At 40.3% G+C, this 144,179-nt stretch overlaps 4 protein-coding genes and 1 long non-coding RNA gene across 10 annotated transcripts; 4 read left to right on the forward strand and 1 right to left on the reverse strand.

Annotated features, from left to right (window-relative positions):
• Positions 1-25,590: 25,590 nt before the first annotated feature.
• On the forward strand, positions 25,591-54,531 carry kifap3b (kinesin-associated protein 3b). 4 transcript variants are annotated; one of them, XM_047161372.2, is made up of 21 exons: positions 25,615-25,744; positions 26,516-26,618; positions 26,970-27,101; positions 28,069-28,220; positions 29,888-29,946; positions 30,017-30,158; positions 31,823-31,922; positions 32,815-32,939; positions 33,638-33,736; positions 33,815-33,993; positions 35,863-36,025; positions 38,623-38,723; positions 41,001-41,109; positions 41,924-42,036; positions 42,687-42,852; positions 42,995-43,120; positions 44,536-44,634; positions 44,756-44,841; positions 47,428-47,599; positions 47,927-47,972; positions 51,956-54,531. In XM_047161372.2, the coding sequence occupies exons 2-21, from the start codon at positions 26,578-26,580 to the stop codon at positions 52,032-52,034; spliced, it is 2,289 nt and encodes a 762-aa protein (XP_047017328.1). In that variant the 5' UTR covers positions 25,615-25,744; positions 26,516-26,577; the 3' UTR covers positions 52,035-54,531. The 4 variants fall into 4 exon arrangements, with proteins under 4 accessions (XP_017346964.1, XP_047017328.1, XP_053543195.1 ...); XM_053687219.1 differs by having other exon boundaries at positions 25,618-25,744; positions 47,906-47,972; XM_017491475.3 differs by lacking the exon at positions 26,516-26,618 and having other exon boundaries at positions 25,591-25,744; positions 47,906-47,972.
• On the reverse strand, positions 33,082-37,786 carry LOC128635264 (uncharacterized). The gene is made up of 2 exons (XR_008398199.1): positions 37,648-37,786; positions 33,082-33,972 (listed from the first exon to the last, which is right to left on the reverse strand). It is a non-coding gene; the product is annotated as an uncharacterized LOC128635264 (long non-coding RNA).
• A 1,436-nt stretch (positions 54,532-55,967) lies between the features above and the next one.
• On the forward strand, positions 55,968-58,717 carry lypc (ly6 domain containing, pigment cell). The gene is made up of 3 exons (XM_047161346.2): positions 55,968-56,497; positions 56,942-57,067; positions 58,177-58,717. Exons 1-3 carry the CDS (start codon positions 56,446-56,448, stop codon positions 58,383-58,385), a joined length of 387 nt encoding a protein of 128 aa, XP_047017302.1. The 5' UTR covers positions 55,968-56,445; the 3' UTR covers positions 58,386-58,717.
• An 834-nt stretch (positions 58,718-59,551) lies between these two features.
• On the forward strand, positions 59,552-78,390 carry msh5 (mutS homolog 5). Of its 3 annotated transcripts, XR_008398200.1 has the most exons (26): positions 59,552-59,651; positions 60,313-60,409; positions 60,644-60,767; positions 61,644-61,724; positions 61,806-61,859; positions 62,054-62,175; positions 62,427-62,536; positions 63,784-63,819; positions 63,930-64,012; positions 65,137-65,182; positions 65,368-65,506; positions 66,246-66,308; positions 66,411-66,539; positions 66,663-66,735; positions 67,133-67,242; positions 67,352-67,432; positions 67,577-67,664; positions 68,203-68,389; positions 68,712-68,838; positions 69,778-69,927; positions 69,999-70,073; positions 70,182-70,328; positions 71,061-71,198; positions 71,335-71,408; positions 72,269-72,475; positions 78,269-78,390. XR_008398200.1 is itself a non-coding variant. In XM_047161344.2 (25 exons), the coding sequence occupies exons 2-25, from the start codon at positions 60,320-60,322 to the stop codon at positions 72,378-72,380; spliced, it is 2,439 nt and encodes an 812-aa protein (XP_047017300.1). In that variant the 5' UTR covers positions 59,552-59,651; positions 60,313-60,319; the 3' UTR covers positions 72,381-73,212. The 3 variants fall into 3 exon arrangements, 2 of the variants coding, with proteins under 2 accessions (XP_047017300.1, XP_047017301.1); XM_047161344.2 differs by lacking the exon at positions 78,269-78,390 and having other exon boundaries at positions 72,269-73,212; XM_047161345.2 differs by lacking the exons at positions 59,552-59,651; positions 78,269-78,390 and adding an exon at positions 59,687-59,810 and having other exon boundaries at positions 72,269-73,213.
• Positions 76,421-81,095, forward strand: LOC108278254 (green-sensitive opsin-3). The gene is made up of 5 exons (XM_017491478.3): positions 76,421-77,081; positions 77,184-77,352; positions 78,269-78,434; positions 78,559-78,798; positions 80,718-81,095. Exons 1-5 carry the CDS (start codon positions 76,712-76,714, stop codon positions 80,829-80,831), a joined length of 1,059 nt encoding a protein of 352 aa, XP_017346967.1. The 5' UTR covers positions 76,421-76,711; the 3' UTR covers positions 80,832-81,095.
• Positions 81,096-144,179: the final 63,084 nt, after the last annotated feature.

Here is a 144,179-nt window from a genome sequence, read left to right on the forward strand (position 1 = left end):
ACTGAAAATTCAAAATAATTTAAAAAAGTACTGAAAGTACTGAAAAGCACGACTAAAAGGAAATGACTCTAGATCTGTGGACTTTTGTAATATTTACACATTTGCTGAAATGACTGGTTTTGATTATGATCCAAGTGTCTAGTTGAATATTATTACTATTCCTGTGGTTTATACTTTTCTGTACACATTCTGTTTGCGTATCTGGTCATGTGACCCTCCAGGGTTGGGTTTTTTTTTGTTTGTTTGTTTTTTGTTTTTAAAGTAAGATACTCATTGACATATTACAGATATACAGCAGGTGTCAGTGTTAACGGATGTGACCACACATGGCCAGAGTGCTTTCACTGAGAATCTGAGCTTAGGAGCGTACAGTAAAACAGCTGTATCCTAAATAGACAAGAAAAAGAGCAGAAATGACACTGAGATGCGAACTGAGAGGATGGACGAGTGGAAAAACAGAGAATTGGAGCTCAGGGTCAGGATAATTCCTGAATCTGGGCGGACACATCACACGCACATGACATGTCGGGATAACGTATCGACAGTGAAAAAATACAATGTATACGGTATAGGAAAGCAAAAAGACTGAAAGGAAGATTGGGGTCATTACAATGATCGCAAATTTGCAACAAATTTACAACTATTCCCGTGAGCAAAGGTGTGACATTACAGAATCATGAACGTACCACTAAAAAAAGATTAAAGTCATGCACGTGAACTAATTTGTGGATGCAAATAATTGTTGCACACCTATATTTAACAAAGATTTAAATTTTTATTTTTTTTTTTTTTTGGGGGGGGGGGGGGGGGGGGGGTAAACCTGTGTTGTGTTATGAAGCTTCTTAATTATTGCCCTGATGGTGGAAATGGGCATTTTCAATGCTTGTACTATTTTCTTATAGCCACGTCCCATTTTGTGAAGCTCAACAACCTTTTGCCGCACATCCCAGCTATATTCCTTGGTCTTACCAATTTTTATGAATGACTAAAGGAATTTGGCCTATGTGTTAACTCATATTTATACCCCTGTGAAACAGGAAGTCATGGTTGAACAATTTCTTGTTCCTAGTCACCCAGGTGTACTAAAAAAATGTAAAATATCAATGGGAATATACTTCAAATATATGTTTCTAATATGAATTCATAGGGTGCCAATAATTGTTGCACAGGTATATTTAACAAAGATATATATATCCAGGAGAGTAGAGTATTTTTGTGAATTTTTTTTAAACAAAAGATCAAAATGTTAAACAATAAAGACCATTTTTCACAGCCTTCTTTGCTCATATTTACCAAGGGTGCCAATATTAATGGAGGGCACCGTGTACAGTACATTTTCTCCATTTTCACGTCAAACCGTTTTCTTTTCACCTCGTTTTCGAATTCACACCTAATTCACCTTTTCAGTCAAATCTGCTCCAGATTTTGTCTTCCAGGTGCTTGTACACTGTTAAACACAGACGTGAGATAAAACTCACTTTCAGCTCCATTTCGGCCGTACGAGCGCTGCCTTTTATGGAGTTTTGTGGGCGTCGCCAAATCTAAATCAGCTGGGCCTTCATTGAAATACGCGAACATTTCCACGCGACTTCAATAAAACATCGGGGGGAAAAAAATGTCTCGCAACTCTTCGTTTTAAACATTGTTCATTTCCTGATTCGTTTATCTTCACCAGCGCTCCCATTTCCCACGTCGTTGTGGAGATTCTGGACGTTTCTGTGCTCCAGATGAAACAGTGGCTGAAACACAGCAAAGACATGAAGATTGTTCATTAAAAAAGTTCCAAGACTGCAAATATAACCGGAATTCACGCTGATTAAAGGGGCGTGTAAAGTTGCTAACAGCGAGTGTTAGCAATCGCGGCGTTTCTCATGACTTCGTTCATACGAAACGCGACAGATCTGCCACGTATGTTAGTTGTTTCTCTTCCTTCTGTGAAGGAAATGAGGCGGGGAGAAGAATGAAGAAAAATAACAACGTTAAGCGCGAGGTTCAGATTTGCAGACGTGAAGCACTTTGTGGATTTTCAGCTGCATATTGGTGTCTAAACGTTTGCTGAAATGACTTTCTAGCTGAAATGATCATTATTATTATTATTTTAACGTAATTGCTGTGTCTACATTGTTTGCATATCTGGTCATGTGACCTTCCGAGTTATAATGTAAGGTAGATATTTACATATTTATCAGAGTTACAGATTTTGCGACCCAAATTTAGAACATTGAGAAAATACTTGCCGTTGTTGTTGTTGTTGTTGTTGTTGTTGTTGCTTTAGTGTTTGGGCAGAATTCAGCCACAGTGACATTGCGATGGATTTTCCCAGACACCGTATAAACACTGACGCTGCAGTTATGCAGAGAAATTACATCAAGGAAGTCAAATTCAAAGCAAAGTTGCTTTACACCGCTGACTCGGAATTGTCGTGTAGATATAACGTACACGTTAACGCAATAAGACGACACAAGAGAATTATATATCAGGGTCAAAGCCTGGAATAAAGGATGATTTATGGACAGGAAATTGCCTGTGCAATGCTCGGTGAGATGAGAGGCCGGGGTCGGAGTAGATCAGCCCGAGTCTGACGGCAGGAAAACAGCGAACACAGCGGCACGGGTTCACCGGGTCAGCGTTCCTGGCCTCGGCCTTAAATCCTCTGAAGAAAATAGCCCACTTAGGAGGCGGCTGAACGCTAATAACGAGGCAACGTGGAGAGCTGCAATCAGCACGGTGACTGTTCCTCCTACTGCACAAAAAAAATGTATAGAGTGAAGAAAGGCTCTGCTCTACGTCTTCTACTGTTACTACAGTAATAATAATAACTTCATTTCTATAGCGCCTTGTTTACATTTCATATGCTTTCCAAGCGTCATACACAGGACGGCAATATGCGCACAGTGAATACAATCCTTTATTAAAACTCCTGTTAAATAAAAATCATGTAAAAAGGATGATTAAGAACGGCAAGGATAATTAGTATTATTTGTTTGTTTGTTTGTTTGTTTGTTTGTTTTGTTTGTATTTTCTGCCAATATTTCAAATAAAAAAAAAATAAAAATAAAATATATATATATATATATATATATATATATATATATATATATATATATATATATATATATATATATATTTAAAATTTGAATTCATTTTAATTAATAATGAATGGAATTAAAATAACCGTAGTGTTAAATAGTAAAGTAAATAAAAAAATAAAAAAAATTAAAACCTGTCTAAAACTGGGTCAAATTGGGCGGAGCTAAAGTTAACTCCGACCGACCAATCACAAACTTTATCGTACGACATCATCACAACAGATAATCTCAACACTCTTATGCTAGCTAGCTTGCTAGTGGACGCGACGCTCCTGTTGGTCTTAATCCCACATTTCAATTCGAGCTAGCTAGAGAAATTAGCTAGCTTGAGAGTAGCTAAGTGAGCTGGACAGAATAAATAAAGGACATGGATAAAAGACCTTTTATTAGGAGGATGAAAGTAGTGTGAATTTCATTCCAATACAATAAAATACATAAAGTTAAAATTATGACGAACATCAGGAAAAATAATCGAAACGCATTTCTTTACTTCACTTTTTAATATTTAATTTACTTTTGAGATGTTCGATGCGGCAGCACTTTGGTGTCGGGCTCAAAAAGGCCGGGGCTTCAGTTCAGTCTAATCAACCAATCACAGAATCAATTGTGTGACATCATCACAGTAGATTAGCTACTTAGCTAAATAGCAAACTTAGCTAGCTGCTTAAGACCCGATAGCTACTACAACTGGAGAGCTTCCTGCGATGTTAGATGTTAGATAAGTGAAATGGAAGTTAGTTGGATAGTAAAATAAACACTATTTATAAATAATAAGCCTTAATTACTAGTTGGAAAGTTTCCTTTGAATAAAGTAAAATCATAACGCTAAAATGACGAGTAAAATCAGTAATGAATTGTGTTGAAATAATCACTAAATGTTTTTTTTATTATTATTATTTTTTTTATCTTTTACGACAATGTGTGTGCGTGTGTGTGTGTGTGTGTGTGCGTGTGTGTGTGTGTTACTTCAACTCATCCAGAACTGGAAGGCCAGCAGCCTGTCTTTGATTTGATTGGTGGTGCGCTCCAATCAGTGTGTTTAAAGCGGTCATATGCTATTTACCCTCTTCTGACCCTCCCTTAAAGGATGTGATGCCTCCCTCTCCTCCTCCACCGCTCTCCTCCTCCACCGCTCTCCTCCTCCACCGCTCTCCTCCTTCAACGCTCTCCTCCTTCACTGCTCTCTCACTCCTGTTCGGGAATTTGTTCTTTAATTTTCATCCCTGACCTCGTAAGTACCGACATCTGCAGAGAGTTTGGGATGCTGACACCTCAAGCGGGATGCACACACACACACGACCTTGGCCAGCAGGGACACACACACACACACACACACACACACAAACACACACACACACACACACACACAGGGCCTGAACGTCTTTCTGAACAGCACGGATGGGTTTGATGAGTGCATCCCTGGGGGAATAAGATAAAGTCAGAGAGAACTCGCTATCGGTCATCTTCATAAACTCTGTTCCTGTCTCTTAATTTGTCAAACCGTCTCTCTCCGTCTCTCACCTCAGAGCCAGCAGAGCACGGGGAATCGTTAGACGAAATAACAGCCTATGTTGGATTTGGTCCCGAGACCGAACTTGGCTGCAGCGCTGTAACTCGAACTGCAGCGTTCTGGAGATTTCCAGTTAATAGATTGTCAACATTTGTCTGAACAGAAACCTAAACTTGTGCACTGGAACTTTCCGCGTTGCGGATGGACACAAAATCAAACCTTAACGGAAAGTCTGCATTATTTAGATGACTTTTCATTCTTGGCCTAATAACTAAAAAAAAAAACCATGGCTTTACTCTACTTCTTCTTCCTAAAGCATATTATTCAGTAGCTACACCAACATCAACACCAACACTAACACTAACACCAACACCAACATTAACCAACACTAACCAACACCAACACTAACCAACACTAACACTAACATCAACACTAACCAACACTAACACCAACACCAACACTAACCAACACTAACACAACACTAACATTAACATCAACACTAACCAACACTAACACCAACACTAACATTAACATCAACACTAACCAACACTAACACTAACACTAACACTAGCCAATACTAACACACACCAACACTAACATTAACATCAATACTAACCAACACCAACACCAACACTAACCAACACTAACACCAACACTAACATTAACATCAACACTAACCAACACCAACACTAACACTAACACCAACACTAACACCAACACTAACATTAACATCAACACTAACCAACACCAACACTAACCAACACTAACACTAACCAACACTAACACCAACACCAACACTAACCAACACTAACACTAACACCAACACTAACCAACACCAACATTAACCAACACTAACCAACACTAACACCAACACTAACACTGGCCAATACTAACACTAACCAACACCAACACTAACACTAACACTAACCAACACCAACACTAACACTAACCAACACCAACACTAACACTAACCAACACCAACAGTGACCAACACCAACACCAACACTAAAGCTGTGTTCTTACAGGACTTTAAATATTGCCTTCTTTACAGCATTAACCGTTCATTCAAGATATTTCCACCACAGCACTGTTGATTTCTGGATTCTGATTGGTCGGCAGTTCTGACGGCAGTTCACGAAATGTGATAAATCGTAGGCTTATATTAATGCACATAATAATAATAGCTCTTCCAGGCCTACAGAAGAATAGTTGGGCAGCTATTCCGCATTAACCGAGCCTGGTTTTTTGTTGCCAAGTCACAAAAAAAAGTCCACTGGCTCGCTTAAAAAAATGTAATAAATGCAGAACCTACAGTATAAACACAGTTTAGTCTAAACTGACTAAAACAATAGCCTCAATAAATAAATAAATAAATAATAGTTCGAATTGCGAACATTAGTTTTGGGGGACAAATGATTGAAACAGTCCTTTCTGAGAAACTTCTGCTCTTTCTCAAGGGTTCTACAGATAGTTATGGGTTCTTACCGAGCTAAGAGTAGACGAATCGCACTAGTGGACGTCCTTCGATTGGAGCAAAGAAACTGAGAAGGTGGTTTCGGTAAATATTTGACTTCAAAGACACATGGATGTTGGACACGGACCTGGGTGTTATTATTGAGGATATTTAGAGGACATCCTGAAGGTAGGGAAATGATAGGAACCTTTAATGGTTCCCCCAGTGGGATAGAAGAACGCATAAGGGAGCTTAGATGGAATATGTTTATTTTGTTAAAAGTAGACACAACTCTGGTTTGCTTTTGGGAAACTAGTGGTAAGGCCCTGACTATCCAAAAGTTCTGAGGTCACAGTCCTGTCCACCCATTAGACACGCGAAATACTGTGTGGAACCGAAGAAACATCTGGAATCTCTGTGCATTTCAAACGTTGGTGTGCCGTTTTGCCAAAAATGACGGTACACTGGACTGACGTATGTGTGTGTGTGTGTGTGTGTGTGTGTGTGTGTGTGTGTGTGTGTCTGGAGGGTTGAGTATAGATTACGTTCATGAGAACTCGGCCAGCGTGAGGACAGATCTGACAAGTGATGAAAGCTCGGAGGAGTCCAGGTACGTGAGAAGTTACCTTTTACACTTGCTATACACACATCCATCACACCAGATTTTCAGCAAATAAATCGCAACAGCTTTCCCCGTTTTACTCCAAATGTCGTCGATCAAAGAAGAAATGCCTGGAGTCTGACGTTTCCTTCACTGGGTTCAAACCGAAATTTCAAAAGGTATATCGATATTAACATGTATGAGGTAGTAAATTCAGGTCATAATATAATAATATACAGCATGTATGCTATTTTATCATGCTTTTAATTCACTATGTTGATTTGTGAATCGAATAGAATAATGGCAATAATTTATTTAGTTAATAACGGTTCATTCGTCTGTCTCTCTCTCCTGTAAAGAACGTCCCGACAGGTTTGAAGGATAAGCTGACCGTGCACTCGTCCGCTACAGTACGCATACAGCTCACTTTAAGGTGTTCCGTAACTTTATACGTAAAAATCTTGGTTCTCGACATGATCTCGTCTCTTATTAAGATGTCATGAACTTTAAAGGACTGATGCTATTAATTACTTAACGGTGTCTGTTTCGCACAGAACATTCTTCTCAAATTATTGTAACTGTCAAGCTATAAACATCTACATAAACAAACTAGGTTTACAACCCTTCACTGTGTAGCTGAACACCGGAATGTTATTGTTGTGGCGCATTTTCTTTTCTTTAATGAAGCTGCGTTAGCCTCGAAGTTCTAGCGCGTCGCTAAAAAAAAACAAAAAGGCAAACGTGAAGGCTGTACAACATTGCGTACCTTTTTTTCTGAAGCGTTCAGGCTTTAAACAGCATGACGTGTTCATTTTTACCATTCGTTTATTTCTGCGTTTCTTCGTGTAGAACTAAAATAAGCGATCCGCCGTCTAATCCAAACACGTGCTCACGGACCTTGCCCTCGTAGCGCCATTTGAACGCCAGCCATCACGTAAGGAAGAGAAAAAAGCAAACGCTCAGAAAACGCATTAGTTTAAGTGGAGGACGGGGTTAATCGCCGGTTTATTTAACTAAGCCCAAAACGTCCCCATCGCTTTTCCTCGGCTGCGTAAATAAACCGCTCGGCAGATATGCGCTGATTAGAATTGAATCGCACTCATGCTTTCACGGCGACACGGAGAGCGAGGGAATGTTTACAGATGTAATATGAGGACTGGAGCTCAGTCTGGGAGAAACTCTGGGTGTTTATCGGGGGGGGGGGAAACGAGCCTTGCACGCATACAGGCATATCGCAGCGAATAATTTTGCTCTTCAGCACTTTTCACGAGACTACTCTGGAAGACCTCGGCTAATCACAACACGTAGCCGATCCGCGACGTTACGGCGGCCCCGGAGGAGGAACGTGTAAATTGTTATTATTTTTGTTTCGTTTTTTTTTTACTGTGATTTAAGCTCGCACTAGCACCGGAGTCTGGAGTAAAAACATAAAAACACATCTGGTACCAATTGCAATCCATTGCTGGCGATCGAACAGTAAGGTTCGCTCTTAGGTAATCTCATTCGAATTGGATCCTGGGATTTTTGGAAGGAGAAGATGTGAAGCTTTGGTTATGAATCAGACGTTTGCATCACACTACGCTAATTAACACGGAGCGCATTTCAAAAGCCATCAGATCAAAAAGAAAAGCTGCTTTCTGGAAATCATTGGGATTTCGATGATGCTCCGATACAAACGCTTGCTGTCAGGCTCGGACCAGCGCGATGGCTGCGCTCCATTTCCGTGTCGGGATTCGTTATCAACAAAAGGCCCGTGTGTGTGCCACAGAGTCGAACGAGCTCGTGTGGATACGTTGGGAGCGCATCATAAACCCGCCCGCTTCCCTTGAAGGCCTAAAAAGGAACAAAATGACGGCAATTGCACGTCGTTTCAATTCCAGACTCCTGTCATTCACGTGCTAGTTAGATTGCGCAATGCTAATAGGCCAATTTGGTCCTGCAATTACGCGCCGTTCGACTTCGCGTGTGCGTCCTGCCTGAATCACAGACAGAGACAGAGTGTGTTTTTTATTCGGAGCAGGAGTCTAAATTTAGAGCAGCGTCTTTTAGACCGACTCTGATTGGGAATGCATGTAGGGCATGTCATTCAGGATACAATGTGCACTTGTTTTCGTGTTTGGTTTGCATTAAGGAACAAAGGGAAGTTGTGGACGTTCTTTTGAGCGAAACCATAAGAAGAGACGAAGCTTTACAGCCTAAGCAGGCGAGGAAACAATGTGCGTTCTCATACGGTTTTTCTCGTGCGGTTACAATGCCTTGCTTGTTACAGTCTCGCCTGACAATTCCACCCCACACCACCAGAGGTCTCCGACCTGAATACTTGAACATTAGTTGAACGTTACTTCCTTGTTAAGTTAACTCACTTAACAACATCTCGTTACGAAGTCGTGCCTTCTTAACTATTAACCATTATGAACCATAACCATTGAATCCTGTTTTTGATTAGATTTTTGAAAGTTTTACAATGGTAAAATATGGAAATGTGGCGAATATAAAATACATACACAATTTTAATGAATTACTGTACATATCTAGCTACTCATCGTGACTGCTACATTATCTTGCCCTGATAGCTGTGAATGAATTCGTCCGTAAAGAATTTCTCTCCTTTATTCAGCTTCATTCAGAATCCTTCATAGCTGAGTTCTTCAACTATTCTGGACAAGTACAGTCTCAGCACCCTTGACGAACACGAGGTGAAAAATCATTCCACTGACAGCCATATTAGAAAGTATCACGTATCTATACATCCTCTAGGTCATACACTAAGGAATTTATGAAATGGGTGATATTGACAGTAAAGATCCTATTTTTAAACACGCTTAGGTGGCAGCATTTTTTAGGGGCCCTTGGAACATGATTTCAGCTTTAACTTCCTGATATTTACATCTAGATGTCTTAAATGACTTAGAACATGGCACCGTTGGTGGCAGACCACCCCATTTTTAAGTGAGAAAAAGTATTGGAACAGATCGTATTAAAGTAAATAACATTCAATATTTGGTTGCATATCCCTTGCTTGGAATAACTGCATCAAGCTGGTGACCCACTGATATCACCAAACTGTTGCATTCTTCCTTTGTGATGTCTTTTACTGCAGATTCTTTCAGTTGTTGTTTGTTTCGGGGAGTTTTCTCCATTCGGTCTTCTCTTCAGGAGGTGAAATGCTGCTCAGTTGAGTTAAGACTTGGTGATTGACTTGCCCAGTCTAGAACCTTCCACTTTTCCCTTTGTTGAGTCGGAAGTGTGTTTTGGATCGTTGTCTTGCTGCATGATGAAGTTCCTCCTCATTAATGTGGATGCATTTCTCTCTAAATTGTCAGACATAATATTCCTGTAGACTACTGAATTCATTCTGCTGCTACCATCATGAGTTCCATCATCAATAAAGATTAGTGAGAATGTTCCAGAAGCTGCCGTGCAAGACCAAGCCATGACACTACCTCCACCATGCTTCACAGATCAGCTTGCTTGTTTTGGATCATGAGCAGATCCTTTCTTTCTCCACTCTTTAGACTTTCCATCCCTTTGGTAGAGGTTCATCTTGGTTCCAGAACTTTTGTGGCACTTCTCAGTATTTCTTTGCGAATTCCAATCTGGCTTTCCGATTTTTACTGCTGATGAGTGGTCTGCATCTTGTGATACGGCGTCTATATTTCTGCACTTCTTCACATGGTGGATTGTGATACCTTCACCGCTTTTTATTAACGTTAATATTTAATGCTGTTCACGTTATGCCAGACCACTGTAGACAGTTTCTCTGGGAATTTCTCATGCATACAGTTTAGCGATTTTTATGCTCAGACATTTCAGTTTGATAACGAGTGTCGTGGAAATTAGACAACACTCGCAGACCCGTCCTCTGAAGGTAAAAAGGTTTATTACAGAAAGATGGTTAATGCAGGATAGAATTAAGCAGTATAAAATAATGAGAGCGCTCTTAAGCGCTTGTTCTGAACCGCTACTATACATGTGAAACGCAGAGCATGACGCACTTCTGTGTACGGATACGAAGCGGTTTGAGGCAGTTCAAACAGGCTTTGTTTTAGGATCTTGGACAGAAGAACATGTTTGTGTCTCTGCATGTGGATAAACATTCTGTACTGATCTCAGTGACATGACATGGCCTTCTTAGGCGTTATCCTCAGATGAACATTAAAAGAGCAAGAACAAAACTATTACAAAGTAAAAATGAATAATTTCCCTCACACGAGCTGATAAGTTTAATTAATAAAAAGTAAAAAACAACACTTGTATGTGCAAATCCGTAGACGTCAGGATGGGAAAGCGCCGATCTAGAGCGATTTTGGCAGTGTAGGCGAGTTTAGGATCGTTCCCAGAAGACCGAGTGATTCTTCTTCAGTCATACAGAGGAGGCGAACGAGGACACACTCGAGAGAGTAAGATGGATCATCAGATGAAGTGTGTAGAGTCTTTGTCTACGTCCAAAGAAAAATATCTGATCAGTTGGGATCTCAACATGGAACATACAAATACGGCTTTATATGTGCTATTAGAACTCACTCACACACTCTCTCTCTCTCTCTCTCTCTCTCTCTCTCACACACACACACACACAGGTCTGCTCAGGTCAGAAAAGTGGACACAGCTGAGCTTCCCCCTGGTTTGTTGTCTAACTGACTGATGCGTTTAATTAAATACACGAGGTTAAAGACTTGTGCTGTAAAAATATTTTCTTTGGGGTCTAATATTTTATGCTGCTCTTTTTTTTATTAGCTATTGAATCATTCTCTAAGCAGAATGTACCTCAGACTCATCCATAAATGAAAAAAAAAATCTTTTCACTTTTATGTTACAGTAAATGGCTGACGTGCAATTTCTTTCATTCTTTTCCAGACTCTTAGATGACTTTAAAAAAAAAAAAAAATATATATATATATATATATATATATATATATATATATATATATATATATATATATATATATATATATATATTTAACCTTACAGCAGGTGCTATGAGTTACAATCAAATTTTGCATTAGCCCCCCTATAGAAAAAAAAATCTTTATTTATATAGCACTTTATAGAGTACATATTTGTTGGAAAATGATAAAGAATAAAACAATCTACAACCAATAACAATAAGTAAAAGCATACAATAACTTGAAATATCCATCCATCCATCTTCTATAGAACTTATCCAACTGGATCATGGTGAATCTGGAGCCTATTTCAGGAGGCATGGGGCACAAGGTGGGGTACACCCTGGATGGGGTGCCAATCCATCGCAGGGCACAATCACATACACATTCACACACCCATTCATACACTACGGACACTTTGGACACGCCAATCAGCCTACCATGCATGTCTTTGGACTGGGGGAGGAAACCGGATTACCCGGAGGAAACCCCCGCAGCACGGGGAGAACATGTAAACTCCGCACACACAGTGCAGCAGCGGGAATCAAACCCCCAACACCTGGAGGTATGAGGCGAACGCAATAACCACTAAGCAAATTAAATAATTATATAAATTAAGTAATTATATAATATATATAAATTTTCCACCAACTGAGCTGTGATTGTTTTTAAGAATTAATAGTAAACCCTCCTGAGCTGAACCAAGTGCTCACGATTGTACGGGTTATACCGTTTCAGAACATCAGTAATATATACCAGAGCGAACCCTTTAGTCCAACTATTACTCAACTATTACCACTATCTACTTTACATGAAGGCCTTTTGTTTTCCATGTGGTTCCTAGTGGTTTAACAGGTGATGCTGGATACATTTGATGGTCCTAATGGTATCTGGTGGTCTCTAATGGTGACTCCAATATAGTTCAAAGTTGATACTGAATGGATATAATGGATTTATGTGACTTTTGTGTCTGTAATCCTAAATGTATCTGCCTACCTAGGTATAACTGGCTAATATTTTACATCATTTATGGTACACTGTATGGTCAAAAGTATGTGGACACCTCTCCATCACACCCATATGTTCTTGTTGGACATCCCGCTCCAGATTTATTCCCCCTTTTCCTGTTATAATGCGCTCCAATCTTCTGGGAAGGCTTTCCACTAGATTTTGGGGCGTGGCTGTGGGGATTTGTGTTCAGCATTCAGCTACACGAGCGTTAGTGAAGTAGAGGTCAGGTGCTGATGTTGGGATGGTGAGGAGGCTCCAGTTCCAGTTCATCCCAAAGGTGTTCAGTGGGGTTGAGGACAGGACTCTTGTGTTGTTCCACCTTCTTGCAACCATGTCTTCATGTGTGCTTTCATGCTGGAACAGGAGAAGGTTTTCGCCTCTTAGTTGGTCATCTTCTTTAGTTTGTGGCAACAGTTTGGGGAAGAATCATATATCGTTTGGATGGTCAGGTGTCCACATACTTTTGACAATACTGTGTACAAGAGAAACCATTAAATCCATCATAACATGTAATGGAAACCATTAGGCTAATACCTATATGAGGTAAAAATACTATTTCTACTGTTCTTTTCTCCAACAGTGGTTACTATACTCTGTCCCAGGTTTGTGTTTTTACAGTAGATGTGCTTCTTCAGGATTTCACACGGACATTTCAATTATTTTCACACTTGTACACAAAAACCTTCCAGTACATCATGCCGATTTACTGCATGACCTCTCTATTTTCTTCACCAGTGTTGAGAAAAGAAACCCCCGTGAGTCCTGATTTGATTCAGTTTTGGATGGAATGTAGTGTTAGTGTTAGCAAGCTAGATATTTATTTATATAATTATTAAATAAATAAATTTTTAAGCCTGCGTTTACACTAAACGATTGACTGTGACAAACTAAACATGTACACTGTAATCATACCGACATTATTAGCACTGAGTATTAGCGAGCACTGACTAAATAGCCAGCTTCGCTCGGTACATTAGAATAATTACAAATAATAATAAAATGCCGATTCATTGAAGAACACGTAGCTGTGATATCTGATGATGAGGATGAGGATGAATGTGCAGCCTGAAGTATTGTTAGCTTTGGAGAAAGAAAATCATACACCGTTAGCAACTCTACAGCATTTACACGTAGCTGGATGAGCCACAGTGAGCAACAGTTACTTTACACTGTTTGTTTTTGAAATCTATCATTTTCTATCCAAGTTTCGCAAATTCACAGGGTAAAAAGTTTCTCGCTAGTAAGCTATGCTTAGCAAGATATGCTAATAGATCTAACTACACGCTTATCGTGAAGAATTCAATGTAAAACTGTTACATACGTATAAAAACGTCTCATATACAGTATATCAGAGCTTTTCTGCGGTTTAGTCTTGCTAAAACGTTTGTGCTTTAAGCTAGAACCACATTAAGATTTAAACCCAGTCTGGAGGTACTTTACACTACTGTTAGTGTGAAGCTAATAAACCATCTCAAAACTGTCTCACTGGAAATCCAGTTTTAAAATAAATCTTGCAGTTGTATTGTTGTAAAATTGAATAAGACTGGCTAGGGAGAGAACATTGCTAAGCAGGGAACAATACCGAGGGGTTAGCATCTGTCACGCTCGGCTAATTGTTAAACGACACGCAGGACTGTTTTCCACATAAACAGGTGAGTTGCTAAGGAGCGGAGCTGCCAGATGATGGTGTGTGGCGTTTCTGCTCTCGTGGAGCTCCAAAAAACCGAGATCAGAGCACCGATCTTTTCAGCGTCGCTCCCCCGAAGACTCTTAAAGAGCCATTAGTGAACATCTGGTTAAGATTAGTGAAGTTATTGCCATCAGCAAGAGTGTGTTAGCGTACTCGGTTTGTTTTCTTCCTTTCTTTCTTCCTTTCTTTCATTCTTGGTTTAAAATAGCTCGTTTGTGTTGATCTAGATCAAGGCAAGTAAATTATAATTATTGGCGGTCTACTAAGAAAACGTAACCGGCTTCACAGTATGACAAAGTGCAGTAATATAATATGCTATTAATGAAAAGTGACAATCAGAGCATATACAGTAAGCTACAGTGAGGATTGTGCTAATGTGTTGTGTGTTTAAGTAAAAAGAGGTCACGGTTTCAGACAGATGTGTAAAATACAAGCCAAGTAAGACAATATTGTACCTATAATAGATAAAAATGCATGAACTCTCTCTCTCTCTCTCTCTCACTCTCTCACTCACTCTTCATCTCTTCTATTAAAGGAAGCAATACAGCCTGAATGATTTGCATATTAATCTTCATCTTTATCACGTGTCGTCCAAAATGTATTTTCTAATGAGCAATTTAGTTGACATTTTTGGTTTAAATCCATTTCATTAATCGTTTTCTGCTTTACCCACAATGCTGTTCGACTGCCTGCTGATAGCAATGCCAGTAAAATTAATGCTGCATTCGACTGCAATCACAAGCCTGGAGTCTTACATACCAAACAAACATGGACGCCTCGACGGAAGACTGCGTTTCCATATACGTAATATATTTTCTTTTTTTCAAAACAGTGAGCCGTAGCTTTTTCAACAGGTTTAACCTGAACCAGTGGCGTCTAGGTTGATTAATCTCAAGTAAAAACTACTATAAACTCATTCAATGTAGTAAAGTGATGTTTTATTTCCTGTTGGCGGTGTGAGTGGCCACGTTGACGTACCTTCTCTTCTGGTTAAAATCATTCTCTTCGTGCTGATTTGTACGGTTTGTGAGTGTACCGATTCTGTACCGGCTTTATGACCGATCTGTCTCGCCGTAAGATACGTGCACAAAACGTACGTAAGGACCCTTTTATTATACAATGAGCTAAGCCTCTCTGAACATGTTATCACTTAAATGACCTAAAAGCGTATATATATATATATACTCTATAGCTCTTTTAACAGTGGATGTTGTCCCGAAGCAGCTTTACAGAAACATATCAATTCAGGATATAGATTTAAAACGTACGAATTGATCCCTAATGAGCAAGGCCCCGAGGAAAAACTACCTGTCTTTTACTCTGGTGTAAAAGACAATGTCACGTTGTGTTGTTGACTCGGGGTTGAGTAGGAATTCCAATCTGGGGGGGGGGGGTTCTTTTTTTCCCCTAGTCAGAGGTGGGAAATTCCCACCTCTTTTTTTCCCCTAGTCAGAGGTGGGAAATTCCCACCTCTTTTTCCCCCTAGTCAGAGGTGGGAAAATTTTTTAAAAACCCTCACATCACATGGCAACTTTCACACTAGCGAAACAGCGACAAAACGGAGGCACGCCACACGTATCGCAACGTTTAATTGGGGCTTTTATCACTTCTGTGTGAATTACACATGACACAGTTCAGCGAGAAATCCAAACAAGTGCCTCGATCGATTCCTCAGACCGATCCTACAGCACGGGAGATCCGACGTTTTTTGGTGGGTTTTTTTCAGCTCCTCGCTCGCAACTTTAGTCCCAAACTTCATTTAGTTCCAAAAATAGAATGTTTTACAATGATTTTATTTCATCCTGTCATACACGACCTCAAATTAAACGTGTACGAGGAAAACCAAAGCTGGGAAGGAAGTAGCAGGGATCTCTGGTGCCCCTGGTGGGTGTATGTCCTTAGTACAGTTAGCTTACTTACGTAAAAAAATACAGACTCCGATGGTGTGATTAGTCTTAGTAGAGAAGTCGTTCGTCTGTAAGGTTTTACTTCCTCACTATGGCGTCTTTTTCAGCTTCTATTACTTTCCTGTTTGCAGCCTGATGCTGTCATTGTTTATTTATTTATTTATTTATTTTTATTAGCATCCTGTTTGGGTGCATTTTTAGCCAAGTGACCCGTTTATTTATTTATGTTTTACCAGGATGTGGTTCCAAAATAAAAACCGACTCGAGGGATTCATAAACGAGTCACAGCAAATAAATAGGCTTCCACGCCGACCCAGACAAGGCGTCGGTTGTGTTTAATTATTTGGGAGTCGTTTGTATCCAAAGTGAAGCGTAAAACACCGAGCTGAGACACTGAAGATGATTTTTTTCCTCACTGTTGTTTGGCACGTTGTCAGTGATGCTCTGGCAGTTCACTAGAACAGAAAAAAAACACGTTTTTTATCTACAAACAAGCAGCGATAATAATCGAATGTACTGTATAACCGAACACATTTTCCAGGTCCTCTCTAAGTCAGATTTAGATTGTGTAAATCTGACGTTATTTTTTCTGTCGCGCAGTCTTCCTTCATCACCGCTCGTATTTTTACATCTCACCGTACTATTTAACCGTCTGGAATAACAACGTTTCATGCATCACTGCTTTTTAAAAGGCCTACTTTCACCGGACTTCCCCGTCTTGGTTTGTGGTGTGGGACGACTGTTTATTTTCCTTCCCTGCCCTGGTGGTTCCTGGTGGTTCCTGGTGGTTGGTCCTTTTGCTTTAGGTGTCATGCAAGACTTACGAATGTAAGAGTGTAAGCTAAAATATTTACCGTGTGGTGTAAACCATGGCTTTGACTCGAGCACGCTTTAAAAAAAATCACATTCATGAAAGTTATATCACGTCAGTGGGAAGTTGTTCGCGACAGGTTACCCAGCACAGTCATTGTGGTATAGTTTTATAGGCATTAAACTATTTTATTCCAGATGCTATAGGATTGCAAGGGGCGTGGCTATTACAAACATACAAAAATTGACCACGCCCCCCAAGGTGTTGATTAATTTTCTATAACAGCAGCACTGACAGTAGCGCAGCTTTATATTAATGCGCTCGTTCCAATAACCGTATAATGTTGATATGGTGACGTTTTCCGTAAGGAGAAATTTATGACATTTGTGGAAGGAGTCTCCAGTGTCAGCACTTCATTTCAACTTTTCTGGCATCTTCATCTTCAGGACTGTTTACACTTTTTGTGGTTTCTCAGGAACATGATAAGCTCGTTGTTGTTGTGTGTGTTTTTTTTTTTTTGTCTTATTTATTTCAAGAGAGAGAAAAAACGAAAGGCTGGTGAGGGAACGACTGGAGTTAAGCTAAGTTTTTAAAAGATCTTGTTATTATCATTTGAGAAACAGCCAAAGTAAGACGTTTGGTAAGTCTACATGATGGTAGGAAACTCGGAGAGTGCGTGATTTGATAACCTTTGATGAGTTTTTGTGTCTTTATTAAAGCTTCAGCTAGGGAGTTACAGACACTTCCCACGTAAATTTTTGTGCCTGTTCTTGGGTTTTATAATATTTATATAACCAGCGACAGTTATTGAGTAGCCAAGATGAGCCTGGGGGGGGGGGGGGGGGGGGGGGTTGTTTGTTTTGTTTTGTTTTTTTCTTCTTCTCAATTAAATATTTGGGAAAGGGAAGGGAGGAGAGAACAGAAAAGGTAAATGAATCACATGAAAATGAATCACATATAAATGAATCACATGAAAATGAATCATATGAAAATGAATAAATACATTAAATTAACAGCTTCAGCTAGTTCAGACAGCATCATTACCAGTAAAGAAACAGATCATATCTGCCCAACTGCATCATTTTACCTTTCTCTCAAGTTGGAAATACAGACATTACTACTAGTGCATGAAGGTTTAAAGAGAATTAGTCAGTGGATAAACCATGAACGTCAAGCTGGAGACTGATTCCAGCGAACGATGTCATGAGAGTTTGAGATGTTGAGATTTTTCTGGAAGTTTTAAATAAAATAAATTGCTCTAATGATTCATTTTTTTCAAGTACGTTTCTCTAATAACGAATAATATGATTTTCCTTCATTTTTTTTTTTTTCCCCAGAAAGCTTGGATATACTACATAATAAATATCTCTTGTGATGTTTTTCATAAAAGCATTTGTTAGTATTTTCTCCAAAGCCCTTCTAGCAGTTGCAGAAATTCCCAAGTGGGTTTAAAAAAAAATTTTTTTTTATAAATCTGACATGGCCAAATGTTTAATGTTAGCCCTGAAGGTGTTCAAAACAATGCGTATTCATGTTGAAGTAAAAGGCCCGCTTGTCTCTCGGATGGAAGGAACTCGTTTGTTGTCTGAATTGTGCAATTGTGGATTTCCACACTCCTCAGGAAGCTATGCGAGAGGATTCACATTTTCCATTCTGCATGTCCAGGACATTTACAGTTGGCGTCAGGGTATCAGTTGGTCGGAGAGGAGGCACTTTGAAGTGTTTGTGGTATCGGCACATCTGCAGGCAAGATGTGCGCCTCGTGCGGAGGAAAAAAGAAAAAACGGGGGGCCTCCGAGGCCTTCTCCCACCACATCATGTGACAATGAACAACATTCCTTCTCTCTTTGTCGACCAGAAAAAAAAAAACTTTTTCTGTTGTGAAACTCTTCCCATCTTTGACATAAATCTGTGCGCAACGGCGGCGTCAGTGCCGCAGAATTCTTTCCCCGTCTTCTGAATAATGATGTACTTGGCTGAAATGCGTATATAGCCTCGGGGATCCTTCGATGCTTAGCAGCACCGTTGTTGATTATTTTCAGAAGGATCTGGCCCAGGTTCTGGTGGGAAGCTTTCTGCTAAGTCGCTCGACACTCTCCAGTCTCACCGGTGTTAACACAAGAGCCGCTTGAACATATTCCTGTGAAGTTATTCCTGTCCTATATATATAAACCCTTTGATGAAGTCAAAGCTCCGAATCCCAGGTTCGGGTTCTTTCATAAGCGTTGCTGCCGACCTCGGCCGTGCATCGTAAAAAGCCATATACCTAAAGCATAAACTGGAGGTCAGAGGACAAAAACAGGCAGAGATGTGAAACGACCCGAGTTAACGGCATGCAATAACAGAATAACATTCCTCTGAACACTGAAATAAGTCAGCTTTAACCTGTTTCTAACCCTGTTTTTAACCCCTTTGAGATCCTAGAATTATTGGCCTGACCAGAGACGTTCATGGACGTCCATTACTGCACCAGTTGGTCTGATGGTTAATTCAAGTCATTCCAGAAAGATTGTATTTACGAGTTGAACGCCACCACAAAGTCGTCTCGGGAAACTCGGGATTTTCTTTACGTTTCCGAGTTGGGAGCGTGTCCTTGAAATCGAACGTTTACTCGTCTCAGGAGCTTATTTCAGTTATCATGTGTTTGTTATATGCAGCGTGTTATTGTCAGGCTTTTTTTTTTCATTATTTACAATAAAACAAGCTAAATGCCTCCACAGAATACGATCGCATTGTATAATTATGATATAATTGTGCATGGTGGCTTAGTGGTTAACACGTTTGCCTCACACCTCCAGGGTTGGGAGTTTGATTCCCACCGTGGCCCTGTGTGTGCGGAGTTTGCATGTTCTCCCCGTGCTGCGGGGGTTTCCTCCGAGTACTCCGGTTTCCTCCCCAGGTCCAAAGACATGCATGGTAGGCTGATTGTCATGTCCAAAGTGTCCGTGATGTGTGAATGTGTATGTGATTGTGCCCTGTGATGGATTGGCACCCTGTCCAGGGTGTACCCCGCCTTGTGCCCCATGCTCCCTGGGATAGGCTCCAGGTTCCCCACGACCCTGAAAAGGATAAGCGGTAGAAGATGGATGGATGGATGGATGTTCTTCATTTTCTAGAATTAGAGTTAAAAAAAAAACCTTGCTGTGTTACGGGAAGGTACACCGCCATCTCGAGGTGTACACAGTGACTCGAACACACCTGACATCATGACGACGGGAAGTGGTGGCTCAGTGGTTAAAGGTTCTGGGTTACTAATCAGAAGGTCTGGAGTTCAAGCCCAAGCACTGTCAAGCTGCCACTGTAATTACGACTTCCCAACTTATAAATACGAACATCCCAGGAGGACTTGAATGCAGAGTGACTTAAATGGGACATTCCCATTTAAGCAAAAAATGGAATAAAATCCAAAATTACAGAGCTAAATTTTCATTATAGATGATGTAGGGCTGCAAAAATACTAAATATTTAGACCATCATAAGTACATTAAAAAAACCCAAACAACCCAAGGCTTCATCATACGACCCTTTAGCTTGATTGATGGCAAGATCTCCATAATTAGTCAACAGGACACAATTAACCAATAATAAAATAATAATAATAATAATAATAATAATAATAATAATAATAATAATAATAATCTTCCTACTACAAATCAATATCAGTCAAATCCACATCAATCATACAGAATCAAAATGAGCTTATAGAGCATGTTTAATACCATATCAGAATGCATAGATATACCGCATATGCATGTCAGTAGTTTTTGATTACCTTAGACTTGGCCATTAAAATATATATATATATATATATATATATATATATATATATATATATATATATATATATATATATATATATATATATATATCTTGATTTATGTTTTTATTTTTTGTAGTCAAAGGGTTAAAGGCAAAACTGTTCAGTTGAGCTGAAATGAACTGCACAGTATTTCCCCCTTACAGCAGATTTCACTGATCAGCCAAAACATGCTTGGTTTAGATTTAGTTTAGCACTGAAGCTGCAAGGATAATGTTGCTAACGATTAAGGGAAGCTTATAGCTAGCAGTTTAGCATCGTGTAAACAGCATAAGACTCGACACTAACGCTGTACCGAGTTGTCCAGCCCTTGAGGTTTTAGCACTGGCTGACATTTTCAACACATGGCTAATCTTTCACAGATAGAGAAACTATTTGCTTATTAACTCACTAGCAAAGCGATGAATGATGAATGTGGTAGCTACGCTAGCTAGTTAAGTTATCTCAAGTACCTATATATATATATATTATAACCTGTGCTCAGTCACATTTCTGAAAGACTTCACTGTATAGATTAGATTTATTTATATTGTTGATATTGTTGATACAGTAAGTAGTGTATGAACAAGCGCTAGCTGTGCACAATGCTCCTGTCACTACGGCTACCATGTCAGAGACGCTAGCAGAGTTTTGTGTGGTGTCAGAACACCTAAAATTTCATTCGTGAAGCCGAGTGAGACATGACGTGCTGAGGGATTTGTTGTCAGTGATGTTAAAGCACTTTATTCTGTTATGTTTAATGAAAGTTAATGCTGAAGTGATGCTATCGAGCCAAACAGTGTCATTTTCCGATGAGTCATGCTAATCTGGATGCTATAAGCGCTCCTTACTCGTTAGCTACCTAAGCCTCATACAAGACAGCCAACCTCAGACTTTAAACATGTTTTGACTGATTAAATATATGTAAATACAGTAGCTGTATCCTACATGTGCAGGATGTTTAAAATGCTTTATTGATCATGATCCAAATGTTATTGTTGGTTCGGCAGTTCAATAAGAAATGTCAGAACTTTAAACATTTAATCATTCATACCGATGCATCTGAATATAAAGTGTCCCATTCTATAAAAACGTTGTTCTTTGAATCTTTTATTCATTAGTTTTCTGATGTTCTTGTACTACAGAAATAAACAATAAATTAGCAAAGAATGTTATTTAGTTCATCCACTGGGAGAACTGAAGAGGTGGATTTATTTATGATAGTGTGATTAAACTGCTGAATTACTGTCCTAAATATAAAGTTGCGCACAGCTGGCCACTTTTAAGTTTAAGTTTAAGGTCTCAAAGGGTTTAAACACTAAATCGCTGATGTCCTCATGTAAATTATGTCCAATTATGGCGTCCATTTTGAATCAGTGAAGCAGTAAATTTACCAAAAATAGCACTGCCTATTTTACTCAATCCGTCCATTGTAAATTCGAGCGGTTTCTGTACCAGTAATGTGTATAAGAGTTGGCACTGTGCAGATCCCGCAGTCTGGGGCTTTACGAGAGTCGCACAAAAGCATCCCAAACTCAGTGACAAGCACAACCACGAGACCAGCGACTTTATCAATAGTTTCGTCTGCAGTAACCATAACAGCAACACCAGAGCCACAGTTTTCACATTTCACTAATAACAAACGCTCCTGCCAAGATATTCTGTCCCTTTCCCCTCAAACAGACGTCGGGTGAACCATTTGTAACTGTTATTAAAGTCATATTTTACAGCTCTCTCCATAAATCACCCTGAATTAGCCGGATTACTGCGGTGCTTATTCGTTACGGCCGCTCTGCCTGTTCGAGTGCTCCAGCATGTCAAGGGACGAGGGGACTCAGAAAAAAAAACATGTTCCGCTATGGACAAAGCAGTCCGCTGTGAGGAAAAGAGTGTAAACAGGAACTCGATCTGTTGGCATCGGTGGCTCTGCGGATGATTTCCAAACAATTTCGGAGCGTTGGCGCTGACGGTGATGGATCCAAAAGCGATGGCATGGATTGAGCATGAGCTCAGCGTCACATGTCCCCAGACCTCCTCCACATCCATGATGGCAAGGTTTCAAGGGTGCAGACCCAGCCCGATGACTCACTCAGAGAAATGAAAACATTTAATTATGGGAGTAAACGGGTTTTCGGGGAAGACGATGACTAACATGTGTGAGACATTCTGGATCTGGTAAAGGTCACTGGGTTGAATCCATGCAGAGAGTTCGCTCTGCCAGCTGTGATAGCCTGCCGTTCAGGCTCTATATGCACAGATGTGTAGAATAATACCAGATTTTCAGACTTTGGTGCTTCGGTGTACTGGCTTTCCAAGAGAAAGTGCACTAAATGGCATAGTCGAGAACGAGAACGATGCACCAGCAGAAGGTCCCTCCATCCCCAACCCTCATTTTTTCCTCAATTTGTTGGTGGGAGTGTCATGGTCTGGGGCTGCATGAGTGTTGCCGGCACTGGGGAGCTACAGTTCATTGAGGGAACCATGAATGCCAAGATGTACTGTGACATACTGAAGCAGAGCATGATCCCCTCCTTTCGGAGACTGGGCCGCAGGGCAGTATTCCAGCATGATAACGACACCAAACACACCTCCAAGACGACCACTGCCTTGCTAAAGAAGCTGAGGGTGAAGGTGATGGACTGGCCAAGCATGTCTCCACACCTAAACCCTATTGAGCATCTGTAGGGCATCTTCAAACGGAAGGTGGAGGAGCACAAGCTCTCTAACATCCATCAGCTCCGTGATGTCGTCATGGAGGAGTGGAAGAGGACTCCAGTGGCAACCTGTGAAGCTCTGGTGAACTCCATGCCCAAGAGGGTTAAGGCAGTGCTGGAAAATAATGGTGGCCACACAAAATATTGACACTTTAGGCCCAATTTGGACATTTTCACTTAGGGGTGTACTCACTTTTGTTGCCAGCGGTTTTGACATTAATGGCTGTGTGTTGAGTTATTTTGAGATTATTACATGTCATACCACACCATATATATATATATATATATATATATATATATATATATATATATATATATATATATATATATATATGGTGTAGTATGACATGTAATAATCTTCAAAGAACTCATCTGTGTTCATCTGGTCTGCAATAAACACATCAGAATTAATGCTGATTCCTCACGGGAAACATGGAACCCATCAAGCCGCCTTTAGACAGACCGAGTGTCCTGACTGTAGCTCCAAATGCCCCGCTCTGATTGTGAAACAGCTTCTGAGATTGTTTTCAGTTCCACCTCTTTTTAAAAATCGCCTCACTGCATTTTGTCTGGATAATTTTGTGGAAACAGGCGAACTGTGTTCCGGTATATTAAATCTGACAAACCTGAAGGAGCGCCTATGCCAGAAATAGAGTCTGTGCATACAGCAACAATGGAGGCCCTCTTCTATCTCTGCTCCCATCTGAAAACAATTTCTCCTCAGCAGTGTGGGTTCATGATTGGTTCCTGGAAGAGGAGACGCTTATGAGCCACTTCCTGAGAGATGCGCCTTTATATATATATATTTTTTGAGACAGAGAGATGTTTTTATAGGATTTTGAAAGAAATTGTCGAAAAACTCAAAGTGAGCGAGTCATATGGGGAAAAAAAACAAGGTTTCAAAAAGCATAGGTGTTGATTCATTTAAAAAAAAAAGCAGCTCTGACAGCAATGTATCTACGAATCACAGGTTTATATTAATGCCCTTTGAGTAATACGTTATTGTTTCGTTATACATTATTTATGGAAGGAGTCTCCTGTGTAATAGTCAGAGGTAAACCTGTAATTTTCCAACATCTTCAAGACAGAGCAGCTTACATCATCTTACGGTTGATTATTTTCCTATAGCAGCCCGTCCTGAATGTATATTCCTTTTATACCATGTGAATTGTAATTCGTACAATTAATTAAAAAAAAAAAACTTGTTAGAAATCTAGTAAAACTTCTGAATAGTTTATAGTTACTTGTAATTTTGTGGGGAAAGTCCAAGAAACAAGTTAGCTCCTGTTCTCACTTACATTATAGCAGCTATAAACCGTCATTATTTCACCGGCCTGTCTTTATTCTCTTTCTTAAAGTTAATGAGACAAAAAAAACCCCAAACAAACCACAGCCTGTTGTGTTACCGAGAAACCGCGAAGAAGCGTAAACTCCTCTGTCTAGAAGATGTCGGAAAACTTAAAGCTACAGCTTTACGTCGGACTGTTACAAGATCCGACTCTGGAGACTCCTTCCATAAATGCTAAATACACGCTAAATAACAACAGTTTCCAAATCTACTTATTACACTTAGCTAGATTATATGTAGCGTACATTATGCTGTACTGTATTAGTCCGTCTAAGTTGTTACTATACAAATTCTATCATATTACAACAAGAGCATTAATATAAACCTAATGAAACACACGAGAATGCTTGTTTATTATTAAAGTTTAATACTGCAGAGGGCAAACATGAAAGCTACTTTTCAACATGAATCTCAACTTTGTTGATTTCAGGTTTAAGTTGATTTAATAGTGATTTAATATCATATCCTAATTTCATCTAAAATATACAACAGAGAACAATATATTTAATGTATAACAAAGAGGGGGAAAAATATCGACAAGTGAAATCGTAGCCTGCAGTGTTTATAGAGTATTAGTAGTTTATTTTCCCTTCCCTCCAGCCCTACAGGTGGCGCTGTGACACTCTCCTCTCAGTGCAGCCCCGACTTTTACACCCGCAGAAAGAAACTCCGGTGGTTGAGGACGGATCTCAAAACCAGTCCTTTTTTCCTAGATAGTGCACTTTACTGCTTACAAAACAATGGCGCCGTGTGCCCTACGGAGTGAACTAATACACACACTAGTCATGTGTTTGGAACGCAGACCGGTGCATCAATACTCTGACATCGGCTACAGCTTAATCCTGTTATATGTTCACTAATATAATAAAGAAAACTGATTATAAAGAGGGAATAAAATGCAGTCGGATGACGCGCAGTATCTAAAACGGTAATCTTATCTTTTATTAATATAAATGAAACAGAAGAAGGTGTAGAAACTAGCAGAGGAGAGCTGCTGAACTGCAGTTAGGGTGTGTTTCAGCTCGTTCGCACCTATATATATATATATATATATATATATATATATATATATATATATATATATATATATATATATATATATGTATGTATATATAAACACACACACACAAAACATTTATATCTACAGTATTTGTAACAAAAAAATATTCTGGCTCAATTTAATTCTTTTATTGTATGTATTTCTGTAACATGAATTAAATTTATTGCACATATTATTATTATTATTATTATTATTATTATTATTATTATTATTTTACACATTATTTATATTATTTGGTACTTGATATATGTATTTTTTTTTAAATGTAGTACTGTTTAATGGATTTGTTTTTAACCCTTTCATGCATAACATGCATAGTTTACATATGCCTTCAACCTCTACAATGTTCATAATTATATATATATATATATGAGGTATCATAAAATTTGCATGTTGCTTTTTATTTATTCCTGCCCTGAAGAAGCTATTTCACATAACAGATGTTTACATATCGTCCACAACACACAATAATAACTGAATTTACACATACAAACCAGTGCAAAAGTTTACACACGCTTGATTATTAATCCTGTGTGTCGTTACCTGGATGATCCACGACTTGATGTGTTTATGTTTTGTGAGAGGTGTTCATGAGTCCCTTATTCGTCCTGAGCAGTTAAACTACCCACTGTTCTTCAGAAAAATCCTCCAGGTCCCCTTTCCTACAGCGTCTATATGATGTTCAGATCCATCTTTTCACAATGAGGACGGCTGAGGGACTCGTACACGACTATTACAAAAGGTGCAAATGCTCACTGATGCTCAAGAAGGCGAGGGGGGGGGTAAACTTTTGAGCAGGATGATCGGTGTAAATTGTTATTATTTTGTTTAAAGATCTAATGGTTTTCATTTAGTACTGCCCTTCAGTAGCTACAGAAGATATTTCCCAGAAGACAAAATAATAAAAAATTTTAATTTACACACTCGAGCGGTGAAAAGCAGGATAATGATTCATTGAAGGTCTCAAGTGATTCAGAGGAGATTTAAAGCTTATAGTGTGGAGACTGTGCATGAAAGGGTTACAATAATGCATTGGTTAATTATGTTTTTATATTGATTGATTGATTGATTGATTGATTGATTTTTTTTGTAGGAAGGTGAAGCCAGGGAATATCGATGTTCACCCCACGGAGAAGGCTCTGGTGGTCCACTACGAGGTGGAGGCCTGCGTCCTGGGAGAAAATGGAGACTCGGTACTCGAGGAGCGCAAAGAGTGTCAGAAGATGTAGGTGTTTCAGTTTCACTTCATCAGGTGTCTTCGGGTGAAACGGAGAAAAATCAGTAATACCTCACACTCAACCTTGACTCATGCGCTCGCACTCATAACAGGTTATTACAGGCACATTTAGAATTTTATGAACCTGTTGATGCACATATGATGTGTTGAGGTGATGCGGTGTACACAGCACTAAACTGGTAGCTCGAATCTTCCCTTAGCTACATTAGCTGTTAGTCTCAGCAGAGCTGGTGTACAGGAGACATTCGTTTTTAACCTGAATTTTTTACTACTTGAATTTTCGACCCTTGAATTCTTTCTTTGCTTTCTGAAATTTTAACATGAATTTTTTTATGCTCATTTTGTATTTATTTTCTAATCCTTCCTAACCCTATTTTTTTTTTTTTTAAAAAACAGAATTTGTGAACCGGAATTTTTTTGCCACTTGAACTTTTAACCTTGAATCTTAAGCTTTCTGATTTTTTTTTCTAAATAATCTGGATTCTTTACTACTTTACTACCTGAACCTGATTTTTTTTTTATTACCCGAGTTTTTCAACCAGAATTTTAAACTTTCGGAGATATTAAGCTGAATTTTATGCAGAGATGTTTGAACCTTCATTTTGGTGACTACATGAACGTTTCACTTTTTTATTTGAAACTTTCTGATTAAAATCTGAATTCTTGACAAAATTAATTTGTCACCCTAAAGATTTTAAATTCTTTACCTGAATTATCTACTATCTGAAATTTCAAGCTAAATGCTTGAAAGTGCTTCTTCATTTTTTTAATCTAATATTTTTCTTTAATGAATTTTTAATCTAGGTTTTAAATCTGATTTATATATATATATATATATATATATATATATATATAATTTTTCCAGAATTTTTTACTATCAGAATTTTTGTACCTAAATGGTATACTTTCTAAATGAAATCATTTTTGCCCTTTGTGTTCTCTTGTGTGTTCTCAGCATACGACTGAAGAGTCTCAACACCAGCACAGACATCTCCTCTCTCGCCAGGAAGGTGGTGGACGAATGCAAACTCATCCATCCGTCCAAAGTGGCCGAGGTTGAACATCTGCTCTTCTACCTGCAGAACCGCAAGAAGGCCAGCAGTAAAGGTGTTCCCGCATGAAAGCGGAGAATCCGTAACTCCTAACACACTGTAGTGTTTAATATTCTTCGCGTTTCTCATTTTAAAGTCACGTTCATCAGGCTGCGTGTTAGAGATGCTGAATTTATTCATTTCAAGTTCTCGGTTTCAGCGTGGTTCTTTAGTCAGGTGAGAACACAGCAGTTGCACTCGGGTTTGTGCGAGTTGCTATCCGCTTTCAAGTGAGGAAAAGTTTAGACTCTGAATCGACTCGGTTGCAGGACCTGAATCGTAATTAATAAATCGTACATGCCAGCTTTTTCTCTTTTTTTCCCACACGTGCTGCTAAACTGAGCCGAGATGAATTTCTTACTTTCTAAATTTTTGACCCAGAATCTTATTTATTGATTCATTGACTTTTTTAATCTGAATTTGGTATTTAAAAAAAATTTTTTTTTTACTTTCTGAATTTTTTTTACCATGTACATTTTTTTACCCTGAATGTTTAAAGATTTCTTCATTTTCCAACCTGAATTTGTGACCCTGAATTCTGTTGAATTTAAAACATTTGAATATTTGATCTTGAATTTTAATGAAAAGTTCAAGAAAAATTTAATTGCGGCTCTGTATCATTTTGTATCGCTTTGTCTTGTTAATTAAACTTAAGAAAAAATTCTCACTGACAGTGTAGATTATATATTTATTTATATATATATTTATTTATATATATATATAATCCACACACACTACCTGTCAAAATTTCAGACACACATTCTTTATTTGGAACTATGGGAATTATGTTGTGATAAAAAAAAAAAAAAATCCAAAATAAATCTAAATAATTTTGTATTTTGGCATCTTCAAAGTTGACACGCTTTTTGTCGAGAATTTCCAGAAATGTACTCTTGGTGTTTCCTCACCCGATTTCTTGAGGAATTTCCCTGAGATGCTTTTTAAACAATATTAAAGGAGTTCCCACCTACGCTGGACGCTTACAGGCTGCTTTTCGGAATATTTCGCTCCGAGTCGTCCGTTTTAAAAAGGAATTTTTTTTGTAGAATAAAATGTTAGTTTCTAATAAAAGAAATGAATTTGACGGCACAGTTATATTTTTATCTACGACACAGATTTCAGACTTTTAATCATACACCTTCAGATCAAAAGGCTTTTAAGATCATGAGAAACATTCCAGTCGAGTGTCCACAAACTTTTGACTGGTAGTGTGTGTGTCTATATATATATATATATATATATATATATATATATATATATATATATATATATATATAATTTTTTTATTTATTTATTTTTTTTTAAGTATATATAAGTACAAATAGAAAAAAAAATGTTGTTTTATTGACAGAATTTTTTCCCTTCATATTAGAAATAAATGCTTAATAATCTTCTACTGGTTAGATGTAATCTCATCATGAGATTTTAGATGAATTAGCCTATATTCGAAATATTTTCATTTGCTAAGATATAATTTCTTTGCAATTATAGAAATGTGAAAAGGATTTAAAGTACATAATTGTTCCTGTGTTTATTTTATTTCTTTTCTCATGTTTATTCATGAAGCGCTGAACTTGTAGAGCAGTTAGAAATACATTCACAGGGCACTTTGGTATCGTTCGTTCATAATGTTTCATTTTTCTTTTTGTTCATTTTTTTTGTACCACTGTCTTTGGGGAGCAGAGAAAGAGGAGAAGAAGTTGGTGAAACCCCGAGAGCTCACTTCGTTCGAGGGGATGGAGGTATGGAATAGAACTTTTTTGCTCTTCCATTTTCTTTTTCCATAATCATAATGATCGTGTCGCGTTTCAGCTCGACGAGGAGGCCAACATCAATAAGATAGAGGATTACGTCGAGCTGCTGTATGAAAAAATCCCAGATAAGATCAGAGGCTCCACCCTCATCCTCCACCTCGCCCGAAATCCTGATAACCTGGAGGAGCTTCTGCAGAACGGTACCGTGCCCCGACTCCGTGGGGTTTTGATTTCGTGTTGATTTTTTTGAGGGTGTAGATGTTTAAAAACACAGCGCATTAAGTTGACAAAATGCTCAGACATCTGGACTTAATACCTGAGGCTTATATCCAGTCTGCTTTCATTGTTTTTCATAAATGTTATGCTTCATCATTTTTTAGCTTGAACTTTTTTACTACTTGAATTTTTAAATGTGAATTTTCCGACCTAGAATTTTAAACTTCAACAAATACTTTAAAACCTATAACCTTTTTGAACCTTTTTTTAACCCTTTACTTTAAAATCTTTAACCAGTTTTTTTAGTATATACATTTCTGACCTGAATTTTTTTTTATTTTAGCCAAATGTTTTAAAGAAACTACTTGAATTTTTGAAATTTCTGAAATTTCTGCTGAATTTATTTCCACATGAAACTTTGTTGCTCCAGAAGTTTATGATTCTTTGATCCTGAATTTTTTTACTACTTGAATTTTTACATTTGATGCTTGGTTTACTACCTGAATTGTATGCTTTATAATTCTTTTACTATCTGAGTTTCTGACACTGAATTTGAATGCTTTATAATTTTTTTTTGTTATATGAAAGTCTGACCCTGAATTTTAAAACTAATATATTGTCAAAATAATGTGAATTTTTAAAATCTGAATTTTCCTAAACCAGGAGTTATACATGTACTTTTCTCACCCTGAATTTCTTTACTATCTGAAGTGTTCACATAGGATTTTGCTAAGTGTTCTAAACTTTTTTTTAACCTGATTGTTTTATGACTTGAATTTTTCAATTCGCAATATTATGCTGATTTTTTTTTCAACCTGAATTTTTTTTTACTATCTGAGATTTTGACTCAGAATTTAATGATGTATTTTATCCTGAATTTTTTACTACTTGAATTTTTATGCTGTTTTTTAAAACTCGAATTTATTTTATTATCTGCATTTTGACCTTATTTTTATGCCTTTTTTTTACTTAAAAGTTTTTACCTTTTTTTTTTTTTTTTAAACATGAATTTTCTACTATCTGAAAATTTAACGCTAGATTTACGCATCTTACGTTATTTTTTTTACGTTTCTTTTTTTACTTTTAAATCAGAATTTTGTAATATCTACATTTTTCGAATCATATATTTTCACTACTTATTTCGATATCTACATGTTAAACCTTTTTGGCCCTAAAAGCTTCTTTTGTAACCCTTTTCAGAGAGGTAAATGCTGCATATTTAAATATCTGTTGAAAATGCAAAATTTTTACTGTTCTGCAGTTATAATCTCAGTTTAATTTAATATTTTTACCTTTTAACATTTAAATGATCAAAAAGTATCAAGTACCTTTAGAAGCAAAACCAAAACCTCTTGGAGGTGAGATGGGATAACTACTAAACCAGCTTCTTTATACTAGAGATTGACAGAAATGGTGATATCATGACACATTCTTGCTATAGCTCAGCTTCACAAACCAAAAAAAAAAACACACCTCATCCTTCATTTCATGTAATTTGGCTATGGCTAAATCTCCTGTAATGTATCATTTCTCATCCTTACCAATAATGAGCATTTAGTCATCAATAAGATGCACTGTATTACTAAAGTGTTTCTTTCTTTCCTGTATGTGTTATTTATCTGGTGTGTGTGTGTGTGTGTGTGTTCAGAAACTGCGCTCGGTGCTCTAGCGAGAGTGTTAAGAGAAGATTGGAAGCAGAGCATGGAATTGGCCACCACCATCGTTTACGTCTTCTTCTGTTTCTCCAGGTATCTGAAATTTATTTAATATTTATCTAAACTAGTTTAGATCTTCTGAGTGTTTATAGTAGGGCCTGAAAATAGCAAAAATTTGCTACAAATTTTTTTTTTAAGAGCTAAAAATTTGGATAACTGCTGAAATCTGGTAATATAATTTCAAATGAAAATGATTTTTTTACTACTGGTTTTTTTTAGTATCTGATTTTTTTTAACCTCACCTTTCTACTACTTTGTAACTATTGAAAATTTTCTAATACTGTATTTTTTTTTTGTTTTACTTGATTTTTTTTTTTATCTGAATTTTACGATTTGGGATATTTTTAACTCAAAAATTTGAAACAAAACCTTCATTTTGGTGACCTTAAGTTTTATAGAAGTAAATTATTTAAGCATTTAAACATTGAAACTTTTTAACCTAATTTTTTTTGCCATCTGATTTTTACATTTTTTAATCGGACTCCTTCGGTACATAAATTTTTCCCTTGAAGTTTATGATTTCTGATTTTCCTTTTCACCCTGCATTTTTTACTATCCACCCTTTTCGCCTAAATGTTACACTTCCGTATTTTTAACCTGAAATTATGTCTACTTTAATTTTTTAAAAAATGTCAAATGTCATTTTGTACCTCAAATATTTCACAAAAATGTACACAAGTGTTAAACTTTCAGAAAATTTTCAAACACGACCTAACTTTCTATAACCCCAATTCTCAAGGAGGTCAATTCTATGTATTTAAATTCCTAAGACTTACAATAAATTTTTGTTTTTCAATAACCTCAAATCACACATTTACTCACACTAAACATATACTGTAGATAGATAACCTTCTATAGATCTATCTATCTATTTTTTCAACCTCAATGACCTTTAATGGCTCTGTGCTCTGTGCTCCTCCTCAAGCTTCTCCCAGTTCCACGGTTTGATCACGCACTATAAGATCGGAGCGTTATGCATGAACATTGTCGAGCACGAGCTGAAGAGATACGACCTGTGGCAGGAGGAGCTGGAGAAGAAGAGCAAAGCCTATATCCTTACCGATGCTTTGACTGAAGCGGGTGTGGCCGCCTACGCCATATAAGAAGGGTTTTTCCAGTAGCGTCCAGACCACCAGCTTTAAACACGTCTCTTTAAGCCTGAAAAGTTTTTAGCATGGAGTAAAAAAAAATGTGGACTGAAGACAGACATTTTATTTCTTTGCGATGTAACATAAAAATATGAACATTAACTGACTGAAAAGATTGGCGAGAATTAAAATAAATCTAATAGGAGTACAGTGTATGGCTGAAATAGTGCTCCAGAAATTGTCCTAGTTGTAAATGTAACTTTTATGCATTTAAAAAAGAATAATTTTGTCATTTAACAAATTGGCTTTCACACTCGTTATTCAGCACCTTAATAAAATAGCACTTGATCCAGCACACCATACTGCACCACGCAATGACAGTGAATTATTCACAGAACTTAAGGAAGCCATGAGATACCAAACGGAGGTCATGAAATCGTAATATATACATCGGCTATAAACAATTTGATCACTCTTTTCATTTGAGATCCTGTGCTGTCCGATTAATAAAATAATGCCAGTGTTTTTGTTAACACGATGTTCGCTCCTGTAGATAAAACGTGTCCACGGTTTGAAGGATAAACTGACCGATCACTCATCTGCTACGCTTACATCTCACTTGTTATTCATTTGATCTCTTTATCCTTGACATCCCTGTACGTGAAGCAGATGCCGATAACCAGAACCTGAAGAAAGAACATGAAAAGGCCTATAAGAAATACCAGAGTCTTCTAGTGAAGCAGGAGCAGCTGCTGAGAGGTAACGCTCGGACGTTTCTCTTTTCTGTAGACCTACCGAGCGTTACGAAGCGTTATAACCACCGTCCTGTTGTTCCAGTGGCTCTGTATCTGCTCTTGAACCTGGCTGAGGACACGCGCACCGAGCTGAAGATGAGGAACAAGAACATCGTGCAGCTTCTGGTCAAGACTCTGGATCGGGATAACGAGGAGCTCCTGGTGCTTGTCGTCTCCTTCCTCAAGAAGCTCAGCATCTTCCTGGAGAACAAGAACGACATGGTGAGCTGGGTTTGTTCTCATAATGTAGGAATTTGTGGTGGCTTCGCAGGGGCTTCGCGAGAATCCGACGGGACCGTCAATAAGACATTAAGTTCCATTTTAACAATGTATATTTTTCCAAGTAAAAAAAAAACAAACAACAAAATTAATTACAACCGTAGTTTTTTAGTAACCTCATAAGTAAAAAGCGATACAAGTTGATTGAATTACTCTTGGTTCATGTCATGAGGTAATAATTGTTAGCATGTGAGAGTTAAAGGTAAATGACTGCGTTATCTAGCTAATTCCTCTTTAGAGCACGTTAAAAGCACTTCAAATAGACCGACACGCCGTCAGTAAAGGAAAATCGCAAGCTACAAAAATCTCCAAACGTTCTGTACAAATACAAAGAGAAATATTGAATATTTGGATTAAAAACCTGGCCATAAAACCTGGCCAAGTAAGAACTTTTCCAACAAGTGAAAGATTCACTTAAAGTTAACCTGCTTAACATCTCCAGAGTACTTGAGGCAAATACTTTAGGTTAAAGGGGTTCATCTGATTTAAGAATAACAAAAGGGTGCCTGTGTCCTAATATGCTGCAGAGCTCTTTATATAATCCCCGTGATGGAATTGGAGCTTTTCTTACAGCATTAGTCGCCGATATCAACATTTTTTTTTATTGCTAGTTAATTAATTTTGTTGTTCTGTTTATTTACAGAAAAAATTTTAACATGAACTCAAATTATCGAATGTTTATAACTGATTATTTCTGAACGGTCGTAAGTGCGTAAAATTGTGACTGAAATATTCAAGTGTAAATCGAATCAGTTTTATGCTCTGTGAAATATTTCAGCTTGAATTTCTTACTCTATGAATTTGAATTTTTTAACCTGGTGTTTTTTTTTTTTTTTTTTTTTTTTTTAAAAATCTGGATTATATTATCCTGGAGTATTTTATGCTTTCTGGAATTTTTAACCAGATTATTTAACAGCTGAATTATACGTTCATATTTTTTTTAAACCTGAAATGATTCACTACGTGAACATTTTCGCCGCTGAATTTTATAAATTGTAAAATTCTTTGCCTTCTTTGAATTGGATGCTTTTTTGAAATTTTACTACCTGAATTTCTGACCCTGAATTTTTTTTATTTGAACAGATGTCTTGCTTTTATTTCCCCCTTTTTTTTATATTCTTTATAATTGACAGTTAGAAAGTTAAGTTTTACGTATATATGATTAATATAGAATGCCAAAAACTGTTTTAAACCATAGTTATTTAAAAAATAAATAAATGTACATTTCTTAAATGTCATTTTTGGAGGAAGCTCTTGTCACCGATCTCTGGCAGTTTATTTTCAAAAAATATTTCAATAATAATTGTTGATGTGTTTATATACTGTGTTAAATCAAAATAGGTCATTTATTTCCCATACACAGATATAGGTTATGCACATCTCTGATGCCGGTGGTAGTATGCAAGCCTGTTAACTCTAGCTATCTGGAATACAGGAACGAGGAACATCTCGGTTGATAAAGGACACACATAGTGATAGTGATATAAATAAGGTTGAACAGAAATAGTTATCCACTTACAGGATATTGCTATTTTTTCGGCTAAGACAACCGGCTAACAGTACAAATTCCGCAACGAGGACAATCCATACAGTAGCTTTCCCGTCAAATTAGAGAAATTCTAGAAACATAAATGCCTCACCTGTACAGCAAGAAACAAATGAAAGCTCAGGAACATCTGATTATATCGTATTTTTATTTAGAGACAGTTCTAACAGTTCTCTCTGAGAGAAGGGATGAATATTCAGTGGCACTGTTTTACTTTTGAGGTTATTTTGTAATTTGCAGTGTGTGTATGATACTCCTGTACTCAGGCGGAGATGGACACCATCGAGAAGCTGGGCCGCTTGGTGCCGTGCGATCACGACGACCTGCTGAACGTCACACTGCGCCTCCTGCTCAACCTCTCCTTCGACACGGGACTGCGAAACAAGATGGTGAAGGTCGGCCTCCTGCCCAAACTCACCGCCATGTTGAGTAAGTGCGATTAACCGACATATCCATCACCATGTTTAGGAATAGAGGGCGACCGATAGTGGATTTTACCGCTATACCGGATTTTTTAAGCTTTTCTGAACTTTTTTAAAGAAATAAACAGTACTGACTGTACTAGGAAAAGGTGCTGTACTTTTTAAAAAAAATGAAATAAAGATTTCAGTATTAATTTATATTAACTATTAACATTCCAAGTAACAAATAAAAATAGAGACGTCCAAAATAAATCAAAAAACACTTTGAATAACACGACACAATTAGTCAGCGATTAGTTTTTATTTCACCTCTAGAGGCCACTCTCGTACCGTATAACAACAGTGGACCCTTCTCAGCCACTCCCGCGACAGAACCGGGAAAAACGATCGGTGTTGATTTTAGTTCCAGTGATCGGTTATCGGTGCCGTTTAATTGCCAAAACCCATCAACTGGTCGGCCTCTATTTTGAATTATACGGATTTTTTCCATTCCAAACCGCTCCTCATAAATCTGATACTGTGAAATGCAAATTATTAGCGGATTCTAGCTGTAGAACCTGCAGGCTAAGAACAAAATCACGGTTGCCATGATAACGCTATACTGTATATATGTAAAAGTTTGGCTAAAATCCTACTCTTGTCGACCAATGACACCTACATGAATGTTTACTTAGCTTGCCCTTACCCAGCAGGCTAGCTACGACGGATGGCAGGAGGAGGGGTTTCTTATTAGCATATTCATGCATACTCATAGATACTGGTCTTATTAATTAGGGATTTTCCATTCTGTTTTTTTGAGCAGCAAAGAGAAATGTTGTTAGCATGTAGTTCAGGGGTACTTTCACAAACTGACTGTTGCTAAAGCTAACGAATAAAAAATATATTTTTAATTCCAGATTTAGCTGCATGAGTGCTGCACGTTGTGAAAGTCTTACATGAGAAACTTGCCATGGGAGGTATTTTCCACCTTGGCTCGCTCATTTAGGGAATCTAAATGGACTAGAATTAAATATATGATATGAAATGTATAACTACATAAACAAAATACAAAAAAAAACAACAATCAGCTTTTCCTATCAGTCAGTGAGACTGAAAATACCTCTCCATCCGGATTTCTGTAAAACTGCTCTGTAATAATGTCTGTTGGTAAAAGCTCTAAAATAAAGGTGAATAAATTATCATTCCCAAAGCCCTTGTTACTCGGGTTTACACTTTACTCGGAGTTGCCACGTTTTAAACAATGGCTTTTTATTTCTATGATATAAAATCCGGCTTCAGGTTTTCTCTGTGTGATCACTTGCCAAACAAACAGGTTTTTATTGATTTTTTTTAGCACTCGGGGGAATTTAAGAGACTCCCCAGCGGCCCTCGTAAACTAACAGCCTCCTCAATATCACATTCTCTCTCTGTTAGTGAGAGGTAAGGCATTAATGTGGGTCAGAATGTCACAGGCCACTAATGAGAAGCACATGTTGTCTGATTATTACTCACACTAAAATTCAAGCTCTTGTTTCCTCAATTTAAAAAAATGCAACCCACCTCTCACCCCTCTCTCTCTCTCTCTCTCTCTCTCTCTCTCACTCACCCTCTCTCTCTCTCTCACTCACCCTCTCTCTCTCTCTCACTCACCCTCACCCCTCTCGCTTCCTTCCTTTCTGGCTTTTTCTTCTCCTCTCTCCTTTCCTTCTCACACTTTAGGCCACTTTTATTTCAGAGGTCTCCAGTGGTCCCATCTGGTCCTAATGGCCGATGTGTTAATGTGTTAAGGGGTGGGGTCTGTGTGTGTGTGTGCGCGTGTGTGTGTGCGTGTGCGTGTCTCAGCTCAGCTAATCAAGGCTTATGTAACAGATCCGTGATTGTGTGTGTTTCGTGTCTCCAGGGTTCTGTCATGCTCTGAAAAGGAGAATGTTATTAATGAGACTGTTTATTTGACTTGTTTTGGAATACGTTGTGTGTGTGTGTGTGTATGTGTGTGTGTGTGTGTGTTTTCTGACCTGGAGTTGGAATTACACTAGCCAGACCAAAAATAATACTTGAATAGCAAACTCCTCTATTAGTGCTATACTGTGCACTGAAGTCCCAGTGAAGGAGGCGTGGCCTCTGTACCTGTCAGTCCTAGTGAAGGAGGCGTGGCCTCTGTACCTGTCAGTCTCAGTGAAGGAGGCGTGGCCTATGTACCTGTCAGTGAAGGAGGCGTGGCCTCTGTACCTATCAGTCTCAGTGAAGGAGGCGTGGCCTCTGTACCTGTCAATGCCAGTGAAGGAGGCGTGGCCTCTGTAAATGTCAGTCCCAGTAAAGGAGGTGTAGCCTCTGTACCTGTCAGTCCCAGTGAAGGAGGCGTGGCCTCTGTACCTGTCAGTCCCAGTGAAGGAGGCGTGGCCTCTGTACCTGTCAGTCCCAGTGAAGGAGGCGTGGCCTCTGTACCTGTCAGTCCCAGTGAAGGAGGTGTGGCCTCTGTGTGTCTTGCATACCTTATGAAGTCCTAAGGAATGCATGACCGATAATATCTGCACTGTGCCATATCAGAATCCAATAACTGCTTAAAATCTTTTGCCTATAACATGCTATACAACTTAATTTTTTTTTGTCCTTTTTGTGCTGCAGGCAGTGAGACTCATAAGCAGATAGTGATGTGTATTCTGTACCACATCAGCATGGACGACCACTCCAAATCCATGTTTGCCTACACTGACTGCATCCCTCAGGTGAGACACGAAACACACACACACACACACACACACACACACACACACACACACACCAAACAAGAACAAAATTTGCGAAAAATTAAGACATAGAGGTGATGGAGAAGGAGCCGGTTTTGGACCGGTCCCACCGGACCCTTCAGCCGAAGCCCAAGCCTGGTGAACGACCACGAGCTGCTGTGTGCAGATTCCACTATCACAGTGACTATGTTGACATTTTACGCCGTGCGAGAGAGATCCAGCGGATTAAAGTGAGGGATTTGACCATCTCCGTTTTTCCTGACTACACAGCCAAGATAGCCCGGGCCCAGGCCGCATTTAACAAGGTTCGGTGTCAACTTCGTGGTATTGAGGGTACTCGCTATGGAATACTTCACCCAGCTCGGCTTTGCATTACATATAACGGTGTTCAGAAGGACTTTATTTCAGCGGAGGAAGCAGGAGACTATGTTAAACTCTTGATATCGGGGTGAACTGCATCACCTACACAGCGGAGTCTTTTTCGCTCTTCTATTATTATTATTATTTGCACTCTGCCTTCCAGCTCTAAAGAATTCAGATTTTTATTGAAGATATTGTCGTTGCATTACTCCACCTAGATTCTGTGGACTTACTCCTCTTAAAATTACTTCTGTATTAATGTGCTTCTCGGTTTTGATGCTCTGACCGGATTAGCGTTTCTGTTTATTTAATTTTATTAGTGTTATCTCCTCGGCTTTACTTGCTACACTGTTATATTATTTGTTACAAGTCTTTAAAAGGTAAGGACATTATATTTATTATTGTGTGCAGACTGTTTATCAGTCTTGGTAATTTTGTTGGTCAGTTCAGCTTACCCTCCGAGTTGTTTTCACATTGTGGACAACGTTCGGTTTTTGTAGGATACACTGCTGTCTCATTTGTTTATGGAGACTTTGGGTGTGTGGGTGTTTGGAGGATTGTGAGAGTAAGCAGAACATGCCAATGCTTTGAAGGATGTGAATTGGAACAGAATAATGTGATTTAATTGCGAATCTGTTTTTAGAGGATTTAAACCTAACATGGTGAACAAATTATATTATAGAATTCAGGCAATTTTACTGGGGCTTTCTCATACAGTGTAGCAAGTAATAATCTGGAAAGATCTTCGTAATATCACAGTCTAAAACTGGATTTAAAGAGAAGCAAATTAGTAAATGAATCACATGTAAATGAATCATATGTAAATGAATCACATGAAAATGTATCACATGAATATGAATCCCATGTAAATGAATCTAATGAAAATGAATCACATGTAAATGAATCATACGTAAAGTCACATGTAAATGTATCACTTGAATATGAATCTCATGAATATGAATCTCATGAAAATGAATCACATGTAAATGAATCACATGTAAATGAATCGCATGTAATTGAACCATATAAAAATGAATAAATAAATTAAAGACAAAGACATAGAGGTGATAGAGGTGACATAGAGGTGAAATTTGATCGTGCTTCCTTCTGTAACACGCTCTCGTCCTATAGATGGCGTAGTGCGCATCTGACCACATACAGAGGGTCACTAATGAGAGCCAGGGCAGCTACTACTTTAAAACAGCTTCTGCTTAAGTGTTGTCGTCTTTAAGCTCCCTCGTCTTGTCTAATTAGGTGTAAATTCCCACCAGATGCTTGTAAAAGTAAAAGCAGGGGTAAATTGTTCTGCCTAATCACTCAGCCTGCAGTGTGAAGTGACGTCACGACCTCTCCGAGACCTCCAGGGTGGTTAATAAAGCAGGATCGGCGTGACGGGGGACATTCGTGGACAGGCACAATGAAGGAATAAGGAGTTCTCTTGTGCATTTTTTTACTTTACTCCTATTAAAAATGTTTAAAACTGTTCTTGAAATCTAAATCTTCATGTTCTCTCAATACTTTAAGGAACGAGGATGTTCTTCTTCTCTTTGCTTAGCAAATACAAAATAAGGTGGTGTATGCCAAATTGTATTATTAATCTTAATAATTCCAAGCAGATTTAAGTGTGTGTGTGTGTGTGTGTGTGTGTGAAAGAGAGAGAGGGAGAGGAAATGCCTAGAGGGGTTTTAATCGATGAGGAAGAGGGATGAAGGACAGGGGGTCATGGGTCTCTGCTCACTCAGGTGCCAGTGAGTCTGGACTGTGTGATTCAGAGCCGTGGGCGGTCATGTGATATACATGTGTGTACGTGATGACTCATTATTTACAGCATTACTGGCCTTATAATACCTGTCTCTCTCTCTCTCTCTCTCTCTCTCTCTCTCTCTGTGTGTGTAGCTGATGAAGATGCTGTTTGAAAACAGAGAGGAGAGAATCGACTCAGAGCTCATCTCCTTCTGCATCAACCTGGCAGCTAACAAGAAAAACGCTCAGATCATCTGTGAAGGTAGACACATGTCACAGCAGGGCTTCCATATTGCATGCAGGCCATGCCTCCTTGTCAAAGATTAACAAACATGCAGGCCACTCCTCCTTGCCAAAGATGAACAAGCATGCAGGCCATGCCTCCTTGTCAAAGATTAACAAGCATGTAGGCCACGCCTCCTTGCCTAAGATTAACAAGCATGCAGGCCACGCCTCCTTGTCGAAGATTAACAAGCAGGCAGGCCACGCCTCCTTTACTAAGATAAACAGACACACAGGCCACCCCTACTTTACTAAGATTAACAAGTATACAGGCCACGCCTCTTTCCTTAACATTAACAAGTATGTAGGCCACGCATCTTTCTTTAACATTGACAAGAACACAGGCCACACCTCTGTCACTAAAATTAACACGCACATAAGCCACGCCTCCTTCACAAAGATTAACCAGCACACAGGCCACGCCTTCTTTACTAAGACTGACAAGCACACACGCCATGACCCCGTCTTAACCAGCACACATGCCATGCCTCCTTCATTAAAATTAACAGACACACAGGCCATGCCTCTTTTATTAAATTAAGACACACATGCCACCCCTCCTTGATTGAAATAAAGACACAGAAGTCAGTCCTCTTTCATTAAGATTAACAGACACACACAGGCCACGCCTCCTTCATTAAGATTAACAGACACACACAGGCCACGCCTCCTCGTCTTCCCCTCTCTCTTGTCAGGCAGATTAACTCGAGCCAGGTGTTTGTGTACAGAATATGATGGTGGGTCAAAAATGTAATTGTTTATCACATGAAACTTGTTTTTGAACATATTTTTAGGAAACGGTCTGAAGATGCTGATGAAGAGGGCGCTGAAGTTTAAAGACCCGCTGCTTATGAAGATGATCAGGAACATCTCACAGCACGACGGGCCGCTCAAACAGCTGTTCCTGGTGAGTCGTGTCCCATTAATCCGACTGGCTGCCTCCTGCTGAGCAAAGCACACATCGTATGTTCATGTTATATATCCGATATCAACACCGGTATCTGTGATAGAAACGTCATTAATAAAAAATGATTCATTAGAAAACCTGAACTGAAATCAGAATAGATTTTTAATGCTAAAAAAAAGGAATTTTCCACAATGCAGCGTCATTTCATATTTTGTTAACATCTGTGTATTAAAGGAGGTGTGGCCTCTATGCCCTCTAGTTCCTTTGGAAGGGTGTGGCCTCTGGGCCTGTGATGTTTCATTAAAGGGGGCGTGGTCTCTATGCCCCCTAGTTCCACTTAAGGGGTGTGGCTGTGAGGTTTCATTAAAATGGGCATGGCCTCTATGCATTTTTGCTCCATTGAAGGGGCATGGCCTCTCTACCTAGCAGTCCCAGTGAGAGAGACATGGTCTTTTTGCCTGTCAATCACGATGAAATAGGTGTGGCCTCAGGGCTTGTCAATTCCATTGAAGGAGGCGTGGCCTCTGTGCCTGTCAGTTTTATTGAAGTTTTATGAACCCTTTTTTTTTTTTTTAAACAATTAATGATCTTTTAAAGAATATTTATAAAACAGCGTGGTCGTGAATTTGCGTTCGTTTCCTTTGCTGCAGGATTATGTGGGTGATTTGGCAGCTCAGATCAGCCCTGAAGAAGACGAGGAGTTTGTGATCGAGTGTTTGGGCACGTTGGCGAACCTCACCATCCCTGACCTGGACTGGGAGTTGCTGCTCCGCGAATACAACCTCGTCCCGTACCTCAAAGAGCGCCTCAAACCTGGTAACACTCACCTCTTGTCCCTGTGTATGTGTGTATGTGCGTGTTAGCTGTTGTATGAGTGTTATGGGCATGTTTGAGCAGTTTACTGGTTCACCCAAGTCCCCAGGCCTGACCTTTGACCTTTGTCCTCTGTGTGTTTTAGGCTCAGCAGAGGACGACCTGATCCTGGAGGTGGTTATACTGATCGGTACTGTGTCCATGGACGATTCCTGTGCTGCCATGTTGGCCAAATCTGGCATCATTCCTGCTCTTATAGAGCTTCTTAACGGTAAGAAACACATCTGTCCAGCTTGTATATATCAGGTTCCATCTTTTATTGTCTCATAGTATGTTTATTTACGATAAAGGCTAGTGACAGGCAAAGGTAGACAGTTCAACTGAATTACATCACTGTTAACTCCACCCTTTAATTGACTTTATTAAATCTTTTTTTTAAATTAAAAGAATAATAAGTCAAATTCACTCCAAATCTTTGAGTCTCAGTGAAGAAGGCGTGGCCTCCACACAAAGCGAATCGTTTGTTGAATTAGAATCAAGCTCTGCAGTACTGACTCCGATTCTGTTATGCTGGAGCAGAACCGTGTACTGTATTGAAGCATTGTGAGTTAGTCTGTTCTGGGTGATTTAATCAGCATCGTTGTATTGAATCGTAAAATAAGATCGTATGCAGCATTATACAGTAGCACACACACCACCGGTCAAAAGTTTGTGGACACTCGACTGAAGTGTTTCTCGGGCTCTTAAAAACCTTTTGATCTGAAGGTGTATGATTAAATATGAATCAAAAATATAACCGTGCCGACATGTTCATTTCTTTCATTAGAAATATTTCCGAAAAGCAGTCGATAAGCGTCCAGCGTAGGTGGGAACTCCTTTAATACTGTCTTAAAAAGCATCTCAGGGAAATCGGTTGAGAAAACGGTCGAGAAAACGCCAATAATACATTTCTGGAAATTCTAGGCGAATAGGGCGTCGACTTTGAAGATGCAAAAATACGAAATTATTTAGATTTATTTTGGATTTTTTTTTTTTTTTTTTTATCACAGCATGATTCCCATAGTTTATTCCCATTTGTGTTACTCCAGAGTTTTGATGACTTTTGACCGTTAGTGTAGATATCAGGTGATTCGGACGTTCGGAAGAGCTAGAACGTCCTGGGGGGGGGCGTATTAAAAAAACCCCAAAAAAAACACGCTATATGCAGCTGCTGCTCACAATAACCGAAGGCTGATTAAACCTGGCTTCCTCACGACGCTTTATCAGTGGGAGGTCGTGCTGAAATATGGCCCGGTTGTCTTGGTGTGGTTAATGTCTCGGGGATTAGACTGCTCAGGATCAACATGAAAACGCGGTGCTTTTAATAATCAAGAGGACAGAGAGGAAAGATCTGCACTGTTTCAGAGGAGACAGTGATCTCGTCTCTCAATCGAGGCTTCTCACGAGAGCCCTACTGCACGAGGGCGTCGCTTTTAATAACGTCAGCTTACACGAGGCCGCATGTGTGATTTCTCTCTCTCTCTGTGCGTGTCTGTGTGTGTGATCATAGCTAATTGCTACGTACTGACATCACGCTATTTTATAATGCTGAATGATGAGACACTGTGTTTGTAATGCAGTCTCTACACAATGTTCTTATTCATTATATATATAGGGCGTGTGTGTGTGTGTGTTTCCTTTTTACAGCCCAGCAGGAAGATGATGAGTTTGTGTGCCAGATTGTGTATGTTTTCTATCAGATGGTTTTCCACCAGGCCACCAGAGATGTCATTATTAAAGACACCCGTATCCTTTTTTTCCGAATGTTATACGTATATGAAAAAGGATGTTTAACGCCGACGGTAGATTCGATTTAAGCCCCGCCCCTTTCCGTCGTGTGCTCCGGTTCCTGAACGCGCTCTCTCAGAGGCTCCGGCGTACCTCATCGACCTCATGCACGACAAAAACGCAGAGATCAGGAAAGTGTGCGACAACACGCTGGACATCATCGCGGTACGTCCACGCTGCACGCCGACACGCCACTACAATACACTACACGTCATCCTGCAGAGGAAGTGTGTGTGTGTGTGTGTGTGTGTGTTACAAAGTTCACATGTAAAATATTGACACACAGATATGGAATGAAAAATAATTAGGATGCCTTTTAGTCAGCTGGAATTTGCCTTAAGAAAACTTCCAAAAAAAAAAAAAAAAAAAAGAATTGCTATAGGGAGGTTTTTTCTTTTTGACAATGGATGATTTGCAAAAGGAAAAAAGCCAAAGTGGTGTAGGAGTTTTTTAAAATCAGCTTGATCTGATCTTTTTTTAAGTAAATAAAAAAATATGTTTAAAAAAATTGGTAAAGGGAGGGTGTTTTTTTAAAATTACAATATATCCATCCATCCATTTTCTATACCGCTTATCCTACTATGTCACGGGGAATCTGGAGCCTATCCCAGGGAGCATGGGGCACAAGGCGGGGTACACCCTGGACAGGGTGCCAATCCATCGCAGGGCACAATCACATACACACTCACACACCCATTCATACACCATGGACACTGTGGACATGCCAATCAGCCTACCATGCATGTCTTTGAACTGGAGTAGCCGGAGCAAACTCTACACACATATAGGGCAGCGGTGGGAATCGAACCCCCAACACCTGGAGCTGTTTACAATACATTCATTTATACATTTACAATAAACAAATTGTTAAATTTACCATAAGCATACAAAACGAATGGGTCAATGAATAGATGAATAAATTAATGAATGGGTGAATAAGTGTATGAATGGGTGAATGAATGAGTGAATGGTGAATGAATGGGTGAATAAGTGTATGAATGAGTGAATAAGTGAATGAATGGGTGAATGAATGAGTGAATGGTGAATGAATGGGTGAATGAATGGGTGAATAAGTGTATGAATGAGTGAATAAGTGAATGAATGGGTAAATAAATGAGTGAATGGGTAAATGAATGGGTGAATGGATGGATGAATGAATGGGTGAATGGGTGAATGAATAGGTGAATAAATGAATGAATTGGTGAATGAATGGGTGAATGGGTGGGTGAATAAATGAATGAATGGGTGAATGGATGGATTAATAAATGAATGAATGGGTGGGTGAATGAATGAATGGATGGGTGAATCCGTGGGTGAATAAATGAATGAATGGGCAAATGGATGGATGAATGAATGAATGGGTGGATGGATGAATGAATGAATGGGTGGATGGATGAATGAATGAATGGGTGAATGGATTGATGAATAAATGAATGAATGGGTGAATGGGTGGGTGAATAAATGAATGAATGGGTGAATGGGTGGGTGAATGAATGAATGAATGGGTGAATGGATGGATGAATGAATGGGTGAATGGGTGGATGAATGGGTGGGTGAATGAATGAATGAATGGGTAAATGGATGGATGAATGAATGGGTGGATGAATGAATGGGTGAATGAATGGGTGAATGAATGGGTGAATGGGTGGATGAATGAATGGGTGAATGGGTGGGTGAATGGGTGGGTGAATAAATGAATGAAAGGGTGAATGGATGGGTGAATGAATGAATGGGTGGGTGAATAAATGAATGAATGGGTGAATGGATGAATGAATGAATGGGTGAATGGATGGGTGAATGAATGAATGGGTGGGTGAATAAATGAATGAATGGGTGAATGGATGAATGAATGAATGGGTGGATGGATGGATGAATGAATGGATGAATGGGTGGGTGAATGAATGAATGGATGAATGAATGAATGGGTGGATGAATGAATGGATGGGTGAATAAATGAATGGATGAATGAATGAATGGGTGAGTGGGTGGGTACAGGTGCAGTAATACGCCTGCAGTTGAGTGGAACTGTAGCTGTGAGGATTATCGGCGTGAGCAGGGCGTGTTTGAGAGCTGCACTCGTTAAAGGAAGTGTTCTTTAGACTTTATTAAGTCGCTCGTTAAGTTCCTCTGCCACATGAAAGGGACTGTGGGGGTCTGGTTTGTGTGTGTGTGTGTGTACAGGAGTATGATGAACAGTGGGGTTGTGTTTACTGTGTGTGTGTGTGTGTGTGTGTGTGTGTGTGTACAGGAGTATGATGAACAGTGGGGTTGTGTTTAATGTGTGTGTGTGTGTGTGTGTATGTACAGGAGTATGATGAACAGTGGGGTTGTGTTTAATGCGTGTGTGTGTGTGTGTGTGTGTGTGTGTGTGTGTGTGTGTGTGTGTGTGTGTGTACGTGTGTACAGGAGTATGATGAACCGTGGGGTTGTGTTTAATGTGTGTGTGTGTGTAAGAGTATGATGAACAGTGGGGTTGTGTTTAATTCGTGTGTGTGTGTGTGTGTGTGTGTATAGGAGTATGATGAACCGTGGGGTTGTGTTTAATGCGGGTGTGTGTGTGTGTGTGTGTGTGTGTGTGTGTGTATGTGTGTGCGTGTGTACAGGAGTACGATGAACAGTGGGGTTGTGTTTAATGTGTGTGTGTGTGTGTCTGTGTGTGTGTGTGTGTGTGTGTACAGGAGTACGATGAACAGTGGGGTTGTGTTTAATGCGTGTGTGTGTGCGCGTGTGTGTGTGTGTGTGTGTGTACAGGAGTACGATGAACAGTGGGGTTGTAAGATCCAGTGTGAGAAGTTCCGCTGGTTTAACTCTCAGTGGTTGGAGATGGTGGAGAGCCGAGAGACGGAGACGGAGACGGAGCCAGAGCCATTCCTCTACGGAGACACAGAGACGCTGGAACCACCGGACCTGTTCTACAGCGCGGGTCAGAACACACACACACACATACACACACACTCACACATAGACACATATACACACACACAAACATGTGTGTATGTGTATACGTGTATATGTGTATATGTGTGTGTGTGTGTGTATGTGTATACGTATATATGTGTGTGTGTGTGTGTGTGTGTGTGTGTATGTATACGTGTGTATGTGTTTGTGTGTGTGTGTGTGTGTGTGTGTGTGTGTATGTATACGTGTGTATGTGTTTGTGTGTGTGTGTGTGTATGTTTATGGGTGTGTGTATGTGTGTGTATGTGTTTGTGCGTGTGTGTGATCACAGATGGAATGCCTCCTGATGCAGGTCTGAGTCCGGACCCGTACACTCAGTATGGAGACTTCAGCGCATGGTGAGTTAGACGCAGTTTACCATCATCCATCCATCACAACTTAACACACACACACACACACACACACACACACACACACACACATAATTTATAATGAGATTTTGTCAGTTTTTATGAGAGAACTGTTTGAGAGCGTTCTGTCATATCCGGCTTTACTGTATTATGAAAATAAATACAGTTAAAATCCCACCTGAGTTCCTCCTCACACACACAAGATACCCCCTCCACCTCCTTCATCCCTCTCCATCTCCATCACTCCTCACTCACACACACAAGATACCCCCTCCACCTCCTTCATCCATCTCCATCTCCATCACTCCTCACTCACACACACAAGATACCCCCTCCACCTCCTTCATCCCTCTCCATCTCCATCACTCCTCACTCACACACACAAGATACCCCCTCCACCTCCTTCATCCCTCTCCATCTCCATCACTCCTCACTCACACACACAAGATACCCCCTCCACCCCCTTATTCCATCTCCATCTCCATCTCCATCACCCCTCACACACACACACAAGATACCCCCTCCACCTCCTTCATCCCTCTCCATCTCCATCACTCCTCACTCACCCACACAAGATACCCCCTCCACCTCCTTCATCCCTCTCCATCTCCATCACTCCTCACTCACCCACACAAGATACCCCCTCCACCTCCTTCATCCCTCTCCATCTCCATCACTCCTCACTCACACACACAAGATACCCCCTCCACCCCCTTATTCCATCTCCATCACTCCTCACTCACACACACAAGATACCCCCTCCACCTCCTTCATCCCTCTCCATCACTCCTCACTCACACACACAAGATACCCCCTGCACCCCCTCCATCCCTCTCCATCTCCATCACCCCTCCTCACGCACACAAGATACCCCCTCCACCCCATTCATCCATCACTCCTTCTCAGACTTATGCAGAGCCGAGGTGAGAAAACAAACAGCTCTCGCGCTGATAACACACTCTCGCAGCTCTCGCTCTGATAATACACACTCTCAGCTCTCGCTCTGATAGCACACTTGCAGCTCTCGCGCTGATAACACACTCAAGCAAGCTCTTGCTCTGATAACACACTCACAGCTCTCGTGCTGATAGCACACACTCGCAGCTCTTGCACTGCTAACACACACTTTCAGCTCTCGCTCTGATAACACACTCTCGCAGCTCTCGCTCTGATAACCCACTCTCGCAGCTCTCGCTCTGATAACCCACTCTCGCAGCTCTCGCTCTGACAACACACTCGCAGAAGCGTGTTATCTCACGGAATCGAATTGCTTTCTCGTTCTCCTTCGATCGGAAACGGATCGAGAGCGCTTCGCGCCGGCGCTCTCGGGGTCGTTTTCTTTCACCTCCTTCCGATTGTCAGGATAAACTCTTTATACGGGAAGTCGATCTTTAAGTAAAAATAATAATAATCCTAGTGAAATATCCTGGACGCTTATTCGACTCTTCCCGTCATATCGATGCTGAAAATGCGATGTGCGGCCGTTACAAGTAACGCGTGAAATATTCCATATATCTCGTGAACTCCGTGCACTCACTCGTCCGACCCGGGTTTCGTTTTCCCGAGCTGCGAGTTTACAGCACACGCGTTTATAACCCTGTAACCTACATATCGTGCATCGTAGAAATGCCAAGTGTCGGGATTTTGTAATACCGCCTACTCCTCGATGACTAACGGTACACGACTGAGGTTCTGAAAAAGTACCCCGAGGTATGAATCTCTCTTTCTTGGAGAGAGAGAGAGAGAGAGAGAGAGAGAGAGAGAGAAGAAACGCACCTCTTATGTGTGCACACATGACCGTGTGTTCTTTCTAGTCCCAAATCACTTCCAGTAATCAGTTACAGAAACCCACCTTTGGTGGGTTTCTGTAACTGATTACTGGAAGTGATTCGGGACTAGAAAGAACACACGGTCTCATGCGCACACATACGAGCAACCCAAACAGCTCATATTTTTAAATACAGACCGTGTGTATAAGTGTATAAACATCCCAGAGTTTCACCGCGTGCCAACAGCTCTGTCTGGATTCCGACAGCAGGGGCGTCGCCCGACCCCGGTACATGTCAACAGCGAATATTTTCCCTTAAAATACATATCGATTTAGTTGTTTTGTTTTTTTCTCCCCCTGAGTAGCAAACAACCTTGCTATTGTATCCATCGTCAGGCCTGGTTTATACACGACGCGTGACTTCGCGTGCACATGCAGAAGCAGCTCCGTTGTCCACACGCTCGCATCCGAGGGATTAAAAGCCCACAGAGGCGAAACATGCCGGTCGGCTTTCACGCACGCCCATCTCTCTTTCAAAAGTTTTCCCCGCGGCCGTCGCGGTTGTCGTCGTGACTCTGTAACATTCAAACGTACTTGCTAATCGAGAAAATCCAATTACACCTGATTGTACTGGTTTAGAATCGCACGTGCGTACGTATGCAATTTGACGTCGCGTGGTGCTTTACTCCCCTGGTGGTTTGAGGTGGTATTACACTGAGTAGCGTTAATTAAAAAAAATTATTTGATAATACAAGGTGCTTAAATCAGAACTCGGAGTCACGTCGTATTTTGGCCTCTGCACGTTCCGAGCTACAAAGTCGGAAAACACCACGGACGCCTGCTGTGAGCGGCCATATTGATTTGATGTCGCTTGCTGAACTCGGGGTTGACGTGATCGTCCCGACTTCCCGAGTAGGAATTCTGAGCCGAGGGAGCGTTTTCTTTGGGTTTTCCCAACTCCGATGTTACAGTTACAGTCTTTAGTTGAAGCAGCTGCCATCCAGAGTTCCCGAGTAGGAATTCCGAGTCGAAAGAACGTTTGCTTTGGGTTTTCCCACCTTGGATGTTACAGTTACAGGCTTTAGTCGGACGCAGCAGCCGTCCCGAGTTCCCGAGTAGGAATTCCGAGTCGAAAGAACGTTTGCTTTGGGTTTTCCCGCCTTGGATGTTACAGTTACAGTCTTTAGTCGGACGCAGCAGCCGTCCCGAGTTCCCGAGTAGGAATTCCTAGTCGAGGTGGCGTATTCTTCGGCTTTTATTCCTACTTGGAGGTCGGAAATTACGAGTTACGACTCGGATTGAGTACACGTAGTGCTGTAACCCGTCTCTGATAAATGCCAGACCTTTGGCGATTACAATACACAGTAAAACGCTCCTGTGTCCATAAAATGAAAATGAGCACCAGGTGTACTTTTCAGTGCTCCTTCACATCACTGTCTCGTATAGAATTTTGTTTATTGGAATTATTCCAGTTGTCTGATACAAATTACTGTAATGGTTCATGTCTAGGGGTCTAACACAGGAATCCTGGCTTCAAGAACATCTCTTTAAACATTGATTTGTTTAACGTTTATATTTACAAATCATTTTGGCTTAGGGCACAAAAGTCTTCTTCTTCTTTTTAAATTAATGATGATTATTATTATTATTATTATTATTTTAAGGCAACGCCCCTGTCTGAAAGTAGCTGTGACTTCTCGAGTGAATTAGAAACCATGAAAAACACCCTCAGTGTTCCTCTGTACAGTGAAATAGTTCTGTTAAAGTGATAGTGTGGCTAAAGATGATGCACACAATTGAAAAGTGGGATTAAACTGGTGTTTGTGAACGTTTTGTTAGGCACATGCTGCTCTTAGAGCTCTGAAATAACATCAACTTTCCATCAAGCGTACGGTCGGGTTTGTGGTTTTAGCGCTTAAGGACAGCATTGCACTTTTATTACACTGCATTTTTGCTCATTTTTTATGAAATCTTTTTTAAAGAAATCTTTTTTAACTGTTGTTTTTTAAATAATAATATCGTCTATTTAGTACTTCATGCTGAACTGGTTCATCAGTTTAGTCCTCAGTTTAATAGAACCAGCTGTTTCTGGCACTCTGATATAAAATCCAGTTAATAGAAGTACAGTAAAAGATCTCCATCTAGTGACCGTATGCATGTATGACATCCCGAATCTTATCTGTGGTAATCCGTCTCTCCACAGCAATGGATCAAACGGCCGCCCTGCCACCGCGTACGGGTTTCGCCCAGACGAGCTGTTCTACCACCAAGTCTCCAGCTAGAGGAACACAATCGCTGCTCATACCCGCAGTCCATTTCAACGCCACGCCGAGTCCAGAATAAGACGTCCATTTTAGGGATTTAAAATATACAGATTAAGAGGAATCCAGAATAAAAATATTCAGTTTAAAAGGAGTTCAGACTAAAACATTCAGATTATGATATCCAGATAAAGAAGAGTCCACATTAAGATATCTTGGTAAAAAAAAAAAAAAAAAAAAAGGAGTTCAGATTAAAACATCCAGATTGAGATTTTCAAATGAAAAAAAAAAAAAAAAAAAAAAAAAAGAGTTCAGAATAAAACGTCCAGATTAAGATGTCTGGATTATGAGAAATCCAGATTCACATATTCAAATTACAAAAGGAGTTCGGAATAAAATGTCCAGATTAAGATTATGAGAAATCCAGATTAACGTATTCAAATGAAAAAAAGGAGTTCATAATAAAACATCCAGATTAAGATATCCGGATTGTGAGAAATCCAGATTAACATAGTCAAAATAACTGGAGATTAAAACGTCCAGATTAAGAGGGGTTCCGATTAACCGATAAATCTTCCAGATAAGAGAAGTACAAATCAGTCCCAGTTAAGGCATTGAAAATACGAAAATCCCAATAAAAAATACTCGAAATTAGGATATACACGTTATGAAAAGACAAGATTGCAACATCTTTTTACAACAACAAAAAAATGATGAGATATCCAGATTTGTACAAATACCATTCTCCTCCTGCTTTTCGTGGTGAGCGTCACGGTGAGACTAGATTAAAATATTCAGATTAACAGGAGTCCAGATTGATGATGGAATGACCTCCAGATAAAAAGGTCCAAATTAGATGTCCAGATAAAAGAGCTACCTAATCAAAAAGATCCAGATTAGAACAAGGTCCAGATTAAAACATCCGAGGTTAAGAAAAAAATGGTCCAAACAGACCAAATTTCTCTTTTAATTTCTAGAAGTTTCTTCATCTGGAGCAGAGGTGTTCCCGAGCATCGCTGATGCGTGATCACGCTACGACCGTACGTACAGGGTCGGGCGTCACGCCGCCTTTTGGATTTAGCCTCGTTGATCATTTTTTCAGTGTAATGTTAGGTTATTTATATTATTTATATCAATTTTTGAACGTCACTTTAATTGATTATTGGTTTGAACTGACTGCACTTTAATTTTTATAACATTAATACCACTTTAAAACTCTTTATTCAGTACTTGAATATGTTCATATTTTTGGCCAGTGTGTTTAAAGAATCTCATTATGTTCATCTTGCCAGAATACTTCCGACATGCTAAACATTAATACACTCATAACTGCTAAAAGCCCTGCTAAAACAAATAAACAATAGAAACCCTCATAGAATTCGTAATGGTTTTAATGGGAATTGTGTTGGTTTTAATGGAAACTGTAATGGTCCTTGTGGGTCTCTCCTGGTAATCTGTTGCCTTCTATTGGTGGCATGTTATATCTAGTGGATACCTTTAAAGACCAATAATGGTAATGTTCATGGTTTAATGGTTGATGGTTTCTAATGGTATTTGTAGTGGAAACCATTAGAATTTCTGTGATGGGTTCTATTGTTTTTCAGCAGGGAGGTTAGTCATGAAATAAAACACACACACACACTGACTTTACCTAGACACACATCCTTCATCCTTGATGGCACTAAAATGTTCGTTTTTTAAATTCCGTGATAAAATCTGCGAAAGTAACGCTAGCTAGCTAGATAATTAGGTCATCTAACGTTAATGTCACCTCACTGGCGTTACACTACTAGCCAAGTTCACTAACAACCTAGCTAACATTAAACTATTTTATTGCGTAAATAAAAACAATTCATTTTAATGCTGAACTTTATATTGAGCCAAAGAAATGAGAATGAAGGCTAGTGCTGGTGCCATGCGATACAGTTTGTAATTTGCATGATCGAACTTAACCTAATCTCCACCATTACATGTCTCGGCAAAATCAAGTCATGATAAAATACCGAATTTGAAAAATCTTAACTGTAAACGCACTCTCACTCCACTATTTTTACCGTCCTGCCGTTCGTGTTTCATTATTAGCCTGGTGTATTAGCCTAGCATGTATAGATTAATTAAGATACCGAAAGCTGAACTTTCAGTATTTCAGATTACAGTGACTGACGACCTGAGCCATGTGCTTATACGATCTTTTTTGTAGCAGCAACGCAGCCTTTACGTCGATCTTCCACTCTTTGTACTAATAACTTTCTGTTTGGAAATGTTATCGCTTTTAAATGTAGCCTGCTTTCCCTATTTTTTTAGATAGCGAACGATACAAGTTTTCCATTATATATACTTAGAATTACAGCCTTTATTTTAGTAAATTGCTTTAGTGTTTTTAAAAAGCCATTACATTCCAACAGCTTAACGAAAGCAACCTAAAAACACATTACAGCTATAATGTAAATAATAAAGTCTCCCTGCACTGCAAAAGGAAAATGTGAAACATTAAATAAATCGATGTTCAACTAATCTACATGCAGCTTTCAGAGTTATTTCTTATGTAATGTTCTCTTCTACAGCAGATTGTTGATATTCCTGGGATTTAAGTCGCAGTTTAACCCTTTTGTGCACGGTATTTACACTCATGTACAGTCAATGTATGGCTATTTTAAGGAGATATATAAATCTGCTCCAAATCACCGGAGATCATTACTGTAATATAACGTAAATCATGATTTCTGTTGCTCTCTAGACCATTTGTTATTCTCGGTGCAGAGTCTCTTAGTATTATTATTATTACTAGTATTAATGAATGAATGAATGTTCCAGACTCCAATAAACGCCTTAGCTATTTTTACAACTAGATTTTTTATTTTATTTTATTTTTTTTTACTTCTGGCATCAACTGCATCGTCCAACAATCCTAAATGGTGTAAAATTTTGTGCATGCCAACAATATTGCTATATTCTGTATTTACAAAAAAACAACAACAACATTTACTAACATTTTGATCATCGGCATATTGACGACTATTGATTACGGATTGATTGACATATTGGTTTTTGACCTGAACCTCAACATTATACAGTATAAAGTTTTGTCCTTTTTTCTTATTTTTTCTAAGTACATGTACTTATAAAACTCAGCACATGTACAATCCAATTGACATTTTACGTGGATATTTCGACAGAGTAAAAATAAATAAATAAATAATTTGCGAGACAAAACCGTTTAATTTGGGAAAAATAACCTGTGCAGGTGTGTAAGTTTATAAGATTTATGCGCTGAAGGGTTAAAAAGGGACTTTACACAGCTTCTGAGAGAATTTCCGAGGTTTTTGAAAAACAGATATAAGATTATTAAGCCTTTAAGACATTTTTACTCAATTCAAGCTTGATTATTATTATTTTTATTCTATTGGCAAACAATATTGCTTGTTTTTAGAAAGAAGCTACATAATATCTTCCAATAGAATAAAACATTTGTAAGCTGGAAATGAGTGAACATACCTACATATATATATATAGTTATTAAACAGCAGTTTAATATTCAGTTAAATGATTTATAAAGATTTTGGCCTAAATCCTAACTGCAGTTTAAAACCTAGTATTTGCTGATCTGGTGTTTATTAGCCATAGATTCGTTTTTTTTATGGTGTTTTATCTAGGAATCAGTAAGCTATTTGTTATAGTGTGCACTCATAAGGCAACTTTTTATATATGTTTTCATTATTATTATTATTATTATTATTATTATTATTATTATTATTATTATTAAATCGGGCTATTAAATTGTGCTTGTAATTTTAAAACCTCAATAAAGCGTCAAGTTTTTACTGGTCTTAACGGTTAATTCATGCAGAACTGATGTCGCATGTTTAATCAAACGACCGTGTTCTTAATATATATATATATATATATATATATATATATATATATATATATATATATATATATATATATATGAAAAACGGCTCGTGGAACAGGATTTAGGATTCGAGCTCCGGCTGCGCTGTGTGTATTTCATAGGCAAATCATGTGTAATCAAATTACACAGCCTAACCTCATTCTCACTCTCATTCTCATTTCCAAATGATTTGAGACACATTGCTAGATATTTAACTTCAACTAAAGCAAGTATGTCTTTAGATAACGTACGTTTAGCTCTAATTTAAGATGATATCAAATGGAATGAATTTTGTGTTGCCTTGAATACAGCTGTAATATTTAATTTCCTGTCCCGAGATCAGATTAAATGATTTGTGCCCTGGGGTGCAGGACATTCTGGGTTTGTTAAGACTGTAAGATGAGACATTATGTACATAGCAGAAGTGTATAAAATATATAAAGTAGAGACTGGGATCTGGTTCCCAGGCTATAAGTAGTTTTTGAGGTGGGGAAAGAAAAAAAAACCCTCCTGAGATCATCAGAAACTTTAGTTGAAATAATGTCTCGTCTCTATGGGTCTCTTGTTTTATTCTGCTTTCTGCCATCTGTAGGTGAGTAACAAAAAAGGATGAAGATTGGGAAAAAATGTAATTTTACAAGTTGCTAGACCTGGGTTTTTAACCACAGTGTGTCCATTATACTGTGATGGAAATGTCAGTGTCACATTAAAAATAAAAGTAAATAATAAGGATAAATAACACATTGTTTACGAGTTAAAATTGTAATGGGGAAAAAATACAAAAATACTAAGCGCGTTAATATATTTTACAAACTGAAGAGTATCATGCTTTACTATTTCTTTTTAATACTAGCTTACTTCAGATGTCTGGGCAAAATAATAGGCACTTTAATGATTATTGTGAACGGAATAACCACTACAGTTAATTTAGTGAATTTTAGCATTAAAATCATATTCACTTATATTGAGTCATCTTGTGATTTTCTGGTCAATGGGTACTTTTAATGTCTTTTTTTTTTTTTAACACGTGTTGCAGTGCCTCTGTTCTGTTACAAGTGCATGGTTCCTGCTATCACACCTCTGCCTCTGGACTGTATCGGTATCCCTACACTTTGTCCTCCAGGACAGAGCTGTCTTTCCATCAAGGCCACTGCACAGAGAGGTAACGCCACACTACTACTGATTACCGCACTGATTTTATTTTCTTTTAAATGCTGGTTTCTGCTAATTTAAGTTTTAGTGTTTGCCGTCACCTCAAAAATCTCCGTGTGTGATGTAGACAGGCAACGCGCACCATAATGTACACTGCATTTTCTCTTTGGACAGCTTTATAAAGTTATATTTCTGCCCAAAACAATCAAATGAACGTTAAAGCAACATTGTGAATTTATTAATTATTAAATTAATCTCAAATGCAGTCATTATATTAAAATCCCAAATCCATATCTAATCTTTACAGTGAACAGTCACCAGCCTATCTGTAATTAAAAAGACAAAAAAAAAAAAAAAAAAGCTGGTCATATTACCAAGAAAGTCCTATACTGACTCGTACAATGCACTGACACTGGAGACTCCTTCCACAAGGTTTATATACAGTATATATAATATAAACATCTCTTTACTGAAAGTATCACGGTTACTATACACAAGTTTTTCTTATTATTATAAAGTACAATTGATTGATTGACATACTGACTTTTCGACCTGAAAATTAACATTATACAGTATAAAAGTTTGTCCTTTTGTTTTATTTATTATGTTTCTTTTTCCTACTCAGTACACGTACAATCCAATTTCACATTTTAATTAAATGACAACACCTTTTTAAAATCTGTTTATTATAAGGATTAGATTATGTGGCGCAGACTGCTTTACAAGTTCTTGTGAACAAGCTGTTACTATAGCAATGGTAACGTATTAGAAAGAGCGCACTAATACTGTATAAACTTGTGATTTGCCGCTGCACTGTCAGAGCTGCTGTTATAGAAAACTAAGCAACACTTTCGGACCAATCAGAATCCAGATTTCAACAGATCTGTGGAGTAACTAAATATACTGGCCAGGTCACATTTTTATATATATATATATATATATATATATATATAATTCTGATGCACCTTTCTAGAGTCTGTAAATACTCAGTCACACCAATGTTATCAAGCTATAAACAGTTGAACTGATTAATTTAAAGCCTTTCTAAGCAACATGGATCCACGATAAGATCCTATAGAAGTGTATAACATAATCAGATTGACATTTTTTTCTCCACAGGGAACGTTCAGGTGGTCCTACGTGAAAAGAGTTGTGGTCTCCCATCGGTTTGTGGGCTCTCCGGAAAGAAGTTTGTGATGGGTTTAAACTTCACCTTCACCAACGAGTGCTGCGATTCAAACCTGTGTAACGGAACTGCAGTCCCTCGGAGCGTCTTCTCCATCGGCACCCTGCTCTGTCTTCTTCTTCCATTTGTGTTTTTTGTCTAAAGGAATAATACTATTTCTGAGAAATAAGATCTGACGTTGGTACTTTTTTTTTCATACTAAGCACATGGATATCAAAGTATGGAAATTTACTGTTTCTTTAGTGAACACTTGAAATGCTGTTTGAAAAATTTAGTGGTTTTGCAAAAAGAATAAACTATTCAAACCTCTGAATTTTCTGCAGGCCTTGGGGCTATGATCATGAGCATCACTTACCTGATACTACCCTCTTGTGGTAAAATGTTGAAACATTGAAAACCTTAGGGAATGTCCTTTGTTTTGCCATGTTCTTTGTTTTCAGCTACCTTAAGATTGAGTAAATGCTGTTCCACAGACATGTATAGTGTGTACCGTGGTCATGACTAAAAAATACATTGAAGTAACATGTATAACAGTAGAAACATTATACTATAACTACAATCAATAGAATCTATCAATTATATATGAATTGTACTGCATCAATGTATTTTCTTGTGTGTCAATGACTTGGCCATCGTATTAGCTGTCCTGTATTTATGAGAACTTATACCACAGCTCTGTTGAGTTCTGTTTTGCTTTTTTCTTGTTTTGTTTTGTTTATGGAAGGAGTCTCCAGTGTCAGAGCTTTGTATCATTCAGAGGTAAAGCTACTGTATAACTTTAAGCTTAATCTTTTTGTCACATTGAGAGTGAGAGAGGGATGCTGGTGAGGGAATGACTGTTTATAGCTAGTATGTAAGTCAGAATAGGAACTAACTTGACATTTCAGGACAGTAAATGTAGCTATAAACATTTAGAAATGAAAAGTGTGATGTGCCATGCTTTAATTAACAGGGGGGGGGGGGGGACACCAATGGTTGGCAAGTTGCTGTGGTGTAAGAGGAAATAAAACACCTCAGGACGTGCTGTTATAGGAAAATCCAAACATTATCAAAACATTCATAAAGATAAACTGCTGCTTAGTTAGCCAGCTTTGGAAAGCTAAATCACCTCAGCTCTTTTCACTAGCAATAGCTTCTTTAGCATTAGCGACATTATTTAATCATGAACAATTTTTTTTGTCCTAAACTTTACATTTGACTATGTTTTCTAAATTAAAATACTCTCAGGCTGCTGATGTTTGTGCTTAAGAGAGGGTATTTGTCGGAAAAACTTGGGCCGAATCAAGTTGTATAAATAGAATCGACTCTGAAACATTCGGAGTCGACTCCGAAGAATTTTCGTCTTTTGAAAAAGCCTGGAATCGGACAATCGACTCTTTTTGGAATCGACTCCCAGCCTTATAACACGGTTGGACGTTGCTACCTATTATTAACATTTAAAACCTTTTGTAGTGATTAAAAATGATTTAAGGATAGGCACATCAGCAGAAAACATATTAGCTGCTATTACAGTTATTTAGCTTTATCTTTGGTTAGCTAGCTAGCCTAAGCTGAATCATTTTAGCAGGTGAACAGATGATAGCTAGCCAAACTAGCTAACCTTTATAACTTTATCTATTTCACAAAAACGGTCTATTTTTGAACATTTTTTTTGATGCAATTGACAGGAAATAATAGATAATATTCAGAAAACAATTCAGTTCCTACCGTTATGTGATTGTATGTAGGGCTGGGCGATATGATATGATATCGACATTTTAACATAGATAAACATTCAGGTATCAGGACTATTAACCTATGAAAAATAACTGGTTGGATGTTAAAATATATTTTTGTACTGATTATGTAATTTTCCCTCCATACCTGAGGAAATACTTTAAGCTTTCGCAAAATATTAATTGAAGACTTTGTGTTTGCATGTGATACTTTTGCCCCCCCCCCCCCCCCCCCCCCCCAAATACATAAATCTTCACAAATCATGGTGGATATGTAGCTATACAGCTAGTGTTAACTAATGTAACTTGATTTTTTAAAAAAGTAAATAGTTTTATTTATGTAATTTTTCACAGTAAGAGCATGGCTGAGGCGAGTAACGGTACACGAGGAGGAGATTTGAGATCCCAAGCCGCCAGTCTGGATGTAGATGAAAATGAGGAAAGTTCTGAGGTGAATTATTTATACTTTATTATATTATATGCATGGAATAAAACACTTCAGGCACTCTTACCACCCTGATGTTGATTATTTTCCTGTAATACCACATTAAATGTTGTGGAAAGTCCAAGAAATAAGTTAGTTCATATTCTCACTTACGTTATAGCAGTCACTTCCTCACCAACCTCTCTTTTTTCTCCCTCTTTACTGTGTGTGTGTGTGTGTGTGTGAGAGAGAGATCTTTAGGTGTTCCTGAGTGTGCTTGTGCATCATGACCAGGTCGGGCTCAGCTTCTACGACAGTAAAGATTGTACCCTGTATGTGATGCCGGACACGGTGGATAACCGAGACCTCAGTCTGCTGGATAGAAGTAAATGCATGGCAACAGTGCTTTGTGATTTTATTCAACAATATCAGTGTATATACACTCACCATGCACTTTAATAGAAACACCTGCACATTCATGTAGTTATCCAATCAGCCAATCAGACGTCTCTGAAAATACGGCCCATCTCAAACCGGCCCATCTGGTACCAACAACCACGCCACAGTTAAGTCACAGGGATCAGACTTTTTCTCCTTTCTGCTGTTTGATGTGAACATTAACTGAAGCTCTTGATCCTGTATCTGCATGGTTTTAACGCATCGTGCTGCTGTAACATGATTGGCTGATTAGATAACTGCATAAACGAGCAGGTGTACAGGTGTTCCTATTAAAGTGGACGGTGAGTTTTTCTGTCTTTCTTCTTTCTGACTTATTTTGACCTTTTCTCCATTCCTCTTGCCTTTCTTCTTTCTAACTCTATCTTTCTTTTTTCTTTCGGCTTCTGTCTTTCTTTTTTTCTGACTTTTTTCCTTCCTCTTTCATTCTTTCTTTCTTCTGACTTTTTCCTTCTTTCTTTCTTCTGACCTCCATCTTTCTTTCTTTCTTTCTTTCTTTCTTTCTTCTGACTTTTTCTTCCTTCCTCTTGTCTTTCTTTCTTTCTTTTCTTTCTTTCGGCTTCCTCCTTTCTTTTTTCCGACTTTTTCTTCCTTCCTCTTGTACTTCGACTTCCATTTTCCTTCTTTCCGATCGCGTTCCTTCTGGCTTCTTTCTGACTCCCAGCTCTCCTCCTAAAGCACGATCCCAGTGTACACAGTAAATGCACTGCATGTGTTGGACTTCATCCCTAAACAGAGTTACGTGCTCCTGAGGGCATTCGTTTATTTCCCCTTGTGTGAACATGGCTTCCCGTCTCTGTTTCAGTCCTCCAGGAGCTCAGCCCTCGTGTCCTCATCACCAGCGCGAAGCAGGACAGAAGTCTGGCCCGGTTCATCAGAGCGCTCGGTAAGTTCTGCTCAGTGCTCCGAGGGCCGTTCGATGGAAACTCCATCCGTTTATTAATGTGCTTCTCTTTCTGTATTTTAGGATCCAATCCAGACTACAGACCAGAAACTGTAGTGTATCCCAACGCTGATTTCGGTAAGGACAGGACATACACTCTTTAAAGTACTCCTCAAACAGGTCATCATAAACCATTATAATTAACCTTACACGAATATGTCAATTTGTTACTTACTGGAAATAGAAATAGAAATTTATTATAACTATAATATTAGTATGGGACTTCCTGTATTTAGTTAAACTAAGTAAATGTTGTGGAACATGATTGGCAGGACTGGAGGTCAGTAAACAGAGGCTGCTGTCTGCACATCTCCCGTTTCTCCCTCCGTCCATCGCAGAGAAGGACCGACTCCCGTATCTCTCCTCCTGCATCCCGTTCGACTCGGCGTTAATGGCGAGTCCCACCCTCATGAGAAATTCGTTTAGGAGCACGATCAACAGTTCATTAATCTGATTCTGGCTATCTATTATAAATAAATAAACCAGATATCGACTCGTTTGCCACTTTATTAGGCACAATAGAAGCATCGCTGATCAAATGTTAGTGGAGTGCTGGTTAAATACACAGACATGGTACATAGTGTTACACTGATCTGTTTCTACATCCGTTTCCATCCACAGTGTTTCTGTGTTTGTGTTTATTAGGTGAGGACTATAGGAGCGCTCCTGAAGTGTCTGGACAGGAGGAGAGTCGGTGTCGAGCTGGAAGAGCGCGGCATGCCGGTTCCCATATTACGCTTCCTCACCTACACGCTGTACGCCCTCGAAAACCTTTAAATAAAAAATAAACAATATCATGTTAACAGCCCTATTCGGATGGCGTTACTTTATCCTCAGCGTCCGGACAGAAGTAAAACGGAGGAGCGAGGAGTTTCTGGTTTCTATTCTGTGAACCCGAATGTTTGCTTTGAATGTTTTGCAGTTAAATGTTTGTTAAACGATCAGACGAGTGCCGAGTTTTCAAAAAACAGCAGATAAGTCGGCCTGTAGATTTCTCGTCGGAGGACGGAGGGAAACACCGTCACCATCACCAGTGAGCAGTGTGACGAATCGGAGTTGTTATTATTACGACCCTGATCAGCGTTCCTTACCCTTAAGATTATTACCCTAGCATTGATTATTTTCCAACGGAGTGTTTTATTCCTCTTATACCTCTTCCACGCCAATCTCTCGACGGTTACCGTGTTTTATTTATAACAGTTTATACTTGCGTTTAACGTTGTGGAACGTCTACGGAATAAAACCCTCACCATCCTCTGTCTCTCTCCCTCTCGTTTTCTCTCTCTCCCTCTCGTTTTCTCTCTCTCTCTTTTCTCTTTTCTCTGTCACTCTTTTCTCTATCTCTCTTTTTCTCTCTCTTTCTCTCTGTCTTTTTTCTCTCTTTCCTCTGTCTCTTCCTTTTCTTTTTTTCTCTCTTCTCTGTCTCTCTCTCTTTTCTCTTTTTTCTCTTTCTCGCTCTTTTTATCTCTCTTTTCTCACTCTCTTTTCTCTCTCTCTCTCTCTCTCTCTCTTTCTTTTCTGTCTCTCTCTTTTCTTTTTGTCTCTTTTCTGTCTCTCTTTTCTCTTTTTTCTCTCTCTTTTCTCTCTCTCTAAAACCACAAAACTATAACTCAACTATATTTATTTGTTTATTTGTTTATTTATGTATGTATTTATTTAAGTAGAAAACATTTCTGAGTCTACAGGCTTTATCTTGAACCTGTATTCCTAAAGTTTAACCAAAACTATACACACACACACAATCACATATATATATATATATATATATATATATATATATATATATATATATATATATATATATATATATATATATATATATTATATTATTATTATTATTATTATATTATACACACACACACACACACATATATATAGATCTCAAGCATGTGCCGTGACGGTGTGTATACAAACACAGTGTATATGTACACTTGTAAGACTTTATTTTCTATGTTTGCATGAATAGTGTGGTGTTAATGATGTGTTTAATATCATTGAACAGATCTGATGTGGTCTATATGGATAAAGATGCGTACAGGTGAGCAGCAGTAGATGTTTCACCATCACTGAATTGCTCAATGTTTGTTTTTGGATTTAACATGCTATTTTATCTACATTTCTTTCACTGTCTTTCTTATATTTCTTTAGCGTATTGCAGATCTTCAAATTTGAGCAGCACCCTTCGGTTTACAAGCTGCAGTCAGGACAGAAGGAGGGTCTGAGTCTTTACGGTAACACCACATTTATTACTGATCCGTCCGCTTCCGAGCGACAGTGGGGGGGAAAAAAGATGGAGACCTGAACGTTAAAGCTAAATAAAATAAACCTGAATCATTTGTAAAAAAGGAATTTGATATCATTCAGCTATTAAACATCTGTTTTATTGTTATTTAAATATAGATATTATTAATACATTGACCCTCTGGAGTCTTTAGGATTTTTTTTTTTTTTTTTACGTTTTGCCATAAATGCAAATTTTACAGTCTCATCTTTTAGGATGTGTCTTTATTTATTTATTTTAAAAAAAGAACGACTTGTAGATATTATATTGATGAATCCAAAACCCCCGTCAAAGAAAAAAAATCATTGCATAAGAAAAGAATGACATTTTTATTGAATAAATGAGAAAACGAGCACTGGGCTAAATACAAACCATAAGCTTTAGAAATAATAATAATAATAATAAAAACGTGTTGACTCAACCTCCTGGTCGGCGGTTCACTTCCTGCCTCTGCTCCGTGTGCGTGGAGTTTGCATGTTCTCCCCATGCTTCGGGGGTTTCCTCTCTCTGGGTACTCCGGTTTCCTCCCGTAGTCCAAAAACATGCGCTGTAGGCTGATTGGCGTGTCCAGATTGTCCGTAGTCTACGAATGTATGTGTGATCGTGCCCAGCGATGGGTTGGCGTCCCGTCCAGCGTGTCCAGTGCCCCCGAGTTCCCTGGAATAGGCTAACCTGCGACTCTGTGTAGGACAAGCGGAACACTATTACTGTGTCCGTTTCATCCAGAAGATCAGGTGACTAACATCACTAAATCTGACCGGTCGCGGGACTCTTCTGAGATTCAAGAGCTTTTTCTCCTCTTTTCTCGCTTGTTTGTTTTTCTATCAAAACACATGTCGAAGATATACACGGAAGCATCGTCACTTCCTAAAGCAAGCTTTATAAGCAGTTTTATACGAATTTAAAACAGACGGAATATCTCCAGATTATTCCCCAGAATACGAAACGATCGATGTTGACGCGAGGCAGATCCGATGATTCCAAAGGGTTTATATATAAACATGTAAATATTAAAATAAGATGATATTTTTGTACGTAAACAGTTGCATGTGTAAGTCTATTTGTACGCTGCAGGAATTCTGAACCGTTGCCGATGCAAATTCGGCTCCGGACTTCTACGGTAAGGTTCCTGGTTTTCTTTTTCTTCCTCTCTCTCTCTCTCGTCTTATTCTACGATTAGATGAACAATAAAGTAGCGTACAGAATGTTTTGAGGTTGGAGATTTACGTTTTGAGATGATACAGCACGTCTACGTTACACGCATCCCTTCTGCTCTCTAACGTTCCCCTTCCCTGTTATTTCCAGGAAGTGGTTTCACCGGCCCACCAGAGACCTGAGCGTGCTGAGGAGAAGACAGGAGGTGATTCGATTCTTCACGTCTCCTCGCAACTCTGAGCTCATGAAGACCCTGCAGAGCTTCCTGCGCAACATCATGAACATTCCGGTATTTACACTAAAGTGCGGCTAGTCGTTTGTAGTTCGTCACTGGTGGGCGTGACCACCATGTCCGTCGTTTTCAATTCATAACGTCCGTCAGGAAACTGAAGCCAAAAAGGTACAGCCTGCATCTACACCATGTGATTAACACAAACCATTTGTACAGCCACGTCTCAAAAAAGTTGAGCTGAAGAAATTTCGCCCCACACACGCAATAGGATCGGAATGAAGTTTCATTTGAGCTAATTATACCTCATTTGCACAAAAAAGAGAATCTCATTTTAAGTACAGATCTATCGAGAAATGGTTCGACCCGAGATTTAAGCATTTTTCCATAATCCGATATCTGTTTTGTAATACCGGATCCACCGACAAATGGCGCCATCTTGTGGCCGTTTTGAGAATTGCACATAGGACTGCATAACAGTCACTAATCCACAAATGAGATCCATGTGTTACATAAACGCTTGATATGTCCCGTAAGCAGCTTGGTGCTAAGAAATGGCGACAGACTCAGTCACGTAATCTGTTTACCTCGTCAAAGCTTTTATTTTGGAAAAAAGACACTTTAGTAACAGTGCACTTTTATTTAAAAAAAAAAAATTGCACTCTTTCTTTCAGACCCCTTTATTTATTGGTGTATAAATAAGAGTTTTGTTTTTGTCTGCAAGGAAGAAGTGAAATTTTCTTTTTTTCCCCTCCATAAAATGCTGACGCACGTCACTTTTTTTTCCCCCTTTAAACAGGTTTTGTTACGCAAAATGTCTCTGTCTCACACCAAAGTGGTCGACTGGCAGAATCTCTACAAGGTCATTTACTCCTCACTGCTCTGAGAATTAATACTCACTTTTTTTATTCTTTTCAATGAAAAACGAACAAACCTCTCTGTATCTCTCTCTCTCTCACTACAGACGATGTACAGCTCAGTGGGGATCAGAGACACCGTCCGCTCTCTCCCCCAGACCATCCATCTCTTTCGCCAGATCAGCGAAGAATTCACCGACGATCTGCACTACATCGCTACGCTCATCAGCAAAGTGGTGCGAGTCGTCGGCTTGTCCAGCTCTCCAGCTCCGTCTCCACTTCCTGATTAGAAACGTCAATCGCTCACTTCATTCTTTTATTGTATGTTTGTTTCTGATTGTCCCCCTTTTTTTTTGTAGGTGGATTTTGAAGGAAGTCTGGCTGAGAATCGTTTTACCGTTAAGCCGAACGTCGACCCCGCCATCGACGAGAGTGCGTGATGGTTCAGTCAGGACCCGGTTTGAGTCGGCGTGTACAGTCGGACGAATCCATATGAAATCAAACTGATGGAAATGTGGAAGAGATTTTAATGAGTGACTCGATCTGATGATGTCACATGACATGACTATCATGTGACATCATCTTCGCCGCCTTCTCCACATTATTATTTATACGCTTTTACAAAATACAAAGTAGCTGAAAATAATTCTTTAGGTTTTTGATTAATTTTTGTCTTAAAAGAAATCAAAGTTTTTCAAGGGGGGAAAAAAATCCTTTTTTTTTGGTTATATTTCAGAACTTACTGAAAATGATCACTTTTTCAGACGACAAAATAAATGAAACCGTGTCCTATGGACTCATACATAGTATTTTTTTTTCTTCCTCTCAGAGAAAAGAAGGATGATGGGTTTGTCAGATTTCCTAACGGATGTGGCACGTGCCGAGCTGGAGAACCTGGACTCCCGCTTTTCTTCCTGCAGTGTCCTCTACATCCCTCTGGTCTGGAATCTGATCTCATATTATTTATTTATTTTTTTAAATCTCCGCCTGTTTTAGACATTTATTTATTTTTTTTAATTACCCTTTTTTTTTTTTAAACGTCTTGCAGATCGGATTCCTCCTTTCAGTTCCCCGACTTCCTGGCATGGTGGAGAAGGAGAACTTTGAGATCGAAGGCCTTGATTTTATCGTGAGTGCTCCGAGAACGTGATTTTTAGTCTTTGTCCATTTCATAACACTCGCGGTGAGTCCGAGAGACTAAAGGTAAGAGACGTTGTTGTGTGTGCTTTATTTAAAAATGTTTTTAAACTATTTGTTTATTTCTGTGATTCAGTTTGTGTCAGAGGACCGGCTTCATTACCGCAGCGCCAGAACCAAAGAGCTGGACAGCATGCTTGGAGACCTCCACTGCGACATCAGAGGTGATCCTTTCAAATAAGAAATTTAAAATTGCTGTCTCAGAGATTTTATTTATTTTTGGTCCTTGCCATTAATGTTAGATAGTTTTATCTAGAAAAAATGAGAGATTTTTAATTTTTCTTATTCATTTTCTGAGGACTCTACCTGTACTAGTCTTGTGTCCGTCCAATCAAATGTTCTCCAGCATGTGTATGCCCCGCCCCTACTGGTGTGTCTTGTTCTACAGTAGCGGCTCTTTTATTATTACCGTTACTCTTTTCGAGTAATTGGCTGTTGTGTAATCAGCCAGGCGTTTTTACCACGCTGTCAGTCTGACTTCCTGTTTCAAAAGGCAACGCATCGACATACGGGATGAAATCGCAGTGCTCGAGCGTTACGCTATAGAGGTATAGATGACGCGATATACTTTTCTTAAACAGGATAGTCTGCTTATTTTTTATTTTTTTATATATAAACAGCATGAAAAGCAAGATCGAATATTATTTCTAAATAAGTTCAGATATCGAGGTGCTCATTATTTTTTTATGTATCACTTCTCAGACATGGAGATGGCGGTGATGACACAGCTCCAGGCCACGGTCCTGCAGCGCAGCAGCTGCCTCTATAAAATTGTTGCGCTGTATGCTGAGCTCGATTGCCTCATGTCTCTGGCCCAGGCTTCTCAGGACTACGGCTACTGCGCACCCACGTACACCGAGCGCAGCAGACTGAACCTGCAACACGCCCGGTACACTGCTACACCTCAGCGCTGAGAAAAGGGCAGTGCGGTGTTCTCCAAGGGTCTGTTTTAGGCCCGCTGTAGAAGATATTGCATTAACGATACATAATTATAGCTATTGTTTCGTCCAGCACTGAACTAGCCTCTTGCTAGACTTTTTTTTTTTATAACAACAATATTAAATACAGAATTTAGGTTCACGTTATCTAATGAATCTTCTCTCTTTTATCTTACTGTTCCATCTGATTGATCAACATTTTTATTGAAAGCTGCCTTCTCCATTTACTGTACCTATTTCTCAACCGATACACGATCTTTCTTTCTGGCTCAGACATCCTCTGCTGGAGCTGTGCGCGCCTGTGTACGTATCGAATCCGTGCGTTTGTTCCGACACCGAGGGAAAAGTAAAAGTTATAACCGGACCAAACTCTTCCGGCAAGAGCATTTACCTAAAACAGGTAAGTGCAACAACGTACCCCACCAACCGCCTGGAAGAGGCTCGTGTTCAAGCTGCTAATGGAAAAAAAATCAACTAAAATTACGTGTCACCCATCAACATAAATAAAATGGGTGCACAAATTTAAACAGGAAATTGGGAGAAAGCAACGCTTACAATATAGGAACGTACCATAATAATAATAATAATAATAATAATAATATCAAATATCGGCAATGAACGATGGATCGATTGGGATGTGGCCTGATGCTGATGTTTGACAGGAGATGATGATAATAATAATAATAATAATAATAATAGTAATAATCCCCCATGCTGCATAAGGGGAAAGAACTAATAGAGATAGCGTTCTCGCATGGAAAAGCAGCACCTGGTGCACAATAAGGGTTCGATATTAAAATAAATAAATAAAGGCTTGCGTCTTGGTATACTGTAACCATAGCAACCATCAGCCAGGGTGCACTGATTCAGGATTACGTATCATTTCTAATGATTTTCAGAAAGTGCCAAAAAAAAAAAACCCAACCCCAAAACAAACACTACCAAGGAGTCGTCCTAGATTCTTTTGCATGTATTTTTGAAAAAAAAAAATTTTTTATTACTAAATGCGTGATATGATGTCATGAATAAAGGTGGGGTGATATGACCAAAATATCATATCACGATTCTCAAAGACATATCAACAATACACGATATTTATCACCATATTTAGATTTCCCAGCATTACAGTAGTGTTGTAATGATTAAAAAATAAACAAACAACCTACTGAATATCCTCAGTAAGTGTATAGAGTGTGATATAAATTATCATGACATCGATATTATGAGGATCATATCACCCAGCCCTACTGTAGCCCGGAAGCAGCTTGAACGTGCGCTGTCTCCTTAAAATAAGAACGAAGCAGAAAGTCGGCACGTCTAATGCGCGTGCTGGTTTTAGGTGGGTCTGATCGCGTTCATGGCTCTGATCGGCTCGGACGTGCCTGCGAAAGAGGCCGAGATCGGCCTGATAGACGGCATATTCACGCGCATGCAGAGTCGCGAGTCTGTGTCGGTGGGACTGAGCACCTTCATGATCGATTTAAACCAGGTACGACTCTCAGATCTGCTTCAAAGTCATCGATCGCTGTGTAGTTAACGCATAATCGCTTTCCTGTGTAGATGGCTCAGGCGTTGAACTACAGCACCGGGATGTCCCTCGTGCTGGTGGACGAGTTCGGGAAAGGAACCAATACTGTGAGTGCAGAAATGTAAGAAACATTTTAAAAAAAAAAAAAAAAAAAAAAAAAAAAAGGAGGGTGAAAATAGAGAATAGTATGTGTGTGTGTGTGTGTGTGTGTACAGGTGGATGGACTATCCCTTCTAGCTGCGTGTCTGAATCACTGGTTAAACAGAGCTCCAGCTCAATGTCCGCTCGTTTTTCTAGCTACAAACTTCCACAGCGTCCTGCAGCTGGACCTCCTGCCTCGCTCTCCACTGCTCTCCCTGCTGGTGCGTATCAGTACTACATGTACAACATCCGATTTATCCGTCAGCGTTCGTCCTAAATACACAGTATACTATACGTTTCTATAGTAACGGCTCATTCATGGGTCCACGTACAAAGGTTCTGTAAGGAGACGCTTGTTAAACAATTATGGAAGGAGTCTCCAGTGTCAGAGGCTATAAAGTAGTCAAAAGTATGGTGTGTTTTTTTTTTTGTTTGTTTGTTTGCTTGTTTGTTTGTCTCAAATAAATAAATAAATAAATAAATGAAAATGTCAATGTTGGCTCAAAACAAAACACAACACACCAGCTCAGGATACCTTGTTAGAGGAAAATAATCAACTCCAGGAGGGTAAGAGTCACACCACGCTGTCACTGATTATATCCCTGTTATACCACAGTGCCGTTGAGTTCTCGATTCTGATTGGCCGACAGTTCTGAAGTCTGCAGTTATTTATTTATTTTGTTCAGTAAACGCACAGTAGGAGTAGTTCCCGTCAGGTCTTGACCACATTACGGTTCTGTATCACTTCGCAGAGTGAACGGAAATAACGGAAACGTCAGGCTACTGTCCACCACAGCACACACACACACACACACCTAACAACAAACACAATGACGGAAAACTGCGATTTTTCTTCCAGAAGTACGTGAGGAATATTTGACGGATAATTCCAGCACAATGCTGAGTTGTATAACATTATTCCTTCCGTATCTCTTGGTCATTTGTCCGGACAGACGTTAGAGACCGCTATAGATGGGGAGGAGTTGATCTTTCTCTACCAGCTGAAGGAAGGGATCTGTCAGTCAAGCCACGCCGCTAACATCGCCACGCTCGCTGGCCTTCCGCCCGCCGTGGTTCAGAGAGGACTGGAGGTGTGGTGGAACAGCTCACCTTTCTGCACAGTACCAGTATTTACCATGAACATACCGGTCTGGTACCAACGGAAAAATATTCGTTTAACTACATATCATATCATATGTCACATAATAAACATTATGCTTTACACAGGTATCAGATTTGTACAGAACAGGGAGGACCATCCAGAGGATCGACCAGCCCTCCAGTGAAGAACTGATTACCAGGTTAGACTGACAAGACCGAACCGTTTTTGAGAAGGAAAGCCTTTCGGCAGAGACGCAGAGTTTTTGCACACGTGACCGTCACCCTCACGTACACCTTTTCAGATGTAGTAGCACTGTCCTTAAACACATTGATATCTTTTTATTCCCACCGTCTCCAACTCTGTGAAAATGAATTTCCATACAGCAAACCACATGAAAAATTGTAGCTATTATTATTTTTTTCATACCTTAACTAGGACTTAAGTGAACATGTGGGGATTTCGTTTAGCTATTTTAAACAGAAACTTTATCCGGCAGATCGTGTAGATTTAGTTTTAAAGGTCCCATACAATAGATTTACAAAAACACTTTAACGTGCTCATAATTTAAACTGCTTCGGTACGTGTTTTTTTTCCTCCTCAGTGTCACAAACGACTCGTTAAATGAATCCGTTCTAAAGGATTCGTTCTAAACTCCTCCTTTCAGAGAGCATACTCTGCTCTGATTGGTCAGTTGTCCCAGTCTGTTGTGATTAGTCTACCGCTGTGATCAAACAGCCGATGAAGACCAGAGGCGGGGCTTTTTGTTACAAACCTACGTAGGTTAGTACAGGAAGTAAAGTATGGAATCACTAACGACTCGTTTCAGCTGTTCAGAATCAATTCCTTGTTTTGAGAGTCGATAACTCCGTTTGTCGCGCGCTTTGATTTTTTAAAAACTTTTCAGACGTTTTTACATTCACAAACAGCTACGTATAGAACACAATACACGGAAGGTAATATTTGAAAAACCATAATAGGTGCACTTTAAAATGAAGTCGTGTGATCAGGACTCTCTTTATGTTTGCGGAATCGTTTTCAGCGTTATTCATTTGTGCTCAGATGTGAAAGCGTGGTGGAGAAGTTCCTCAGCCTCGATCTGGACGATCCTTCGACGGACCTGCAGAGCTTTTTGAAAGACGACCTGCTTCAGACCATCGGAGAGGCGCTGTGATGGAACTTCCCGGGCGAGTAACCGGAAAGGACGACGCCTTTTTTAAAGCACCCGATTCGCTCGCGGCAGCGAATCAGGATAGACCTTCCAGACCGGTAAAATGGCCGTCTGAATTAGCGATGTTTACGTAAAGATGCGTTCGAAACACTCCGCGAAGTATTGCTTTGTATTGTAGTACTGTAGCAAAAGTATGTTGGGAGAAGTATTAGCATTTCAGTTTGAGATCTGTGTTATGGTACGGCACAGTACCGAAAGTCTTGTATACGTGTTTATTAACTCACCGTTGCCGTTTATTAACGTTGTCAGTATTCTTTATTTATTTTTAATCTGATTTTCATGCAATCCAAAAAAAGTGATCTCGAGGAAATGTTCTGTATATGTTCAGTTCTTAAGGTTGAGAGAACGTTAAATATATGTTTCATGTAACTCTTATTGTAAATCTGCACTGATGAATCGCATCACATCGCTATGCACGATCCACCGCTTTATTTACAGCATATTCATTTATTTCGCTTCTAAAGCCAGTCGTTATTAGAAACGCCATCTCGCACACATCTCTGCAGCTGAACTTGCATATGTACACGACACCCTTCCATGAGCTAGAGGTAAGTAGTCTCTATTGCTACGCCTACTGTACTATCCATCCTAAATAGTATCCGAGATTAGAATCAGCGTGTCCCAAATCAGAGCAAAGGAACCCGGACGGTCTTGTATTTCCGGTAGATTTTCGACACTTTTTTCTACTGTGACTCGGCGGGAGGAGGAGTTCTGTGACGGTTTGCGTCGCCGGATCCGACCTGCAAACCGCGTCTTCAGTGTTCAAGTGTAAGAACTTTTAAAAGTTAAGCACTAACCAATCTAGGTTTTTTTATTTTATTTTACAATTATTCTCACGTAAGATTAATGGTTGGATGTTGTGTAAAAAGAGTACCATGTTTGTCTTGTAGAGTCAGACGAAGAGACCGAGCGCCTGATAAAACGGAGAATGAAATGAGATAGTATAAATTATCTAAGGAATAACGAATGAAGAAAATCTGCGTTTGTTTTACGGTGACGGTGCGGGTAACTGGGCGTTACACGACGTGTCGGGACGTGTCACAAAAATAAAGAGTACGTGCTTTTAGTGCACAGTTTAAGTAGGCGAATTGGGACGCAAACACGTGACTCTAGGGTCGTGTCCCAAATGACGTGTAGATTTACGAAGTTTATACGGTTGTTTTTTCTTTCAACATGGGAGTCTGATAGCCCCTCCCCCTCTGCTACGTAAGGCTAGTTAAAGCTGCGACGGTTCCAACATTCCACACTGTGGTACGTGGTATCATCCGGGTATTTAAAATGTACTTTTTCTGTTTGGAGTTTTCAGTGTGAACACACTACTCGCACCGTTTTATACAAAACGGCGTAGAATAGTGCACAAGTACGCGAATTAGGACGCACCTTATGACTACTGACAGAATTATCCGTCCTAATCCAGGACGTTAGGCTTGGAGGCGTCCACCGACTGTTCTCCATCTTGTTCAAATCTTATTACGAGCGAAGCTTTCATCATGGGTCAATTGGGATTCCTTCCTTTTTTTAAAAAGCATGTTTGGCCAAAGAGTGACCTTATTTATTTATTTTTTTTCCTTCTTTTCGCTCTTTGATTCTCTCGGATCTTGGATTTGATTGCAGTTTGTCTAGTTTTTCTACTCGGGGTATAGACGTGTGTCCCGGAGATTTTAAAACCACCCTCCCGAATTTTTTATGTGTGATATTTAAAAAAAGTCCAGATTTATATGACTGTGCAGTTTAATAATAAGTCATTAAAAGGGGTTAATGCAGAGTTTTAACCATTTAAATATGTAAATAACGCATTCCAGTGTGTTCTCCAATCTACAAAGAGCTTACTGAAAGTAAGATAGGAACCATTTACCTAAAATTATCCTCGGTACCATATTTACACTAAAAGTCCGAAGCTCAGATCGATCGCCCGCCAATCAGTATCGGCCGATTAATCATTCCACGACTCGATCGGTAGTCTCTAAGTTTGCCCGATCTCACGAACCGATCGCAATCTGACTTTAGCGCCGCAGTCACGTCATCACCGGTGTGGCATCATTACGAGGTCTCAAGAAACAATGAAATTCGCCAATCGCCGTGTAGTTTTCAAAGGCCTGTTAAAATGAATCTATTTTGTGCTTATTTATTTGATTCTCAATTCAAACAACAACCTACAACAGTACTGTTAATAATATAACCAAGGCAACATCTGTGGTATTACTTTATCTTGGGAAAAGAAAAGAAATAAAAGGTTAACGGTGACGGTCAACAGAAAGCTTACATATCACTTATATAAAGCTTGAACGATCGGGATCGGGATCGTCCGAGCATGATGACAAGAAAACGCTATCGGCTATCTTGTGTATAACGCTATCTTGTGTATATATATTAAACGGCAGTGTTAAAGCGTATAATATAACTCTCCAAGCCTTGTTCCTTGACCCCATGCGACAACCTCGGACAGAAGGCTAATCCGTAGCTTTAAGGAGCTCTAACACCTGCTAATGGCTAAAGCTGAAAGCTCCACAAACTCTTTTGGACTGATGACACTTGCTTCCTGTTTCAAGAACAATTTAAATCTTGCTGACAGACTTATTAAGGTCAGGTGTTTAATCTCTCACCGTGTCGGCTTAAACGCCAATTAGCGAACGGGATTGAACTCTGAGACGGCGGTAGAGGGTAAAGGAAGGGATGTATGTATGTATGTATGTATGTATGTATGCCTTCTGTAGACAAAACGAGCGTGGGCTGAAAGATAAGAAAAGAAGCCGTGATGATGTGGTGTGTAGTTACAAGTTTTATTCAGTTACCGCACACACATAAGAAGATAGTAAAAGAACCCAAATGGCGTTACAGTGTGACCCAAGCACCATGAAGAGGGAGCGGATTAAAGTCTCAGGCTTTTTATTTATTTATTTATTTATTTATTTATTTATGTATGTATGTGGACAGGTTTAGTTTTCTTTCATTCAGATCAGTTCATCTGTCAGAAGTATACACTGCATACGACGAATCCTCGTATTACATGCAAGACATGACGCAACACGACGATGTAGTGATTTTCACATCGTTTTCTTCAGTAAGTGCTTTAATGGTGGAGCCAGAGCCCGTCCCGGGAACGCCGGGCTTGAGACGGGAATACACCGCACAATTCCCTACGACGCTAATCTAAACTCGGGGTCGAATCGGCCGCCTCGTGGTCGAGAAGCGGCAACACCTCAAGCTGTGGCGTTTCATGGACTTAAAATGAAATGAATACAATTTTGCGTAAACAAATGGGGGACGTTAGCTTAAATAAACAGCGGACCGGGCTGTAGACAATTGTGTTTTAGGAAATTAGGGCAGTGGTGGCTCAGGGGTTAAAGGCTCTGGGTTACTGATCAGAAAGTCAGGAGTTTAAGCCCCAGCACTGCCAAGCTACCACTGATGGGCCCTTGGTCAAGGCCCTTAACCCTCTCTGCTCAGCTGTATAAACGAGATAAATGTAAGTCGATCTGGATAAGGGCGTCTGCCAAAAATGCCAGAAATAAAATAAGCTTTCCAGCCATACGGTATGTGTTTTAATATTGAAAGATTTATAATGTCTGTTAAACTACTATTTCAAAAAATTTCAAATAAATGCACGCTTGGTGTATGGAATGGATTTAAATTTAAACTCAAATTTATATTAATAGTTTGAGATGTCTCTTCTACTACTTTTTTTTTTTTTTTTTTTTTTTTTTTTTTTTTTAACATTTTGTGGAAAATAAATCTGAAAACGGACAGTCGGAAAGAAAAATGATCATCACTGGCATTAAAGACCTTTTTAATTCTTTTATTTTATACCTTTTTCTTTTTTAAAGCTAAAAACCTCCAGCATGTATAATAATAACGACGATATAACATGAACCTGGAAGCAGCAGTACCAAAAACGTTGTGTTTTTGTTAAATGACAAGTTACAGGCATTACATTTTGTTCGAGTAAAGACGATTATGCACACAGGTTTTTTTTTTTTTTTTTTTTTTGGCTCAACACGTGTGTTTATGACGGAGTTACAGAGGTCCCTCACGTCTCTGGTTCGAAGTGTCACGTTTGGCACCTCATAATGAAGCTCCATCAGCTTAGCGCTCAATCTGCCAGCACTCAGCCTCCTTCCTGATCACATTTACTCACTTTTTCTGCTAATCTGCTCAAGTCTCCTTAATCAGAGTATAAATACCAGCGTTTGGGCAGACGAAGTAGGGCAAACAAGCTGGAGAAAGAACGAGACGTTTTTTTTGTATCCCGCGCTGACACTCTGACAGTTTGAGACATGTCGGGCCTACACGGATTCGAGGGGGAAAACTACTACATCCCCATGAGTAACCGCACGGGGCTGGTACGCGACCCGTTCATGTACGAGCAGTACTATTTAGCAGAGCCGTGGCAGTTCAGACTGTTGGCCGTCTACATGTTCTTTCTGATCATCTTCGGTTTCCCCATCAACGCTCTGACACTGTTGGTCACGGCGCAGCACAAGAGACTCCGCCAGCCGCTTAACTACATCCTGGTGAACCTGGCTTTAGCCGGCTTGATCATGGTCCTCTTCGGGTTCACCATCACCATCAGTTCAGCGGTCAACGGCTACTTTTATTTCGGGTACACTGCCTGCGCCGTCGAAGGTTTTATGGCAACTCTGGGAGGTGAGCGCTGATAGAAATGCATCTAGGACCTTTTGCAACACAATTTAAATCCTCGTCCCTGATACATAACCGTAACTCATAACCGTAACTTATCTTCTCCAGGTGAGGTAGCGCTTTGGTCGTTAGTTGTACTGGCTATTGAGAGATATGTTGTGGTCTGTAAGCCAATGGGGAGCTTCAAATTCTCAGCTACCCATGCGATCGGAGGAATCGGTTTCACCTGGTTCATGGCCATGACCTGTGCCGGTCCTCCTCTCGTCGGTTGGTCCAGGTAAGAATCGCAATCCAAACATCGATGTAAAAAATAATACTCGACTTTACTTCGTGTCGAACCGCATCACACCACCTCGTCTTTGATCGTTTTTCCTGTAATAAAAGAAGTGCGCGTTACGGTGGTTAGCACGTTTGCCTCACACCCCCAGGGTCGTGGGTTCGATTCCCACCGTGGTCTGTTGTGTGCGGAGTTTGCATGTTGTTTGCGGGGGTTTCCTCCCCCAGTCCAAACACATGCATGGTAGGCTGATTGGCATGTCCAAAGTGTCCGTAGTGTATGAATAGGTGTGTGAGTGTGTATGTGATTGTGCCTGCAATGGATTGGCGCCCTGTCCAGGGTGTACCCCGCCTCGTGCCTGATGCTCCCCGGGATAGGCTCCAGGTTTCCCCGTGACCCTGAAAAGGATAAAGCACTACAGAAGATTGATGGATGGAGAAGTGCACTTTACTCTTTATCCATTTATAGTTGCATGTAAAGTTGAGGAGCGTCCACGAGCACTCACTCGGGGGTGGTTTATATTCCTCTTGTACTACGGCAGTTTGCCAATGATGAAAACTTTTTCATTTATTAGCGAATGTTGTACTTTTATCTGTTTATAGTTGCATTTACTGTTGTGGAACTTACATTATAGAAGCTGTAAACACCAGCCTCTCCTTTTGACAACAACAAAAAAAATAACGCAGCTTGTTACGAATGTTGCAGAGAAACCGCAAACAAAGCGTAAACGCCACTGTCCTGAAGCTTTACCTTCTCCGACACTGGAGACTCCTTCCGTAAACGTTAAAGAAACATCTCGTTGCAGAAAACGTCACAGTGTCAATGATCACACACTTTGTCCTCGTGTAAGAACGTTATACGATATCGTTAGCTCGACGATATTTAAATGCACGGTTCTGTCTCGCTCAATAATCAGGTACATTCCTGAAGGCCTGCAGTGTTCTTGTGGACCAGACTACTACACACTCAACCCCAAGTACAACAACGAGTCCTACGTTATCTACATGTTCGTCGTTCACTTCATTCTCCCCGTCACCGTCATCTTCTTTACCTACGGGCGGCTAGTGTGCACCGTCAAAGCGGTAAGAGGCCCCGGGCTTAAGAGATGCTACAGAGGAGTATAGATACTATAGCATATGCTTAATAATAATAATAATAAACTGTAATTATGTCCTGATTCATATTCTTCTGGTTTTTCCTGTCCAGGCTGCAGCCGCTCAGCAGGAGTCGGCCTCCACTCAGAAGGCCGAGAAGGAAGTGACGCGTATGGTCATCCTGATGGTGGTGGGCTTCCTGGTGGCGTGGGTTCCTTACGCCAGCGTCGCAGCCTGGATCTTCTTCAACAAAGGAGCTGCCTTCAGTGCACAGTTCATGGCCATTCCTGCCTTCTTCTCCAAGAGCTCGGCTATCTTCAACCCCATCATTTATGTGCTGCTCAACAAACAGGTCCGTATTCTAGCACAGGAGTAATAATAATAATAATAATAATAATAATAATAATAATACATGTTGCATTAAGGTTCCCATAAAATTAACTCCGCAATGGACAATTGTGATATCAACATTTAAGAGCACACTATTACATAATTCTTAGCCAAGTCATATGCATTTGATGAAAGATTTTTCGGATTGAGAGTATTTAGTTAACACGTAGATAAAATCCAGGTAATACACGTGTTCACGTACTTTACTAACATTACTTATATTGACGAGCACCCGAACTTTTTATCCGTTTATAGTTGTGTCGCGGAACGTCTTTGAAACAAGTTAGCTCCTGTTCTCACTTTTGTTCTAGCCGCCACAGCAGCGTTCTCTCAGCGGTTAACTTCATTAATGCCCGGTGTAAATCACCGCTAATCCTCAGAGTCCAGCACGGCCGGCGGTGAACGAGGCAGCACGTCTCATTTCTGTCCACACTTTCTACACACTACGCTCTAATCACGTGAAAAACAGATCGGACTAAAACTTTTTAATAAGACTCCTGTCTAACTACTTTTATCTGTTGAAATAGATACACTACATGGTCTGAGCATCGCCCACACGTGCTTCTTCTCACACACTTCAGTTCTGATCACTTCCTGGAAGTCTGTCTGTCTGTCTGTCTATCTTTTTCTGTCTTTACATCTTTCTCTGTCCGTCTTTCTTTGTTTCTTTCCTTTTCTGTCTTTCTGTCTGTCTGTCTCTTTCTTTGTTTCTTTCTTTTTCTGTCTGTCTGTCTCTGTCTTCTTTCTTCCTTTCTTTGTTTTCTTTCTTTCTAGCTAACAGTCAGTCTAGCTCTTTCTTTCTTCCGTTGTGTGTCTTTACTTCTCTCTGTCTTTCTATCTTTCTTTTTCTGTCGGTTTTCTTTCTTTCTTTCTTTTTTTTAGCTACCAGTCAGTCTATCTCTGTCATTCTTTCTTTCTTTTTATGTCTTTACTTCTTTCTCTGTCCGTCTGTCGGTCTTCTTCTTCCTTTCTTTTTCTGTCTGTCTGTCTTCTTTCTTCCTTTCTTTGTTTGCTTTCTTTCTTTCTCGCTAACAGTCAATCTGTCTCTTTCTCTCCTTCATTTGTCCGCGTCTTTACTTCTCTGTCTGTCTATCCTTATGTTTCTTTCTTTATTTTTTCCGTCTGTCTTCTTTCTTCCTTTTGTTGTCTGTTTTCTTTCCTTCTTTTTAGCTGTCAGTCTATCTGTCTGTCTGTCCGTACACTCATCGTCCACTTTAATAGGAACACCTGTACACCTGCACATGCAGTTATCTAATCAGCCAATCATGTTACAGCAGCACAATGCGCGTGAAATCATGCAGATACAGGGTCAAGAGCTTCAGTTAAAGTTCACATCAAACAGCAGAAATGTACCAGATGGGCCGGTTTGAGTATTTCAGAGACGTCTGATCTCCTGGGATTTTCACGCACGACTTATCGACGCGTGGTGGGCCGGACTGGTTCGAGCTGCCAGGGAGGATATATTAACTCAAACAATCACTCTTTACAACAGAAAAGCATCTCGACACGCACAACACATGGAACATCGAGGTGGATGATCTGCAACAGCAGAAGACCACATCAGGTTCCACTCCTGGCGGTCCAGAGCAAGAATCTGAGGCGGTCATGGGCACAGACTCACGCAAACTGGACAGCTGGAGATCACCTGATCTTTTAGCCAGTGTCTTCAAGTGTCCAGATGTATAGGTTGGTGTTCTGTGCACGCTGAGATTCTTTTCTGCTCACCACAGTTGCAAAGAGTGATCATTTGAGATCCTGTGTTCTTCCCGTCAGCTCAGACCAGTCTGGCCGTTCTCCTCTGCTCTCTGAAGTGAACGAGTCCCGTCTGCCGTCGCTGAAGCCGGTTCTCACCGCTGACCGTTTCTCGTTTTTTCCTTGTAGTTCCGTAACTGCATGCTCACGACCCTGTTCTGCGGCAAGAACCCACTGGGGGATGACGAGAGCTCATCGGTGTCCACCAGCAAGACAGAGGTGTCCAGCGTGTCCCCGGCGTAGACGCTCCTCCCGTCCCGGACGCGAGCTCGGTCGTCTGGAACGCTCGCTTGTGTTTGGCGAGGTCATCTCCGAAAAACACCCATTCCTCATGATGTTTCCTCGGCTGTTTGGTGACATTTTTTTTTTTTTGCCGTTCAGGTCTTTGTCTTTACTTCCTGTGTATATATTTTTATATCTACAAGGCATAAAAAAAAAAAAGACGACAACAACAAAAAAATGAAAAAGATGGTGTGAATGTAATAAATACTGCATTTTGAAAAACGACTCCGCGCTGCCCTGTGCATGATTTCACGTTCCCGAGCGAAAGTTCTCGAGCAGAGTCGACCGCGTGTCGAGCGTTACTGCTGCGGTTTCAGAATCAAAAAACCCTGAATTTAATAAACATTATAATACGACGAGGCTGCGATCGCCTGACAGCGAGGGATTCATACTTTCAAGGGTAATTGAGTTATACACTTTTCTTTTTTTTCTTCATTTCTCCATGGCTTTTCCTTTCTTTTCTTTCCTTTTTTTGATGTTACAGCTTGTTGAGCTTGACGTCTGACGTTTCATCAATAGGACGTTTCGGAGTGCGATTGTTCCTCTCTTCCGTGATGGACGGGTGAATTATTTGTTCAATGTCAAAGCCGAACGGGCGCGGTTCCGCAACTCCGCACCTCCACCTCGTCGCGCTCTGTGAAAATAGATGGCCGCTTTGGACTGCTGGTCATTTGCGGTCAGTTTACTGTGATGATCGAAACCCCAGTGTGTGTTGATACTCATGACCCTGTAGAGCATTCAGGAAGTTAACTCTGTAAATGCGTACAGGTACATACCGCTTTAATCCCGCGTCTCTGGCGTCACACTCGTGGCTGGGAAGTTTTCCATGCGAAGGATCCGATCTTATCCGATCGAGGTCTTATTCGCAGCGTCCCCGTCCACCAGGAACATGTTTACGATCTTGTGAGCTCGTTATCATAAATGAGATTAGCTCCTGATGGATAAGAGAGATTACGACTAAGAGGCTGAAACGGGATTTGAGTAGGAGTTAGTGATGAAGCGGAGTCACCGTCACCGTCACCATCCCGAAGCTGCTTTCTCCCATAACAGCAAGTCTTCTTTCCTTCTTTCTTTCTGTCTTTCTTTCATTCTTTCTGTCTTTCTGTCTGTCTCTTTTTTTTCTTTCTTTCTTTCTGTATGTCTTTATTTCCATCCGTGTCTTTTTCTCTTTTATTTATTAATTTTCACCTCTACTTTTTCTTTCTTTCTTTCTTTCTGTCTCTTTCTTTCTCTCTTTTTTTTTCTTTCTTTCTGTATTTCTTTCAATTTTTCTGTCTCTTTCTTTCTCTTTCTGTCTATCTTTCTTTCATTGTTTCTGTCTCTTTCTTTCTGTCTTTCTTTCTCTTTCATTGTTTCTGTCTGTCTTTCTTTCTGTCTTTCTTTCTATCTTTCTTTCATTGTTTCTGTCTGTCTTTCTGTCTGTCTCTTTTTTTCTTTCTTTCTTTCTGTATTTCTTTATTTCCATCCGTCTTTTTCTCTTTTATTTATTAATTTTCACCTCTACTTTTTCTTTCTTTTTCGGTCTCTTTCTTTCTCTCTTTTTTCTTTCTTTCTGACTTTTTCAATTTTTCTGTCTGCCTTTCTCTCTCTTTCTGTCTATCTTTCTTTCATTGTTTCTGTCTCTTTCTTTCTGTCTGTCTTTCTATCTTTCTTTCATTGTTTCTGTCTGTCTTTCTGTCTTTTATTCTTTCTGTCTGTCTCTTTTTTCTTTCATTCTTTCTGTATGTCTTTATTTCCATCTGTCTCTATTTCTCTTTATTTATTTTCACCTCTACTTTTTCTTTGTCTTTCTTTCTGTCTCTTTTTTCTCTTTGTCTCTTTTTTCTTTCCTGCTGTCTCTGTTTTTCTTTCTGTCTTTCTTTCAATTTTTCTGTCTTTCTTTCTCTTTCTTTCTATCTTTCTTTCATTGTTTCTGTCTTTCTTTCTGTCTTTCTTTCTCTTTCTTTCATTGTTTCTGTCTTTCTTTCTGTCTTTCTTTCTCTTTCTTTCATTGTTTCTGTCTTTCTTTCTGTCTTTCTTTCTCTTTCTTTCATTGTTTCTGTCTTTCTTTCTGTCTTTCTTTCTCTTTCTTTCATTGTTTCTGTCTTTCTTTCTGTCTTTCTTTCTGTCTTTCATTGTTTGTCTTTCTGTCTGTCTTTCTTTCTATCTTTCTTTCATTGTTCCTGTCTGTATGTCCTTTATTTCCATTTGTCTCTATTTCTCATATTTATTTATTTTCACCTACTTTTCTTTCTTTCTTGATTTTCTTTTTCTGTCTGCTCTTCTGTCTTTTCTTTCTTTCTTTCTGTCTCTCCGTTCCTTTCTTTCTTGAAAGGAAGTCGTATTCGAACACTTCTGCTCAGACTAACAGCGGTGATTAAACGTGTAGCACATTTCAGGCATGTCTGTTTCTATTTTCTACCTTCTACACCCAGTGGAATTCGTATTCAAAAAACAAAGAAAAAAAAAAAACCCCACATGCCAAGATGACTTTAACCCCTCTCCAGTTTAGTTATATTCCGTCGCCTGGAGAGAACGCACCAGAAGAGGGAGTCGTGAAGCCACGTCACGTTGGGCTGAACTCAGTATACAGCGGTCTATATGTCTATGTATTTCTTCTAGTTTTATTCCTAAAAAAGAATTCATAAATATATCTCTAATAATATCTTGATCACACTGAGTGTTCACAGCAGAGCGAAAAGGCACGGGAGGTTTTATTAGAACTCATAATCCACAGGATTCTGCTAAACCTGTGGAGTTAACTTGAGCTTAATTGCACATGTATAAAAAAAAAAAAATCCCATTCGATTGGGAAATTGAATAGAATACTATAAAACCGTACTCTGATCTGCAAATTATGGTGACAGGTTATAGAAACCGAAGCTTCTCATGAAACCAGCACAGCGACGCCGTTTAGTCGTGAACGACTTGAACGAGTCCTCGTTTATCAGTCGTTTAGCGAAGTCCGCGTGAATGTTTTAGTGGATGCTAAACTCAAAATTCCTCCCAGATTTACGAACTGCCTGAATTTCTTCGTACGTGCGTAACGTGTGTACGTCGGACAGATTTACGGCACATGTAAAGCACTTTGACGGCACGTTGACGTTTAGCCACGCCCACAAAACTCAGAGAGATCAAAATGACGACTAAACCGTGTCAGCGTGGTGTGCAGCAGATCTCCCACTAACGCGGCTCAGCTACTGCGGCGCGTCAGCTACCGTAGACGCAGACTAAGGCTAACTCTTCGTCCTTCTCCAGGGTGCCATTAATATGGAGACGGTGCGTTTCATTAAAAAAAATAAATAAAGGTTCATTAAAACGGTGTATAATTGTAATAAGTGATTTAAACTTGAGAGTGTAATCTGTTTATTAAATCGTAGTCACTCATGGACGAGTACACGATTTGAAGCACTCGTGGTTCACATTAGTGAGTCTTTAATGCTTCAATTTACACAATCTCAAGAGTGAACTATTGCCAGAGCCATATCTCCCTGCTGTTCTCGCCTGGTGTCCCACTGACGCTAAGCAGGGTTGAGCCTGGACACTACCTGGATGGGAGATCTCCTGGGGAAAACTGAGGTTGCTGCTGGAAGTGGTATTAGTGAGGCCAGCAGGGGGCGCTCACCCTGTGGTCTATGTGGGGCGTAATGCACCAGTATAATGACGGGGACACTATACTGTAAGAACAGTACGTTAAACCGAGGTCCTGACTCTCTGTGGTCATTAAAAATCGTAAAAGAGTAGGGGTATAACCCCGGTGTCCTGCCTAAATTTGGCCCTTCTCTATCCTGGCCCTCTAATAATCCCCATCTCTGAACTGGCTACATCACTCTCTCCTCTCCACTAATATCTGGTGTTTTGTGGGCGTTCTCGAGCACTATCGCTGCCGTCACATCATCCAGGTGGATGCTGCACACTAGTGGTGGTTGAGGAGATCGCCCCTCCGCCCCACACTATGTAAAGCACTTTGAGTGTCTAGAAAAGCGCTTTATAAACGTAACTGTAAATGTAGAATTCAAACATTTTCCTTCATCCAAACAAACTGGATTTGCACCTTGATCCCGTATCACGTTTTGTTTTATCAATGCTCATGCGGATGATCTACGCACTATTTTGTTCGTATCCAACAATGTTATTGCGCATCGCATGGTAAGCGTAATACTTAATAAGTCCAATTTCTCATCCTTTTTGTAAGATCTAGTGTGATTTGAATAAATATCCAATATTAAATAAGCAATAAACCTCCATATTTGCATATTTCCCAAATGAACAGTTAGAACATTTCAGATGTATAGGCTCATCTCCGTTCTTTGGCTTCACAAAACATTGGATATGAATGTTTTTTGTCCCCAACTAGATTTTCTCCAGTACCGTATTTCTCGCGTGAAACACTCTCGCGTGCGATTCATGAATCCGTTCATATCTCGTTTGATAAGACGTGCGTTATTGGGGGATTTTATGTACGATACCATTCCAATAAAAATGATTTCCGTGTTTTGGTATTTTTGTTCTTTCAGTATGGGACAGACGCGCGAGCGACAGGAAAGGCGGTGGAGTGGATGTATTTCTTGCGGGTGTGGTTAATAGGAAGTAGCCGGTGTGTTCGTGAAGACGCTCCGCCGTGGCCTTTAGGCCTCATGTTTATTCATGCCGGCTTCTCCTGGGGTCCGCGGGGACGGCCGAATACACGGCGTAATGAAAACGGCCTACAGGAGCGCACGCCGTCATCCGCCCCAACTTTAATTACGATCGGCTTCTGCTAATACATTCTCTCCAAACGTTATCGTCCGATTTGTTTATTTAAGCGGTTTAGAATTCATTCACTGAACTGTACGACGGTACAAAGTGGCGAATGTTTTGAAACGAACGATAACGACATCGTCAGTAAGCGTCGATGATATTCTCAAAATACGACCGAAAGCTACACGAACGCATAGGGTTTATGTCATAGTTCTCTTCTGCTTGTGTGGAATAAACCGGTCTTCATTAATAAGGGCAGATAATACAATTCGTGCCGCTGATGAGGTTTGTTTAAGCAGTGTGTGGTGCTGAAGGGGGGTTGAGTCTTTCTTCCTGCCAAATCTGGTGTGTCTGGCATGATCTCAGCACCATTCCAGTTCTGGACGACAGCGGGACAGCTGTTCACTGTGAGGGGGTAAAAAAACCCCACACACACACACACACACACACACCACAGTCTTTCTTTTCTCTTTGTCTGAGGAAGAAATGTGGAAAATATAGCGGTAACATCTTCCTACGATCAATATCCAATATTTTGCTTTGCTAACAAAGAACCAAAGCAGCAATAACAAACATCTTAAATATCCAAAAAAAATCTACCTTTAATCTCTATTCATTTCACTCTATACTATCTGCATACCTATCATTTATTTCCTTGAATTTCACAGCAGTTAATTACCTTTCAATATTTGTACTTTCGGACCTCCAATCAAGGAATAAAACACTCCATTAAACATCGAAAGTGCTTTATTCCTCTTACATCACAGCAATCTGCCAAGGATTCCAATTTATTCACTAAAGCACGACGTAAACCTTTTGTCCATTTCTATTTACTTTATATTTAATCTAACAACTTAGTTCCTGTTTCTCACTTACATTATAGCAGCTATAAACAGTAGTTCCCTCGCCAGTCTCTCTCTCTCTCTCTCTCTCTCTGATTACCTCTGTGTGTGTGTGTGTCTCTCTCTCTCTCTCTCTCTCTCTCTCTCTCTCTCTCTCTCTCTGTTTTCTCTCTGTTGTAAAGTTAATACGACTTAATAATCGTAATAAACACCGATACTGGAGACTCCTTCCGAAATTGTTTTTTTTTTTCTTCTTTTTTCTTTTCATACTCCTTTCCTACTAACATCCACAAAAATCTTACAAGGTGAAAGAGGGACAAAAACGAAAGAATTGATTAGATTTTACACGTAATTTTTTAACATCCGCTTTAAAGTCGCGTGTTCATTGTACAGGACTGTGAGACATTTTAAAGTAGTTTATATACAGTCATTTTTTATATATGTAATATATAAATCTGATTTTCTTTAATTATACAGCAATATTGTTTTTACTGTACATTCAGAGCATGAACATGCTGTTAAGGTACAGTGAAAGCACAGTCTTGTGTATTTTACATTATATTGTATATTTTACAGTCATTCAGTGTAGTAAACATGATTTAAATAAACAGAAAGTTTAATGACCGTTGTTTAGAGGAATACGTCTTTATTCTCTACTTAGTTAAAAAAAAAAAAGTACGTTTTGCTGTTCAGAAGTCATGACGCTATGAGAGTAGCGGTAAAGTGAAGCACCGATTTGAGACAAAACAGAATTTCGAATTGGTATAGATTAAAGAAATGATCATTACCGTTTTACGAATTAAAACGTTTTTCTACTGAAGAGTAGCTCAGCAGAAATGTTCAATAGAAATGAAACTGGAAAAAAAAAAAAAAAGAATTACCAAAAGGTATTTTCAGAGGAAAAATGAATTCTGCTGTGAACTTACGTGAAGAAAGAGCTCCGGGGTCCGAATGGTTCTGCACCAGGTTCATTTAGAAGTGAGTTTAGCTGGAGAAGGAAAGATAATGAATCAGTTTTTCTGTGAGATATAAGAGCATTCTATTGCACTGTTTGTGTAAGCATCTTGTCTGTTACGAATAAAAACCGTCTCATTGGTTTTCAAAACGAAAACAAAAACAAAACGTTTTTCCCGCTAAACCTTTCGAGATTTTACTCCCAGTGTCAGTTTTCGAGAAAGTAGTCATGAACATTCAGCTCTTCAGTGACGTTCGCCTCGGTGCTGTTGTCCTTCATACGTCTACTTAGAGGAGTGCTGTTTGTTTTCTTTCTTTTTCACTTCAGAAATGTCAGTGTTAACCAGCAGCCGAATATAACCGCGGCGCTTTTCTTGCTAATAGCTTTAGTCAGAGCTGTTTTCGACTCCGCTCCTGTGTTTGTCTAATAGAGTCCACAGGCTGACTAATTTCTGGAAACGAGTCGCACAAATAGAATCAATTTTCAATTTACTTTTCCGGGCATGCTCAAACGCTGGCAGCCTTCGCGCTGGGCATGTTTGCTGAAACCATTTTAAATGTATCTGCCGAATTGCTGCGTCTCTTCCTGAGGTTCCAAGCCAGCTCACGTGGAAAAATGACGACCTTCGCCTATTTACATCCTTCACTGACAATTACGGAAAAAACTCCGAGTCCTTATTGCTGTTTGCCAGAGAGGCCCGTGTTCATCCATATCCATTATTGCAGATAGAGCAGCGGCGATGCCCACTGACTAACGACGCAGCCATCTGGAGCTGGACTGAAACGCATGCAGGGCTGGATTTAGTACCGACATACGACTGGCGTACGCTTAAATATGGAAATGACCGCAAGGTTACTGTTTTGACAGTTAAATTTACAACAAAACTGCCGGTTAATCAGGTTTGTCCCGGAAACATAACCGAAACAAAACAAGCACGTTGACCCGAAACGCCCACTCCAGCCGCTGTAATCCGTACTCCACTTTTATTCCATTTCCTATCCATTTTTTATGACATTTCACGCCTCACATGGCGCTGTACTTTTTTCTCACGTTCTTATCTCGCCGATCCTTTTAATGACTGTGAGGTTAATCCACCAGAGGCCACAGCGAGCTTTTCTTCCTTACTGAAAGGTCACTGGACTCCAGAGTTATTGAAAACGGTTCAAAGCAAAGAAATGCCAAACCTTTCCCCTGTCCATTCAGCCGCTCCGAGTGTGTTCATGAATGAACTTTACACCACACGGCTGTTGAATTCTCCAAGCTGGCTAAAAGGTGTCGAGTAAAATAGTTCTTCCTTTCTTTCTTTTTAAATAACGGCACTGATTCGAATACGTCATCATCGTCTCTATAATAACCGCTCGGACAGAGGAGAAACGTATCGATCGATTATGGAAGGAGTCTCGAGCGTCAGAAGTTAAGCTGCGACTTTAAGTTTTCCGACGTCTTCGGGACAGGACGGAGGTTTACGCGGCGTGATTTCTCGGTGACGTGACAACAGGCTGTGTTTTTTTTTTTTCTCTTTTCTTTTCTTTTTCTTTTTTTTCCCTTGTCTTATTAACTTTGTGAGAGAATCATAAAATTGACGCTAGTAACGGAACGACGGTTTATAGCTGCTCTTACGTAACTGAGAACACGAACGGACTGTTTTTATGTATGTTCCACAACATGAAACGTAACTATAAATGGATAAATATTACGCGGTGACGCTCTTCAATCCACACAAAATGGAAATCGTTAGCGATCTGCTATCGTAGAAGAGGAATAAACCACTCCAGGAGGTGCTGTTTTAAGAGATAAACCTCTTTAGGGTGGTAACATTAACTCCACCACATTATTACTATATATAGTATCAGAAATGACTTTTAAGTCGACACCGAGGAGGTATTTGGCTGGACAGATTAACAGAAAGCGTGTATGCAGTATATACAGCATGTTGCAGTATATAAGCGGAACATCCAGACAAACACGATACCTATAATGCTGTCAGTGGCTTGATTAGTGGCAGTGTTGTTTTAACAGTAATACACAATTCATCACATGTCCTAGTACTAGTCCCTGAGGAACGCCGCAGCGTGTAGAAAAACAATTCGGCTTTCTTCCGCTGTTAAAAAAAAAACCCCGGAGATTCATCCTGCGCTCATTTCTTCAATTTAATATCCAGGCGACTAGTGAGTAAATGAAGCTGTGGGGAAATTGCATCTCGTATCTTGTATGCTGTGCTCAGCCACATGCTCTTTCCCTTCATTGCACAATCAACAACGACTTCATTTGTATGAGAGTCAGAGAGGGGTTTATGTTATACTTTTTCAAGTGCAGCCATTGTATACAGCAACAAAATATATATTTTAAATAACCTAAAGACACATAAAGGCAGTTCTATATTACAGTATGGAAAAATAAACAGGTCACTGTCATTATCGGAGATTTGTGTTAGTGTAGCAGGAATCACAATTTACCCGAGACTTAACAGTTTTTAAAAAATACGTTGGCAATGTTTTTCCAGTCTTCATCCGCTCACCGTGTTTTGGGTGATCCTAGCCTCAGATTCTCAGGAGAGGAACCTGATCTCCAGGTCTTCTGCTTGTGTAGCTCATCAGCCTCATGGTTCGAAGAGTTGTGTGTATTTGAGATGCTCTTCTTCTCACCACGGTACTCTCGCCACGAGTGCTTATTCGAGTTATGGTAGGCCACTCTTCTTTGATCTCTCATCAACGGAGCGTTTCTGTCTGCAGAACTGCCGCTCAGTGGATCATTTTTTGTGTGAAAATCGCAGATCAGCAGTTTCTGAAATGCACGAACCGGCGGCAAGGACCGGCGGTCGAAGTTCCTGAGACGGACGTGAAAACGTCATTTACGAAAGCAGCGTTTGAGTTTAATCTTGAACACACAGGGATGCTAGAGAGTTTTCATTTAAAACATTAGGATTAGTTGTGTTCTCTTTTGCAAAAAATAAAATAAAAAATGGGTTTATAAAACAAAACAAAAATTTTGGCACTCCCATAAAAAGATTAAGGATGCCTGGAGAGGATCTGAGTTCGCTCAAGTTTGACCTATTTGTTAATTTGTCAACTGGACGTAATTAAACAAACCAAAAATGGCTGGTTGAAGGGCGCGTAAAGCCGAAGACGTCCTCATAAAACTCTTTGACAGTTAAAAATACGGCGATGAAAAAATCCGAACAAATCTTGACCAAGTTGCTGTTGGAAATCACAAAAATCACCTGAGCTCATGACATTTCTGCGGTTCTACAGCTCTGTCCTTTGGCTCATTTCACCACTTCTGGCTCAGAAGATCATCAGTTTCTGAAATACTCCAAATGACAAAAGCATTACCTAAAGCCTGTATCTGCATGCTTAGTACAGTGTGCCACTGCCAAATGATTCTCTGCATGCTTCGGATAATCGCACTGCATTGATTTGATTCGATTTCATTATGCAGATTTTGAAACAACCCGAGTATAACCAGCGCCTCTGCAGAGCGACACGTTTCTAATCCCGTTCCCCGTCTGACACGTCCTGATGGAGCGGCGTAAGCAGGAGGGCAGGAACAGCCGCTGACCTGACAGCATATTAAATAGAGCCGCATCGACTGCACCACCTGTGTCCATTACCAAAGGTCAGCGTTACTACAGACACACCGCCTGTCAATCACTCACTTTCATTTTACCAAAACACACCATCTGTTAGATCTTTTTACAGTCTATTCCAGAATTATTGGCACTCTTTATTTAAAAAAAATAATAATAAAAAATTAGCCAAAATGAATAGCGTGTTACGTGTAGAGCTTTAGCATGGGGATGCAGTTTAGTTTTTATCTGAATTGAATTGAATTCAAATCCATTTCTGCCACTATATTTATCTCCAGCACATTTATTTCCACCTTGTGCGGGACGACAAATAATCTATCGTTGGGCGTAATTTCGAATTTCTTCATATTTGAAGGGTGCCGATAATTCCGGAGTCGACTGTATCGCAGGTGACGGAGACGCCGGCCAGGGTTTGCTTCCGGTTTGGATAAACTCAGGAAAGCCTGCTTGATATTCCAAAGATATTCAAACTAGCATAAACGCACACGCTTGAATTTTTCAATGATACACTTCAAAAAAAAAAAAATACACAAATATAGTTTTCGAAGGTGTATTTCAGTGGCCTTGAGCGGTAGATGATGAGTCTCGGAGCCTTCCAGAAGCTGCTATGTGCACTGACTGATATATCTTCAGGCTTTTATTCAAGTCAGTCCCGAAGACATGCTTGGATAACAACTGTTTGTATAGAATACGGGTACAATGTTGTTAAAATGCTAATAAAGATCTTTGATATTTGACAAACCATTAATAAAGCTGCACGGTGACCTTTTTAAATTCAGCTCACCCTGTCTGTGGCGAAGCGGATCAATGGAGCGTAAAAGCGGCGAGAGGGATCTAGATATTTAAACAGCAATATGGGCTGTCATGAAATTGTTATTAGGAGAGCAGTAGAGGAATAAATATAGAGTAAAAATAAATAAATAAATAAATACCCTCACAGTTCAGGAGCCCGACTCGCGCGTCGTGCTGTGGCTGGAATTTTATGTTTGCCCAATAGATTTGTATTCTCGTCTAGCAGCGGCGGAGTGCACTGGGGTGAAAGCAGGATGGATTAGACTCGTTACGCCCCGCTGTTCTGAAACAATGGAGTATGATAGCGAGCTGAATATTCATGTGATGTATTAATGCTGTTTGAATAGATAAATAGTCATAATAATATAATGATGCATATTAATATGCTGTGAAATATTTCCTCTAATGTCAAAAATGCAGCTTGCGATGAATCATGGGAGAGTTTACTTGCAAGTAAAGTTAAATAAATCAAAGTGAGGACTGGGGACCTCCAGGAGTACATGGTTTATTTTATTTTATTTTTTATTCATATTACATTTGAGTTCTTATATTTGACCGTGTAATCGGATAGGCTTAATCCAAACCTTAATAACTCAAAAAACAAGTCGTCCAACGATGAGGATTTATCTTACAGTTAAAGTACTAGAATATTTCAACCTGACACTTGGTTGCCTCTACCAGGAGGTTTAAACTTTGCTGCAGAATAGATAGGTAGTTACAGTGGTGCTTGAAGTTGTCATTTCTATATATCTGCATAAATATGACCTAAAACTTCAGCAGATTTTCACACAAGTCCTAAAAGTAGACAAAGATAATCCATTTAAGCAAATGAGACACAAATATTATACTTGGCCATTTATTTATCGAGGAAAATGACCTAATGTTACATATCTGTGAGCGGGGAAAGTGTGTCAACGTCTAGGATTTAGCGGGTAATTGAAGGTGGAATTAGAGTCATGTGTTTTCAATCGATAAGATGACAATCAGGTGCGAGTGAGTGAGCGCCCTGTTTTGTTTAAAGTACAGGGATCTATCAGAGTCTGAACTTCACGCCGCATGTTTGTGGAAGTGTGTCATGGCATGAACAAAGGGGATTACTGAGGACCTCAGAAAAAAAATAAAGTTGTTGATGCTCTTCAGGTAGGAAATGGTACAAAAGCATCTCTAAAGAATTTGGACTCCACCAATCCACAGTCGGACAGATTGTGTATAAATGGAGGAAGTTGAAGACCACTGTTACCCTCCCCAGGAGTAGAGACCAACAAAGATCTCTGAAAGAGAAAGACGTGTAATAGTCTGTGAGGTCACGAAGGAACCCAGGGTAACTTATAAGCAACTAAAGGCCTCTCTCACTTTGGCTAATGTTAATGCTCATGAGTCCACCATCAGGAGAACACTGAACAACAATGGTGTGCATGGCAAGGTTGCAAGGAGAAAGCCACTGCTCTGCAAAGAGAACACTGCTGCCCTTCTGCAGTTTGCTAAAGATCACATGGACAAGCCAGAAGGCTGTTGGAAAAAAATGTTTTGTGGACAGATGAGACCAAAATAATAATGAGAAACGATATGTTTGGTAAAAGTACAACGCTGCATTCCAGATCAAGAACCTTATCCCATCTGTGAAACATGGTGGTGGTAGTGTCATGGTTTGAGTCTGTTTTGCTGCATCTGGACCAGGACAACTTGCCATCATTGATGGAACAATGAATTCTGAATTATACCAGTAAATTCTAAAGGAAAATGTCAGGACATCTTTCCATGAACTGAATCTTAAGAGAAAGTTGGTCATGCAGCAAGACAACGACCCTAAACACACAAATCGTTCTAACAAAGAAGGGTTAAAGAAGAGTAAAGTTAATGCTTTGGAATGGCCATGTCAAAGTCCTGACCTTAATCCAGTAGAAATGTTGTGGAAGAACCTGAAGCAAGCAGTTCATGTGAGGAAACCCACCAACATCCCAGAGTTGAAGCTGTTCTGTACTGAGGAACGGGTTAAAAGTCCTCCAAGCCGATGTGCAGGACCGATCAACACTTACCCCAAACATTTAGTTGCAGTTATTGCAGCAGAAGTGGGTCTGAGAGCAAAGGTACACAAACCTTTACCACTCACAGATACGTAATTTCTGCACCTCTACAGCTCTGTCCTTCGGCTCATTTTGGCAGCTCACTAAAACATCTGGCATGTTTGATTCACTTTCTGCAGTTCAGTTGGATCACTTTCTTACTGAGATCAAACCGTGCTAGAATTTAATTGGAAGAGGACCGAGACCACCTCACTCAGATGCTCTTGGACCTGAGTGTTATTGTTGTGTTCCCAATTGCCTAAAGAACCGCACCAAGGGACAGAACACGCCAATAGTTCTGTCAAAACATATGAAAGCACCCTTAGACACCCCTCCATGGAGAACATTTCACTCTATTTTATATGGAGTTCCATTCCAGAGACTGAAGTAGTCACTGCAGGCATTCCTGATGTACACCTCAGGCAAGTCTTAACCTCCTTGTAGGGGCAACCAAGTTTTGGGTTTAAATACCAAATAGCAAAGGGTTTAAAGACCCTTAGGTTAAAGACGACTTATTTTGTTCTTGCGACTATTTCTGCATTTATTACTTTGCAAATCGATCAAAGTCTTGTTCTCCTGGCAGAGGCAATCAGATCTTGGACTTAAAAATCCTGACAGAATAGTAGAGCTACCAAAATTGTCAATAATTTTGCGCATATAACTCATTTCTGAGAGAAAGATACTATTTATGACAAGATGATAATGAGGAACTGTGGGTAGTTTGTGCAGTTGTTGGAGTGGACATTTTAAATCGTGTGAAATTGTGTGGAAAAAAATGCCAGTGTAATGCTGACATTGTCTGTAAGATGTCAAGATCATTTAATAACTGGTTCTGGGAATTGTTAGAGAATGATGACTGTTTTTTTATTTCACTCTGATTTTCATGCTAATTCGGATCGAAGCAAGTAAAAGCACGGTGCAATTTTACTGACCTCATCATAGCTTAACCTCTGAAAGACAAAGAACGGCACATCAGTCATAAAAGAAAAATAAAAAATAAAACCCTCTTGCCTTGATCGTTAGCTCCACATCAGAGTTATAATTAAGAAAACAGTTTCAGATTGAGACCAAATGAAAAGACAATTAGCCTCTATAAAGTGGGCTGTCCTCCCAATTAAGGATATATGATTATGTGAAAACCAAGTGACCTTAGTAGAACTTTATGAAGCGCTGAAAAGTAGAGGTACCTTTTAACAAGGTTAATTTAGCTCCACTAAAACTGTAAAGGACCATTAAGTCTGAGCAAGAGACCATCACCGTCGCTATTAAATCAACGAGAGCCATTAAAAACGCGAAAAGCCAATCCTCCCGAACTCATCTTCAGACCAATTTTTCCAAACACAAAAAGTAATCTGGCAAAACAGAAATAGTGCTGCTGCCACGCATCCCTGACTCTCATGTACCTTTCCCAATTAACTTTAATGGTCAATATTATCTTTTTCATACCCTCCGACGCCCTCCATCCCTCCATCCAGAGCAGGCTTTTGTCCCTGCTTTCGCCTACTCATTCTTTTCCCTTAATGTCAGCTGTATAAACGGATTGCTCAGCCAGCCTCCTCCAGCGTGAGACTTGTAATTGGTTTACTTTAGGAACGGAAAGGCATAATCCCTCTGTTTGATTAATGCATCTCTAATCAATTGCCGTCTCACCCTCGTGCCTTTTTTTTTTCTTCTTCACGTTCTCGGAAAGGAAACAGCTGGCTTCTTCCGCAGGTCACGCTCATGAGAGGGTCTGCGTCACCGAGGATGATGGATCAGGCACGGTGCGTCACCACCTACCGAGACTCCCAGCGTGCTTTCGTTCGTTTCATTAGCTACATTCTTTCAAAAATGAGCTTTATACGGCAAGCAACATGACGGCCTTTTTCATCCTGCTGAAATTTAGACCATTCTGCCTGATCCATTGTATACAGAGGTGGAAAGTACTTAAATAACCTAATTGTATTTCGACACTCTTAAGAGCCTTTCACACGTATTAGTGCAAATTAGAGCACGATTGTAAACGTTTCTCAAGGGGAAAACGCATCGAGGTTTCATTCAAATGCAATAAACATCTAAGCAACAAAAAAAAATAAAGGATTCTGAAAGGGATCTTCGAATAGATCGTGGTTCTTGGCTTCTCAAAAGGCTTCTAGTTAGACAGTCCGTTCCTGATTTTCTTCCTAATATAGTCTTGACCAATTCCTACCCATCAGCCAGCTCTCTGAGAGCTACCAACCCGGGGGAGGCTAACACGCGCTTCCTCTGACTGCATGTTTTCGAACTGTTGCTCATGTACCGTCATCGGGTGGCGTAACACCCTCGGAAGAAAGCGCTATCCGCACACTTCTGCGTGCATGAGCTTACAGACAGATTAACAGAGTGAGCGTGAGATTATGCCCCTCCCACCCACAGGGCTTGCATGAATGGCTGTGTTGGGATTTGATCTCTGGAAAACTCTGAGAACTCGGGCTGGAGTTCTATCTCCGCTTCAGCCTTGCTCAAGACAGTCACGTTCCCCAGTGAAGAGTCTTGGGTTGGACACTGGGAGGTGTTGGGTGAGGAAACTCCAGCCCATGGGATGAAATGGGGAAAGAGAGAAATGAATAACTTGTTAAACTGAAAGGGAAACGGAGCTTCAGACATGGTCTTCCTCCTAAACTTGAGTTATTTCATATCTTCAGGTTGTGTATGAACACATCTCGTGCAGCTTAGCTCAGGCAGTAGTGCAGTAAAGGAGAAGGTTTGGAGTGTCGGTGTAATAGACTGAGTGTGCATGGGACTGTCAGAACTGATCTACTGCTTTAATGTTCCAGTCTGTTGTGGGAATATAACATATAACTGAGGAATGTGACTGGAGAATGTCTGATGACATACACAAGTGAAAGAACCATCACCGCCGTTCTTCTTTTCTGCTCTTTTAGTGGTCGGTTTAAAACCTGACACTAAATCAGACGACAAACCTCGGTTCTGTGTACTACCACTAAAAAAACAACAACAACAACAACATAAAAGCACTTTGAAGCCTGTGGGGAAATGTAGGAATTCTTCTTTAGTGTAAGGAAACACTACTGCATGTACAAAGCATCTATATTTAATATATATTTATATATAAATACACACACACACACACATTCAAAGGCCACTGTAACACGAACACCTCATTACCTACTGCTCGGCCGTTGATACGGTACGTACTGATCAGTATACCGTATGTGTGTAGTATGAATACGATGCGGACATGCTACGTTCGCCATGTTGGTCTTGTCATGTGACCTACGATGTCGTGATAACCGCAAAAACCTTTTTTTCTTGTTTAAACCTTCAACATGTTAACAATTTGCTCAGGTGTTGTTAAACAAGTACGGTTTAACCACAAGGAACAATGTTTAATACCTGTAGCACTCACGCTTAAAAAGAGCCGACGCGCCGCCTTCCGCCATTTTTGATTCTGACAGCTCTTCCACGCCAGTCGCATTGCCTTATAGGATCCATTGGATCCATACTGCAGAATCTCGGTGGAAACAGTAGCGTGGGTCATCCGGGTATTTCTCGAATACTGTTTTATGAATACTGAGAATTTTGACATGCTAGTCCTTTGGCGAACTGCTTTTCATATGCTGTATAATAGGGTAGTAGGGATATTCAGACACAGCTCAGGTGATGGTTTTTCCAGTCTTCATTTGGCTAGCTTGGGGGATTCCTTCCTCGTTGTAGCCTCAGATTCCTGTTCTCGGTTGATATGAGTGGAACCTGATGTTCCAGTCTTCTACTGTTGTAGTCCATCCACCTCCAGGTTCGACGTGTCGTGCGTTCTGAGATGATTTTATGCTCACCGTGGTTGTAAAGAGTGGTAATTATTTGCCTTCCTGTCAGCTTGAACCAGTTTGGTCATTCTTCTCTGATCTCTCTCATCAACAAGGCGTTCCTACCCACCGATCTGCCACTTTTTTTTTTTTCGCTCTGTGAAAACCCTAGATACTGGTGTGTAGGAAAATCCCAGGAGATCAGAAGATTCCGAAATACTCAAACCAGCCCATCTGGTTGCTTTCCCAAAGCAGCTTTACAGAAATATATAAATTCAGAATATAGATTTTTTTATGTGTGAATTTATCCCTGTTGAGCGAGCCAGAGGCGACGGTGGCAAGGAAGAACTCCCTGAGACGACATGAGGAAGAAACCTTGAGAAGAACCAGACTCAAAAGGGAACCCATCCTCATCTGGGTGATGAGCACGGGTTCCCTGGATGATAGCTCTCTGGATGATAGTTCTCTGGATGATAGCTCTCTGGATGATAGCTCTCTGGATGATAGTTCTCTGGATGATAGCTCTCTGGATGATAGTTCTCTGGGTGATAGTTCTCTGGGTGACAGTACGACTATAAATAAATAAATCCCTTCTATAACTGTACTAATACTACATAGTCAAATAGTGCAGTTGTGTAACCAGGAAATTCATTACAGTTTTTACACGAAATCTGCTTTGTTGAACTTCTCCACTGTTCACTGATGGAGACTTGAGTGCAAAAAAAAAATAAAAATAAACCTGTTTACGGTAATTGCAGTGTTGAGCCTATAATAGCAATCATAGTCCTGGCCATCATAGCATAACTGTTCACATGAATTGAGGTCCAAAGCCATCTTATAGTTTTTAAGTGGTACCGTCCTCTGCAATCCTAGTGACCTCCAGGCTGCACCACGTGGGGCCATCCTCAGCAGCAGCATGTAACGTCCAACCAGAAGTCGGGCATCAGGACCGATGGGGTCAGGATCGCTGATATCTCAGGAGTAACGTGTAGCTCGACAGAAAGAGAGAGGGAAAGAGAGGGAGAGATTATAAGGTATGATTATTGCCCCGTAATGATTAAGGACTATGTACTTTGCGTGAGTGCAATCAGGGACTCTGGCAAGACTAACTATGATAGCATAACTAAAGGCAGAGCCAGAAGGTAACAGAGACATGAGGGCTCCCTGGGACATAAGGTAGCCAGCCGCCCTACCATCAACAAACCTAGGTAAACAACCATGCCATGGTTAAAGTCACAGAGATCACACTTTTCCCCAGTTCTATCTGATGAAAACATTAACTGTAGCTCTTTTCCTTGTACCTGCATGATTCTATGTATTGCGCTGCAGCCTTTTAATACGAACTCGACCATTCCATATGTGTCCATATTAAAGGCATAAAACATAACGTGATCTTTCCACCGACGCAAGCACAAACAAATCCGCCACTAAGCATCAAATAAAGATCACTGTAATTGTTCCAGCGTTTTTCAATTCCACTGCTTCGGTTTCCCAATAACACCCAGATTTCTATTCTATCACCAGAGTGGATTACTGAAGCCTTTGTGGAAAGAATGGTGGCGAAAACAAGCTCTTTATTTTCCTGCTAACAGCCCTGAACTCATCACCGCATGAGATGTGGGCTGACCTTGTGTCTAGGATTGAGCAGGAGACGGGCTTTAGGCTGCGGGGAATCAAAGATGGGGAGGAGAGGCTGGGATTAGACTGGAATTCTTCAAAGAGCTGCTAGTCTAACACTCTCTTCATTTCATTCTGGCTCTAAAGACTCTTTTATTCCTATTCTCCTGCTCTCCTTCTGTCCTGTTCAGCGGTCGACATGAGCACAGAGTCGGATCGCTCGATTAAATCCCGCAGACGTGTGCTAGACGATCGAGGAAGAAGTTGAGGAACATGGAAACCGAGCCTAAACCTCTTAATGCCCTGTTCTGATTGGCTTATCTGAGACCCAAAGGGCTGTTAATGAGGGTTCGCTTGTATTTGTTTGCAACATATTTGACTGTAGAGTATAAAATAGAACTCTCTTCTGAGCTGGAAATGTTTCATTCACCAGAATTTAGTATTTATTTATACTTAAGGCTATACATTATTGATCCGCAGATGTCATTTTAGCGATGGCCTTAATTTCAAAGTGCATCCTATATTTGTATTCAGAAATATAACAGAGATGAAATTCTCTTTAGATACTGTTCAGTTATATAACACAGATAAGAGGGACTTGGCAAAGTAAAAAGTAGAGTAGAAATATTGGACAGGAAATAAATTTTAATGATAAGTTCAATCTTTCATTATCATTAGTGTGAAACTGAAGCACTTCATTAAAGCTTAAAAGTTTGAATAAACTTGGAGTAAAAAAAATGACAAAAAAAACAAAAACAAGGTGAACATGCCGTACAGTTTTTAAATGATACAGTAAAATAAATATATATATATATATATATATATATATATATATATATATATATATATATATATATATATATATATATATATATATATATATTTTTAAATATGCGTTTTTAGACACTGTTGTTGCCTTTAACCAAACTTCAAGGTTACACACATGGACACCTCCATCGTCCATCGCTATGAGGAACACCGGATAGCTTTTCACACATCATAAACACACCACAAATCATAATAGACACACCACAACACGTAATAGACACACCACAACACGTAATAAACACACCATAAAACATAATAGTAATGAACACACTACAACACAACATAAACACACCACAACATGTAATAAACACACCACAACACAACATAAACACACCACAACACGTAATAAACACACCACAACACAACATAAACACACCACAACACGTAATAAACACACCATAAAACATAATAGTAATGAACACACCACAGCACATAATAAACACACCACAACACGTAATAAACACACCACAACACAACATAAACACACCACAACACGTAATAAACACACCACAACACAACATAAACACACCACAACACAACATAAACACACCACAACACAACATAAACACACCATGAAACATAATAGTAATGAACACACCACAACACAACATAAACACACCACAACACGTAATAAACACACCATAAAACATAATAGTAATGAACACACCACAGCACATAATAAACACACCACAACACGTAATAAACACACCACAACACAACATAAACACACCACAACACAACATAAACACACCACAACACGTAATAAACACACCACAACACGTAATAAACACACCACAACACAACATAAACACACCACAACACGTAATAAACACACCACAACACAACATAAACACACCACAACACGTAATAAACACACCACAACACAACATAAACACACCATGAAACATAATAGTAATGAACACACCACAACACGTAATAAACACACCATGAAACATAATAGTAATGAACACACCACAACACGTAATAAACACACCACAACACAACATAAACACACCACAACACGTAATAAACACACCACAACACAACATAAACACACCATGAAACATAATAGTAATGAACACACCACAACACGTAATAAACACACCATGAAACATAATAGTAATGAACACACCACAACACGTAATAAACACACCACAACACGTAATAGACACACCACAACACAACATAAACACACCACAACACGTAATAAACACACCACAACACGTAATAGACACACCACAACACGTAATAAACACACCACAACACAACATAAACACACCATGAAACATAATAGTAATGAACACACCACAGCACATAATAAACACACCACAACACAACATAAACACACCACAACACGTAATAAACACACCATGAAACATAATAGTAATGAACACACCACAACACGTAATAGACACACCACAACACAACATAAACACACCATAAAACATAATAGTAATAAACACACCACAACACAACATAAACACACCACAACATTAGAATCAAAGAGTTGATTCTTGGAGCCCTTCCTAATAGAAACTCACAATTTTTTGCCGTAAACATCATTGACATGTTTGGTACGAAAAGGGACCGAAAGCACACTCTAAAATATGGAGGAGGGTCGGTCATACCTTGTCATTTATAAAACCGTGATTTGCACAAAAGGCTCATGGACCACAACGACAGCTCTTTGTTTCTTGAGAAGTGATCATTTCAAATACTATTAACGTTTTGTTTTGTTTTTTTTTTACATTTATTCCCACCCTCACACCACCGGCCCGGCTTAATGGATTGGTGTTTGTCTCTGTGGCACAGTAAACAGTAAATGACTTTGCTCTTTACACACTGCGTGATAAAGACAAACGTGGAGGGCAGTGGAGTGGACCGGGCGGTATTACGCAATCGATATCCCTACTCATTCGGAACTAAAAGGAATGTCAGGATGCTGACCGAAGTACTGTTTACACGTCTTCCGCAAAATCTGTCCACAGAGAGGAAAGCGAGGACAGGGCAAATAAAAGGGCCGATTTCTAAAGCTCGCTGACACGAACTACTCTTGCAGATTCTGACTTGATTGAGGAGGAGACCAGGTCTGTGACCCATGTCACTGCCTCTAGCAAGGTCATGGCAAAGTCACTTTTGGATCTAAATCCAAACAGTCCTGTTTGAACAACAAACACACCGTTTCAAGTACAATGTGTACCAACAGACTAGTGCATGTCTATAAGCAATATTTGCCACTGCGTCTGACTCTAGGAGCAATTGCTAAAGCTTTATGGTCATTCATGTTTGTTAAATTATGACGTACCTCTAAATATGTTGTATTTCTTATGCCTTGCGTCATAGTATGGTGGATCTCTGCGTCAGAACTAACCAAGATTAGGAGGTCATAACACTCCCTGGCTCCTTCCCTTTCATCTTTCCCCTCTCCCTTATGTCCCTTTCTCTTCTGTACATAATCGATGAGTTTCTGATTTTCAGACTAGCGTAGAGAAGAAGTTACGCTGGTGAAAAAGCCGATCTAAAGACATCCAAAGTACGCAAATAAACGCCATGAATCTGAAGACCAATTCTCTCTCCTGAGACATCTTTGCTGAATTTTGAACAACCTGGTGCCATGACCCAGATGGGTATACTAATACCTCTCTGCTGAGCTAAGCCATTAATTGTACACCAAGAGAAATGTTGGCTGGGTTCCCGTCCTTGTAAATTACGGGAGATGGAATCGGTTCACTCACTAATCTAAAATCTACCATAGGAAACGAGGTCCCTCATTGGACTGAGTTGGAATTGAAGATGTTATAGTTATATAACATAGTTATAGTTATATGTTTTTTCCCCCCTCTGGACTTTCCCATAGACAGAGCATGAGCTAACGAGTAGCAAACATTATCACACTATCATTTGCATTTATATTACTTTAATTAAATACATTTTCCCAAATGCAACCTCAAGAATGAGTGCGCAAATGGAATTAAGTTCTTACGCCAGAGCAAAGCCGTGCAGCTGCATGCAGTCAGACGTCACGTTTTTATGAGTACCGACGTGAAAGATGTCCAGGAAGACAGGGCTTACCGTGCGAGATTAGATTAGCCAAGAAAAACGACGGTGGAAACAAAACATTTCAACAACGGTTCAAACCCTCGTTGGTGATATGGATGCTCGGGTCTGCGTGTGAACTACTGCACTACAAAACACTTATGGGAATTACAACCGCAACCTGATTTCTTAGAAGAAATTTCAAGCCTGAGGCAGTGTATATAAAGAATCTTGCGGACACTTCGGGGTGTGAGATAGCACTGCTTTCTGCCGAAAGAAAAATGTATTACTGCTGTGTGGAAATGATCTGAATCCGTTAGACTGTCTATGAGGATGGGAAATGTTTAATCCTCTAACCCTCCTGAGAAAACATGCTCTAATCTGAAAGCAAAACCCAATCTGTTTGAAAAATTCTTAGATAGAGATTCTTAGATAGAGAAGAACCAGTGAGCCATTTTATATTCTATGTAATGCAACCACTTCTGGTTAGATATATTTTGTGTTTTTTTTTGTTTTGTGTGTGTGTGTGTGTGTGTGTGTACGTGGAAATGATTGCCATGACAACATCAACCAAACCATTTTAGGAAATACGGGAGGAATGTCAGAGGATTACAGCATGAAGATAAATTAGAAAACAGATGCTAATGTTACATAGTGGTAAAATATGCTTGATTCCAATGCCAATCATCGAGACCCCCCGTCACCTGGAACGCAACTCAGGAAGCCCAGGATAATTTTACCTGCTTTTCCTCCGTCTATAATGTTGGAGCAGGTTGGATTTAACCTTCCTATCTTTTCTTTTGTTGAGTTTTTGAAAACCAGGCTAACTCAAGCATTTCCGTTGTAATTAATGTCATTTGATTATCACCACCGAGTCCAAAGGCCAAGCCCCACTGCTGTGTTAGATAGGGAAAAAAACAGTGAGCCATATATCACTATGTAGCATGTGCATGCAATTTTCTCTTTAGTTTCAAACACAACGAAGGAACTTTCATTACGATGAACTGTAGCACTAATATATAGGTACTGTAAAAGTACCATTGTAATTAATACCTACTTGTACAAATTATGTACAATATACAATATTCAGGCATCGATCATAAGTCATGAGGTGATATGACTTATGGAGAACTGTGCTATTAATCAAACACTTCTCTTATAACTTGTACTGTACAAGTAACACAACTTAGGCTTTACAGTGCAAATGTTTAAATATTTAAACTGTTGATAAGCGTTCTAGTTTAAGCGTGTAGAAGCCCCTGGGGTAAACTCTACTGGCACTCTCTCACCAAATGATGGTGTCAGGACATTTAAAGGAGCATTTATTTATTTATTTATTTATTTATTTATTTTTATGTTATTATTAATATTTATTTATCATTTACAAACAAATGAAGTGGACTTGCTGTTTCGGAGGGGACTTTTGTTTACAGTTATACAGGAATTTCATCCTGATTTGTAATTTTATTGTTTAGAAATCAATAATTGTAAAATATATCAACTATGCAGATGGACAGTGGTTAATGATGAAGGAATGCAAGAGATTCTACTGGCTATCTAATATTAGCATTATTAAATAGCAATTGTTAAAAAAAACAAACAAACAAACACATTTTTAGCCATTGGTTAGTCTGTCAATCACCCAATATCACTTATTCCAAATCACATCACTCAATTGTGGGAATCCTAAACCACAAACTTGTTGAATTTCAGACGAGTAAAGTAGCAAGAAAACCCTTCCACTCAAAACAATTTTAAAACTGTCCTCCGATTCCAGTTGACGTTATTTTTTAAGTTAGTACGGTTTAGACTGAACTTGTTCGTACCACAACATCGATGAATTCTCTATTCTGATTAGTCAGAAGGTGTGCATTAGTTGAATTTTTACTCGGAGTAAATATAATATAACAACTATAATAACGCTGGGGCGTTACGCTTCACGGAGCCCGCTATGCAAACCATGGCATTGTATTAACTAAATGTATATTCGAATGCTAGGTGTCTGCCTCTTGACCCCATTCTCAGCATTAGTTTTGAATGTTGCTGTATGAATATTTTATGTTGAGTGTTAGTGAATTACACACACAGGCATCATGTGCTTCTCACCAGCTCTTCTTTTCACACTGTGGTACCTTCGTGAATGAAAAATCTTATACGCAGATTTTCTGCCTCTGGTTGTCACCTCATGTTTTATAGTCTTTAGCAGTGTATCGCAGTCGCTTTGGTGTTTTACAAATAAAAGCGCAAAAAATAAAAAGCACCATTTCTTATAAAACGTCTTTGGTGCCAGATGACTGGATATTTTTCTCTGCCCTTTAAGAAAATGACCTTTAAGATGTAGACGGTTATTTTGGAGTTATTTTGAGGCATCGCACGACATTTTATGAAAATTGGTGGGCTTTTAGTCTGTGACAGGAAACGTCTCGATGCCTGATCAACCTGTGCAAGGCAGTGTGGCTCTTATGATAGTCAGCTGTCAGTGTATCGGTGTGTTAGCCTAGTCACTTTCAGACCTTCCTCCGGACACTGGTATTCATAATTACTAGCCATGGTGGGTTCTGCTACTGGCTAATGACGTAAATTCCAAAGAGTTTGTGCTGGAATGAAACAGATACAGTTGGGGCCATAAGTATTTGGACAGTGACACAATTTTCAACATTTTGATTTGGCTACTCCTAAAGTTCCTGCTCTCTCTCTCTCTCTCTCTCTCTCTCTCTCTCTCTCTCTCTCTCTCTCTCTCTCTCTCTCTCCCTCCTCCTGATAGGTCTGTTGTGTTTTTAGTGATGGCCTCCTTCACTTGCATCAACATCTCTTTAGACTGCATATTGAGAGTTCCCATGACCAGCTCCCAAATGCCAGTCCAACACTTGGAAACAACTCCAGACCTTTTGTCTCCTTAATTTGTCATAAAATAACGAGCAAACAGGCCGCACCTGGCCACGAAACCGCGTATCAATCGATTGTCCGATTACTTTTGAGCCTGTGAAAATGGAGGGACTCTGTAATAAATGGCTGTAATTCCTAAATAATTAACGCAATATTTCTGCTAAACTCCTTGAATAAAAGCTAAAGGTCTGCACTTTAATCACATATTGATTGCTTCATTTCAAATCCATCGTGATGGTGTACAGAGGCACAATTACCAAAAGTGTGTCCCTGTCCAAATACATGGACCCGACTGCGCGTAAAATAGATGTCGTCTCTCGACTGCCGTACAAAAAAACACATCGGTAAGCGTCCCTTTATTAAGTATTGATGTCTGTTATAACGCATGCAAATGTTAAAACGAAAAATATCCAGGCTAGCAACGACTGTGTCTTTATCACAAGTAAAACTGTCTGTTGTCTGTTTTGTGTCTCTGTCTTAATAAATGTGCAGTCTGAGGCATTTATCCCCCCAAATAGTGCAAGTTGTAACAACATACCTCCATATGAAGACAAAATTCCACCATTACCTAAATCTTAGTAACTTTTTATGACAGATTTTGACTTAGTAACTCTTGAAAATGTTTAAATCTTGAGAATTTCTTATAGTTCGAGAAATGTTACCTTCTACTCACGACTACCTTTTTTTTATTTGAAGAGATTTTATTTTATGCAAATGTTTCATTTATTCTTCGTATGTCCTTCCATATTTTCATTGACTTTCTCCAGTTTCTTTATGTAAGGTTAAAGTATTCTGACGACATTGTTATCAAGAACTATTTTTCTTTTTTCTCAGTATCTTCATTTAAGCAATACTTAATTCTGCAACATACCTAACTGCACATACACAATAATACACATTAATGCTTTAACACCTTAAAACATTCAATTGTTGGCTTAGTATGGATATTTTTTATATACCTTACATCATATTATACCATTAGTATTATGAATTATTCAGTAAATACACTGAAACTAATATAAAATCTGTGTAATTATGCGAGTAAAACTGGATTTAAAGAGAAGCAAATTAGTAAATGAATCACATGTAAATGAATCATACGTAAATGAATTGCATGAAAACGGATCACGTGAATATGAATCACATGAAAATGAATCTCATGAAAATTTATCATATGTAAATGAATCACATGAAAATGTATCACTTGAATATGAAGCTCATGAAAATGAATCCCATGTAACTGAATCACATGTAAATGTATCGCATGTAAATGAATCATACGTAAATGAATCACATGTAAATGAACCATATGAAAATGAATAAATAAATTGAAGACGAAAAGTGAGTAAAACACAATGTTCTTTAAAGGTCTAAAAGCACAACGTATCGACTCCAACGGAGATATATAAAAGGAATAAAACACCAGCTCTATTCATTCAATCAACTTCCAAACTTTGAAAAGAAGACTCGGGAGTTCTGACAAGTTGCTGAGCACCAAAAGCAAAGGGTATGAACATTAAAAATGTACCCTAAAGTGCTGTGAATTTTCACTCTTACCTGGACATCAAGTCAACCACAGCCTCAGGCACTGAGTCTTTCACATTTGGTCTGTGTGTGATGGAGCAGGAAACAGACCACAAGTTGCTCTTATAAAAGACCTCCAAAGTCCCATTCCGTCCTCCCTCATCTACAAAACTCAGAACTGATCTAAGAGGACCTCTTCTACTATTCTGTGCTTTGTGAATATAAAAAAAAAAATACATCTTGATCTGCAATGCTTTGCTAGGTACGAATCGTTAGCTTTTGAACCTTTTCAAAGAAGACATTTCTTTCCAGTGCGGATTTTTATAAAGAACTATCTGTGAAGAATTCCAATCAGTTTTCAGGCCCCGTCACAGCACTTGCCGAAATTACAAATGACTTACTTCTAGCATCTAGATCTAGGCTGCATTCCACTGCTTGTTCTACTTGATCTTAGTGCCGTGTTCGACACCATAGATCATGACGTACTCTTAGACAGATTACCAAACTACATCGGTATTCAGGGGCAGGCTTTAAAATGGTTTAGATCCATCCTGTCTGACCGCTACCAATTTGTTTGTTTAAATGATGAACTTTCTAACGTAACGGCAGTAAATTATGGTGTGCTGCAAGGCTCGGTGTTAGGCCCCCTGCTGTTTTCTTTATACAGGCTGTCTGTTGGAAATATTATCAGAAAACACGGGATTCATTTCCACTGTTCTGCTGATGATACTCAGCTATATATTTCTACACGACCAGATGAAATTTCTACATTTTCTACGGCAACAGAAACATTAAACGCCGCATGACCGGTAATTTTCTTTTACTGATTTCTGATAAGACTATAAAAAATATTGCTAATCGGAACAAAAAATCTGTACACAAAGGCTCTTCAAATACACTCTATATTTAGAAGGATGTACGGTTACTTCATCCACTACAGTTAAAGACCTGGGTGTTGTATTAGACAACAATCATATTTGCCAGCTAACAAAAACAGCCTTCTTCCACCTTAGAAATATTGCACAAGCTACGTGAAATCTTATCTGTTTCTGATGCAGGAAAACTAGTTTAGACTGGATTATTGTAATGCACTGACTTCTAGGTGGTTGTCCTGTGTCCAAAATAAATAAGCTACAGTTGGTCCAAAATGCAGCTGCTAGAGTTCTTACCAGATCATGAAATATGAACACATTACCCCAATTTTATCATCTACATTACGTGTTAAGTTCCATATCGATTATAAAATACCGCTACTCGCCTATAAAGCCCAAAACGGCCAAGCTCCTTTATATTTAACCAATCTTCTACCATGTTACAATCCTTCACGCTCTTTATGGTTGCAAAACTCGGGACTTTTGATAATACCGAGGATATCAAAGTCTACTAAAGGAGGTAGAGCTTTTTCACGCTTAGCTCCTAAACCCTGGACTAGCCGTCCTGATAATGTTCCAGGTTCGGACACGGTCTCTCCGTTTAAATCTAGATGAAAAACACATTTCTTTCACCTAGCATTCACGTAACGCATCTCATAACCTTGTTATGCAGTCACCTCTGATAAACGATAGCAAATGCACAAGAAGCTCAAACTCCTCGGTCCTGAAGATCTCGGAAAAGTTACAGCTTTACCTCTGACTGTTACAAAGCGCTGACACTGGAGACTCCTTCCATACACGTTAAACAAACATCTTACAAAAAACTTCACCGTATCAACAGTTATACAATCAGATTTCGTGAAGCGTCCGATGCACAAGTCCCTGTGAATGAACGGTTACTATACGCTAACGCTACGTGCTAGAACGAGTGCGTTAATATATGCGAATCTGCTTTACGGACCGTGCTGTCGTTATCCGAGTATAATTAACACCTTCTGACCAATCGGATTTAAGAATTGAACAGCGCTGTCGTATAACCCCATGAGCAGTGATATGGTACTCAGATCCTTTCGTTAGGACGGCTGGCGCATTATTCGCTGATTTGGTCTGAGGTTCGTACGTATCAATCACAGCGATGTGTCTGTAAAATGTCACAGTATACATAGGTGGAGGTTCTAATAGACAGAACGTATAGAATAAAGCGAGAATAAAGTCCCTGATGGGAGTGTGTGTGTGTGATCGGAACGAGAGAACGCACATGTGGAGTTGTGTTTAATACCAAGCTCCCCATGAGTGCTGCTGAGAAAGAGGGAGCAGGAGTGAATCCGGCTCGGGCGATTTTATTGATGCTGTTGCCACGGCAACTGGGGTCGAAGGGCTTAATCTTACTTCCCGCCCTTCCTTCACTCAGACATGTGCAAATACACACATACACATATAGAGATACAGATATTTTTTGTACACACTCGTACATTTTCAAGGTAGAAACATTTATTATTTTTACAAATATACCCCCCCAAAAAATATAGAGTACACACGATGAAACGCAAATCTTATCTTTATTTCCAGTTGTATTTTTTGTTTGTCTTGGGACTGTATAATGGTCCAAGGCATGAAAAATGTGCAATCCCTGTTACATTCCCTGACTGGAGCCATCTGTTAAGACATGAGTCATTTTTCATGCTGGACCTGAACCTCTCCAGAGTGCTTGTGGGTTTCTGAGTGTGTCCTGCAGCTTTACTCAGATTCTTTCTTATGATCACCAAGCTTTACTATAATACCGGCCAAAATCTACAGAGAGACACTTTCTGTTATGTAAGACTAGCTCAGAATGAAAAAATAATGAAGAGTTTTGCTAGTCATTGTGTTGCTTCTAATCCATTTGTGAGGTTCATTTTCAAAACGTGTATTTTCACGTGCTCTTTATACGCTGTCAGCATCATGGGTGTGAGCGGCCAACGGATAATCTAATGTGATTTCAGTATTACAGGTAATACTTACAAGAAAGTTTAATAAAATAATGTTGTTGTTTTTTTTTATCTTGCCTTCTAATTGCAGAAAGGGTTTTATGCAAATGTAATACCTGCCTTTCGGTTGTATTAGTTTGAACACAATTCCACAATTAGTTTGAATACGATTTCTTTGTGACTTTCAGGCTGAGCTGAATCCCACTGCAGATTATAACTGACCCTGTTTTTAATCTGTATTTTGTACTATTAGGTAGGAAAACACCAAATGACATATTCATTAAGGCAAACATGCAAAACAGGTGTTGTTTGCTCATGTGCGGAGACACAGTCCTCCACATTCCTCTGCCATTTGCTAAACGTATAAGATTATATAGATAGAGTCAGTTTCTCCTCTAAATGTAGCAGAAACGACCTATTGATGAGTTGTCTTGTCAGTACAGGCTCAATCATCATTTCCCAAGGGTGGTCACCGCGATTATTCGGTAAAAGCTCAGTATCTAGCCTGTCAAGCGTTAACAAGCGATGTGGACAGTTTTATCAGAAAGACTTTGAAGGGAAATCAAGTTTATTGTCCTCAAAACCAACCAATATTTAAACATTCAAATAGAGTGATGAGCTAAAACATTATGACTACCTGCCTGATATGCTGTCGGTCCTCTACGTGCCACCAATACAATGCTCGGACTTGCTGAGGCATGAACTCTACAAGCCCTCTGAAGGTGTGCTGTGGTTTCTGGCACCAAGATGTTAGCAGCAGATCCTCAGAAAGTCCTCTAAGCTGCGAGGTGGACCACTGCGGATAGGACTTGTTTGTCCGGCACATCCCACGGATCGAGATCTGGGGAATTTGGAGGCCGGGGCAACACCATGAACTCTTTGTCGTGTTCCTCAAACCGTTCCTGAACCATTTTTGCAGTGTATCAGGGTGTATTATCTTGCGGAACGAGACCAGTGCCATTAGGGAATACCGCTGCTGTGAAGAAGTGTACTTAGTCCGCGGTGATGTGTGGGTAGGTGGGAAGTGTCAATCTGACATCCAGATGAAAGCCAGGACTCAGGGTTTTCCAGCAGAACATTTCCCATACCATCACACTGCTTCTACTGGCTTGCGTTTCTTCTTACAGTGCATCCTTTCCCTGGGTAAGCGCTCATACTCTACCCTCCACAGGACTCATCGGGCCAGGTGAACATCTTCCATTGCACCGAAGTCCAGTTCTGACGCTCTGATGCTTGTGAACAGAGGTCAGCATGGGCACTCTGACTGATCTGCAGCAGTGAAAATTTCAAAATCAGTGGAATTTTCTGTATCTTGTGTTACAGTAGCCCTTCTGTTGGGATAGCTATCATTGCTCTCAGCCGTCGATGAGACTTTGGTACCCAGCTGTCAGGAAATACTCACCACTGCTGACCGGGAGCAGCCCACAGGCCTTGCTGTTCCAGAGATGCTCTGACCCAGTCTTCTGGGCCTTGTCAAAGTCACTCTGGTCTGTACACCTACCCATTTCCCCCGGGTTCGACTACGAGAAGCGACTTACTGTTCGCTTACTATCTAATTCATCCCAGACTTTGACTTGCGCTGTTGTTACGAGAGACTCAACATTACTCCCTTCATCTGTGAGTGGTCTTCATGTTTTAGCTCATTGGTGTATTTTATCATCAAAGAAAAATTCTTTCAAAAATTTTTTTATAGACTATGATTGGGCAACGTAGCCAAGGAGATCAAATGAATAAAATTAAAAAGTGAATAAAAAAAAATCTTGAGTTATTTTAGACTAAATAAACTGAGACAAATCTGACTCTTTAGATGCTAGTGTGATAAATATCTCTTAGTGGGAGAACACAGTTTGCAGTCTTTTAGAATATATATTCTCACATTTTGATTAAAAAAATGTTTTTTTAAAGCGGACTTTATTGATTTGTTTGTTTACTTTTAAGATTTACTGCATAAAGATCCAATATAATCATTAGGGAATAGAACCCAAATAGAAATAAATTGGTTTAGAGAAAAACCGACATCACAGCACGCACAGTGTTAAATTTCAATATCGACCCTACAGCGTTATAGTGATATTGAATATTTTTGCTGATGCAAGCCGTAAAGCGCCTGTAAAGCATCTTTGACATGCTAATTCGTGCTAACACATCTCCGAACATTACTGATGAAGCTGTCAATCAGTGTTTTCCGCTCAGACTGAGACGCGAGGGGGGAGGGCGGTGGGTGTATTCAGAAACGTGTTCTCTGTATGATCCGTGAGTGCGTGGGCGTGTTGGAGTCGAACCCTGAGCCAGCGTCTGTCCGACTGCTCTAAATTGAATCCTATTTGAATGTAGCCACCGGGGAGCAGAAGGCGTCCGTCGCTCAGGTGGTCTATGAATGTCATTTGTTTGCTGGGAGAGACGAGAGAGGAAAAGAGAGAGAGAGAGAGAGAGAGAGAGAGAGAGAGAGAGAGAAAGCACTGACATGAAAACCGGCGCCTCTCCGACTGACCCTGACCTACTAATTGGTGAAACAGAGCTCAAGCATGTATCTCGGTGTGGGTTTATTTAGAAGGATGGATTTGTCAAATCTGGACGGGCTCCCATTTCACGAGAGAGAGAGAGAGAGAGAGAGAGAGAGAGAGAGAGAGAGAGATGAATGGCGATGTGAGAATTGAAAAAGAAATAGGAATGTTTGGGAGAGGTCTGAACCTGTATCTTGATTCGCTGTCGTCTGATTCGTAGAGATGTATGTGACCTGTCACTCCTCTGGGGTCCAGGACCAGCAGCGAGGTGAAATGAAAAACAGAATGAGACTCGCACTTTGTTTGAGTCTGCCTGTGTGTGTGTGTGTGTCAGGATTGTTAAAACAATGCTGGTGTGTGCAGATGTGCTACGACTTTGAGTCTACATCATAGATACGTGTGTCATGATATCACGAGTTGATATATACACAATACCAGAGAAGACGCTTACGACTGAGAAGAACTCAGAGTGATGTCACCTACTTATTTATCTCCGAACAATCGGGCTGTTTGAGAACACGAGTCCTGTTTGTGAGTAAAGAAGATTCGCAAGAAATGTCAAAACAAAATATACCATGGCCAATATTCCAATGTACAGGACATTCATCTGTACCAGCTGATTACAGTCAAGTCACACAAATTCTCTTGATTTTCTGCTTCCTAAGCTACAGTCAAGGCAAACAACCTCCTCATCATTAGAATCACGACTGTCTTCGTTTCATCTGCATTATTGAGAATCCGTCCATCCTTTCTTCCATACCGCTTGTCCTACACAGGGTCGTGGGGAAGCCTGGAGCCTATCCCAGGGAACTTTGAGCACGAGGCTGGGGGGACACTCTAGACGGGGTGCCAACCCATCGCAGGGCACAGTCACACACACAACAGACAATTTGGAAATGCCTGGCAGTCTTTGGACTGGGGGAGAATACCGGAATATCAGGAGGAAACCCCCGAAGCATGGGGAGAACATGCAAACTCCGTGCACAATAGGTGGAGGCGGGATACGAACCCCCAACCCTGGAGTTGCAAAACAAACGTGCTAATCAATAAGCCACCGTGCCCCCCTCATTACTGAGAGTAATGAAGATAATAATGAGCAAGCTCGGCTAAATGAATCTCCAATTTGGGGCATTTCTACCTAAAGGTGGTTGACATGGTGGCGCAGTGGGTAGCAATGCTGCCTTGCAGCTTCAGGATGACCTGTTTAAGGGTTAAAAAGCCAATATTGATGCACTTTAACATACCCTACATAGGCAGTATTGTGCACACATACACCTACACATCGAAACACACTGACTTTGCTTGAGCTCAGCAGAACAGCACGCCTCAGCAGTTTCTATTCTTCTCTTCACCTGAACTAGGATCTTCAGACCACTGATCTGTGTCCTCTTTCCTGTATTTCCTGGACGCTATGTGGACGCTATTTGATAGATCAGTTCTAGTGTATGTGTTCTTTCCTGACATTTTTAAAAACACCACCCAGATCTGCTTTAAGGTCTTGTAAACTTAAACAGCAGTAGCAGAACTATGACTCAGCACAGTGTTGTGTACAGCGTACTGCCTATCCTGGATGTAAACACAAGAGATTGGCCAAATATATACAGATATCCAGGGCCTGGAATGAATTCTTGTCTCTCACCAGCTACTATCTATGGCTTATCGTACAGATTCGCTCGAAATTCATCCTCGTTACTAAATATGTACACTGTTGTATTTATCAAATACCAGCGAATCCATTCATTTGCTCTTTATGTATGCATCTTTTCTGAGTATGGCTGTAGTACTACTGTAGGACCTTTCTTTCTTGACCGGGTCTTGTCTCTGTGTTAAGCCGGGTTCACACCATGACTCATTTTGAATAGTCCTTTGCGACTATTGCTTGTCAAACTGTATGAACATGATCCCCGCTGGAAGCCGTGTCACACTGTAGGATCTCAATTGTCATTAACGTCAGACTCTACGACAGTCGAGATGCGAATAACGGACGCACGAAAGAAGACTGGTACGGAGTAGGAGAAGCCACACTACAGGACTGTGCCTCAAATCGTCCGACACTGCCAGAATTTAACGGCCGTTAATCGGTAGTCGGGGAACATCTCAAACTAGCGATCAAAGACTACGGATTTTGGCCTAGGAGTATAGGAATCTTTGAAGATTCCCAAAATTCATCTCAGACGACCAAATCGTACGGTGTGAGTCCGGGTTTAGGCAGTGGTCACGCCTGAGAGTTGGCTTGGCCTTAAATAGGATTCGATGGTTTTGATCTTGCTCTTGACTTGGTCTTGCTTTCTTTTGGAATCGATCTTGATTTTCACCCCCTTAAGACTCAGTCTTGTCTCAGCTAGTCCTAGTTTTGGACTTCACACTGGTGGTCTTCACTACAGCCCTAAACCTGTAAGACATCCTTACAACAACCTGTCAGCATCCTCAAAAGTGATGTGGATGCTATTTGGTGGGCTCCAGTAAAAGTCCTTTTTGATGTCCTCAGAATGCTATGTTCACACACAAGTCACCAGTGGCTGTACTATGAAATTCCCACCACTGGTTGCCATTGTAATATGAGTGGCACAACTAGCATTCCACTTTTGACAACAAATGAGGTTTTGACGCTAAATTATTTATTAAACATTTTGCAGGGAGAGTGTTGAAGGAGAAGCAGTGCGTGCTCTTTGCCATTGCGGCCATCTATCTGCAGCGAAAGCGCAAGCACCGATTATCTTAGCTTAGCTTATAGACATCTCAGCTGCAGCTCCATGTTTCCTGTTTGAAGATTCCTTTGGGAGGCTAAAGATCATGTGTGCTCTACTGTCTTCACTCCCATTGGTCGTCGCTCCACAAAGTCGCTCCACATTTGTATGAAGTGAAACTTTTCTCAACTTTGTCGCGTCGCCAGACACGCCCATATCTAGTTACCAATGAATGGACTCCGGTCCAGGAACTAATTTGTTTTTCAGACGTCTCAAAACATTAAATATAACTATAAATGGACAAAACGTGTTCGTTTATCGTTGACGAATAACTGTGGTCTAAGAGGAATAAAACCCATCAGGATGTGCTGTTACAGGAAATAATCATCTTATAGATGGGAGCAGTGACTCTGCTTCATCACGCCACGCTGTTGTTGATTATTTTCTTATAACAGCACATTATTGCTTACTTATTGATTTTATCAGCTGCATGAATGTGAAGGTGAAATCTAACGCCCTTTTTAAAAAAAAGTTGTCGTTTTTTTCCAAAGTTACCAGTGTAGCTACATGCGAATATGTAAAAAATTGCTGGAAAGTGGAAACGTTTTCAATCCAATTAGAAATCTGAGCACATGTTTGTCCTTAATGAAGATAAACCAGTGTGATTTCTGTGTATAGAAGCTGTGATGGTCAAACTTACGACACTCATGTGGTCCAAAGATCTTTTAAATGTTTTCGAAGAGTGCCAATGCTCCAACAGAAAACATTGTTTTGGTTTGTTTTTCATTATTAATATTTGTCCAATTAAAAATTTTGTATAAAACACACACACAAAAAAAAAATGCTTAGAGTTATTAGGTAATTCCTCTTTTTTTTTCCTTCTTTTTCCTAGAAACATCCTATATTCTCCTTTAGAAATCTAGATTATGGATGCATCTTCATTGAGACTAAATGCATTAAAAATATGAATGAAAAGAATTTCACTGGCGCTTTGAGGTCACAAAAATACCCCCCTTTCTGTACGTAGCAAACATTGCTTCTGTGGATTGTTTGGCGTACAAAGGGCATTGTCTAGAAAGACAACAGCGTCGCTCTAATATTTCATCAGCCTAATTCAGATTCATTTCTTTTTTTTTTTCACCTCGTATCAACGAATCCTTTGGAGCAGATCTGAAGCGTGCTCGAGCATGCTAAACCTCGCTAATCAAACAAGCCCCACGTCACCTGCCCCGGCCCTGTCACTTGTCACATTAATGAATCCGAAGTGCTTTAGGGACACGGATTTAACATTTCATTACTTAACAAGAACTGAAAAATGAAATGAAAAAATATCGCCCGTCGCCTTTAGCGTATTTTGGGAGAGCAGCCGAGTGTTTAAGGCAATTTGAAAAGGAGGTGAGGAAGCGCGCGAGCGGTGCAACGCTTTGCTGCACAGTAATTAAGAGCTGACTGAGTGCTGACTTGCTGGGTTTGTGATAAGCGCTTTGTGGAGCAGAGAAGCTGCTATTAGCTCTGTTTACTACTGCTGCAAAAAAAAAAAAAAAAAAAAAGAATAAAAAAGCGTGCAGATGTAAATACAGACGCGTGTATCGCCTCCGGCGCCTCCTCCACCGAGCGTACGCCGTGTGATATTATATTAGCCGGATTTACAAACTCCCAAACGGTCCGAACAGAATAGTTGGAAAATGTAAATGATGCTCACAGTGTGTAGAGATGTGTCAGGAATAACACACTCCCTGCTGTGCTGTTAGAGGAAAATAATTAACACCAGGGCGGTGTGATGGAATGGGGTTACTGCTGAAGTTGATTATTTTCCTATAACAGCACATCGCGAAGAGTTTCATTGTTCATATAAAGCAGAAATTTGCATAATCGTACTCTTTATCCGTTTATGGTTACATTAATGTTGGGGAACGTCTTCAATGCAAGTTAGTTCCTGTTCTCGCTTACGTTATAGCAGCTATAAACTGAGTCGTTCCCTCAACAGCATCTCTTTTTTTTTCCGCTTTTGAAGTTAATTAGACAAAAAACAACAACACACAGAAAACGCAAGGCGTAAACTCTCCTGTCCTGAAGCTGTTAGAAAACCTTTAAAACTACAGCTTTACCTCTGAGTGTTCCAAATAACAGCTGCTGTTATAGTAAACTAATCAACACCTTCTGACCAATCAGAGTCCAGAATTCAGCGCTGCTGTGGTATAATATTAATATTCGGGTCTTTGAAGCCAGGGTTGTCCATCAGCGGGCTCTTGTTTATGCCAGTGATTTGAATGCATGTAACACAGACTCACAAATCGCACAGACAGACAGACAGACAGACAGACAGATGGGACTTTTAGGCTGATGCCAATTTGCCTCTTAGACTTATGAGATTTATTGGGTCCAACTTGAGAGGCAGCGAATGAAAAGAGGAGGAACAGCAGGAGTCCGGATCAATCCGCGGATTAGAGCGAGTCGTGAATATAGCTGGGCTACATTCCTTAAATGGAATTCCATTCTGTTTCGGGTAATTACTGCATAATTATTGTTCTTCTTCTCCTCCTCCTCCTCAGACTCTTCAGCTCGAATTACAGATTGTCCTAAAATGATCTTTTCTACAGGTTTTAAGGAATCTTATTCGTTTCCATAAAACGTAGAATTCCTGAGGGATCTTTTTTTCCCGATTTGGTCACCTTTTCCTAATTCCCGCCCACCAGCCCGCTCTCCCCACCAAACGACAGCCCTCAACACCAATGCTTCCTCTCAGACATACGAAGGAACATTTCAAACTTCTTCTCATGCTGAAGTCACACTGGGTGGGAAGCGCTATCCGCCCTCTTCCGCATACACGATGTTTAGCTAGTGTGATTGACAGGAGAGAGAGAGAGTATGCCCCTCCCATCCGGCGAACAAAGCCATTTTGGGCAGGATGACCGTGGCATTGTTGGGAATTGAACTCGTGAGAGCATCTTCGTAAGAGGGTGCGAAATTTTCCCATTAAAAAAAAAAAAAAAAAAAAAAAAAAAACGTTCTTGAATTCGAATTCCAGTTTCTGCTCATGATGTCACAACAACCGACCAATCGGCAGCTTTATTTAAAACACCAACACAGTGCAGGCGCACACTGCTCCCTCTCTCTTCTTCGTTCATTTCCATCTCCTTTCCTTTCTATCTTCTCATCTTGCACTAGTTCCTTTTCCATTCTCTTTGACAACTCTCTCCACTTTTCTTTCTCTCTTATTCTCATCAATTTTCTTTTTTGCTGTCTTCATTTCTCTCTCCTTCCTCCCTTTCTTATCAGATTTCTCTTCCCCCCAGCCTTTCTTTCTATTCTATTTATTTTTATTTGCTCTTCGTCTCCTTTCCTTTTTCAGCTCCTTGCAAGAACTGCAGTTGAATATGAGTTTACTGTCTTCGATATTTCTCGCTCGCGCTGAGCCTGATGATGTCAGATCACGATCTCGGCTTTTTTTTCCCCCTCAGCTCGCGTCAGCTTTGATAAGTTTCCACATTCTCTATGCGACGCACTAAATTCGATGTGTATCCTGCAGGCCGATGCGTACGCCGGCATCCACACCGCTTCACACTTAAAAGAACCTTATTCTGTCTGTAGAGGAACCTTCAAAGCGTCCGAGTTGTTCTTTGAACACTTTCAGTCGTACGAGGACGAAGACTAAAGGAAGACAATAGAAAGGATGTATTTGTTTGTGCAGTCACGTTCCGTATGCATATTTATAAGCAATCTTCGGATACTTTGAGGTATCCATCAATTCTGAGGTTTTTTTTTTTTTTTATTATTATTATTCTCAGTCACTGGCGAAAAAAGGTAAAGATTAAAGAAGACAAGGATGTTCCTCATTACCATATAAATAACCACAAAGGAATCAGTGAATGTATGATCAATATCCTGGGTGTGATTGAGAGACAGAGGTGGAGTTGGACATCATTTTCATTACAGAGCTTGTTTATTGGTTTCCGGAGGGTGAAGGAAGAATTAAGCATGGTTACTGACCCTGTGGTGTTTAAATAAAATCCTGGGTTCCCGACTGTGAGTCTTTGTGCGCCCTCACGACGGTTATCTCGGGATGATATTCAGGTGCCGAGGCTCGGAACACGGTTTCACGTCGTATCGATCCGGCTCGTGAACCGTTTTATCGGCGCACATATTCGATCACGGTGAAAGGCCATTTTAGCAGTGTGATTGGAGAACCCCTCCAGAGTGCTGTACGAGTCTACAGAGCGTGTTTACAGGTCCGGTTCTCCGGCGCTGACCCATAATCCTTTATCCTGACAGCACATTTTGTTGCAAGCTTTTTTGCAATATTTCCTTAGTATATATATATATATATATATATATATATATATATATATATATATATATATATATATATAAGTTTGGCTTGCAGGCCTCAGCGGGAACTTTAATTACATTCTGAGGGTCTACTCGACATCCAAAAGCACTCTTTAATCCTAGAAGGAGGATATCTATGCCGGAACATACAAACGGATGGCTTTCCTTTCCAGATAAAAATTGTTCCAACGCTTTTAGAAAGCTAGAACGGTCAAAACCAGCCAAAAGAACGAGATAATTGGGCGGAGACTAAAGATACGGCCGTATAACTAGGGCGTCGAGTCTGTGTAGAGATTCAGATCACTTTGGGATGAGTCTCACTGAGTGGATCTCATGTTGTTTTGTTGAATAGTAAATGGGATTTGTGCTTCTCTCATCCGACGTGTTCTAGATTTTTTACTTTCGGTTGTGCGTTTGAGTACGATCACTTATGGGATAAGGTCATTAGCACCGCTAGTCGTTTTTATTTTGGCTCACCGTCTGATGATTTCAAGAACTCTATTGTCATATGCGCAATTTACTTTCTAGAATAAAATTCGTAGTTCGCACGCTCTTCGCGGGTGCTGTGGTAAAAACTAGAGAAAATAATAATAATAATAATAATAATAATAATAATAATAATAATAATAATAATAATAATAATGATAGAGAAAATTTAAATTTTTTAAAATAAAAGTATAAAGGTACAAAGAATATAAAAAATTAATAACAAATGACTTACAGTAATACTATACAGTTATTTCAGTTATTTTATCATAATATCTCATTTTTTTGACATATTATCTTGTTTTTTTACTTTGACTTACCTTATTCTGTATAATTTTTAGTACTTTGTTTGAAAAAATAAAAATAAAAAATAATAATAATAATAATAATAATAATAACAGAGAAAATTATTTTTTTTTAAATTAAAAGTATAAAGGTACAAAGAATATAAAAAAGATTTTGTCTTTTCAAATGAATAACAAATGAATTACGGTAATACTATACACTTATAGTATATAGAATATATAGTATATTTTTTGAAGTAAGCAAGCCAAACATTACATTAGTGGAATTAAGTTAACACATAAAGGTCTAATGATTGATCATTTACTTTGGATAATTTGCTCATACGTCTCGAAATGAAAATAGCGACACCGCAACATTTTTTCTTGCAGTTCAGGACTTCTGTACTTATACGACTAAATAACAGCCACGAAGAAGAAAAAAAAGGGAAAAAAAAGCGGTTAGGACTGTTCTCGGATTTTGAAGCGCTCTGTAATTGCTGTCTCTGAGGAGCGGGTTTATCAGCATGTTTGCTAACCTTATCCCAGCCGTTGGTGGGAAAACAATGGCAAGCAGCTCAATTTACGCATAATTTAGCTTTTAATGTACGTTATTTAATACATCACCACTTCCAAATTAGCAGGCGCTGCTCTCATACATCACATTAATTAATATCCAGCTTCTTCAGCGTATCTGTAGAGCATCAGTATTCCCAGAGCGCTCTGCTTCTCGGAAGCACCATCACATTTATTTGTGTGTGTGTGTGTGTGTGTGTGTGTGTGTGTGTGGGCACGCATGTGAGCAGGCATTGCGGCTGTACATGAAAATTCATGCGTGCTGTATCATTGTCTGGTTTATACGTGCACCCTGTGAGCTCGGGAACTTTTGGCTGCACAGATAGAATTCGTCATTGTTTACATTTATAAATCTATGAATAATATTTTCTGGGGAAGTGTGAGGATGTTTTATTATTCGCTCCCACCCTGTTGGTCACCTTGCAGGTGTATCGTTAGAGAAGCTCTTTGTCTTAGCGTAGTGCATAGTAAACATCTTCTAGCCCTCGTCAGGGTTTCTGTTTTTCCAGCCTCGGATGGAGATTCTTACGATTTTCCAACCTTGTTATGACCGTACAGGAGACACCTTTTCAACTTTGACAGCTAACGCAGTGATTTATAGCTACTTCCACTTCACACCAACCGTACGCCAATCTATCTTCGACCTGCGAACTCAAGAACCTCTGCTGTGAGTCGATAGAACAGAAAAGGCCGCGGACTGTATTTTGCATTTCTGCATCGATAAACTGGTCGTTCAATAATTCAAGCGCAGGGTAAAATGTGCTGTGCCTCACCAATTAATATTTATCATAATTCATATTAATATGATAATCCCTTCTTTTAAACTGGGGATATTTTCCTAAAGTCCCCATGAAATCAGAACTGAAGTTTTGTGGCTTTTAGTACGACTAAAACATATGCATTCAAAATTTACAGTCTGTCTGTACCACGGATACGGATTCAGCAATATCGACGACATCTTTCTGCACTTCAGCTTCTCGTCAGATTTTCTGTCCGATCAAACGCTCGCTACAATCTGAAGTGTCCCGCCGACAACATCCGTCGTTGAGTGAGAGAAATCATATCAGAAAGCACGGGTCGTAAACGTGTCTTTGGCTGTTCGAACGCGTGCGTTTTATTCAGTTTTCCTCGAATCCATTCTCTTTGAAGAAGGAGGTATGTGCGCCAGCTCAAAGCTTTGTGACAGGCTTTTTTCCCATGATTCCTTCACCAATTTTGGAAAGATTGCCACTGGGTTTGCGAGGTACCTTCAATTGGCAGAGACAGACATTCCTACCATTCCATGGAGGTGCATCTCCACTGGCATGAGCAAGTATTTTATTAAATGACAATTATTAAATGACGTTTAATCAAATTAGCCCGGGCTGTGAGGTAAGCTAAATGCTATTGGGTATTTTAAAAAGGTGGATGAGCCGCTAAATATGTCCCGCCCTGTCTTCCTGTTTCAGTGGAAATTACGTCAACACATCGAATAACGCTACGCATTCCCCTTCACTTCACGTGGACTTTTAACTACCAATGCAAAAGAATCTAGGATGCGGCACCAGAAGGTGGCCAGAGTGCGGATGCTTTTAATACTCCGAAAATATCAACTATGCAGATATCATCCTGAGAAATACAGCACCGTCCAAATAAGATTCACGTGACCTTTTTAGAAAGCATGTTTGGATCAAACTTTGCGTCATAGTCAAATATACAGTGCAGACCATTCTCGAAAAGTGGTGGAGACAAAATTTGGCATTTCAGAAAGTGGTGCCACTGCGGTCTCTCAGCAGGGGTGTACTTCCTGCAGTATGCATTCTTTTGACTTACAGTGCTATAAGCTAAAGAGACGCCTACCGAGTTTGGGCAATAGACTTTCGTCCTCCCTCTGGTCCACTAAAACAGTATGGAAGTACATAAAGGAGAGAGATGACCTCTCGTAACATGGGGTGATGATGAAGTGGCCAGAACTGCAGGGGGGAGCAGAGAAAAGCTTCAGGAGGGGCACTGGTGCGTTTCTCTCCCTCTCAGCCGAAACTGATTGTAATCCGTGTTCATCACCTTTGAGGCAGATAAAGAGCGAGCTGATCGATACCCATTTCTTATCCTCCACCTTGATCTATGTTTTCTTACAGGGCAAGAAGTCTCATTCCACACCCATCTGTTTACTGGTAACAAACTACCTGTTTACAATTTGACCCGTTTACTGCCTCTTCCAAAGCACTAGGGTCCAAATATTAAAGAGTAAGAGTGTTTATGCACAATTCGTGATGGTGTATTACAGGGCATTGTTAAAGAAGTACTCTATTCTGATGTAAAGTAAAACTGCACACCAAGCTACACTTGGAATCGTAGTTTTGTGGCTCTTGTGAAGATCGATGGCAACATGTATTTCCCTTTGTACCAGGATATTTCAGTCCTAAAGCTGGTTGCGTCTGTCAGAAGGTTACGACCTGGCTGATTGTCACAAACTCGGAGCATGCCGCAGTTACACAGTTCCATGTCGCAGCTTTGGTTTGGGGTCATGTGCTTTTGTTTGCTACGCCTTTCTTTCTGTTTGAGTCTGTTCATATCATCGGTCTGTTCCCTGCACTTACTGATTTTGACCCTAGTTCCCGTTCCTTGATTCTGTTTAATGGATTGCCCTGTATTAACCCTGCTTGTGTTTTGATCCTCTTGGATTTGCCCCAGTAATGCATATACCGAGCTTACACGCTTATGTCCTACCTCTCAGCGCACATTATAACGAGTCGTTCAGCAAGATAATGACCCCAAATCAAACAGTATATTCAAATCGACGTTTTGTAACGCTTTGCGAGGTTTGAATGGAAGACGACGTCCACGTGCACAAACCCGAAAAGATCAATAAATGTTCCGCACGGTCCACAGTCCTCTCCAGCCTTGTTAGACATTACCGGAAGGACTCCAGGCTCCAGTGGAAGTCTCGAATAGGCTGGTTTCAACATTATTAATATTTGAAAGGATGTCGGTATTCCGGAAGATATCTGCTGTGTTCGTCTGGATTTCTGCCTCGTTTGAGGGTGGAGTGAAGGCGAGGACGGGTATATTTTAGTTCCACAAGGTAAACAAGATTACGAGGCAAGACCGAGTCGAGATAGAATCCAAATGAAAGCGAGAGCGAGTCAAGGTTGATACCAAAAACCATCAAATCCTGTTCGAGGTCAAGCCTTTACCTCACCTAGGTGGCTTGATTTCTGCATTCCGCCAATGATTAGGCTGCTTTCTAGAAGTTGGAATGACTTTGTGTGAGACTTTATGCATTTGAAAAGAGAAGACAACATAGATATTATTATTACAAACTCCTGCAGCCTCACTAACCTCCTTGAGGGTACCGCCTCAAGCGTTGCCACCCTGAAATGCATCTTTCCACTACAGCTTTTAACAATTTAGTGAAATGCTTTAGGAACTGTATGGTCTGGGGGTTGACCTGAGCATGGACATGATGTTCACAGTAGAAGCGGTGAAGTGAGATGGATTGCATGATGAATAATGGATGGGAAGGTGAGGGAGATTTGTACCCTGAGGTAGCCAGAACTTAGAGGTATACTGTGCTAGTTTCTCTCTAAGTTCCAATGCGTCATAGTGTGTCCTTTCACACAGTAGTCCACGAGTGTAAAGCCAAAAGAACAAAAAGTCAAAAATGTCCTTTATGTGTCTTCTGATGGTGTAGATAAATGAGCAAATGCTCTGAGTAATCCCCCCGGACTAAAAGAATGACGTGCAGAGTTTAATGCAGTGTCTAATCATTAAAACTTCATAATCATTAATGAGCATTCAAGCAAAGCCATGTTAGACTTGTTATGAAAAAAAAAAAAAAGCCCCAATCAATTTGTACCTTGACACGAACATGACACTGTGTCTTAATGCTGTCTTTGCATAAATGTGAGGATGATGAATATTTGAACTTTGTGTAACGTTTCAAATATTTGAAATGGATCGTATTTGCTGGCACAGCCCAGACCTGTGTTTGGCAGTCAGTGGGTTTTTCTCACCATTCTGCTAAAGTCTGCTGTTGTGGTCAAAGCACCAGCTGGAAAAAGAGGAAAGAAAACGTTTATGAAATAACAAAACTATGTAATGTGTCGACACATGAGAGTGGAAACGGTCCTTCTGTCACAAAGAAGGATTCTAGAAACCAGTTACAAGTCCGACCAAAAATGCTCGTTTTGTGAATGTTTGTTAATAATGATAATGAGTCTTTATTGGTCACATATACATTACAGCACAGTGAAATTCTTTTCTTCGCATACCCCAGCATGTTAGGAATCTGGGGTCAGAGTGCAGGGTCAGCCATGATACAGCGCCCCCTGGAGCAGAGAGGGTTAAGGGCCTTGCTCAAGGGCCCAACAGTGGCAGACTGGCAGTGCTGAGGCTTGAACCCCCGACCTTCCGATCAGTAACCCAGTAACTCATAATGTATGCATAAGATGTAGGCTTATGTTATCTCACTTTTAATTTGCTATAAATAATGCCGTTGTTTTCTGTCCTGTAAAGAAAAACGTGCCCACGGTTTGAATGATAATCTGATTACAACTTTATCCATAGAACATTAAATCCTAGATTCTGTCTCCGGCAAAAACAGTACAGCGCAATATATTCTAGAAAGACATTCCTGCCTTCATGTGACAAATTTTAATCTATCATCACGTTACACCGTATAAGTTACGCCACGCCTCAGGTGTCCGTGGTGCAGTTGAAATTCCTCTCGTTATTCCTTTTAAACGAACTCGCAATTTGGTTTTTGATTGACTTCACGCCTTGAGTTCTGATCAAACATGGGTTCAGCTGGCTGTATAGTCCACTGGGCAGGAAATGACATCAAACAGGTGCTCAGTATTCTGGAAGAGTGATGCAAGGCGGTGACTTGGCACACAGAATGCTTTTATGAATATGCTTTGAAACCCAGGACACCGTTTCCTCTATGTTAGAGACAGCAAGCCGGTTATAAATTCCTGTTCTCACCGTGCGAGTTCGAGTCACAGGTCGCAAATGAAGATGGTGGATGAAATATGAATCTGTAATGACCCTTCTCTTATTAGTACTGGCTGATGAATTTATCTCAACTCGCACTTGAAAGACATTTTTCATAATGTTTGTTTATTTCTTTTGTTTGTATTGGTGTCAGCTTCTCTTTTGGTACGGTTTACCCGTAGCTCCGTACATTTATACGTTTCTTACTATAGGGGCAGTGGTGGATTAGTGGTTAAGGCTCTGGGTTACTGATCAGAAGGTCGAGGGTTCAAGCCCCAGCACTGCCAAGCTGCCACTGTTGGGCCCTTGAGCAAGGCCCTTAACCCTCTCTGCTCCAGGGGCGCTGCATCATGGGTGACCCTGTGCTCTGACCCTGCACTCTGACCCCAACTTCCTGGCATGCTGGGGTATGTGAAGAAAAGAATTTCACTGTGCTGTAACGGACACATGCCCAATAAAGACGCATTATATGTATCTTCATATCCGAGAAATACTTTCCAGCATCCTTTCTTCGTACACTTTTTCTGTCATCCTTCCGGTCAAATTAAATGGACAATGTTTGACGTCCTTAACGTTTACTACACTATATAGTTAATATATTTAGATAGTTATTAGGGATGCCACAGAAAAACCTTGTCCAAAAAATGGTCAAACATTTTCGGTTTAGCGCTGAAAGAAAAAAAAACAAACTCTGTGAAACTTTTCGCTTCGAAAAATGCCGAAGGTCGTTATGGATGATGATTATTAAACACTGAAACCTATTTGTTTCCTGTGTCAGTCAGCGCAAACGCGTTCAAGCAGTCTCGGCAGCGGATAAACAGTCAAAATGTCAGCCGTGTGCAAACATTTCACACGAGCAGGAAAATTGTACGCAGTATATTTAAATATCAGATCAAAATGACTACTGAATTAAACGCCCGGTGAATGCTATTCACACTGTTCGCTGTCTATCTCTTATAACCGTATCTAAATGTCACTCCACAGCAAAACACGACCTCCGAAAAATGAAAGAACCCGTCTCATGAAATGTTTAAAAGCCCAGAGGAACCGCAAAAAAAAAAAAAAAAAAGTCGCGTCTTTCAAGCCCAACGGTATGACGGCGAACTCCTGCACCCGTGTGCTTTGTTAGAATATATTTACTTCCTGTTCTTCTCTTTTCTGTCTGAGTAATTACAGAGCCGAGAGTGACCCCACACTCCTTCCCCCTCAGCACAGCTCTGTAAGTGCGGCGTGTTTAGTATGCGCAGCCCGCGACTCTCTTTAACCATCGGCTAGGGTGCGGAGGGAACCGAGTGTGACCTTCACAGTGAAGCCAGTGGATTACTGCTGAATAAATGAGCGGGTTGACTCATCTGTGCCGGAGTTCACTCTTCTAGACTAACCTCAAATCAATACGGAGACCGCTGTATTCAACAGAGGCGTAATTTGTAAACAGTAAACGTTTATGAATTCATTAAAATGGGGGGTTTTCTGTAAAATGGCAACATCTTGATCTGTACAACCTTCGTTGAATAATTAAAGAGTTCTGGCTTCATACAACTGAACACATTTTCTGATAGGAAAACCTCCTGTTTATAGAGTTCTACATGGAACCTGTTTTCCCGAGACAAAGTGGTGAGCATTTTTGTGTGCTAAGTGGATCCTGCTGTATTGAAAGGGGTCAGATTATTTTTTGTTAAGGTCTACCTCTAACACGAGATTAACCGTAAACCATTGTTGGTTGTCTTCAAGGAATGGTAAAAAGATTCTGACTCTTTCTCAAAGCGAAACCCTAGGATTCCAAACCTAATCTTTCTCGAGGAACGCCTACGACCGTTGGAGCCATTTCACTCTTGGCCTGAATAGTTGAGTCTGCGCCAAGGAGTGATTCTGAGCTAGTTTGGGGCGGGGTTTGTAATAGCATGTTTGCTTTAACATAGCACTATGGCGTGCTTGTGTTGTTCCATACTGAACACTGCATTTGTGGATGCACACTATTCCCCATCCTCATATTAAGATGTTTAGCCATGGATATTAGCCACGAGAGATGCGTTTTTGCAGTGCAAATACTCGCACCTCATGAGGTGAGCTAAAGGTGAGATGTTTCATCTCCTCTCCTGACTGTAACAACCCATTCTCCACCATCAAACATGCCAAGTCAGATGAATCATGTTACTCATCATGCACCACTGAGAGTGGAGAGCTTCCACAACTGATGAGGACCGCACCATGGTTTGGTGAAAGTGAGCCCCAGACCACCATCTTGAAGAGTACCAAGAATCGGTTCTCTGGAGCACTCTCAGGCTTGAAAACAGTGTTCGCTTATCAAACTCTCGAGACAAACGTCCATGTGTCCGGGAAAAAAAACAGATTGAAAGCGACCTAAGAGAGTACTGTTGTAGTCAAAGGGATGCGTAGGAGTTCCAGTCACTGGTAGACAGTTAACATAGAGAAAATCTGTGATCTACAGTATGTTCTAGACTAAACCTAGACTACTGTGGGAACGAATACACAAGTAATGGAATCTAGGGTTCAAGGGGAAGAGATGGGAACTACATGAGTTCAGCTTGCAGCTATTTCTATACGAGATACCATTTGTTATAGTGTTCTATGTACTGTGCAAGTTCAGACTTTTTGTTAAGGTTTTTCCAAAAACCATGGTCCATACACGCTTCAAAAAAAACAAAAAACCTTCCCTTTGGTTCCTCGAGTGGTTCTGTTTTAGACCTTCTCTGACAGGGAAATGCCCTAAAATCTATCCATGACTTCAATCTTATACATAATCAGAACCGAGAATTCATAATACTATCGAACAAAGAAACACACACACACATACATACACAGGGGACAGAGAAAGGACAAACTCGACGAATTAACGTCGTCCAGGAGAATACACTCTTAATAGAACCGAGGGCTTCTTCGAGATTACAAATTCCCCAGGCCTGTCAACAACGCACCTGCTTGCACCGAGACGTTAATTTGTTTTGACATGCTTTATAATTTAATTCCACTGCCGAATTAACTTCCCATCCGAAAAGCTATTAGCCTGGGAAATGTCGGGGCCGGACCGCGGCGAGCTCGTTCCCGGGCTCGCAGCCTTTCTCTCAGCATGTCTGAATGAGCTTCACTGTGCTTTTTGAGGACTTAGGCGCAGGGCCGGTCTTTGAAAATCCCCACATGGCCTTTGAGGAACCGAGTGGAATTGCCTCTCCACTGATGTAGTGCAATTTCTTTTCACCTGAGCGGTGATGCTGAGAATCATACGCTCTGTCCTGTGGAGTATTTGATGAGACGCTAGCGTGTAGCTGATTATGGAGAGTGTGCGAGGGGATAAATTGTATTGATTGATGGCTTCGGCGGCGCTATTTGTCTAATGTATTAGAGACATACGTCAAGATTTATATCTAACACACCCCTGAACTCAAAAAAGTGATGTTTACATAATGAACTCCTCTTGATGACTGATTCTGATTATACAGATCGACCGATTTGTTAACACAGTGCGAAAGGTTTTCATTTAAAACCGAGACTTTCTTAGTAGTGCTGTAAAAAAAAAAATAAGTCGGGGGTCATCATTCATATATGTATATATGTGTGTATATATATATATATATATATATATGTTGTATACATATTTACATAAATATATATTTATTTCATGTAAATTATATAAATTAAATATATATATTTGATGACCCCTGACTTATTTTGTTTTTACAGCACTACTAAGAAAGTTTTAAAAGTGTTAACAAATTTGGCAATCTGCATAATTTTTTTTTACATTATATAAAATATATAAAAAAATTTGGTACAAATGTAACAAATTTTTACGAATATATTTTGGCATGGTTGTATTTACTAAAGAGTACCACTAAATGTTCTTCAAAAATGGTGCTAAAAGTTCCTAGCTAAGAATTTTTTTCTTTACAGTGCTCCGCAAAACTGAGACACACTTTGCGTAAAGAATCGGGACGTTTTTTAAGCCAAGAGCGAGGACATCCGAGGGTCGATCCTGTCGTTTGAAGATGGAGTGATGATATGGTAGCAGTTTCTCCGAAACGAAAGGACAATTGGTGTCTCCTTATCAGAATCTAAATATGAAAATATGAATATGAAAATAAAACCGTGGCAGATTTTATACCTAACAAACAAAATCCATATCCGGCTTATCGTCTGATACACTGTAAATGAATTAGGGAGTTGTATTTAATTCACATTTAGATCAGTATGAATTTAATTCGCCTTCCTAATTAGCAGACCGAACCCTAGAGGAACCGTGGCTTTATGAGTTGATGGTTGATGTTTGGTCTTGAGAGATCTAATGATGTTTAACGCCACACTGAGGACTGAGATGTTCACCGTTCTTCAAACGCTGCAGGGTTGTTATTCATTTTTATTCTTTCTGTAGTGAGTCGTTGAACTCTAGTGAACTCTAGGTGAGGTAAGGGATCTCACTATAATTCCACAGTTTCTGAAGTTCAGGGCGATATCTTATTAGAAAGCTCGCCGTCGTTTCTCCGGACTGTGTAGGTACTACCCTCAGGTCCATACGCTGATCATTTATCTGGCTGTTCTGAGATATTACAGGCGTCATCAATAAAGCTATGGCAATTACAAGCTCTAACTGCTAGCGCGAGAACATTTGGAGAGCATTTTTTAAAAAATGCTAAATGTTAAAATTTTGTACTTGTATTTGAATTGTTATTGTGTTTTTCTAACATGAATTTATCATCCTTTTTTGGGGTGTTATTTTGTATTTTGTGAAAAAAGTATTTTTTTCCTCTTTAAATGTTGACTGTTTTTCTGATGGCAGTTGGTTAACAAACTTTAATAGCGTTGTGATACATATCGCGTATCGTAGAGATGTCGTAGAAAAAAAAAAGGTGAGGTGAATAACATCTCGTTACAGTAGCACCCGGCGAGGGGTGGGATATATTTATTAGGCAGCAAGTGAACAGTCCGTTCTCGAAGTTGACGTGTTGGAAGCAGGAAAGATCTGATTCTTTTGGCTAGACGACTCGGACAGCGCATCTCCAAAACAGCAGGTGTTGTGGGGCGTTCCTGGTATGCAGTGGTTAGTACCTATCAAAAGTGGTCCAAGAAAGGAGAACCGGTGAAACAGTGACAGGGTCATGGACGCCCAATGCTCACTGATGCACGTGGTGATCACACGAAGGTTATCCCGTCTGGTCCGTTCCCACTGAAGAGCTACAGCAGCACAAACTGCTGAAAAAGTTCACGCTGGCTCTGATAGAAAGGAGGCAGAACGCTCAGAACATCACAGCTTGCTGCGTATGGAGCTGCGTTTCTGCAGAGCAGTCGGAGCGCCCATGCTGACCCCTGTACACCACCGAAAACTCCTACAACGGGCACGTGAGGATCAGAACTGGATCGTGGAGCAGTGGAAGAAGGTGACCTGGTCTGATGAATCCCGTTTTGTTTTACATCATGTGGACGGCCGGGTGCATATATATATATATATATATATATATATATATATATATATATATATATATATATATATATATATATATATGCAGTATCTCACAAAAGTGAGTACACTCCTCACATTTTTGTAAATATTTGATGATATCTTTTCACGTGACAACACAGCCATTAATGTCTAAACCGCCGGCAACAAAAGTGAGTACACCCCTAAGTGAAAATGTCCAAATCGGGCCCAATCAGCCATTTTCCCTCCCCGGTGTCATGTGACTTGTTAGTGTTACAAGGTCTCAGGTGTGAACGGGGAGCAGGTGTGTTAAATTTGGCGTCATCGCTCTCACACTCCCTCATACTGGTCACTGGAAGTTCAACATGGCACCTCATGGCAAAGAACTCTCTGCGGATCTGAAAAAAAGAATCGTTGCTCTACATAAAGATGGTAAGATACTACTTGTCAAGCCAAGATACTTGGTATATTATACATCAGTGCATTGTGCTCCCCGCCTAATAAACTACAGATGTTTACAGATTTCATTTACAGTGTGAAACAGTAAGAAGGCAAAAAAATACAAATAAAAATCCCAACATGTGATTTTTTTTTCACAAGACATCTTGAAAGTCCAGATGGAGGAGGTCTTACATACTGATCAAAATCTTCTCCGCTACACCCATCTGGTCTACGTTCTCTTGTTGCCTGGAGTCATTAGCAAGCTGAAGAGATTGTGGAAAATGTTAAACACTCTTATTTATTCTTTCTGAGCTTTGTGGTTTGACTGCTCTGTTGGTTTGAATAAAACCAGAAATCCATTTCACGACACGGACTCAGAGAGATGGAATCCGGGTGGATTATTTTCCTGTAACAGAATGTCCAGGCGTGTTTTATTCCTCACCATTATTCCTCATTTGAATCTGTTCATAGTTACATTCAATGTTGTGGAACCGTCCGTGGAACGTTTCGCTCCTGTTCTCACTTACGTTATAGCAGCTATAAGCAGTCATTCGGTCCGTACGGGATTTCCCAGAGTAGATTTGTGACGGTCGCGGCCAAAAACGCTCGATTTTGTTGCGTTTTTTTTCTCTCCAAAATTTGTGATGCAATTTGCATTGTTTATTTATTTATTTTTTGTTGCAGAAACCTGCTAGAGTTGGTCGAAATCACGATTGCACGTCATTGTCTTTCGCAGTGATGTTTGTCGGTAAACGAGACCTTTTAGCCGTACTCATGTACTCGACGCACGTGAATCGAGGAGGGCTTTGGTTGAATGCGCGTTGTGATGACGTCACATGACGTGTCTCGGGCCGAACCTGCGGAAAATCTGTGGGAATTTTGAACGATTACAAGCTCCTCCGAATATTGCGGCGTTTCCTTGATTTTGCGTTCATTTCTACGATCGTGAAATCACGTTATCCGTGAGGGACTGTTCGTTCCCTCACCAACCTCTCTCTCTCTCTCTCTCTCTCTCTCTCTCTCTCTCTCTCTCTCAAAGTTAATAAGATGAAAAACGCAGCTTGTCATATTGCAGAGAAAAGTGTCAACCCTGAACGATGTAAAACTCAGTTAAAACTTACAGCCTTACCTCCAGCACTGACACTGGAGACTCCTTCCATAACTGTTAAATAAACGTCTCCTTGGAGAAAACCATATCGGTAGCGTAGTTACTATAGAAACGATAACGTATTAGAAAGAGCGCATTGATATCCAATCGGATCCGAGGTCAGGTTGCTTTTCAGTGCTACTCTGTGAACTGGTCTGCGTGTTTGCTATGGTTCTTGTCGGATTGATCTGCTGAGCATGCTGACATGGGGGACTCAGCCAGGCATCTGCAGTGTGACGTTAGCCATCTCACATTCTCCCTCTACCCAGCTGTCAAGTCGGCGCACCGTAACCGCTATCTCCCGCTTTCTCACTTCAGCATTGTAGATTCCCTCACGATATTCTTTCGGATAAGAACGCCCGACAGCTCAAATGGCTTTTCTCGCCTGAGTCTTCTGCGGCCCGTCGCCTTACGATAAGCGGTCCGAAGATGCCGTCTCTTCCTGTAACTGCGGATGGTTGCCTTCTCACACCTTCTCACATCACATCCAGTGAATTTCAATAAGCTCGAGCCTCTGGCCCTGGTGGAGAGAACAGCGAGTGCATTTTGAAGGGCAGGGAACGTGCTGAACTTGTCAGAGTGCAATCACAGCCCTAACTCGCACGCACGCTCTACTCCAGGGTCATTTCACTCCAAACCTGGACCGAACTCCTTCTCCTTTCTTTCTTTTGGGTTTTTATACTCAAGGAAGGTCGCACCGGTTTAAGATTTAAGGTTTTTCATAGACATGGTGCATGTTCTCACGAGCGAGCATAACATAGTTTTTATTCATTCAATTGTTTAAAAAAAAAAAAAAAAAAAGGTAGAGCACTAAGATGAGGCCGAACATACGACAGATTCCCTCACCTTTTCTACTTCATGCCCGTGTGTAAACTGTGATGTGACCATAAATATAAATCTACACCTATAAACCTCATTTTTATATGAATCGAATCGTGCAAATGGTCCTCTCAGACTCGGACTCTCCACACGTTCCTGTAGTAGCCTTTCCAAACTGAGATAACGAACAAAGTCATTCACTCGAACATCTGTACTGCGTCTTAATCCGCAACCCGTACGTCCGTAGCTGGCAATTCTAAGAATCCGACTACCCGAAAACCACCGGCTGTAATCGCCTAAGACGCTGGAATGGACAGATCAAATGTGTTGTCTGGTGAAATGTTTTTGACAAACTCTGTGTGTGTGTGTGTATGTGAGGGGAACGCAGAAAAGACAGTAGCGTGCGTAGGACCTGTAAATACTATAAAGTGACAGATTGCATTGCACCCCGTACATGCCCCGATTGGTTAGATTATTCGGCTAGTCGATTGAGGTGCAACTGTGCCAGGCGATCTACTTAAATGAGCTAGCCAGCCAAGTGTGTAAAACTGTAGCTAGCTAATTGCTGCTTATTATTTTAATCTGGAACATACCGTTTCTAGACTGTTCAGTCTATTCGAGTCTGTTCAAACCTGCAACCTGAGCATTACCTTGCATTACTATTCATTACCTTGATATGATGACTCGGTGGTTCGCTCTAGATCTATGGGCGGCTGTGGCTCTGGTGGTAGAGCGGGTTGTCACTAATCGTAGGGTTAGTGGGGAAGACACTGAAGCCCAAGTTGCCCCCGATGACAAGCTAGCGCCTTGCATGGCAGCTCTGCTACCACTGGTTTGCGTGTGTGTGTGTGTGTGTGTGTGAATGGGTGAATTGAGACAGTGTAAAGGGCTTTGAAGAACTGCTAAGATTAAAAATATAACTACTATATAAGTGCCGACCATGTACCATTTTCCATGTATAGGTTGGATGATTGAAAGCAGTTATTTGCGAGTAAGCATGTACCTTATGTGTTTCCCAGCGGACTACAGGACGAGGTCCATGGTTGGTTGTGTTGTCCATAGCTGTATTAATTGACGAAACATACCGATGGTTAAAAGTCTGACTTGTGAGACTATACAAATTGAGACATATTTGCCAGAGCGATAAGACACACTATCAGGACAGGAGGTATGTGTTTTATTATCATCACGTGGGTAGTGTGTATCACGTGTAACGTACTGAAGGAAGCTGGACTTTCTCGTAACCACGCTTAACCTGTAAATGCAGCGTTATGAAGAAAATAAACGAGAGGTTTTTTTTGGGTCATTGCGGATTAGCGCTTGTGTACACAGAGCACGTTTCACATAAGCTCTTTATTCTGTAGCGTGTAATCCATTTAAATGCAGAACACTGGATTATAATTTATAGATACAGTACCACAGCACTGTTGAATTATTCAATCTGATTGGTCAGAAGGTGTTTCCATAGCAGCAGCTGTGCAAATCGGAGGTTTATCACTTTCAGCTAAACAGGGAGTTCGGTAATAGGCCGTGTAGTTATTAATAATAGATAGAATTATTTGTCACTGCATAGCCGTCGCTTTATTTTCTAGTTAGTAAGTGCCTATGGGGAAATTGAACATGATTGGTGTCCCCGGTTCCCTCTGGACATGACCCCACTCCTACACTGGTCAGTTCTGGTAAAGTGTAATGTGTAGAAGGCTGGAATACAGGGAATGGTCACAACATGGCTCCTGGAGGCACCAAGACATTAGCAGCAGATCCTGTAAGTCCTGTAAGGCGCGAGGTGGGGCTTCCATGGATCGGACTCGTTTGTCCAGAACGTCCCACAGACGCTCGATCGGATTGAGATCTGGGGAATTTGGAGGCCTTGAACTCTGGATTTTCCTCAAACCGTTCCTGAACCATTTTTACAGTATTGCAGGGAGCATTATCCTGCTGAAAGAGGCCAATGCCGTTAGGGAATACCGTCGCCATGAAGGAGTGTACTTGGTTTGCGACAATGTTTAGGTACCGTAGGTGGTACGTGTTAAAGTAACGTCCACTTGAAGGTCAGGACCCGAGGTTTCCCAGCAGAACATTGCACAGAGCATCACACTGCCTCCACCGGCTCGCCTTCTTCCCATAGTGCATCCTGGTGTCATGTCTTCCCCAGGTAAGCGACACCCATGCGCATAATCAATTTCACTAACGCTCAAGTATTAATAAACCAAATTAATACTTAAGTGTAGTAACAACAATAATAGTAACAATACGATTACCGGGATAGACTCCGGATCCACCACGGCCCTGACCAGGATAATCCGCTTACTGAAGATGAAAGAATAAGGAAATAAGGCAATAATAATGCAAATTCTTTGTGGTGGAAATATTTTTATTTTTTGGCTTTATGGCTGTTGTTGTTGTTGTTGTTGTTGCTAAAGGTATGTATTTTGCACACCTCATTGAAAATTTTTATTTACTTATCCATCCATCCATTTTCTATAGCGCTTATCCTACAGGGTCACGGGGAACCTGGAGTCTATCCAAGGGAGCATGGGGCACAAAGCGGGGTACACCCTGGACCGGGTGCCAATCCGTCGCAGGGCACACTCACACACGCTCATACACTACTGACACTTTGGACACGGCAATCTGCCTACCATGCATGTTTTTGGACTGGGGAGGAAACCGGAGTACCCGGAGGAAACATGCAAACTCCGCACACATACAGGGCTGCGGTGGGAATCGAACCCCCAAACCTGAAGCTAACCACTAAGCCACCCCCTTATTTATTTATTTATTCATTCATTCATTCATTCATTTATTTAGTTTGTTTATTGTGGTTGAATGTAAACATTTTCTCCACAGTGTAAAACCGTCCTCTTTGCGCGTGATGATTATTCAGGTCTGCACGGTGAGTCAGTGCACGCGCACCTCGCAGCATCATTGCGTGATTATTACTGCACGCGGGGCTTCAGGCTTCTTTTTTTTTTTATCTCGCGCTCTTCATTCTGCAGCGCGAGATCTGGACGGACTCTCTCTCCATCTCTCTCTCTCTCTCTCTGTGTGTGTGTGCACGCGGGACTCCGGTATCTCCAGCTCACGCGTCGTGTTCTGTTCTGTCCTTGCGTGTGTGTGTGTGTGTGTGTGTGGCTGAGGATCTGTTCTCGGAGGCGCTGACGCGTTAAACACACCGCGAAACGGAAAGTTGCGCACGGCTGAGTTGACTGGAGCCATGGACGTGTAGTATCCGGTGCCTGGGCTCGCTCACTTGAACATCAGTCGCGCGCAGCACCGCGGGTAAGTGTGCAGCTTTTTGAATCGTGATGCCGGCATTAAAAAGTAAGTTGATGGATTGAAACGCGGCGCGGATGTTCCCTGTCATGTGCTGAGAAACTTTTCATCGCGTCCGAGCACGCAGAGTGAAGCTGAGTGAAGAACCGTGCACCGTTTGCACCGTTAGCGCGCGCACGCGTTTCTATCATCCACGCCTTCACCGGTTCAGAAGCTGCGGCTGGAATGCGCGCAGAAATCCACAGCGCAGTCGGGCGAAGTCACGTTTAGAGGACTTGTTAGTGTTTGTGTCAAATGTTGGTCATGTTAAATGTTGCAGGAAGGTTTCCAACCAGCTCTGAATCCTCACAGACTCAAAGCATGCATCCAAAGTTTGGATTTTATTATTATTATTATTATTATTATTATTATTATTATTTTAAGTGATCTGATCTTTTTTTTTAGTCAGACATTTTTGATTTTGGGAAACTGAGATACAAAAGGTTTTGGGATTGAGCTCAGACTTAGTGTTGTGACTTTTTACCTAGCGTTTATTTGTTTGTTTGTTTATTTATTTATTTATTCATTTATTTATTCATTTATTTATTTTTGAGGAATTTTAATGAACTTATTATTAAAAAGTTCTAATCTTCTTTTCACGTTTTTTCTGTTTTATTTTTTGACACATTTTTATTTTTTAAATAATTACAACACATAGTATTTAAGAATTTTTTTGTAATATTTATATTAAATATATTTATATATATATATATATTTACTTTTTGACCCATTTTTTATTTTTTAAATAATCACTACACATATTATTGAAGATTTTTTTATTTTTACTATTTATTATATATATATATATATATATATATATATATATATATATATATATATATATATATATATAATTTTTTGACCCATTTTTTATTTTTTAAATAATTACTACACATATTATTTAAGAATGTTTTAAACTTCTAATATTTATATTAAATATATTTATATATAAAAAATTTTTTTTACCCTTTTTATTTTTTAAGTATTTACCGCACATAATATTTAATAATTAAAAAAAAATATTTTATATATATTTTTTCTCTCTATCAAGATGCATGCTAGACGCGTATCCTCACACGATGGACTTGTTTCCTCTTATCTTACACGCTCAGTCCCGGCCCTGTGTTGCAACACAGCTATGCGACTTGTATCTTCCTGTTAGCGTGTCTTCACGTGACCGACCGGGGGCGCTGTCCCTTCCTCAGCGGCTGAAACATCTCTGCATTCAACATCTCAAACGCCTTAAACGTTCCTTCCCTTCTACATACACGGGAGAGAGATATATCATACATGTGTGTGAATTAATCAGTGCTGTAACCCGCAGGGGTTGTTTATAATCCTCTGATTAACACGTGACACTGTGGTATAATGCGCACGAGCCGGGGTATCCCCTAGATAAATCACGCTCTTAGGTGGGGGGTTTGGGGGTGAAGATTAATTCACGGCATGCAAGTTATCTCACATACCACGACACGTCTGATACCACATTATCTGCCTTTCTGAATAAAACACCGGCATTTTTTTACACTCACAATAAGCTAAAGGTATTGTTCGAGGTGTATCGATCTGATACTCGTAATCTGATCAGATTCCACTCACACGTCCTGCACGTGATCAGACACGTCTGTCAGTTTGAGTCGTTCTTTGGTATTTTAATGTAATATCTATATGTTTACATCATTCGGAACAGTCATTTTTAGTAAAAACTGAAGGTACTTTTGGAGGATTAAAAGCGAATCTTACCGTATATTACTTCGCATTACGCAAATAATGTTCTGGGGCTTTTATTTTGAATTCTGTACAAATTTGGGTTGAATGGAAACCTTTTTTTTTTTGTTTGTTTCCTTTTCTGCATTGTTTATTACAAAAAGCTGTCACAATAATGTTACATTCATCTCCATTTTGTTCAGTGCGAATGTTCTGTTTGACTCGCTCTCGTAGAACAAACACGGTTCTCTTTCACGTAGTGTTCGGTCCGTTCCGTTTTAACGGAACCCGGGTGAGTTCTCCCGGCCGGCCCGGTTCTTTAAGCAGGTGAGAACACAGCGATCACAGTCAGGCCCTTTTTACGCTAGTGCGTTTTCGTTTTCAAACGCATTAACTGTTGCTACGGTTACGCCTGTCGTCTACACTACACTACTCCGGCAGTTTCCACGCCCAAAAACGGAGACTTTTGGAGACGCCGAAGACCCCGTTTTAGTTTGAAACCTCCGGGCTCGTGTTTCAAGTGTAAACGGACCAAAACGCAGACTTTTGAAAATAAACGTGGCTTCGCCCACATTCGCCCCCTGATTAGGTCTTCTGGATCATCGCATATCCTTCCCTGATTCGTCACGCCCCTATCATATGACCCTTACGCTACATTGATCGGATACAAAACAACACCGAGACCGAACCGCAAGCTTTGCTGGCTTTGTTGTCATTCTTAGCAGCCGTTGTGTAATTAAATTCTGTATTTTATAACACTGCAGCTGCTACATGCTCAAGAGGCAAGATATGATAGAGCAATCGGCAACAAATGTCATTTCGAGCTGCGTAAGCCCTACGTGGAACGCCGGTTTTGGGTTAGACGGGGAAGAACTAGTGCCTGGTGGGACATGTTTGTAAGTGCTCCCTAAATCTGTCGAGTATGTCGCCGTATTTGTTTTGACATGCCTCACAATCGACATGTCCGTCCGCCATGGCCGCCTCATGATCTGTCCACACGAAGACGTCCTTGCTTTTCCTCATTGTTCGTCTTGCTCATTGTCGTGCCTGCCAGTGACTAGCAACCGACTTCCTGTTTAGACTTGTACGCGCGTGCCCGGTGTGCATGAATGGTCACGTGACATGCGTTTTCGGTCGTGCAGTGTGGACGGAGATCGTTCCTGAGACGCAGTTGAAACGCCAAGTATGGAAGAGGACCTAGATGTTTAAACGAGGCCTCGGGTTCCGAGAGCGTCCGAGCGAGGCGGCGTGGACTGCAGCGAGAAAGCGATTCGACTCTGAATCGACTCGGTGCAAAAAGTGAATCGATTATGCCGTGTGTTTCGGGTTGCGGCATCTTTTATTTTACTTTATTCTATGTTTTTATAGACGTGAGCTGCTAAACCGGGTCAAAAGACAGAGCCGTAGAACTGTTCCTTCTGAAAGTCAGCTCAGGATGTGACGCACAAAATGTCTTTAATTCCTTAATTATAGAATTATCGATTCGTTTATTTATCACCAGCTCCGTGTTCTCCGTGCGTGGGGGATTTTGTGATTAATACGCCCACGTGGTAAAGGTGTGTTTTCGAGTTTTACCGGTATGTCGTGTTTTTTTTTTTTTTTAAACATTTTTAAAAATTTTTGTTTAATTACTGTATGTGCAGTGCGAAACCAAACCAAATAGCCAACGAACCAAAAGGTGTCCATTTCGCTCAGTAAACAGGCACGATAGGTGTGAAAGCACACTTCGGACTATGACAGTAGTGATGCAAGCTTTCCCAGGGTGCACAAACAAAGAATATAAAGAATGTAAAGCCGAAACATTGGCTCTAGATAGATTGCAGGACACGGCATGTTTTTGGAAGAACTCCCCGATCACACCTCACATCACTCATCAGAACGAGGGATCGCTTCACATCCAGAGCTCTGATATGATTATAAGTGGGATCAGTGCTTCTTTTCTAAGCTTGCTTCTTATACAGAGAATACTACAGTATGTGTCCTGCTCGTGAAGGTCTAATCTCGTGGCTTATCAACTAGCGGACCCGGGCAATTATTTCAACACTCTAGAAGAACCAATCGGTGACTATCTTTTAATTTAATTTATTTGAAATGAGCCACACTGGCTTCTGAATCAGATTCAGTTCAATTTTATCTGTATAGCGCTTTTAACAATGGACGTTGTCTCAAAGCGGCTTTACAGAAACGTATAAGCACTGGATAGAGATTTTAAGTGCGCGAATTTATCCCTATTGGAAAAGATGATATGAGGAAGAAACCTTGAGAGGAACCAGACTCTGAAGGGAACGCGACTGATCTTCGGTCGCGTTTTATCCAATCACGTGTGTTTTTCGATGCAGACAGCTAATCAGACCAGAAACTAGCTACAGGGCTACAGACATTAGCTCAGAACGAGGAGAGCTTTCACAGACTTTCATCAGTCTTTCCTTTTATTTCTCCTCTTCGGTCTGATTAGGGATCCGACGACGTGCCAGACAGAGAATTTTAGGTCTATTCTTCCCGCTTCGTCTTCAGAACAGACGTCTAGTGTTTTCTCTGTTGTTGCCAGTCCACTACGCTCTAAGCTCCACTACGGAACAAAACGTAATCGCTTCACGTCTTCTCATTTACGTCTTCTTTACAACCAGTCATGAATGCTTAAGTGTTTAAAGGTAACCGTTGTGACCGTTCGGTCATTTGAGTCATTCATTTGGAAATTTGTAAGCAAGGGATATTACGGAGATGGACTCGTACAAACCCCTGGTCGAGTTCGTTACGGCTCGTATCTGAGATTAACGTCCGTCTCGATCGGTCTGATCACGAGGTGTCGGCTGAACCGTACAGCTGTTTATACCTGCCATTTTGGATGAGCACTTCGGACGCGCCATTTCCACGTCATTTCCGTCTTCTGAAGAATTCTGTTTCGGGCGGAAACTAATAACGTGACGGATGAAATAAGACGATGAAAGAAGCTGTGAAGAAAGCTGGCGTTTTTGGGTCTGCTGTTCTGCTTTATCCGCCAGCCGATTGGTGGAGAGCTCGTACCGTTCAGCGTGAAACGATTCCGTATTTTGACTCGTCGAGACGCTCTTGCGTTCGCACTACAAGTGTCACGCGGCGTCCCAGACTACCTCCGAGTGTGGTCTGGGTGAGACGCATCGAACCCCGTTCAGACCCGGACCTTAGCGTCGTCCTCTTCCGGTCAGATCAGACGTCAACGTCAGGTGCGAACAGGCCCTCGGATACGATCGGATCTCAGCGTCTCATTTGATCTCAGTCACGTTGCTCTGTTACTACCGAAACCGGGCGTTCTCGTTGGAACGTTCATGCTCGCAGTGAGAAAACGCGGCGCGCTCGAGTGGGACTCGTTTTAAATCCTGCGAGTTGTAGTTCCTTGTGGTTTTAGATTAAAATGTGAATTTGGGGATATTAAAGAGCAGGTGGAGCAGTGGCGTGTAAAATACACTGTTTTTGTATTTCAGGCACCCTGCTTGCTTGTTCCATCAGTCCTGTGTGTGTGTGTGTGTGTGTGTGTGTGATGGGTTCCTCCATGCTATGTGACTCATCTCACAGAATTTTTCGCCGTCTTGCCAATTTTCTGGAGTGCATGGCCTCGGTGGATGGTTTTGGCCTTGAGCCAGCTTCACACGATTCCAATCTATCCTTCGTAACCCGTAACCCCGTCTGCCACAGACCCGGAACCGTGAACGTGCGGCTGCCTCGATATCACGGACTCCACGAACGATCCGAGTCCAGTTCTGTAATGATAACCATCTCTTTAAAGCCAAACTCCACCCTGAAACATGAGGCGCAACATGAATCGCGTTAGGGGTTGCTTCTCTTGCGAGTGCAGTTCCGATGGATTAAAAAGAAATTCATGAATGAAATCTTAAACGTAAGTGATGACACTCGGGTTTCGCCGTTAGCACCGTCGTCACTCGCGTTTTATTTTTCAGCGACGTTCAGCGTCGTATTAATTGATGAGGAATCCGGTGTAGAAGTAGCTCATGCAGACGCTGGACACGAAATCTCAGAAAGCAGTGCAGCCGCACGACGCCTCTCGACTCGACTCGGCTCGGCTAGTTAGCGATCTACGAGGTGACGAGCGTGATGGTATTAATGTCGGCGTTACCGTCCGAGTCTTTTTGTGATCGTTGTGGCCAAAAACGCTTGATTGTTACCGCGGCCTTGTTCTAAATTTGTGATGCGATTGAATCGGAGAATTCGCGAGTGCACGGAATTGTTTCGCGAGCTCTTTCGCGGTGATGTTTGTTGGTAAACGAGACCTTTTAGCTGTACTCATGTTCGACGCATGTGAATCGAAGAGGGCTTTGGCTGAATCTGTTGAAAGTCTGCAGTAATTAACGAAAAGTTGCAAGCTCCTCGGAATATCTCGGAGTTTCCTTGGTTCGGCGTCAATTTCTGCGACCGCGACATCGCAAAATCGTCGAAGCATTGTTTGAGCAGGGTGCGTAGGCGATGAAGTGGACAGAGTAAAAGTACTAAAGTGCCGCTGCATGGCTCTCTTTAGGTTGAGATGAAGCAAGGGCTAAATCCTTGCTGAAGAACGATTAGTCTGAACAGGTAGTCGAACAGCATTGTGGGTAATGTAGAAAATCGTTACGTGAAAATGTTCCGCGGCGCGTCGACGAAAGGAATTCAAACTAAAACTGGGAATTTTGTTCGGAAAGAGATCTCGGATGCGGTCGAAGTTGAAGATCCCGTGTTCCTTAACGAGATGACTCGTCGTGGGATTTTCCCTTCGAACCTGTAGACTGAAGCGGGTCTCTCGGCGAGCCGTCTCTCTCCGCGGTGATAAACGCCATTAGATTTCGCTCGAATCCTCGTCAGAGACCTGCTTCTTCTTCTTTTCCCTACTGTAGTTTCGAATCTGTCTCATCCCGTTGAATTCTCCATCTTCCTGTCCGTCCGCGATTGTGTAAACGTGACGCGCACGATCAGAACGGGATCCGTTTCTAACTGCGTGTATTTTACGAGAACGTTACCGTCTGTGAGGAAGAATGCGAGCGGATCGCTTGCCTCGGATCGACGCGCTACTCGGAGGGAGGAAAGAAAAAGAACGGTTAAAATACGCGACCGTGTGCTATCGTCCTTTTGACGGAAGTGCGACGTACTTCCTGTTTCGAGCTTTGCCACTTAG

This window comes from Ictalurus punctatus, chromosome 17 (assembly GCF_001660625.3).
Source record: "Ictalurus punctatus breed USDA103 chromosome 17, Coco_2.0, whole genome shotgun sequence".
NCBI classification, from domain to species: Eukaryota; Metazoa; Chordata; class Actinopteri; order Siluriformes; family Ictaluridae; genus Ictalurus; species Ictalurus punctatus.

What these genes read in the sequence shown, in the direction of transcription:
- msh5 (XM_047161344.2), top strand. Translation starts at nt 60,320, where the DNA reads ATGGCTGAGGCGAGTAACGGTACACGAGGAGGAGATTTGAGATCCCAA. An exon ending in AAAATGAGGAAAGTTCTGAG is followed by an intron (nt 60,410 to 60,643) that starts GTGAATTATTTA and finishes AGAGATCTTTAG; the next exon opens with GTGTTCCTGAGTGTGCTTGT. An exon ending in TGGTTCAGAGAGGACTGGAG is followed by an intron (nt 71,199 to 71,334) that starts GTGTGGTGGAAC and finishes TGCTTTACACAG; the next exon opens with GTATCAGATTTGTACAGAAC.
- kifap3b (XM_053687219.1), top strand. Translation starts at nt 26,578, where the DNA reads ATGAGGACGGCTGAGGGACTCGTACACGACTATTACAAAAG. An exon ending in CAAGAAGGCCAGCAGTAAAG is followed by an intron (nt 28,221 to 29,887) that starts GTGTTCCCGCAT and finishes TTTGGGGAGCAG; the next exon opens with AGAAAGAGGAGAAGAAGTTG. An exon ending in TCTTATAGAGCTTCTTAACG is followed by an intron (nt 43,121 to 44,535) that starts GTAAGAAACACA and finishes TCCTTTTTACAG; the next exon opens with CCCAGCAGGAAGATGATGAG.
- LOC108278254 (XM_017491478.3), top strand. Translation starts at nt 76,712, where the DNA reads ATGTCGGGCCTACACGGATTCGAGGGGGAAAACTACTACATCCCCATG. An exon ending in CCTCTCGTCGGTTGGTCCAG is followed by an intron (nt 77,353 to 78,268) that starts GTAAGAATCGCA and finishes CTCAATAATCAG; the next exon opens with GTACATTCCTGAAGGCCTGC. An exon ending in TAGTGTGCACCGTCAAAGCG is followed by an intron (nt 78,435 to 78,558) that starts GTAAGAGGCCCC and finishes TTTCCTGTCCAG; the next exon opens with GCTGCAGCCGCTCAGCAGGA.
- lypc (XM_047161346.2), top strand. Translation starts at nt 56,446, where the DNA reads ATGTCTCGTCTCTATGGGTCTCTTGTTTTATTCTGCTTTCTGCCATCT. An exon ending in CTGCTTTCTGCCATCTGTAG is followed by an intron (nt 56,498 to 56,941) that starts GTGAGTAACAAA and finishes CACGTGTTGCAG; the next exon opens with TGCCTCTGTTCTGTTACAAG. An exon ending in CAAGGCCACTGCACAGAGAG is followed by an intron (nt 57,068 to 58,176) that starts GTAACGCCACAC and finishes TTTTCTCCACAG; the next exon opens with GGAACGTTCAGGTGGTCCTA.